Source organism: Mustela nigripes, chromosome 13, assembly GCF_022355385.1.
Source record: "Mustela nigripes isolate SB6536 chromosome 13, MUSNIG.SB6536, whole genome shotgun sequence".
NCBI lineage: Eukaryota > Metazoa > Chordata > Mammalia > Carnivora > Mustelidae > Mustela > Mustela nigripes.
In genome coordinates, this window is record NC_081569.1 from 73,551,441 (window position 1) to 73,682,580 (window position 131,140).

General features: G+C 51.4%; 13 protein-coding genes across 32 annotated transcripts; 5 read left to right on the top strand and 8 right to left on the bottom strand.

The window, feature by feature from the left end:
* Positions 1-152: 152 nt before the first annotated feature.
* PSME2 (proteasome activator subunit 2) lies at positions 153-3,486 on the bottom strand. Of its 2 annotated transcripts, XM_059372961.1 has the most exons (11): positions 3,343-3,483; positions 3,001-3,033; positions 2,521-2,583; positions 2,199-2,285; positions 2,064-2,094; positions 1,880-1,977; positions 1,244-1,312; positions 1,003-1,070; positions 781-835; positions 386-472; positions 153-294 (listed from the first exon to the last, which is right to left on the bottom strand). In XM_059372961.1, the coding sequence occupies exons 1-11, from the start codon at positions 3,388-3,390 to the stop codon at positions 214-216; spliced, it is 720 nt and encodes a 239-aa protein (XP_059228944.1). In that variant the 5' UTR covers positions 3,391-3,483; the 3' UTR covers positions 153-213. The 2 variants fall into 2 exon arrangements, with proteins under 2 accessions (XP_059228944.1, XP_059228945.1); XM_059372962.1 differs by lacking the exon at positions 2,521-2,583 and having other exon boundaries at positions 3,343-3,486.
* Positions 3,487-4,254: 768 nt separating this feature from the next.
* RNF31 (ring finger protein 31) lies at positions 4,255-13,981 on the top strand. Of its 3 annotated transcripts, none has more exons than XM_059372958.1 (21): positions 4,257-4,665; positions 4,753-4,899; positions 5,041-5,196; positions 5,428-5,487; positions 5,590-5,665; positions 5,897-6,074; positions 6,937-7,339; positions 7,516-7,806; positions 8,065-8,313; positions 8,424-8,609; positions 8,715-8,921; positions 10,343-10,516; positions 10,600-10,698; positions 10,791-10,880; positions 12,037-12,151; positions 12,265-12,383; positions 12,655-12,768; positions 12,919-12,976; positions 13,170-13,266; positions 13,559-13,727; positions 13,838-13,981. In XM_059372958.1, exons 1-21 carry the CDS (start codon positions 4,474-4,476, stop codon positions 13,889-13,891), a joined length of 3,234 nt encoding a protein of 1,077 aa, XP_059228941.1. In that variant the 5' UTR covers positions 4,257-4,473; the 3' UTR covers positions 13,892-13,981. The 3 variants fall into 3 exon arrangements, with proteins under 3 accessions (XP_059228942.1, XP_059228941.1, XP_059228940.1); XM_059372957.1 differs by having other exon boundaries at positions 4,258-4,665; positions 5,428-5,496; XM_059372959.1 differs by lacking the exons at positions 12,919-12,976; positions 13,170-13,266; positions 13,559-13,727; positions 13,838-13,981 and having other exon boundaries at positions 4,255-4,665; positions 5,428-5,496; positions 12,590-12,667.
* A 404-nt stretch (positions 13,982-14,385) lies between these two features.
* Positions 14,386-19,518, top strand: IRF9 (interferon regulatory factor 9). Its single transcript, XM_059372960.1, has 9 exons — positions 14,386-14,647; positions 15,430-15,610; positions 15,931-16,117; positions 16,560-16,690; positions 16,774-16,858; positions 16,961-17,035; positions 17,658-17,999; positions 18,906-19,027; positions 19,193-19,518. The coding sequence occupies exons 2-9, from the start codon at positions 15,431-15,433 to the stop codon at positions 19,319-19,321; spliced, it is 1,251 nt and encodes a 416-aa protein (XP_059228943.1). The 5' UTR covers positions 14,386-14,647; position 15,430; the 3' UTR covers positions 19,322-19,518.
* Positions 19,519-27,233: 7,715 nt separating this feature from the next.
* Positions 27,234-34,253, top strand: REC8 (REC8 meiotic recombination protein). Its single transcript, XM_059372972.1, has 19 exons — positions 27,234-28,880; positions 28,952-29,020; positions 29,143-29,285; positions 29,380-29,455; positions 29,565-29,685; positions 30,516-30,600; positions 30,950-31,029; positions 31,270-31,402; positions 31,489-31,561; positions 31,644-31,729; positions 31,883-31,932; positions 32,259-32,405; positions 32,725-32,791; positions 32,888-33,036; positions 33,222-33,270; positions 33,501-33,567; positions 33,683-33,814; positions 33,895-34,001; positions 34,107-34,253. Exons 1-19 carry the CDS (start codon positions 28,825-28,827, stop codon positions 34,196-34,198), a joined length of 1,782 nt encoding a protein of 593 aa, XP_059228955.1. The 5' UTR covers positions 27,234-28,824; the 3' UTR covers positions 34,199-34,253.
* A 37-nt stretch (positions 34,254-34,290) lies between these two features.
* On the bottom strand, positions 34,291-43,513 carry IPO4 (importin 4). Its single transcript, XM_059372963.1, has 30 exons — positions 43,310-43,513; positions 43,128-43,214; positions 42,921-43,000; positions 42,796-42,837; positions 42,229-42,358; positions 41,945-42,124; positions 41,647-41,712; positions 41,433-41,534; positions 41,263-41,346; positions 40,209-40,373; positions 40,069-40,122; positions 39,801-39,910; positions 39,404-39,512; positions 39,094-39,223; positions 38,789-38,902; positions 38,574-38,687; positions 38,211-38,331; positions 37,923-38,034; positions 37,700-37,815; positions 37,515-37,592; positions 37,381-37,438; positions 37,174-37,279; positions 36,880-37,073; positions 36,702-36,746; positions 36,211-36,336; positions 35,912-36,120; positions 35,666-35,798; positions 35,478-35,582; positions 34,761-34,830; positions 34,291-34,660 (listed from the first exon to the last, which is right to left on the bottom strand). The coding sequence occupies exons 1-30, from the start codon at positions 43,376-43,378 to the stop codon at positions 34,530-34,532; spliced, it is 3,240 nt and encodes a 1,079-aa protein (XP_059228946.1). The 5' UTR covers positions 43,379-43,513; the 3' UTR covers positions 34,291-34,529.
* Positions 43,514-43,720: 207 nt separating this feature from the next.
* Positions 43,721-63,254, bottom strand: LOC131999836 (transmembrane 9 superfamily member 1). Of its 7 annotated transcripts, XM_059372971.1 has the most exons (10): positions 63,083-63,254; positions 61,120-61,269; positions 60,856-61,033; positions 60,310-60,424; positions 59,768-59,903; positions 48,214-48,575; positions 46,812-47,433; positions 46,172-46,357; positions 44,955-45,228; positions 43,721-44,389 (listed from the first exon to the last, which is right to left on the bottom strand). In XM_059372971.1, the coding sequence occupies exons 1-10, from the start codon at positions 63,243-63,245 to the stop codon at positions 43,996-43,998; spliced, it is 2,580 nt and encodes an 859-aa protein (XP_059228954.1). In that variant the 5' UTR covers positions 63,246-63,254; the 3' UTR covers positions 43,721-43,995. The 7 variants fall into 7 exon arrangements, with proteins under 7 accessions (XP_059228954.1, XP_059228949.1, XP_059228948.1 ...); XM_059372966.1 differs by lacking the exons at positions 59,768-59,903; positions 60,310-60,424; positions 60,856-61,033; positions 61,120-61,269; positions 63,083-63,254 and adding an exon at positions 48,886-49,223; XM_059372965.1 differs by lacking the exons at positions 59,768-59,903; positions 60,310-60,424; positions 60,856-61,033; positions 61,120-61,269; positions 63,083-63,254 and adding an exon at positions 48,886-49,223 and having other exon boundaries at positions 48,214-48,590.
* On the top strand, positions 49,232-57,458 carry TSSK4 (testis specific serine kinase 4). Its single transcript, XM_059372973.1, has 4 exons — positions 49,232-55,398; positions 55,759-55,973; positions 56,350-56,746; positions 57,180-57,458. The coding sequence occupies exons 1-4, from the start codon at positions 55,174-55,176 to the stop codon at positions 57,360-57,362; spliced, it is 1,020 nt and encodes a 339-aa protein (XP_059228956.1). The 5' UTR covers positions 49,232-55,173; the 3' UTR covers positions 57,363-57,458.
* Positions 63,255-63,633: 379 nt separating the features above from the next.
* MDP1 (magnesium dependent phosphatase 1) lies at positions 63,634-65,120 on the bottom strand. The gene is given in 7 exon segments (XM_059372983.1): positions 63,634-63,839; positions 63,998-64,093; positions 64,185-64,292; positions 64,598-64,708; positions 64,781-64,800; positions 64,802-64,842; positions 64,953-65,120. Coding segments are annotated over 7 exon segments (465 nt in total). The 5' UTR covers positions 64,990-65,120; the 3' UTR covers positions 63,634-63,787.
* A 1,220-nt stretch (positions 65,121-66,340) lies between these two features.
* Positions 66,341-77,939, bottom strand: NEDD8 (NEDD8 ubiquitin like modifier). Its single transcript, XM_059372984.1, has 4 exons — positions 77,820-77,939; positions 67,532-67,579; positions 67,284-67,366; positions 66,341-66,704 (listed from the first exon to the last, which is right to left on the bottom strand). Exons 1-4 carry the CDS (start codon positions 77,835-77,837, stop codon positions 66,608-66,610), a joined length of 246 nt encoding a protein of 81 aa, XP_059228967.1. The 5' UTR covers positions 77,838-77,939; the 3' UTR covers positions 66,341-66,607.
* Positions 77,940-78,005: 66 nt separating this feature from the next.
* On the top strand, positions 78,006-84,915 carry GMPR2 (guanosine monophosphate reductase 2). Of its 3 annotated transcripts, none has more exons than XM_059372982.1 (10): positions 78,006-78,108; positions 78,797-78,917; positions 79,035-79,154; positions 81,428-81,511; positions 81,659-81,832; positions 82,572-82,653; positions 82,742-82,848; positions 83,035-83,077; positions 83,661-83,820; positions 84,029-84,915. In XM_059372982.1, the coding sequence occupies exons 2-10, from the start codon at positions 78,831-78,833 to the stop codon at positions 84,216-84,218; spliced, it is 1,047 nt and encodes a 348-aa protein (XP_059228965.1). In that variant the 5' UTR covers positions 78,006-78,108; positions 78,797-78,830; the 3' UTR covers positions 84,219-84,915. The 3 variants fall into 3 exon arrangements, with proteins under 3 accessions (XP_059228965.1, XP_059228963.1, XP_059228964.1); XM_059372980.1 differs by lacking the exon at positions 78,006-78,108 and adding an exon at positions 78,123-78,423; XM_059372981.1 differs by lacking the exon at positions 78,006-78,108 and adding an exon at positions 78,123-78,423 and having other exon boundaries at positions 78,821-78,917.
* TINF2 (TERF1 interacting nuclear factor 2) lies at positions 82,855-88,356 on the bottom strand. Of its 5 annotated transcripts, none has more exons than XM_059372975.1 (9): positions 87,532-88,355; positions 87,287-87,391; positions 87,063-87,164; positions 86,874-86,981; positions 86,692-86,788; positions 86,073-86,532; positions 85,915-85,982; positions 85,721-85,812; positions 82,855-83,106 (listed from the first exon to the last, which is right to left on the bottom strand). In XM_059372975.1, the coding sequence occupies exons 1-9, from the start codon at positions 87,721-87,723 to the stop codon at positions 82,981-82,983; spliced, it is 1,350 nt and encodes a 449-aa protein (XP_059228958.1). In that variant the 5' UTR covers positions 87,724-88,355; the 3' UTR covers positions 82,855-82,980. The 5 variants fall into 5 exon arrangements, with proteins under 5 accessions (XP_059228958.1, XP_059228960.1, XP_059228959.1 ...); XM_059372974.1 differs by lacking the exon at positions 82,855-83,106 and adding an exon at positions 85,302-85,592 and having other exon boundaries at positions 87,532-88,356; XM_059372977.1 differs by lacking the exon at positions 85,721-85,812 and having other exon boundaries at positions 83,017-83,106; positions 86,513-86,532.
* Positions 88,357-96,307: 7,951 nt separating this feature from the next.
* TGM1 (transglutaminase 1) lies at positions 96,308-113,184 on the bottom strand. Of its 2 annotated transcripts, none has more exons than XM_059372985.1 (15): positions 113,103-113,184; positions 109,683-109,979; positions 109,373-109,561; positions 108,134-108,382; positions 107,633-107,751; positions 107,421-107,528; positions 106,807-106,981; positions 106,297-106,435; positions 106,062-106,165; positions 103,580-103,668; positions 102,944-103,097; positions 102,545-102,826; positions 102,257-102,417; positions 101,762-101,898; positions 96,308-96,714 (listed from the first exon to the last, which is right to left on the bottom strand). In XM_059372985.1, the coding sequence occupies exons 1-15, from the start codon at positions 113,182-113,184 to the stop codon at positions 96,486-96,488; spliced, it is 2,514 nt and encodes an 837-aa protein (XP_059228968.1). In that variant the 3' UTR covers positions 96,308-96,485. The 2 variants fall into 2 exon arrangements, with proteins under 2 accessions (XP_059228968.1, XP_059228969.1); XM_059372986.1 differs by lacking the exon at positions 113,103-113,184 and adding an exon at positions 110,688-113,095.
* Positions 113,160-119,568, bottom strand: RABGGTA (Rab geranylgeranyltransferase subunit alpha). 4 transcript variants are annotated; one of them, XM_059372989.1, is made up of 17 exons: positions 119,463-119,568; positions 119,089-119,146; positions 118,817-118,927; positions 118,326-118,450; positions 117,947-118,134; positions 117,499-117,702; positions 117,100-117,183; positions 116,929-117,011; positions 116,738-116,839; positions 116,531-116,636; positions 116,384-116,435; positions 116,138-116,226; positions 115,935-116,023; positions 115,725-115,841; positions 114,777-114,890; positions 114,433-114,520; positions 113,160-113,384 (listed from the first exon to the last, which is right to left on the bottom strand). In XM_059372989.1, the coding sequence occupies exons 2-17, from the start codon at positions 119,089-119,091 to the stop codon at positions 113,236-113,238; spliced, it is 1,704 nt and encodes a 567-aa protein (XP_059228972.1). In that variant the 5' UTR covers positions 119,092-119,146; positions 119,463-119,568; the 3' UTR covers positions 113,160-113,235. The 4 variants fall into 4 exon arrangements, with proteins under 4 accessions (XP_059228972.1, XP_059228973.1, XP_059228971.1 ...); XM_059372990.1 differs by lacking the exon at positions 119,463-119,568 and adding an exon at positions 119,314-119,456 and having other exon boundaries at positions 118,326-118,444; XM_059372988.1 differs by lacking the exon at positions 119,463-119,568 and adding an exon at positions 119,314-119,456.
* Positions 119,569-131,140: the final 11,572 nt, after the last annotated feature.

Here is a 131,140-nt window from a genome sequence, read left to right on the forward strand (position 1 = left end):
TAGGATGCCTTCTTAAGAACAGGCTGGGTTTCCCCTTCATCTTTGGCCTCATGCATCCCCTCTCTTTCCTGCCACCACATTCACATTCAGTATCTGGACATAGGCAACACTCAATAAATGCCTTCTGAATGAATGACACACACCAGCAGTAATTCACACAAAGAATAGGTCATTTATTATTATTATCATTATTATTATTATTTTGGCCCTGGACTAGTACATAGATGGCTTCTCTTCACCCTTTGGGTTGATAATTTTCTCTAGGTTGCTGCTGATGATATGATAAAGCTCAGCCTGGAAGAAGGCCAGAAGAATGGCAATCAGGTTCTTGGCTTCTCCCCTGTGCCCCTCAACCATCTCCCATAGGAGCTTCCTCCACACTCACATAGAAGGCCCTCAGGTCCAGCACCATGGCCCTGAGCTCCCCATAGGCTGCCTCATCTCGCTCATGCACCAGGGCCCGGTAATCCATCTGGGATGTGGGAGGCAAAGCTGAGTCAGACCCATGGGAGGCTGGGACATTAATATGGTTTCCTCACATAGGGAATAGGTAACTTGAGGATAAGCCCTTCTCAGGACCAAGAAATGGAATCCCACAGGATCAAGCCGAGAAAGGGGTCAAGGTTTTTGAGATCCAAATCAGATTTTCTAGCCAGTGCTCTTAGGTTAGTATTTCCCACATTGCGAAAGTCAGAAAACAGACAGGAAAGACCTCTAGCCCCTCTTCCTTGCCCCACCTCCAACGAGCCTCAGCTAGAAGCCTGGTGACTATGTACTCACTACATGAGTCTCCTTAGAGGCCTTGGCCACAGCATCCCCACGTTCTGAGAAGTACCTGCCGAAAGTAAGGGAATAAACACAGGAACGGGTAGAGAGAGAGGGAGATATTCCCTCAGACCCTTCCCAGAGGCCCCCATCATCCTGATGGGACTGCCCAGCTACAGGGATCCCAAAGAAATGTCCTTGCAGCAACCCCCATGCTGGCCCTCCGGCTACCCTCACTTGGAAATGGTTGTCTGGAAGGCTTCTACTTTTGTCTTGACTGCATTTACCCTCTCCAACACCTTTTCCTGTGATTCAAAAGAGAGAGAGAGAGAGATGAGCAGCAAGAAAAACACTTCATCTCCTCCCTCCTTCACCCACCATCTTCTTCCTCCTCCTCCTCCCAGATTATGTCTAGTTCCTATCTCTCACTCGCAATGCCTCTCCCTGTTTTCAATGTCCTCATACACCCTTTTCTTACCTGGATAGCCACCCCAAAGTCATTTCCATCCTCAATCTTGGGGATCAGGTGCTGAATCCATGTGATCACCTAAATTATAATCATGTAGAAATCATTCAACAAACTTCCTGGGTCTTTCCTTTTACTGCCACTTTCTAATAACAACTATATTTAATTGAAGAGTTATTACATGCCAGACACTGTGCTACACATATATCTCATTTAATCATCACAGCAGTTTCTCAAGATACATATTCTTATTGTACCCACTCGATAGATGAAAAAACTGTGTCACAGAGTGTCCAAGAAGCTTACTTAAGGTAACCAGCATAGTAAGTGATAGAGTCAGGATTTAAGCCCAAGCAGTCTCTAGGGCCCAAGCTCTTAAACCAACTCACGATGACACAACACCTGCACTGTGTACCAGGTAAGACTAACATTATGGGAGTGGCTACAACATAGTCTCTGATTACAAGGATACCACTGTGAAATCAGAGGTCTAGCAGAATGAGAACACAAGGTATCCAAACCCAAAGCACAGAGGAAGTTTCCTATGTCAGAAATAGGCCCTTGAATGAAGGAATTGCATCTCTCAAGGAGACTAGGGCCGGGCCCAGCTTGTCTTCTCTTTCTCTTTCTCCCAGTTCCCAGGCTTACCAGAATGCATTTTTCTTTGAGAGTCCAGACTTCTGGCTTAACCAGGGCAAGGAGGGCGAGAACTTTCTCATTTCCAGGGAGAAAGCCACACTTGGGAACTGTGAAAAAAAGGACATTCAGGCCCCTTCTCCTCCAGCAAGCAATGTGCCCCTTCCTCTTCCCTAGACACCCCTTCCTCTCTTACCTTCTTTCTTTTCCTGCTTATCTGTTTCCATCTAAGGTAAAATGAGGGACAGCAGCTTTAGAAAAGTCTCGGAGGTTGGAGGGCCATCATCTCCACCCGGTTTATAGTCTGAGCCCTGCACCCCGAGTGCCTCACCTCATCATCCTTGGGCGGGGGGTCTGGGATGGGGATGTCCAGTGGGGCCCGGAGAGAGGTCAGGTCAGCCACATTGAGGGAGTCCTCCTGCACAGAGCTCACTGTCAGCAGCTGCCCAACCTAGTCCCTCATTCTGAGTCACAGACTTCCCTCCACACAGTTCACCCAACTCTCTCCCTATACTCAGGCCTCACACTATTCTAACGTTTCCAGTCCACCACTCAAACTGTTCTCTGCATGCTGAACCCAGTTGTTAGCTAGAGGGGGTGGATGGAGAGGGGAGAGGCCTTGGGATGGGCTGGGAGGGGCCCATACTACTCACTTGCAAGAGCTGATTCAGGTGTATGATTTTCTGTGGCAAGAAACTGTAGAGGAACTCCTCTGCCTGTGGGTTACATTGCAAGGATGGGGAATCTCAGATGACACTCCAGAGGTGTCAGAGAAGTGAAGACTGGAAGGGCCCTTGTAAATCATTGACTCCAATACTTACAAATAAGGAAACTGAAGCCAGAAGAAGTGAAGGGACTTGCCCAAGCTGGGAAGTGGCAGAACCAAGGTTAGGACTTTGGGGCCACAGCTTTTCCCTCCACACCAAAAGAGGGGAGAGGAAGCAGCAGAAGTGGAGAGAATATTAAGAGGAGTCAAATTAAAGGTAGAGATCAATAATTAGGAGCCTTGGGTTAAGGTTTGATAAGGGAAGTAGGGCCCAGGGTGGGTTTGGGGGTGGTCATCCTGAGAGGTTGCGGCTCTCAAGTACTGGTCTAAGATTCTGAGTCAAACCGCTTGAATCTAGGAGACTTACCTCCTGGAAAAGATTTTGCCTGAAGACATCCACCTGCACAAAGAGCAGTACCCGGATGTTGGTTAAGGGTCTCAGTTGTCAAGAGTGAGATCCCACCCACAAAGGGATGCCCTCCAACTTGGCTCAGGCCTTTCCTACCACAAGCCAGATTTCCCTGGAAGCTCAGGCTCCGTGCAGAGACCGGCCAGAGGGCAGGAACTGGGAATCCCCAGGTAGAAGTGAAAGCACTAAGAAGAGGTTGGGGGAGTTCTCTGGCACGGCCCTGATCCCCTAGAGTACCCAGCCTGGCCACTAGCCAGGAGGGCTCGCTGGCCCTTTCGTGGCCTCCCGATCCCCCATTACCTGTTTGCGGGCTTCCCCGCTCAGGCGTACCCCACAAGGCTTGGCCATGCTGTTCCAGTTGCAAGATCTTCGCTCTCCCAGCTCGCCGCCTGGCCTTTCGCTTTCACTCCCCAGGTCCAGGCCCGCCCCCCTCAGCCCCGCCCCCTTCCTTCTTTTCCCCCTCCCTCTGGCAGGCCGCAAACCGTAGGCAGCCCCTCAGTCATTCTCGGCCTGCTGCGACTAGTAGAGGCGGTGCGGGCTCGGTCACAAGCCCAGGGGCTGTCCGAGGGAGGGGCTAGGATAAAAGTGGGACCGCGGCTACCGAACAGGGGCTGTCCCTCGGGGAAGGGGCGGGGCTTCTAGGGAGGAGTCAGAGCGGTCCCGGGAAAAGTCCAGGGTTGGGGTGGGAGGGGTTGGAGAGTGGGAAAGGGGGTGTTCAGTGATGGGGCTCCCCCAGAAGGCTCGACTGCAGGGAGGAGCTCGAGAGGGATCAGAGTGTAAGTGGGGGAGGGCCGGGGGCCGAGAAGAACTAGTAGAATATGGAAGGGAGCATTCTCCGGAATCCCTCCAGGAGAGCAGAAGGGGCAGGACTCGCTTGAGGGGGCCCCAGAGTGGCCAAAGCTGAGTCCTGGCAGAGTGGGGCTTCCCCGGTGGGGACCGGAACAAGGCCGACTGATGTAACAGAAAAGGTTTTGAAGGAAATAAAGTAACCCCGCGCCTAGGGCCATCCGGAAAGGGGCGGAACCAGCCTAGAGAAAGGGGGAGAAGAGAGCGCGTTCGGCGTTTAAGGCCCAGACGCTCTAGGGGAGGAGCCAGAGACCATTTGGCCTTCTCATTGGCTGGGCCCTGGCTTCCCTCTTGGCCACGCCTCCTGATTTCCTGACCCCACCCTGGCCAAACCTTAAAGCCCTCCCCTTCCCCTGAAACTAGGTCGCAATCCCGCCCTCTTTGCCAGTACTTCCTGTTCCCGGCTAACCCTGGCGCGGGGCCCGGGGCCGAAGACTGACCGTGGCCCGAGTGACCTGGGGCGGCTTTGCCGACCGAGTCGGGCCGCGAAGCCGGACACCAGGCGGGAGGGGTGGCGCTCAGGCCGCGCACAGCCTGCGCCAGGTCCCGGCGGACGACGGGGCTGGGGCTGACTCCTGTCTCAGGATGCCGGGGGAGGAGGAGGAGCGGGCCTTCCAGGCTGCCCGTGAGGAGCTGACGAGCGCCCTGAGGAAAGATTCGGGGCAGGTGTTTTCCATGGAGCAGCTGCAGCCGCTATTGGTCACATCCCTGCCGCCAGCAGCCCGCTACCTGCTGCTGAACGCCTCACGCCTGGTCCGCTGCAATGCTCATGGGGAGGTGAGGCCCGGCCCCGCTCGGGAGGGGGACTGGAGGACGGGAGCCCAGGGCGGGGCTCACAGCTCTCCGCTCTCTGACTGCTCTCAGCCCCGAAACTACCTCAACACCCTGTCCACGGCCCTGAACATCCTGGAGAAATATGGCCGCAACCTCCTCAGCCCTCAGCGGCCCCGGTACTGGCGCGGGGTCAAGTTTAATAACCCTGTCTTTCGCAGTACAGTGGATGCTGTGCAGGTGAAGCCCCCCCTGGGCCCCTTGTGGGAGAAGGAGACTTAGCCTGGGCTGGGGGGTTGGCTAGAAAGGGCCGGAGGCTGTGCCCCAACCCCTTTTGGGAAGGGGGCCTGGTGGGTTGTGACTGGTTTGAATGTGTGGTAGGGGGGCCGGGACGTTCTGCGATTGTATGGCTACACAGAGGAGCAACCAGATGGATTGAGTTTCCCTGAGGGGCAGGAGGAGCCCGATGAGCACCAGGTGGCTGCAGTCACACTGGAAGTGCTGCTGCTTCGGACAGAGCTCAGCCTGCTGTTACAGGTGAGATGTTGCAGTGTCTGTAGTCCTGAGGACTTAAATACCAGGTCTGGGGAGCCCAGCCTCACTCCCAAAGGCAGGCTGGGGACCTCATGCTACTGCCATGGGCTTAGTCCCCATAGCAACCTGGGAACTCCCCATACTGTTCTTGCTGTGGATGCTGGGAGACCATGGCTTTGAGGGCGGGCCTTGTCCTAGGACTCCAGATGGAAACTCTTTTTACCTTGTTTGCAGAATACTCACCCAAGACAACAAGCCCTGGAGCAGCTGCTGGAAGACAAGGTTGAGGATGATGTAAGCAAGGTAGGGATAGGGCTCTAAGACCTGATGACCAAAGGGGACAGGGGTTGTGGGACTGTGTGTCCCCAAACCCTTGCCCTGTCCTTTTCTTCTCAGATACTGCAGCTCTCAGAGTTTGCCCCCTTATTGAGAGAAATTGCTCCTGGCCCCCTCACCACACCCTCTGCCCCAGGTATTATTTGTCCTGTAATGGGGGGTGGGGCAGTTTCTAGTAGACCAAACTAATGGAAATTTGGGGCCCTACTCTGTGTATCTTCTTGCCTTTTAAAAGAGATTAAAATTGCTTCCTTGGGTCTGGGTATGTTGAAAAGTAGTCTGTGATTTATTCCCTCCCACAGCAAATTCAGATGTAACTTGGTCTTTTTCAGAAAGATGTTCAATTTTTTTCTCTCCTATTTTTCAGGCTCCACTCCTGGTCCCTGCTTCCTCTGTGGCTCTGCCCCAGGCATACTGCACTGCTCAGCCTGTAAACAGGCCTTGTGCCCAGCTTGTGATCGCCTGTTCCATGGACACCCATCCCGTGCCCATCACCTCCGTCAGACCCTGCCTGGGGCCCCCCAGGCCACCTGCCTGACCCCCAGGTGAGAGATCTTCTCTTCTGGGTGGGAGTGAAGTTGAGAGAACTTACAGTAACTTGAATATCTACTCTGTGTCAGTTTTTATGCTAAATGCCTGGGTGGCCCAGTCGGTTAAGCAGCTGCCTTCGGCTCAGGTCATTGTCCTAGGATTGAGTCCCATATCAGGCTCCTTGCTCTGCAGGGAGCCTGCTTCTCCCTCTGCCTCTGCCTGTACTCTATCTCTCTGACAAATAAATAAATAAAACCTTTTTAAAATAAATAAATAAAGATTGTTTCATAGAAGACACGCAGGCAGTTATTGCCCTCCAAGAGGTCACAGACATACATTTAAAGCAAGTATTAGTCATAGCAAGATAGATTAATATGTTGTGCAAATAGGAAGAGGAGGAACCTAGCCTAAAGGATCTGTTCAATCAGTAGGATTTCTTTCTTTTCTTTTTTTTAAAAAAAGATTTTATTTATTTGGCAGAGAGAGAGATTAAGAGAATCAGTGGGAGGAGAGGCAGAGGAATGGTAGACTCCCTGAGGAGCAGGAAGTCTGATGCAGGACTCGATCCCAGGACTCTGGGATCACGACCTGAGCCAGAGGCAGATGCTTAACCAACTGAGCCAAGCATGCCCCCAATCAGTAGGATTTCTAAGCACCTAGTATGGGTTAGGCCCAACATTAAGGATCTCTATCAGCAAGATGTGAACTTTAAGATGTAATTAAATATTAAACAGGCTATGGGTATGGTGTGTTCCAGACAGAACAATACATACAAAGGACGGGGTCTGTGTTTCCCCACAGAGAATGAGGGATGCCTGGGAATAAGGGACCCGGGCACCAGGGCGCCCCCAACAGACCTCTGCTTTTTCATTACAGCTTACCTGCGTCAGCTCAATCACGGACCCAGTCAACCTCCGTGCTGACCCTGGGAGATAGCTCTCTTATGCTTCCCCTGAAAGCTTCCCCTGATCCCACAAATGCCCGTTTGCCCTGGCACTGTGCTGCCTGTGCCATGCTAAATGAATCTTGGGCAGTCCTCTGTGTGGCCTGTGATCGACCCCGAGGCTGTAAGGGGTTGGGGCTGGGGATTGAGGGTTCCCAAGGAGCTGGGGGCCTAGAATCTGAGCTTGCACGGGGTCGTTGGGCCTGCCAGAGCTGCACCTTTGAGAATGAGGCGGCAGCTGTGCTATGTGCCATCTGTGAGAGACCTCGGCTGGCTCAGCCTCCTAGCTTGGTGGTGGATTCTCGGGATACTGACATTTGCCTGCAGTCCCTTCAGGTAACCTGTTCCTGGCCTTCCCATCTCTTTATTTGCATCTGTTACCACAGGCCATTCTCTACTTCATCTCCTGTTTCCTTCAGTTTCTCTGCGTCTCCCCACCCCCCCAGCTCTCTTATCTTTCCACCTTGAGCCTCAGCCAGCTTTCAATTGGATAATTCTTTTTGCCTTCCCAGCAGGGGGATACTTTGCTCTCCTCTGCCCAGACTCCAGTCTGGTACTGTATTCACTGTACCTTCTGCAACTCGGGCCCTGGCTGGGTGTGTGCCATGTGCAACCGGACCAGCAGCCCCATCCCCATACAGCATGCTCCCTGGCCCCATGCCTGCTCACTGGAAGAGGGACTCCCTGAGCCAGGGCCTACACGACGCCTCAGTGCCCCCCTTCCCAGTTCCTGTGTGGACCCCGAGAAGCAGCGCCAAGACAAGATGCGGGAAGAAGGTCTCCAACTAGTGACCAAGATCCGGGTAAGCATTTAGGCCTGGAAGGAGGTAGGGTTGAGCTAGTCATGAAAAGGAAAGGCCACCGTAGATTAATACAAGTTCTTGTAAAACTTGATGTTGTTAGTGGCAGCTGCCTCTTACTTCCCACATGACCAGTGCCATGCCATACACTACTCACATGATCCATACGTCTAACCATTGTCAGCATTTTGGTTCGGGCAGAGAGTGGGTGGAGGGTGCCCTTCCTGATGGGCCATCTGTCGGGGTGGGACTGTGCCTTAGGAAGGGGAAGCTGCAGGTGCCTGTCCAGAGGAGGTCTTCTCAGCTCTACAGTACTCAGGCACCGAAGTGCCCCTGCAGTGGTTGCGCTCAGAGTTGCCCTACGTGCTGGAGATGGTGGCCGAGCTGGCTGGACAGCAGGACCCGGGGCTGGGTGCCTTTTCCTGTCAGGAGGCCCGGAAAGCCTGGCTGGATCGGCATGGCAATGTTGACGAAGCTGTGGAAGAGTGTGTGAGGGCCCGGCGGAGGAAGGTACCAGCAGTGCTGGTGGGGGAGGGGGTTGAGGACTGTGGGTCTCGGAGCTTCTTACACTCTTTTGCCTGCCATTTCCCTCTTCACTCCTCTCTACCCCCAATTCTCAGGTGCAGGAGCTCAGGTCGCTGGGCTTTGGGCCTGAAGAGGGATCTCTTCAAGCATTGTTCCAACATGGTGGTGATGTGGCTCGGGCCCTGACAGAGCTCCAGCGCCAGCGCCTGGAGCCCTTCCATCAGCGCCTCTGGGACAAGGGCCCTGATCCCACCCTTTCCTGGGATGGGCCAGATAAGCAGGTGCCGGGAGGATAATCCACTTGGAGGAGCAGAGGGAGGGCCGAAGGGTAGGATTCTTGGGGTGTGACAGCCACTTCTTCCCCCTCCCCCTGAATCACATTGCAGAGTCTGGTTAGGCGGCTTTTGGCAGTCTACGCACTCCCCAGCTGGGGCCGGGCAGAGTTGGCACTGTCGTTGCTGCAGGAGACACCCAGGAATTACGAGCTGGGGGACGTAGTGGAAGCTGTGAGGCACAGCCAGGACCGGGCATTTCTGCGCCGCTTGCTTGCACAGGAGTGTGCTGTGTGCGGCTGGGCCCTGCCCCGCAATAGGGTAAGCCTGTCCCCTCTGCACCTGGCCTTCGCATGACTCTCTTCCCTTTGGGCCCTGCTCCGTGCCAGCCCCCGTCTCCAGCCCTGTCTTTTGCTCTGCAATTGCCCACGTGCTCCAGACAGTGTCCAGAAGGATGTGTCTGGAAGGAAGTGTCTGGAAGGAAGGTGGGGACACCTCCTGCCCCCATTATTTTTACAATTCCACTATGGAACATTACAAGCACAAAATGTCAGCTTTCTTCCTCCATGTCCCCCCAACTCCTACATATTCATTACCACACTTTTGCAGTCACCAGGATTTAACCAGTCTTTATTCCATCTACACACACACACACACAAAATTACTTTGAAGCAGATCTTAGGCAGCATGTAGTCAGCCTGTAAACACTTGAGTGTGTATCTCTGAAAGGTAAGTCTTTGAAAACACAGCTACAAATACCATTGGCACACCAAAAAAAATAACCAGGAATTCTTCAATGTCATCATCAAATATCCATTTGGTAGGAGCAGGCCCCTCTTATCTCCCAAGCCCCTGCTTACTCTAGGCCAGAAGTAGCAATTCTTGGGGCAAATACACTCCCATTTAGTTAAACTGGCTCTGTACATGTTGAGTTGTGTTTTGTTTTCTACTTTTTATTTTAAAATAGTTGTAGATTCTCAGAAGTTGTAAAAATAGTATAGGGTCCTGTGTGCTCTTTACCCACCTCTTCCCAATGGTAGCATCTTCTGTAATTACTATACAGTATCAAGACCAGGAAATAAACACTGGTACCTTGTGAGCCAGACTGCAGACCTTGTTCATTTTTCACATGGTATGTGGCGCTGTGCTATTTCATTCCGCGTATAGGTTCATGTAACCAACAAGATACGGATTGTCCCATCACCTCAAAGGATCCCCCTCATGCAGCCCTTTTATAGTTGCAACTTTCTTCCCTTCCTCCTGTCACCTGACAACTACTAGTCTGTTCTCCCTCACTATACTTTGTTTGTTTTAAAGACTTTATTTATTTGTCAGAGCACAGAAGCAAGGGGAGCAGCAGAGAGAGAAGGAGAAGCAGGCTCCCCACTGAGCAGGGAGCCCAATGCGAAACGATCCCAGGATCCCGGGATCATGAACCAAGGCAAAGGCAGGCGCCCCCCATCTCTAGAGTTTTGTCAGTTCAGGGATGTTATTTGTTTGCTTCTAAATTGGATGCAAATACCTTCCTGAGAGCACTCTTCCGTTTACTATGGGCCTCACCACTGTTTTTTTCTGTGAGGGTCTTTAGACACTTAAGTTGCCTGCCAGGCACTTGTTGGAAGTTGCTACCTTGGCAGTCGTTCGTTAGACTCGGGTTTCTCAGTGGACCCCTGGCTACTGCCCCCCACCCCGGCTGGCAGCCATGGCTTCAGACCTCCTCCTCTTTTGGCCTCTCCCTGCAGATGCAGGCCCTGACTTCCTGTGAGTGCACCATCTGCCCTGACTGCTTCCGCCAGCACTTCACCATCGCCTTGAAGGAGAAGCACATCACTGACATGGTGTGCCCCGCCTGTGGCCGCCCCGACCTCACTGATGACACGCAGCTGCTCAGCTACTTCTCTACCCTTGACATCCAGGTACTGCAGTCCTTAGGACTCGGGGTGCCCTGGGCTTTGAACAGGAACCCTGCACACCCACCACTTCTGCCTCCTATCCCCAGCTGCGGGAGAGCCTAGAGCCAGATGCCTATGCACTGTTTCACAAGAAGCTAACTGAGGGTGTGCTTATGCGGGACCCCAAGTTCTTGTGGTGTGCTCAGGTAAGTGGCCTGCCCGGGGGAGCTGACTGGAGGTGGAGGAGGGCAGGGTGCCAGATCAGGTCTCATATAGCTTTATGCTCTTGTACCTACAGTGCTCCTTTGGCTTCATATATGAACGGGAGCAGCTGGAGGCAACGTGTCCCCAGTGTCACCAGACCTTCTGTGTGCGCTGTAAGCGCCAGGTGAGGCACATTGATCCTTTCAGAAAGAACTTGCTAAGCTACTGGCATATACTACATCAGACTCAGGGTATATCAAAGCATGGAACAGACATGAGCTCTGGCCTCAAGGAGCCTGCAGACAGTCAGGAAAGGAGGGAGGGACGGAGGGAGAGAGGGAGGCTGAGGGGGAAGGAGGGTGAAAGGTGAGGAAACGGAGGAAGGAAGGGAGAGGGAGGGAGGGAAGGAAGGAAAGGTGAGGAGGAAGGAGGGGAAGGGAGTATGGGAGGGAGAGAGCATAAATACACGTGTATAAGTTCTGTAAAGAAAACACAGGAATTTGAGATTAGGAATAATGGAACGGACCTACGTAGGATAGAGAAGTCAGACAAGTCCTCTCTAAAAATGGTTTAATTTAAGCTCAGGCCTGAAAGTTAAGAAGAAGCCAACTTTGCAAAAGATATTCGGGCCAGAAAGAACAACACATGGAAAGGCCAAAGTCAGAATTGTGTGGCTGGAGCCCCAAGAGCAAGGGAGAGAGTGGCAGGCGGTCGGAGAGGAGCTAGCTGACAGATCAGGAGAGTCCTTGAGGCCGAGTGAGGAAGGTATTTGCCTTTTATTCTAAGACTAAGCAAGGGGTGATACTATCTCATTTGCCTTTTAAGAAGTTTAATATTTGAGCGCTCATTTTGGCAGCACATACTCTAAAAAGTTTAATGATGGATACCAAAAAGTGATATCTGTATTACAAAACAGTAATAACAAAATGACCATCTGAGACCCTTCCACTAAATCTTGAAGCTTGAACACTCCCAGTGCTGTGGAAGCTGCCTGCCTTATACTCTCCAAGGCATCTTGGCCACCAGGTGGAGCCTGCATCGCAGGCCAGCAGGGGTGGAGGCAGAGACAATGGGAACAGAGGCCAGACCTGACCTGGCTTGGAGTAGCATGGCCACAGTAGGGATAAAGAGAAAGGAACGGCACTGAGATAGGCTTGGGGGGTGGACCGAAGAACTGCCAGTGAATATGTGCCAGTACGAGGACGTGAAAGAACCGAGGCTGGCCAATGGTGAAGGATAGTGCCATTAACACAGCCAGAGAGCACTAGGTATGACAGGTGGGGCCCTCAGGAAGGGCCTAGGGTGGAATTTTCAGGTGAAGTTTGCTTTCCCTCCTGCAGTGGGAGGAGCAGCACCGAGGCCGGAGCTGTGAGGATTTCCAGAACTGGAAACGCACCAATGACCCAGAATACCAGGCCCAGGGCCTAGCCATGTATCTTCAGGAGAATGGCATTGGTAAGGGTGGACCGCGAGGCCTGTTTGCCCGGTCATTTGTCACTGCCAGCCTCTCATCCTAAGAGCCTAGAGGAGCAGTGGCAGCCCCAGCCCTGACCTGCTGTCCTTTGCAGACTGCCCCAAGTGCAAGTTCTCGTACGCATTGGCCCGAGGAGGCTGCATGCACTTTCACTGCACCCAGTGCCGCCACCAGTTCTGCAGTGGCTGCTACAATGCCTTTTACGCCAAGAATGTGAGCCTGGAGATGGGAAGGAAAGGAACAGGAGAGTGGGCCACTGCCGTCGGGTGGGGGCGGGGGGGGCAAAGGCATGGAGGAATAGCCTAGGGGAAGAGAAGGCCAGTGGGGTGTAAAGCACCTCTCTGTCCCCTCCCCCTTTCTGCTTGCCTCAGACCCTCCCAATGTCTCCATCTTCCCCCATCCCTATACCCCTCATGCAGGGGTTCTGAGAAGCCAGGACCCCAACCGTCTCCAACTTTCCCTCTCCCATCTGGGTTTCTGCCAGAAATGTCCAGACCCTAACTGCAGGGTGAAAAAGTCCCTGCATGGCCACCACCCACGAGACTGCCTCTTCTACCTGCGGGACTGGACTGCTCTCCGGCTCCAGAAGCTGCTACAGGTCAGGGCTGGCCAGCCTGGTTGGGTGCGCAGATTGCCCAGGGTGGGAGGCAGGGCCCTGGGGGGCAAGAACGGAAAGGCTCTCTGCTGGGCAATGCAGAAGGGCTGGCATCAAGGGGAACCTAACGCCCATCCATCTGCCCCTCCTTAGGACAATAATGTCATGTTCAACACAGAGCCCCCAGCGGGGGCCCGGGCAGTACCTGGCGGTGAGTGTTGGGACAAGCCTGGGAGGCGGGTGAGGGCAGGCTGGGCTCCCACTGTGTTGTGGGTAAAGGGGAGGCTCAGGTGTGTGGTCCAAGCTTGGCCTGTGCTGCCTCCGTTGATAACCCGGTTCTCTGGAGGCTTCGTGGTTAGTGACCTCCTCCCAGCACAAGGATCCCTTCCTTCCCTTATCCTTAGGTGGCTGCCGGGTGATGGAGCAGAAAGAGGTTCCCAACGGGTTCCGAGATGAAGCTTGTGGCAAGGAGACTCCAGCTGGCCATGCTGGCCTCTGCCAGTGAGTGTCAGGCATAGCATGGAGCATAGTGTTGGGGAGGTTACGCCTGGAGAGTGAAGGGGGTCTCCTGAATAGTGGGTCCTGCAGGGGAAGCAAGAGGGGGGCTCTCTGGCAAGGATGTGGCTAGGTAGGAGCCAGCAGCGTGTGCAGAGACACGGTGCCTACCCGTGTAAGTGGCAAGAGTTGTCAGTCTCGTTCGTGTGAGTGTGTCAGTGACTGGCAATGTACAGGGTACCCTGGCTCGATATTAGCCAAACAGAAGAACGATGATTCCACCCTGTCCTCTCCCCAGGGCACACTACAAAGAATATCTTGTGAGCCTCATTAATGCCCACTCGCTGGATCCCGCCACCCTGTATGAGGTAGAGGAGCTGGAGACTGCTGTGGAGCGCTACCTTCATGTGCGCCCACAGCCCATTGCCGGGGAGGACCCTGTTGCCTACCATGCCCGTCTATTAAAGGTAAAGCCTCCCCTCCAGCCTCACCTCTGACCCATGCTCTAGAAGTCCCTGTCCAGCCTGTGTTTGAGCCCTAGGCTTCCAGTGGCATCCTTTTCTCTCTCCTTCTGCAGAAGCTGATGGAAGAAGTGCCCTTGGGACACAGTATCCCTCGCAGGAGGAAGTAGCCAAGGGCAAGGATCCTCCTGAGGGTCTCGAGGCCCAGCCTCCTGAGGAACAACTCCAGCACCAATAAAGAAGCATCTCCTTGCCCAGGCTTTTTGGTGGTCCTTCTTCTGGCCCCACCATCTGGGGCACAGGGAGAGAGGGTGGGTGAACTGAGAGCTTTGCTGCAAGGGTCGCCTGCAGCCCACCACCTGACCCTCCTTGGACTCTGGGCCGGGAAGGAATTAACACCTTGAATGGCCAAGGAGGCCCTCCCCAGTCAGCCACTCTGCCTGGGCTTTCTCCTCTGCAGCCTTCTTTGTTCCTTCATCCAATTCGACTGGTATCTGAGGTCACCTACCAGGCACCAGGCAGGCATGAGGAGGGAAACGTAGAAGCGTGGGTGGTATAGAGCCAGCCAGAGGCCTCAGCCAGACTCCACAACCTTCGCCGCCAGCAGCAAGCAGCAGTGGCGCAGAGATCAGGGAGTAGCTAAGGGGGTGGGAAGGTATGGAAATTAGCTTGAGGGGGAGGGGCCCTGCGGTGTACCAACAGTGGAATTTCAACAGTGAAGTCCTCAGATGCTTGCTGCCTCCTGGTGGCACGCGGTTGCCCTGCAGCTTGGACCACGTGATTTCTGAGAAGCAGCCCTGCCTGGAGGAGAACTGAAACTTTGGGTGGGGACTGTAGGAAGGGGCGGAGAAATCAGGACGCTGCCTGGACGGCTGCTGAGTCGAGGGCAGCTAGCTGCATCCTGGAACAGCCAGCGAGCCGCGCAGGTAAGATGGGAGAGTGGACGCCAGCCTGGTCTAGAGCTGGAAGGCCGGGCCGGATCGGATCGGAGGCGGGAGGTGGGGGGCAGGAGCTCCTGGGGCCCCTGCGCGGAACAGGACTGTACAAGTGGCCTGTGAAATAGAACGCGGGGCGGTTTGGCCTGAGTGAGAGACTGACCTGGGGCCAGTGTTCCCAGCTCTAGAGGCAAAGGACAGGAGACCCTGCTGCTAGGTTGTTGAGGAGAGAATTCTCAACCCGGGATGGAAGTGAGCGGCCCCTGTTTGTTTTCTTGCCTTCTGGCCCTGCCCACTTCCGCCGAAGCCTTGCCCCACCTACCCCAGAGGCTAGCAGAGGGGAAGGGTTGGTGGGGTCAACTTAGGTTATGGGGGTGGCGGGTGAGGGATCAATGGGGTTATCTCAGATGCCGAAACTACCTCTGCCGATGCTTGGGTAGAGACCAGGCCTCTTCCCGTTAGCCACACCGAGGGAGTTCTCTGCAGGCAGCCGATTCCTCAAAAGTCTTAAAACTAAGATCAACACGTAAGATTTCCTTCCAGATGTCATAGCTTGAGATGTTAAAAGGGATGTATTTTCTTTATCATTACTAGTGAAGGGAGAAACGACACAATTTGGCCCCAGAATTTTGAGAAATGTCTACAGACAATAGATGAATGGGATCCTTGAGGGCCCTTGCAGGAACCAACCCTATTTGTGAGGACCTTGGCAGATGTGCCCTCCCACGGCGTCGGTTCCACTGATGCTGCCTGCGTGTGACTCTTGTACCCAGGATGGCATCAGGCAGGGCACGCTGCACCCGAAAGCTGCGGAACTGGGTGGTAGAGCAAGTGGAGAGCGGGCAGTTCCCCGGGGTGTGCTGGGAGGATGCCGCCAAGACCATGTTCCGGATCCCCTGGAAGCACGCAGGCAAGCAGGACTTCCGGGAGGACCAGGACGCCGCTTTCTTCAAGGTGAAAGTGCTCAGAAACTAGCCCCCCCACCCCACCCCGCCCCAAGTGTGGCCTGTACACGGAAACTCCCACCTTCCAGGGCTTGTGTTGGCCTGGGTTGCAGAGAAAGGGGAGGTGGGAGGGTAGAACCAGCAGTGTGGACACAATCCGATACAAAGTGAAAGCGCGGAAGCTGTGAAGGATTTGGAGGCAGCATAAACCTGAACACTGGCTCTTCTGTGCATGTGCTCAGGCGGTGCAACCCCAAAGTCGCTGCCCGCCTCTACCGGGGAGTGGGGTGTGTGACATGCTGCCTCTGCTTTACTTCCTGTGTCTTGAAGGCATGGGCGATGTTTAAGGGGAAGTACAAGGAAGGGGACACAGAAGGCCCTGCCATCTGGAAGACACGTCTGCGCTGTGCCCTCAACAAGAGTCCTGAATTTGAGGAGGTTCCTGAGAGCGGCCATAGGGATGGTGCTGAGCCCTACAAGGTGTACCGGCTGCTGCCACCATCAGGGACCTGTTCTGGTGGGTGTCCCCTTGTGTCCCCTTGCACGGCCACTTCTAGAAACAGCAGACTGTGGACTAGGGGAGGATGGAGATGGGAGCCTTCTGGGAGGGTGCTGGGCCTCTCTGCAGGTTCCTCACTTAGAGTCCTGCCTGTCTCTGTACTTGGGAGCTGTTGCCCGGGTTCCCCTGCCTGGTCCTCCCCATCCTTTCACTGCCTCCTGTCCTACTCTCTGTCCACAGTTAAGACTCTGACTCTTGGGGCGCCTGGGTGGCTCAGTGGGTTAAGCCTCTGCCTTCGGCTCAAATCATGATCTCAGGGTCCTGGGAGCCTGCTTCCCCCTTTCTCTCTGCCTGCAGCTCTACTTGTGACTTCTCTCTCTGTCAAATAAATAAATAAAATCTTTAAAAAAAAAATTGAAAAGACTCTGACATTTGTCTCCCCCTCCACGATATTCCACAGCCCAGCCAGGGACCCAGAAGTCACCATCAAAGCGATGTCACAGTTTTGTGTCCTCTGAGAAGGAGGAGGAGGAGTGCACCACAAAGAACTGTATGCTCAGTCCCTCCTGGCTTGAGGACCCCCTCAGAAATGTAAGCACTGGGGAGGAAATGGGGAAGGGGGCAGGACAGTAATTAGGTGAGAGGTTGGCCAACAATAGACACTGTGTCTGCAGGAGGAGGTGGGGGCCAATGGGGGAACAGGCCATTCAAACTTTGGGAGCAGCAGCAGCAGCAGCAACAGCCCTGAGCCTCAGGAAGGTACCACCTCCCCTGCCTCTGTTTGTCACCCCCATGCCACAGCCTCTGGCCCAAGGACTCCTCATTCCCATCCTGAACCATATGCCTCTGTTTTCCTGATAGGTGCGGACACAACTGAAGGCGCCCCTTTCCAAGGAGATCAGGTGTCATTGGAGTTTCTGCCTCCTCCAGACTCAGGTGTGTGGCGTTTCTGACTCATCCCTGCTCCTTGTCTCCCCAGCTTGTCTCCCGGGAGTCATGCATGTATTACTGTATCTGTCGGGGCTTGTAGCAAACTGGGCCCCCCTTACCCCGACAGAGGCACTGGTTTCTAGGCAGTACACCAGACCAGACTCCAGACTCCAAACAGCTCAGCTCTCAAAGTACCCCCTATGCACTCTGTTCCCTGGAAATCCACTTTGAGACATGAATTCCCATGGGTCAAGCAGAGCCCCAGTCTCTGGGACCTTCGTACAAACTGTAAGACCCTGGGCATTAAGCCCTGAGTCCTCTGGGCATTTGTGTATCAGCTCCCCTCCTGAGTGATGGGAAAGTCTGGCTGGAAGCTCCTTGGCTGGTGGGGCTGGCAAGAGGGCGGATAAGGAGGAAGATGCCTTCTCTAACCTCAGAAGGGGCAGGCAGGGCCCCAGCCCACACTTGGTTTCCCTCTCTGGACCTCATATTTCTCACCCACAAGATGAGGATGTGGGATTTGCAAGGAGCCGTTCCTGGTCCCCTCAGGCCCTGGTGCTGACCAGGCAGAGCCCGAGGGTGAAGGCCAGGTGCAGGCCAGGTGCAGCTGGTGATTCTTTGTCCGCAGACTACTCTCTGCTGCTCACCTTCATCTATGGCGGGCGTGTGGTGGGAGAAGCCCAGGTGCAGAGCCTGGACTGCCGCCTGGTGGCTGAGCCCTCAGGCTCCCAGTGCGGAATGGAGCAGGTGGTCTTTCCCAAGCCTGACCCAAGGGAGCCTACTCAGCGCCTGCTGAGCCAGATCGAGAGGGGAGTCCTGGTCGCCAGCAACTCCCGGGGCCTCTTCGTGCAGCGCCTCTGCCCTATCCCTGTCTCCTGGAACGCACCCCAGGCACCGCCCGGTCCAGGCCCACATCTGCTGCCCAGCAATGAGTGCGTGGAGCTCTTCCGAACCACCTACTTCTGCAGAGGTAAGGCTGTTCCAGCTGAGCGGAGTCCCTGCCCTTGCCCCTTAGTTCCCCTCTACTGGACCTGGTAGGCTCTGCCACCACCCTGTTTCCTCCAGCAGATCCTTCCTTATAGCTCATGCATGGCATCCTGTACTTGCATAGTGCACAGCCTGGAGGGCTGTGTGCTCAGCCCTGGCAGCTACCTGGCAGCTGCCCTTCCCCAGCCCAGGCCTTGGAAGATAAGGCACAGGTGGAGCTGAGCAGGCAAGTCCCATCTCGGGGACTGCCCCCAGCATGGCACCTGACAGTAATGGAAAGGTGTGTTCCCAGACCTTCCCTGGCATCCATACTTGCATACACACCATTGACACCTTTGGGAGAGCTGGTGCACATTATCCACACCAGCCCTGCTCCACCCTAGGCAGCAACCCTGATTGGCCTTCTCCCATCCACTCCTGCAGTTCCACTTCCTGCCTCCATTCATCTCTGAATCTGTAATCTGACCTTAGGAGTAGGGGCCAGAAGTATAGGGGATGCAGGGCAGGAGCGTGCCAGGGCCATGGGTGTCCTTGGTAGCGGGGTTATGAGCAGGTGACAGAGAGGGGAGCCCCTGTGTGGTAGCAGCCCAGGCTGCTGCTATGAGGACTCTAAGCTCTTATAGCAGAGAGCTTTGCAGGCTGTATTAAAAACCAGTTACCTTCAAACACTTCTTACTTGGAGAAGGGGCACCCTTTCCTATTTGCATATGGGTGAATAGCAGCAGAGTTGCTGGCATTTCTTCTGGTGTGAGGAAACAGCCTCATGACCCTGCAGCTCCTGTTCTAGCCCTGATCTCCATTCGGCTCTGCAGTCACCGCTCTTTCTCTTGCCTGTGGCCTCTCTCTCCTCTTTCTTGCTTCCAACCCTTGACCCTTTCTCTTTCATCAGACTTGGCCAGGTACTTCCAGGGTCTCGGGCCCCCACCCAAGTTCCAGGTGACACTGAATTTCTGGGAGGAGAGCCCCAGCCCCAGCCATACCCCAAACCCAAAGAGTCTTATCACAGTGCAGGTGAGTTCAGAGGAGGGGGAGACCAAGCCTGCCTGTGGGGGTGGGGTGGGGTGGGGGTGGGGTGTTCCAGGAGAAGCAGGGGCCTCTGGAGGGAAAGATGCTCCTAGGGTAGTGTCTTCCCCAGCTGTGCTCATGACCATCTCTTCCCCACCTTTTCTGGCACAGATGGAGCAGGCCTTTGCCCGACATTTGCTGGAGGAGACTCCAGAGGAACAGGCAGCCTCTCTGTCCCTGCTGCAGAGCCTGGGGGCCCCACTTTCCTCCTTGCCCCTCTCTTCCTCCTATCTCCTTTGAAAGAGACTCATTCTCCACACCGTTGACCTGCCTCCCTCGTGCTAATTCTCAGTGGTTGCCTCTGATTGATACGTCCTTGAACTGCCGAGGTACCTGGCTGGTGGAGAACTCAGCAGTTATTTTTATCCACCCCACCACTTTTTCTTTCTTTTTTTTTTTTTTTTTTTTTTTTTTTTTTTTTTTTTTTTTTTTTTTATTTTGAGATACACCTTCTTTCATCTCTGAGGAACTAACCTGGAAAAGTCCAAATGGTGTGAACTCAGGGTACCTTTCCTCTTCCCCCACCCCTAAAGCTAAGCACTTTATATTTTCTTCTTAGATCTTCACTAGGGGTTTTAAAATAAAACTTTATTGAAAGAGGAGTCAGTATGTGCTTTGTTGGGATGAAAAGGTAGCAGGGGTGACCGGGAAGTGCTAAAGACGTAATTTGAGAGTGAGGTACTTGGGTTCTCCTCCCGCTGAGGTCTCTGGGCCCCTTTGCACTCCTCCAACTGAGGTTCTGGCTAGGAAGCTGTCTTTGCTCTGTGGGTTCCGGGCCCCAGGAGAGGATCAAGGTTAGCCACCAAGAAGAACACAGCCCACAGTGGCTCTTGCCACCAGCTTCACTTGGAAAAATCTGGGTTCCGCTGATCTTGGCTAGAGGTCTCTGATTTGGGGGTCTCCGGGCAGGAGGTCTAAATGAACAGGAGAACTTGAGGTTGCTGTCAAACTATGGGCTAAAGACCCTGGGGCCTAGGAAGGGAGGGGGAACCAAAGGAGGTGCTGAAAGGAATCAGAGGGCTGCTGAGCCCCCTCAGCGGAGGGAGACCAGGCCCCGGTGCCTCTTCTTCCAGCACATGGGACACTGTCACCCCAACAGGGACCCCCAACCTGGTTTCCTTGCCCTACCTAAGCCCCACAAAAGGCCATCTGGCCTAGACTGCCATGTCACCAACACTATTGGCTGAGATCTGAGAGCTCCAAATCATTTGACACTCCTCTCTCTTACGCCTGTGTTTCTTTTGCCACCGAACTGAAAGTTCTCCCTTCACAGGCCACTTGTCATCCTACCTCTCCACTCACGTCCAGCAGACAGTTCAGACCTAAGCCACCACTTGGCTGATGCCACAGCCTGCAGCTTCCCCCTTCTGCAGGGGACACCAGCTTAGAGGAGGGGGAGCCTCCCAGATCAGGCTCTTCCCTCTCACACTGCTCTTAGAAGCCTCCCATGGCTCAACTACATGATCAAAGCCCAGTACACCTAGATCCTCAAGGATCTTCTTGCTGTTGCATTTGACAAACTTCAGTGCTGCCTTTGAGCCTTGCTGCCTCCCTGGACTTTCCTCCTCTTCAGTCTTGCCCATCATCCTCCTGAGAAGCCAAGAGCCCAAACAGGCATCTGCATTAGCAGGGAAGAATGCAGGCACTGAGCGTACAGGTACATGAATTCTGTGGTGCCCTCAATTTGCTAAAATCCCTGCTGGCCCTTCTTTGCACTTGCTTCACCTTGACTTCCATTTTCTTGCTTTCCCTTTCTTTTTAATTTTAATTCCAGTATAAAGAACACACAATGTTAAATTAGTTTTCATGTATACAATTTTTTGTCCATTTATCAGTGGATACCTGGGCTGCTTTCATAGTTTGGCTATTGTAGATAATGCTATAAACATAAGGGTGCACATATCCTTTTGAATTAGTGCTTACCTATTCTTTGGGCAAATACCCTATAGTGGAATTACTGGATCATATGTAGTTCTATTTTTATTACTTTTAAAGATTTTATTTGAGAGAGAGAAAGTGAGCTCAAGCAGGGGGAAGCGGTAGAGGGAGAAGCAGACTCCCTACTGAGCAGGGAGCCTGATGTGGGGCTCTATCCCAAGACCCTGGAATCATGGCCTGGGCCAAAGGCAGCCGTTTAACTCACTGAACCATCCAGGTGCCCAGTAGTTCTATTTTTAATTTATTAAGGAACCTCCATAGTGTTGTCTGCAATGGCTGCACTGGTTTGCATTCCCACGCACAGTGCACAGGCTTCATTTTTCTCCACATCCTCTCTAACACCTGTTGGTTTCTTGTGTTTTTTATTTTTAGCCAGTCTGAGAGGTGTGAGTTGGTAACTCATTGTGGTTTTGATTTGTATTTCCCTGGTGATGTGATGTTGAGCATTTCTTCATATATCTGTTGCCCATCTGGATGTCTTATTCGCAGAAGACCTGTCTTCTGCCCATTTTTTAATTGAACAATTTTGAGGTTTTTTTGGTGTTGAGTTGCATACATTCTTTATATATTTTAGATACTAACACTTTATGAGATATGTCATTCGCAGATATTTTCTCCCATTCAGTAGGTTGCCTTTTAGTTTTGTTGATGGTTTCCTTGCTGTGCAGAAGCTTTTTATTTTGATGTAGTCCCAGTAGCTTATTTTTGCTTTTGTTTCCCTTGCCTCAGAAGACATAGCTAGAAAAATGGTACAGCTGATGTCAGAGAAATTATTGCCTGTGCTCTCTTCTAAGATTTTTATGGTTTTAAGCCTCACATTTTGGTCCTTGATCTGTGTTCAGTTTATTTTTTTATATGGTATAAGAAAGTGGTCCAGATGCGTTCTTTTGCATGTTGCTGTCTAGTTTTCCCACCATCATTTGTGGAAGAGGCCGTGTTTTTCCCATTGCATATTCTTGCCTCCTTTGTTGAAGATTCATTGACCATATAATTATGGGTTTATTGCTGGGCTCTCTTTTCTGTTCCATTGGTCAATATGTCTATTTTTAAAAATATTTACTTATTTTAGAGAGTGAGCAAGCATAAGTGGGAGGGCAGAGGGAGGGAGAGAGACTCTGAAGCAGACCCTCCACTGATCACAGTGCCAGACATGGGACTCAGTCACAGGACCCTGAGATCATGACCTGAGCCAGAATCCAGAGTCAGACACTCAACCAACTGCACCACACAGGCACCCTGTTACTTGTCTGTTTTTATGCCAGTACCATACAGTTTTGATATTTACAGCTTTGTAATATAACTTGAAGTCTGGAATTTTTTTTTTTTTTTAGATTTTATTTATTTATTTGACAGAGATCACAAGTAGGCAGAGAGGCAGGCAGAAAGAGAGGGGGGTGGGAAGCAGGCTCCCTGTTGAGCAGAGAGCCCGATGCTGGGCTTGATCCCAGAACCCTGGGATCATGACCTGAACAGAAGGCAGAGGCTTTTCCCGAAGTCTGGAATTATGATGTCTCCAGCTTTGCTTTTCTTTTTCAGGATTGCTTTGGCTATTCGAGTTCTTTTGTGGTTGCATACAAATTTTAGGATTGTTTGTTCTAGTTCTTTGAAAAATATTGTTGCTATTTTGATAGGGATTGCATTAAATCTGTAGACTGGTTTGGGTAGTACAGACTTTTTAACAATATTTGTTCATCCAGTTCATGAGCATGGAATGTCTTTCCATTTCTTCGTGTAATATTCAGTTTCTTTCATCAGTGTTTTATAGTTTAGAATACATATCTTTTACCTCTTTGATTAGGTTTATTCTTGGGTATTTTATTACTTCGGGTATAATTGTAAGTGGGATTGTTTTCTTAATTTCTCTTTCTGCTGCTTCGTAATTAGTGCATAGAAATGCAATGGATTTCTGTACATTGATTTTGTATTCTGTGACCTTACTGAATTCATTGGTAGTTCTAGTAGTTTCTTGGAGTTTTTAGGGGTTTATATATATAACTATCATGTCATCTGCAAATAGTGAAAATTTTACTTCTTCCTTACCAATTTGGATGCCTTTTATTCCTTTTTCTTGTCTGATTGCAGTGGTTAAGACTTCCAGTACGATGTTGAATAAAAGTTGTGAGAATGGACATCCTTACCTAGTTCCTGACCTTAGGGAAAAAGCTTTCAGTTTTTCCCTATTGAGCATGCTGTTAACTGTGGGTTTTTCATATATGGCCTTTATAATGTTGTGGTATTTTCCCTCTATACCTATGTTGTTGAGGGGTTTTATCATGAGTGAATGTTGTACTTTGTCAAATGTTTTTTCTGTGCTTATTCAATGATCATGTTTTTTATCCTTTCTCTTATTGATATGACATATCATGATAGATTTGCAAATATTGAACCACCCTTGCAACCCAGGAATGAATCCCACTTTACCATGATGAATAATTTCTTTAGTTAGATTCAGTTTGCTTGTATTTTGTTGAGGACTACTTTTGCATCTCTATTCATCAGAACTACTGGCCTATAGTTTTCTTTTTATGTAGTGTCTTTGTCAGGTTTTGGTATCAGGGTGAAGCTGGCCTCATACAATGAATTTGGAAGCATTCCTTCCTCTTCTACTTTTTCTTTTTTTTTTTTTTTTAACTTTTATTTATTTATTTTTAAAGATTTTATTTATTTATTTGAGAGAGAGACCACAAGTAGGCAGAGAGGCAGACAGAGAGAGAGGAAGGGAAGCAGACCCCCTGCTGAGCAGAGAGCCCGATGCAGGACTCAATCCCAGGACCCCGAAATCATGACCCGAGCCAAAGGCAGCAGCCTAACCCACTGAGCCACCCAGGCGCCTTTTTTTTTTTTTTTAAAGATTTTATTTACTTCTTTGACAGAGGAAGAAAACAAGCCAGGGGAGCAGAAGAGGGAGAAGCAGGCTTCCCACTGAGGAGGGAGCCCAGTGTGGGGCTTAATCCAGGCCTCTGGGATCATGACCTGAGCCAAAGGCAGACACTTAACTGACTGAGCCACCCAGGCACCTCTATTTTTTGGAATACTTTGAAAGAATAGGAATTAATTTCTTTTGAAATGTTTGGTAGAATTCACCTGAAGAGCATCCAGTCCTGGACTTTTGTTTGTTGACAGTTTTTTGATTACTGATTCAATTTCATTGCTGGTAATAAGTCTGTTCAAATTTTCTACTTCTCTCTGATTCAGTTGTGTCTCCAGGAATTTACCCATATCTTCTGGATTGTCCAATTTGTTGGTATATAATTTTTCATAATATTCTTTGATAATTTTTTGTATTTTTGTGGTGTTGGTTACTTTCCCTTTTTCATTTCCAATTTTATTTAAGTCCTCTTTTTTTTTTTAATGAGTCTAGCTAAAGATTTATCAATTTTGTTGACCTTTTCAAAGAACCAGCTCCTAGTTTTATTGATCTATATATTTTTAAAATTTTTATTTATTTACTTGACAGAGAGGGAAATATCGCAAGTAGGTGGGAGGGGAACCGGCCCTCTGCCGAGCAGAGAGCCCCACGCAGGGCTCGATCCCAGGACCCTGAGATCATGATCTGAGCTGAAGGCAGAGGCTTAACTCACTGAGCCACCCAGGCACCCCTATCTATCCTTTTTTAAATTTAATTTTTACTATTTCATTTATTTCTGCTCTGATCTTTATTATTTCCTTCTTTCCTTCTATTGGTTTGGGGGTTTGTTCTTCTTTTTCTAGCTCTAGCTTTAGGTATAAGGTTTGAGATTTTTCATGCTTCTTGAAGTAGGCCTGTACTGCTAGAAATCTCCTTAGAATTGCTTTTGTTGCATCCCAACAATTTTGGACCATTGTGAGTTTTTTTGTTTTTGTTTTTGTTTTTTTTTTTAGAATATTTTATTTATTTATTTGTGGGAAAGAGGGAGCACAAGCAGAGGGAGCAGCAGGCAGAGGGAGAAGTAGGTTCCCAAGTGAGCAAGGAGCCCAGTGCACAGGGCTCGATCCCAGGACTCTGAGATCATGGCCTGAGTATGCTTAACTGGCTGAGCCACTTAGGTATCCCTGGACCATTGTGTGTCTTAATTTTCATGTCTCTATGTATTTTTTGATATCCTTTTTGATTTCTTGGTTGACCCATTCATTGTTTAGTAGCACGTTATTTAATCTCCATATATTTGTGATCTTTCCAGATTTTTTTCTTATGGTTGATTTCTAGTTGCATAATATTGTGGTTAAAAAGATGCATGGGGGGTACCTGGGTGGCTCAGTGGGTTGGGCCTTCACCTTCAGCTTGGGTCATGATCTCCGGGTCCTAGGATCAGGCCCTGCATCTGGCTCCCTGCTCAGCAGTGAGCCTGCTTCCCCCTCTCTCTGCCTGCCTCTCTGCCCACTTGTGATCTCTCTCTCTGTCAAATAAATAAATAAAATCTTAAAAAAAAAAAAAAAAGATGCATGGTGGGACTTAGATACTTTTGATTTGTTGAGGCTTGTTTTGTGGCCTAATATGTAATGTATTCTGGAGAATGTTCCATGTGCACTTGAAAAGAATGTGTATTCTGCTGTTTTAGGATGGAATGTTCTGAATATATCTGTTAAATCCATCTGGTCCAATGTGTCATTCAACGCCACTGTTTCCATATTGACTTTCTGTTTAGATGATCTGTCCATTGGTGTAAGTGAGGGCTAACGTCCCCTTCTGTTACTGTATTACTATTGATGACTTCCTTTATGTTTGTTATTAACTGCTTTTATGTATTTGGGTGCTCCCATATTGGGTGCATAAATACTTACAATTGCTTTCTCTTCTTGTTGGACTGTTTCATTTATGATTATATAGTGTCCTCCATTTTCTGTCACATCCTATATCCAGTTCATCAGCAGAGCTCATTGTTATTCCTTCAGAATCTATCCAGAATCTGACCAGTTTTCTCTGCTTCCACGACTAACACTTTGGAATAACCTACTGTCATCTCTCACATCTCTTTCTGTTTCCATCTACATCTTTTCTACCTTCACTATTCTCTCAACGCAGTAGAGATCCTCTTTTTTTTTTTTTTTTAAGACTTTATTTATTTTATTTGACAGAGATTACAAGTAGGCAGAGAGGCAGGCAGAGAGAGAGAGAGACGGGGAAGCAGGCTTCCTGCTGAGCAGAGAGCCCGATGCAGGGCTCGATCCCAGGACCCTAGGATCATGACCTGAGCTGAAGGCAGAGGCTTTAACCCACAGAGCCAGCCAGGCGCCCCAGTATAGATCCTCTTAATGCATAAATCTCATGTCATTCCTCTGCCCCAAACCCCCCGTTGGCTCTTGACTCAGAGTAAAAGCCCAAATCCTTACAGTGGCCTCCACAGTCTCTGTGATGTGACTCCTATCCTCCTCTAACCTTACCCCTTACGATTCTAGCTCCAGGCTCCTTGAACCCATCACATTTCTGCCTCAGGACCTTTGCACTTGCTGGTTCTTTTCCTTCAGGTAGATGCGTGTTGTCTCTGCTCTTCAGAGAAGGCTTCCCTGAGCACCCTACCTAGTTTTCACTACCCTCTGTTCTCCTATGCTGCCTCATTGTTCTCATGGCACTGATCACCACTTAACATATTTCTATTTGTCTACATACTTAGCATCTCTCCTTCCCTACTCCATGAGAACAAGGACTTGTTTTGTTCATTGCTCTATCTTCAGTGCCTAGAGAAGGACATGGCACATAGTAGGCATTTCATAAATTCTTGTTGAATGGAGGGATAGATGAACAAATTACTGTTATCTCCTACACTAGTTAAGGGTAGATGCCCCCACTTTGCATCTACCCTTAAGGTAGATGCATCTACCTTTGTTCCCCAGTGTGAACTTATAAGCAGTGACAACATACGTGATTGAAACAATTTGTATTATGTAGAAACTCATTTAGCCAAGCACAGTGGAATAGGTACTAGAAACGCTGGAATTCAAGAGAGCAGAGTTCCCAACCAGCCTGTCATTCGGGAGCTTTGTGTTCTGGGAAGAACTGTCATGTGGGCCTCTCAGTTTTCTCATCTGTAAAAGCAAGTGCTGTAAAGCTTACAAGGACTAGATTTTGAAATCTCTGTCAGACTCTTGTCACAGACTTGACTGTCTGTGGTTGTAAATTTGGGGTAATTGGATATTCATTTGACAGATGTTTCTTGTGCTAGTTTCCAGGAACTAGTTGAAAAAGAAAAAGAAAAAAATATATCTTTTTTTTTTTTTTTTTAAAGATTTTATTTATTTGACGGAGAGGAAGAGAGGGAGCACAAGTAGGGGAGTGGGAGAAGGAGAAGCAGGCTTCCCACTGAGCAGGGAGCCCGATGTGGGACTCCATCCCAGGACCCTGGGATCATGACCTGAGCCAAAGGCAGCTGCTTAACAACTGAACCACCCAGGCGCCTCCACCCCCCACAAAAAGAGATCTTAATGTCAAGAGCTCATAGACTTAAGGAACAAAGTAAAATAGGATCAACTCAGTGCCAGTAAGTGCTGAGTGTTAGAGGCAGAAGCTGACCCTGGGGTCAAGGCTGGAAAGGGCATTTTAAGCCAAACCCAGGGGCATACAAAGGCAGGAGGCGGGGAAAATGGCATTTTAAGCCAAACCCAGGGGGCATACAAAGGCAGGAGGCGGGAAAACGAATTTTTTGGGCCAGATGGCTTTTGTATGGGGAGATGTATGCCTTGCATCCCACAAAGCTGAGGTCTGTTTCAGCCAGGAGAACATTCACTACTGGAAAACAGCCAGAGGGGGCATGCCCACAGCCCAAGTTGTCCAAGTTTAGGAAATGACTGAGCTTGTTTCCTGTAAGATCTGACTTCTTCCTCATCCATCTGCGGTGTCCCCGAGGCCACCTCACACCGTCTCCACCTGGCCAGCTGAGGACAAGCCCAAGGCTGGACACAGAGGCAAACCAGTCTTTGGTACTTGGTGGGTTTCAGGAGAAAGGGCAAGGTCTAACCTCAGGTCAGGCGCCCGGAATGGGGCAGAGCCCTTGCCCTGGGCATGACCCGACCTTCTCTAGTGGTCGAAATGGCCTAGTTACCAAGCTTGCTGCGGGGGCGAGGTTGGGACTGGCCCCTCGCTCATTGGTCGGCAGAGAAGTGCCACCGAGAACCCTTGTTATCAGAGGCTAGAAAGAGAGCCCATTGGTCAGGACACATCATAATGGCCCCCCGCAGCACGCAGGGTTCTTCTGATTGGTTCATTGTCTGCCTCGGGAGACACCTGTTGCCTAGATCCCAGGCAGGCTACTTGGTGCCCTGAAACCGAGTGCTTCCAAGCCCAGTCTTGTTCCCCATTGGCTGCTGTGGGGGCCGCCGCCATCTAATGACGAGGGAGGCGCCGAGTCCCGGAGCGCGCGCGCCCCCTGCGGCGGGATCTAGGGCCGCGGGGACTGCAGGTGCGTAAGCTGAGTGCAAGGCCTAGGAGCCCGGTACCCCTGCAGAGGACTCCGTTCTCTCGGGACCTGGCCTAGGGCCCAGCCCCAGCCTGCGCTTGGGAAGCTCTGCCTCTCCAACCTGGAACCCGACCCGGAAGGCCTCAGTAAGTTCGAAGCAGCCACGCGGCGTGGGAACCCACTCGCGGCAGCAGAGAGGGGCCTCCCGACTGCTGTGTGTGCGGTCCACGCCTCCGTTTACTTCTTGCCCTAATTGTTGACCTACACCTGAGTGTTTATCCGCTCCTTTACCGGGCGTTTTGGGGCTGCCCTGGCGGCTGCCTCTCCAAGCCCTTTGCCCCGACGGCGGTGTTTGGAAGCCCAGTGCCACAAAGAATTCGGATTGAGACCCCAGCGGAGGAGTGGTGGGGACAAGGGTGAAAGCCCGGTGGGACAATGTTCTACTATCCCAACGTGCTTCAGCGCCACACTGGCTGCTTCGCCACCATCTGGTAAGGCCTGGGCTGTGCGCGCTGGGAGGGACACCCAAGGGCCCCAGCCTGACACCCCCCACCCCTTCCAGGCTGGCAGCGACTCGTGGCAGCCGGTTGGTGAAGCGCGAGTACCTGAAGGTGAACGTGGTAAAGACCTGGTAAGGCTGGGAAGGGGAGGAGCGGGCAGGTGAGTGGGCAGGAGAGGTGGTGCTGGATGGGTGCGCCAGGCTGCGGGGCTGGGCCTTGGAGCAGTGGTGATCGGGGCACGTTGTCCCCCCAGTGAGGAGATCCTCAATTACGTGCTGGTACGAGTTCAGCCCCCGCTGCCCGGCTTGCCCCGGCCGCGCTTCTCCCTCTATCTGTCAGCCCAGCTGCAGATCGGCGTGATCCGGGTCTATTCTCAGCAATGCCAGTACCTCGTAGGTAAGGGGGGCAAGGCTCAGATAAGGGGCAGAGTCGCCTGGCCCTGCGGCAGCAAGGCGAGGCGTGCTCTCCACCTTGCCCTCCCTGCCTGCAGAGGACATCCAGCACATCCTGGAGCGCCTACACCGTGCGCAGCTGCAGATTCGCATGGATATGGTGGAGACTGAGCTGTAAGTGCCCCCAGGGACTGGACCACTCAGCCTTTGGTGGGGATCCTCCCTGCTGGGCGTCAGCCCTCTGCCTCAGTGCTGGACAGCTCACATTCTCCCTTGGTCTCAGACCCAGCCTACTGCTTCCTAACCGCCTGGCCATGATGGAGACCCTGGAATGTGCTCCAGACCCCTTTTTCGGGGTGATGTCTGTGGATCCCACACTTCCCAGCCCCTTCAGTATCCCTCAGGTAGGGCTCATTTCCCACAGATGCCCCAGACTGGCGAGCTGACAGTGCGGGAGGGGAGTGCTGTTCCTGTGTCTGACCGTGGGGCTCGGGAAGGGGCCCTGCCACAGCTCTCCCCTCCAGGAGTCCGTGCTGGGGGACTGTCATGACAGACCCCTCCAGACAAAGCAGCCCTTGTCCCAACTTCTCACCACACAGTTCCCACTGCCAAGGCTCTAAGCCAGGCCCTTAGCATCTCTTAGCCTTAGGTTTCTGTGCCCATGTCTCTTCCTCTATCCATGTCCTGACACGTTTACAGCTTAAGATAATGCTACTTCCTTCTTTCAAAGGCACCTCCGGCTCCCCACTGCACACAGCCCTCCATGCCCCTAACGGTCACCCTTGTTCTACACTAGTTAAGTCCCACATGTCTTTAGCAGGCCTGGCTCCAGCCATTTACCCCTTTCTATGAGGCTTTATCTCTGGTCAGAGCCAAATGTTGCTTTGGAACTGATCCCATTGCTAGTGTGCTTGTCTCACCCCTTGTGCTGACTTGCTGGGGTACTCTACACACTGGTCTTTCTGTTAGACCATAGGCTTCTTGAGATCTTTACCCCCCCAACACTTGACGTAAGGGTGCAGTGCTTCTGCACAGAAAAATGGACAAAATCTAGATAGTGAGGGCAGGAATGGAAGGAAAAGAGAGCAGATGGTGAGTGGGCTCACTGTGTGCTGGTGTCACAAAGCTGCGGCATGAAAAGGAATATTTTCATTTGCTGTCTGAATAAGGTTGTGGAGGTGGGAGAGCGGGCTGAGGATGAATCCTCCCTTTCATCCCCAATCCTCTCCCAAAGATTCGACAGCTCCTAGAAGCTGCAACCCCAGAGAGGGAGCTTGAGGAGGCCCCGCCTGAAGTCCCCGTGGAGCCTAGGAAGCCTGGTGAGTAGAGAGCCTCTTTCCTGAGAGAGGCCTCAGAAGGCCCAAGAACTGAAGACCATCTTTGAGCTTCTCTTAAGAGCCAGGCCCTGTGAGGGGCATTCCATTTGTGTCACCTCATCTCTGCCTCACAAGAGTCCTATGAGATCAGAATTCTTATTGCCATTCTCCAGAAGAGAAAAGTGAGGCCTATAGTGCTTGAGCAACCTAGCCAGGGTCAGATTGCCAGTGACTGGCCAGGTTGACTGAACCTAGGTTGACTTGATTCCAGAGTCTGTGCTTTGGCTGCCTCACGTGGCATGGGAAGCTGGAAAGCCACAGAGGGGCTGATGTGACTTTCCTGCCTTTCCAGACAGGATCTTGGTCACCTTGGTGTCTCCAGAGGCCATCACCCTCCAGGAGGCAGAGCCCATCCGCATGCTGCAGATCGAGGTAAGCTGTCCCCTTCCAGAGAGGTGAGGCCTGAGTCCTGCCTCTGGTGCCCCCGCCTGCCTCATGTTACCGTCCTGTTTGCCTGAGTCCTGCCTTCTCATCTCCATTCCAGCCCTCCCTGTGTCTGGCACTTCAGCGCACGGTGGGCCCCCTGCTGCCCGCCTCTCAGACCCAGTCTCCTAGAGCCACTTGTCCTTTTCAGCAAGGGGATTGCATCCTCTCTTCTTACTCTCTTATCAGGGTGAACAGGATCTCCCAGAGGTCAGCCGCCAAGACCTGGACCTGCTGATTGCTGAGGAAGATGAAGCCATCCTGTTAGAGGAACGGCGAGGCAGGCCTCCCAGGGAGCGAAGGGCACATCCGGCTCCAGAGGGTCAGTGCCCTGACATGGGCAGGCTGGGTCTGGGCAGTGCTCCTAGCTCCTCCTGTATGCTCTAAGCCCCAGTCTTCTTTTTGTAGAGTACAAGGAGGAGCCCCGGGCCCTGGAGGGGGAAATGGCAGTACCCTCGCTCTCACCTCCAGCTCTCGCACGGTAAGGGCAGGATCCCTTGGGCCAGGTAGGAGGCTGATGCTGGGAGGGGTGAACTCATTTCTCCTGCCCATTTTCCCCTCAGGGTGGAAGAGGCAGCAGAGCCACTTCCAGTCCTGGCTCCTGAGGAGGTGAAGCCAGTAGGCTGGGAGCCTGAGGCTCTACTTACTGGTGAGTGCCCATTGTGCCTGTGGCCTTCCTGGGGCTATGTGCATAGCTGCCACCACCCAGGGCTCTGTTGAAGGGAGGCCTTCTAGCTTCTGGCCTAGGCAACTGCTGGGACAAATGCCTGTGGCAGAGCCGTGACCTAGAGTGTTGTTGCAGAGGTGACCCCACCACCAGAGCTGCGTCTGCCAGCCCCACTCAGCCCAGAGGTTAGTAGTGCCCCTTCCAAGCTTTCTCCGCCTCTTTGTTCTCCTCTCCCAGAGCTGCTCATCTGTATTCAGATTCCCCAAGCCCTGGGCCACTGCTAGCCTATCTAGGATTTGTGCAAATTGGTAGAAAGTGCCCTGTTCACTCTCCATTTTCTTGAGCCTGCACTCCCCATATGGGCCCCCCATGTGAGGTCAGAGCTGTACCCAGAGGCCCTGCCCAAGCTCTTTCCCAGGGTGCCTCTGGAGTGGGGCCCATTTGTAGCCCACCAAGGTGACAGGAAAAGGAGTAATGGGTAGCCTTTGCCCTGCCTCCCTTCCCCATTCAGAGGCGGCAGCCTCCAGTGCCCCCATACCCTCGGAGTCCGCCTGCTCGCCGCCGCCGCCGCCAGCTACTGTTCTGGGACAAGGAGACTCAGATCTCCCGGGAGAAATTCCAGGAACAACTGCAAACCAAAGCCCACTGCTGGGAGTGTGTGAGTGCAGCCCAGGCTCTACAGGTGATGGAGGGAGGCAGGGAGGGCTCAGGGCCATAGCTGCTGGGGAGGCACTGGAAACAATCCTCAAAACGCATGTGTTCCAGGTTTACAGAGTCAACTCTCCTTGCTCCTTTAGTGACCCCACGGAGCACATGCCTGGGCACCACCTAGCAGTAGGCGGGGCAGGCAGGGGCCGGAGCCAGCATGGGGGATCAGAGGTCTTGGAACAAAGCTTTGCAAGGAAGTGGAGAAGGGGCAGGGAGGAGGGGCTCCCTCCTAACTGGGCTTCTGGCCTCCCCCTATACCCCCCATGTAGCCAAAGGTGCAGCCTCCCGAGAGGACTATCAGGAGTCCCACGGAGCTATTCCGAACCCCAACTCATGGTAAGGAGTTGGCATGTGGGGCCTTCTGAACCCACAGTCCACTGTCTTGGTGTTCCTCACACCTCAGACCCCATCCCTGCCACCCCTCCCTCCCAGCTGGCTGGCTCCCCCCAGAACTGCTGGCTCTCTGGACCCACTGTGCCCAGCCACCCCCAGAAGCACTCAGGAGAAGGCCACCCCCGGAGCCTGAGGAGGAGGTGGCAGCTGAGGAGGAAAGGAGGATGGAAACTCTGAGTGATATTGAGGTAACTGCATCCCCTTCCTCCTCCTTTGGGAGTGGCCTGCTTCACCTGAGTTCCCACAGGCTGCCTTCTGCCCACCTGAGCCAGTGGTGCCAGGTCCTGTCCTCAAGCGCAGGCCGAGACCGCGTCACCCTGCCCCAGGTGCTTCTGTGATCTCAGGGGCTTAGTTCCCATTCTCCCATCTGCAGGTCCCAAGGGAGGCCCAGGAGCCCAGTGGGCCCCTCATGCTATCTTCAGGTAGGCATCTGGAGAAGGGAGAGGGCCACCACCACAGCCACTGTCCCAGGGAATGGGTACCTTAACTGCAAACGGTTTTCACTAGAGAGAGCACTTAACAAAAGGGAGCCTAGATCTCTTTCTTCTTACAAGTCACTGCACAGCAGTCACATCTAGTGTGGCCAGGGGTCCTCAAGGTCCCGACCATTCTGATCTAAGCAGACCCACTCAGGACCTTCCCCTCCCAACAGAGCTCTCTCTAGAAGTGGTGGAGGAAGAGAAGTCCCGCACCAGTCTCATCCCCCCAGAAGAACGCTGGTAAGCCACCAGTCTGGTAAGCCACCAGTCCGGGGGAACTCAGGGTGGGGCCCTCATCCATGTTACAGCTGCCACCTCCCCTGCTCCCTGGAAGGTGACTGCCATGTTCTTCCAGGGCCTGGGCTGAGGCAGAGCAGCCCGAGCCCCCTGCACTGCCTGTGGTGCCTGAGGTCCCGGAAGTGGCCCTGGAGCTGCCTTCAGTGCTGCCCCTGGAGCCTGAGCTGCTGTCGCTGGAGGCCCTGTACAGGTGCAGGGAAACACTGCTGGGGGAGGGAGCGGGGCGGTGGGCAGGCTGGGACTCCAGCTGACCGTTACTGATCCCTACAGGGCTGTGGCCCAGGAGCTGAAGGCCAATAGGGAGCCCGATTTCGACAGCCTGGTGCCCCCACTCAGCCCCCGCTGGATGGCTGCCCGGGTATTCTACCTGCTCCTGGGTGAGTATGGGGACGTGTGGGCCCATGTGTGGGGTGAGGACACATAGGTCCAAAGGCTGCCGCAAGGATTCCCCCTGACTGGCCCCATCCTCTTCTCTTGACCAGTGCTGGCGGCACAGCAGATCCTCCGCCTGGAACAAGAGAAGCCATACGGGCGCTTCCTCATCCAGCTGGGGCCCCGCTTCCACTGCGCTTAGAACTGACAAAGCTGCCAGGAAACTGGCCACATTAAACCCGTCTTGCCTGCCTTGATTCTGAACTCTGTGTTTCCTGCTCTCAGAGCTACCGGTCAAGCAGTAACCGAACTGCCTTTATTAGGGTAGGATGTCAAGACTCCATTTGCACTGTCCCACAGCGTTAACAGACCCAGCCCCAGAGACACCCCCATAAGGCAGCAAGCGGGGCTGAGACTCCCGAGTAGCTATGAGGCCCAGAATCTTTGGTAAGGCGTGAGCTGAAACAGGGCTGAGAGGTGGTCCTGGGGCCCGGGCAGGCTCTACTCTCTCTGGCCCGGCTGCAGCCCCCGGTCTAGGTGAGGCCCAGGGCGGCCTGGAGTTCCTGAGCTTTGTCACCAGGCAGCGAGCCCAGGGCCGAGTGGAAGCTGTCAGTGTGCTGTCGGGCCAGGAATGTCAGGAGCAGCAGCAGTGTAGCCTTGGTGTCTGTGTGGAGAGCGAAGAGGGAGAGAGCGGGGAGGCCCGGCCTGTAGGTCCCTAGCTGGCCCCCACGTCCCCCGCCCCTGCCCACTGCCACCCAACTCACCTGGTGGGATCTTGTTCTCAGCCAGGATGAGGCTGCAGATGCGCAGGAGCTCAGGAGCCACATCTACAACCTGCAGGGCAGGGGAAACAGGCTGACTTGGGAGTGCCAGCAGCCCTGGGCCCCAGCCCGAGGAGAGCCAGAGTCTCCTGCTAGGGATATACACTTGACACTGTTTCACATCTGAGATAACTGGGAAAACCCAAGAAGGACCCATGAAACATGGTGGGAGTAATTTTTTTCTTTGAAGGAGACAGATGGTGACCAAAAGCCCAGACACTCAGAGGAGTTCCACCAACACAGCAGGCTCTGAAGGTGCAGGAGAGAGGTGAACGACACAGGAATATGGGCACCAAGTCCAAACCTAGCTGGTTGATACAGATGAATCTCATTTAGAAACCCAAGCTGCTCTAACTGGAAGGGACAGGGAGAGTGGCCCAGAGATGTCTATGCTCTGAGGAACACTGTAGGAAGAAACCCCAGTGTAGGAAGTCAGCCCAGGGAAGCTGTGACTTCTGCCTCCCACCAGAGGGTGTACAGGGCCAGGGAGCATGGGGCCTCCGGAGAGAAAACTGCTGTGCCGTGAGGGGACCGTGGCCACTGACCCTGGCAGAGTAAGGACACAGGAGTGTCCAAGAGCAGTTTAGGCTGTGACTGCATCAGCTATAAGGAAGGCCAAGCCTGCCTCTGGCTGGAGCTTGAAGCTCCCCTCTGACTTACCTGGTCAGGGCTGCTCTGGTACAGGAAGCTGAAGAGGTGCCCTATGGTGACCCACTCCTCCAAGTCCTCCTTAAGGGGCAGGGCATGCAGCAGGGCAGCCAGCACCTGGACACAGAGAGGCCTCAGACCCCTGTTCTGTCTCCTTCCCCCCGCCCCCACAGCTTCTGGGCCTTGCCCCCAGCCCTCACCTGGGGCTCCGGTTTCCTTGTGGGACTGGCCATCAGCAGGCGGGCCAGTGCCCCACAGATGTTGTCACGGACGCGATCGTGGCGCTCCCGTGCCAGGAGGGGCAACAGCAGCCCCAGCAGCTTGGGGAAGTATCTGGTTCCACAGTCAAGGAACAGGCCCACGGCAGACCTCTCCCATCCTAGAGCCCAGGGATACTCTCCACTCCCCACTGGCTGCCCCCACCACCCCCCACAGCCCTAGGATACTCCTGAGCAGGCCGGCCCCCATGCTCTGCCAGCACACCCAGCCCGAAGACCGCATTGCTCCGCACCTCAGGGTCAGCCTCCCGGGCGGTGCTCAACAGCACAGGGAGGAGCCGGGACACGAACTGGGCTGAGGCACCACCCAGGCCCTGAATGGACTCTGCCAGCGTCCCCACAGCAAAGGACTTCTCTGCCACAGTGCAACCCTGTTTCTGGTGGGGGTTAGAGTGCGAGTCAGGGTGGGGCCAGGCACTGGGCACACAGGCAGGACGGGGTTGGAGGCCAGGGCACAGAGCACTCACCGTCTTGCACAGAAGCAACGGCAAGAAGCTGGCGAAGAAGGGGGCAAAGGCATCTCCCCCCGCCGCAGCGGCCAGGGCAGGAATGGCCTCTCCAGCATGCTCTAGCAACATGGCATCATACTCGGCCTACGGGGCCGGGTCAGTGGCTAAGGTACCGGGGCTAGCTCTGCTGCAGGGGCCACGCCCCACCCAGTGCTCTGCCACTGCCATAGGTGGCCCCCATGGTGGGTCCTATGAAGCCCAGCTTTTTCTCCTGGTGAGCCTCCTCTCCCCTCTTGATCCCATCCTCCCTGGCCCTAGACCCTCACCTGCAGAAAGCCTTTCCAGAATCCCCACTGCCTTCATGGGAGCAGGGATGCATTATTCAAAGCCATAACCAACCTTTTAGCAGCCCTGGCTCCCTGAGGCCAAGCCCAGGGACACTGTCCATCCCTGCTCTGCAGATACCCCAGGGACAGCCTGCTCCCACCGTGTGCCTCCCGCACTCTCACCTGCTCCTCCTCCTCCTCCTCCTCCTCAGGGTCCTGACAGGCTGTCTGCAGGAGGAGAGTTCAGCTCAGCCTGGGCTCTCTGGTCCCTTATCTCCATGATGGGGAGGTAGGGGGAGGCTGGACCTGTAGCCTCGGGCCAGGCCAGCTCCTCTCCCTGCAGCCCACCTGCCCTGCTCACCTTCCGCTGCAACACAGCCTTGAGCATGCCACAGAGCTCAGCGAGGCGCCCGGGAGGCTGCAGCGCAAGGGGCCCACAGCCGCGCAGCACTCCCGTCAGCGCCTCGAGCACAGCCATTACCACCTGGCGCTCCCGCTCACTGCTCACTGCCTGCATGTAGGATGGTACCACCCGGGCCAGGGCGACCTGCAGAGCTGGGGACATCATTGGCTGAGGCCCCGGTTAGGCCCTGCCCCCCCCCGCCCCCCACCCCACTGTCCACAGTTCCTGGAGGCCCCACTCGCTGCTGCTCACCCGCGGTGTTGGGTTCCGAGGGGCAGCTCTGACAGGCCTTGTGCAGTGCACAGCAGAACTGCCCTAGGGCCTCATGGGCTGCCTTCCGCACGTTCAGGTGAGGGCACTGTAGGATGAGGACGTGCAAGACAGGCCTGCTGTGGTCATGGCCAATGCAGGGCCCCTCACCCCAGGGACCCCACCTGCTCTGTCCGCTGGCCCTCTCACCTCCAGCAACTTGAATACTTCTTCAAAGACACTCTCCATGTACGGAAGGAAGGCCACACTGTGGATAGGCATACAGCCATGGGGACGGAGCTCCCAGGTGGGGTTCCCAGTGTCAGGAAAGGGCCAAGGCTCACCTGGTATTCACTGCGATCTCCCCCAGAGCAGCACAGGTGTCTTCCTTCTCATCAAAGAAGGCGTTCTCCACGCTGTACCTGCAGTAAGATGGGGGTTGGCAGTGATCAGGCACCTACGGGGGCAGGGGCACAGGGCCCTTGCCCAAAGCCAGGGTTCCTCTGAGGAGAATGGCACCCCTCCGCACCCTGAGATCTCAGAGTCATCCTCCTCTTCCTCATCCTTGTCCATGAGCTCCTCCTCTTCCTCCCCATCACTCTCGTCGTCAAACAGAAGGAAGGAGTTGCTTCCGTCATACTGAGGCTGGGCAGAGGAGGTGCAGCAGGGACTTGGGCTCAGCTGTGCCCAGATGATTGCCACCCCAGGGCAGCCCTTCCTGAACCAACTCCGCCCACCCATTCTCTGCTCACCACAATGCCCTCCGTGGAACGCAGGGACAACAGCATGAGCGTGGTGATCTGCGGCAGGTGGGGTGCCAGGCCCTCCCCCATGAGCCCTGATAAGGCTGCAAACAGGCTGTACCTGGTGGAGGCAGGTGGAAGCCGTACAGTCCTGCCTGCTGGAGCCAGACAAAATGGGGAAGCCCGGGGAAACCCGCAGTCCAGAACCACAGGACCGGGTTCTAGGCTCAGGGCTGGGGATCCAGTGGGCAGGCAGGCAGGAGGTGCGGGCTGGGGGCAGGAAGGGGGTTCACTCACGTGCAGCGCCGCAAGTCAGGGTCGTCTACCTGGTCACACAGGCCCAGCCCCAGCTGGCAGCACTCTTCAGCCAGGGGCCTCATGGGCTCCCCCACTGCTCGAGCCAGCACCCCAAGAGTCTCTGTGGGGACAAGGGCCAGGTTAGTACTAGGAAGCAACCATGAGCCAGACGGATACAAGGCCAAAACCTAGGGGACTGAAGATGGCAGCTGGGGGTTAACTGAACAATCCCACTGGTTTCTGGGTACATTGGGAAGAGTGCCTCCTTGGATGGGAAGATATCTGTGCTGGCCTGGGGGAGATCCTCATGAACCCCTTGGCCCTTCCCCAGCACTGAGAGCACCGCCTGAGCCCCTTATGCACCGAGGCTTTGGATCTGCACAGGCTGGAGGTCCTCGCGGCCTGTCAGCAGGAATTCCCGCAGGTGCTCCATGATGGTGGGGAAGTAGGGCAGCAGGGAGGCCTGTGCAGCTGTGGCTGAGGGACAGAAGGACAGAATCAGAGCTGGAATGAGAATCACCGGGACCACGTATCACAGGCTCCTTAGGGTAACCCAGTACCCGCCGCCTTCTCCTCACCAATGGCTCCCAGGGCGCTCACAGCCAGCTCCTTGGCCCGGGGGCTGCTGGGATTCCTCAGAGGCTGCAGCATGCACTCCATCAGCTCCGGAAGGTAGGGCTGCACTTTGGGCCCTGTGGGAAAGGGCAAGCTAATAAACAGCCCAGGTCTCCTACTTTCTGGGGGCCCCCTGCCTCCAGGCTGACCTCTAACATCCAACCCAGGGCTCCTTGGCAGCCTGCCACACACCTCTCCCTGCCGCAGGCAGCATGTCCCACCCCCTTCATCCAAAGTGACAGCTCTGTCCCCTCCCTCTCACACCTACCTAGATTCTCCACGAAATTCTCCAGGGCATAGCAGGCCTTGGCGAGGTGGTTTGTGTGCCCAGGAGGCACTGACTTCAGGTAGGCAAGGAGCAGTGGCATCACCTCCCCTGCATAGCTGCTGATGTGGGGCTGGGGGAGGGGTAGGGAGGCCCCGAGTCAGCTGACCAGGGCTGTGCCCTAAATGCGCCCCACTAAGTGCAGTGGCAGCAGGGATGGGTGAAGAGATGAAGCTGAGGGGAAGCTGGTCCTGGGGACGGGTGGGGTGGCCACCCACATTCAGGGTGGCCACCCACGTTCAGCCTCACTGACCTGGAGGTTCTCTGAGAACTGGCCCAGGGCAAACAGTGCAGCATTGCGGACCACCTGGGATGGGTCCTCCAGGCCCTTGCACACGATCTGCAGCAGTGGGGGCAGCAGCCTGGGGGTGCGGAAGCCAGATTCTGGTTGAGGGGCGGGGCCAGAAAGCCCTAGGCTAAGCCCTGCCCCTTATTTCCAGGGTGAAACCAGGGCAATGTCACTGATAGCAGGCACCACCCCCTGCTCTCCACAACTGAGGTAGCCACATTATCTTTCAATCCAGAGCACCTGCAAGGGGAAATGCTCCCCATACTTAAGCTCCAACAGCCGTGAGAGACTAGGACCATCATGGGCCGTGCAGTGGTCCTCCCCATGGCCCGCCTGCCCTCTAAGACAGAGGAATAGGCACCTCTGCCTGATGTGGTCACCAGCTCCATCGGATAGTACGGCCAGCACTAGGAGGCCAGCCTTGCGCTGATACGGTCTCTCACTCCGCAAGGCTTCTTCCAGCACAGGCATCTAGGGGAACGGATGGTTCTCTGCTGAAACCCTGGTCCAAGTCTGCCCACTCCTGCTGCAGCCCTCCACACCTGCCAGGGCCCAAATAGCCTCAGTGGTGGGAAACTAGGCACACTGAGGGAGAGGGAAGGGCACCGGGAGGACAGAGCCATATTTACCAGCAAGGGAAAGAGCTTCTCCGGGGGCAAATGTAATGCCAACATGTCCACAACCTGAAAAAGATCGGGAAGACTTTGCTGGACTCCATCTCTGCCCCACAGCGACCTAACAGCCTGCCCCAACCTGTCGCACATCTCACCTGTACAGCAAAGTGCTTAGGAGTCTCTCCTACCAGCCCACTCTCCAGCTCTTCCTCTTCTGAATCCTGGTCCTCAGGATCCAGCTGGCCCAGAGCAGGCTCAGCAGCCATAATGGGGAAAAGGGTGTGTAGTAAGGGTGGCAGGAGACGATTCTTCAGTAAGGCCTTGAAAGGGAAGGTGGAACTATGTCCCTGAGAATCTGCTCCCAAGATGGACTCACAATAAAAATTCCAGCTTTGGGCACCTGGCTGCCTCAGTATGTTAGGCATCTGACTCTTTGGCTCAGGTCATGATCTCAGGGTTATGGGATCGAGCCTCACATTGGGCTCTACAGTTGGCAGAAAATCTGCTTGAGATTGTCTCTCCCTCTCGTTCTGTCCCTCCCCCTGCTCATGTGCACACAGCTCTCTAAAATAAATAAATAGGGGTGCCTGGGTGGCTCAGTTGTTAAGCATCTGCCTTGGGCTCAGTTCATGAACCCAGAGTCCTGGGATCGAGCTCTACATCAGGCTCCCTGCTTGGTGGGGAGCCTATTTCTCTCTCTCCTACTCCCCCTGCCTGTGTTCCCTCCTTCACTGTATCTCTGTCAAATAAACAAAATATTTAAAAATAAAATGAAAAATGATAATAATAAAATAAAATAAATAAGTCTTAAAAAAAATTCCAGCCCCCTAGGTCACAAAGGGTCCAGCAAGAAACTCCCAAACTTCCAGCCAGGAGCTGGAGTGAGGCCAGATCAAGTTTTTTTTTTTTTTTTTTTTTTTTTAAGATTTTTATTTATTTATTTGACAGAGAGAAATCACAAGTACATGGAGAGGCAGAGAGAGAGGGAAGCAGGCTCTCTGCTGAGCAGAGAGCCCGATGCGGGACTCGATCCCAGGACTCTGAGATCATGACCTGAGCCAAAGGCAGCGGCTTAACCCACTGAGCCACCCAGGCGCCCAAGATCAAGTTTTGAAAGCTGCAAGATACCCCTGAGATGAACAGAATGTCCCAGAAATTAGCCCAAGGATGGAAATGGGGGTGCAGTCATGTGTATCATGGAGTACTCACCTTGCTCTTGATTTTGACCAAGAAACTGAGGCAGCAGAGAATCCGTACGCGTATCGCATCACCCAGAGCCACATTTCTAGCCACCTGCCCAGAGACGAACTTGAATCAGAAACAGGCAAGGGAACTCCCAGCAAAATAAGCAGCAGAGGCTATGCCCATCCCCGGCTCACCTCCAGGCAGAATGTGAGGACCTCAGAGAGGTGGGAGGTGATGATGGGCACCTCTGACTCCAGCAATTCATCCAGGGCCTCCACAGCCTCACAAGCCTTTGCCTGCCAGACAATCAAACAAGTCAGAGGGTAACCATGGGTTACTTCAGTGGACCGGGCCCTGTGGGCCTGTACTCTCCTCAAAACAGAGCTCCTGCCCGAATGTTGTCCTCACCTCATCTGCAGAGATCAGAGTCTGCACGGCCACAATGAGCTTGGGTACCAAAATCCGTGCAAGAGGCTGGAGGGCAAAAAGCATAATGCACGCTCACTCATCCCAGGCCCCAAAAGCTGGCTGCATCCTCAAAGCCTGGCCACAGGAGCCAGGTACAGCCACCCACAGTATCCCCTCTCAACTGCTAGGGACAACAAATGGCAGAGATAGAGTCTAAAATAGTTCTGCATCCTGCAAGGGTGAGGACACGGAAGCTCTGAGGGCAGGGAGCCAGGGAAGGGGAGGACCCGCATCTCACCACATCATCAGTGCCCAGGTAAGGGGCCATCATGGTCAGAGTGCGCAGGGAGTAGAAGAGGAGCCCAGGAGACCCCACCTCACCAAGGGTCTCATTCAGAAGCCGAAGAAGCTCCCGGTGGTGGGGCTGGAAGGCCTCAGGCCGGGAGGTCACCACCACACTTAGCAGCAAAAGCCCCATCTATCCAGGTGTAGGGGATGAGAGAGAAAAGCTTATATGGTCTATCCAGCCGCTCAGTCCCCCTCTCCCTTCCTTCCTCCCACCCACCCACCATGTGCTAGTACCTCTCTCTCTGGGATATGAGGGCTGTGGGTACTGTGTTGAAGAAGCTGCATGAGCTGAGGCCAGGCCTCCAGGCCTTCCTTTCGAAAAATGGTGCCAGAGAGCTGGGCCAGACTAAGGCTCACAGAGTGCCTGCAAACAGGAGAGATTGCCCCTGACCCCCAATCACTCTCCAATACCCTCCCCACACATGCTGGGCCTGCCTCCATGAGGTGGCCAGGACAGAAACCTCCAAGTGTGGGCAGAAGGTTTGCCAAATTGGGACACATAGGAGGGTGGCTCACAGGGAGACCAGCAGCAAGGTGGGTGTGTAGTCTGGTGAGCCTGAACTCAGGTAGACTGAATTTCGGTTCCATTTTTCTGATTCGGGTTTAGGAGACCATCACAACCCATTCTCATGAAATTTAGTCTTCAACAATCTTAAAATCCTTGCTCCACTCTTGCTTTAGAACGGACAACATCTTTCCCCCTCCCCGGCCCTGTCCGGAGCTGAAAGACAAGGCAGAAATCCACAGAGGGTCTCAGCCTGAGTCAGTCAGGATCCCAAGAGGAGGCAGGTAGGCACTTACTCGGTCTCCCTCTGAAAGGCGGTCAGGACCAGCGACTTGAGGCTGGAACGCAGATGGCAGGTGTGAGTACTTGGCCCGCCTAGGAGCCGCCTCCGCCCGGCCCCGCCCCCCTTGGCCCCTCCCACCTTTCCCGGTGCTCGGCCGTCAGTCGTCGCCAGCGGGTGCTCAGTCGTCTGCGGGTCAGCACAGCCGCGAACTGGCGGATCTGGGACGAGGAAGCACGCATGTGAGGGTCCGGGCAGAAAGGGACTGAGCGGCCCGCAGGGGGGCAAGCTGGGGCTCGACCGGTGGCGTACTAAGGGACGCTCCGCGGGCAGGGGCAGGCGTTTCACCTGAGGATCGACCGCCGAGGCGAGCAGGTGGCAGAGGGCGGGCAGGGCGGCGGGGTCACGAAGAGCGGTCTGGAGCTGCTCGGTAGCCTGGGAGGAGTCCCAGGGTCAGAGTCGGGGCTTTCCCACCACCTCCTCCCGTTCGTCCCGGTCCGATCACCCCCCACCCCACCCCCGTCCCGTACCCGGCGGATGCGCTCGGTGTCCGGCAGCAGCAGTTCCCGCAGGATCTGCTCCAGCCCGGCAGGCTCCATGGCAGCGGCCGAGCCGCCGCTACTGGGTCGGGTGTTGGGGGGGAGGGACAGCACGTGGAAGCCCTGAAACCCGCTTCCGGCGGAAAAGGCGTTGCTCCGCGCCCTTCCCGTCGCCACGGTGATTCAACTCGCTTTCCACAGGAAGCTTCGGATTCGCCACTTCCGTCAGCTTATCGCGGAAACAGGCCCCGGCACCGCAGGTTCCCCCGGACAAGAGTTCCCAAGCTCCGCGGAGAACTCGCGTTCCGTGCGTTCCGCGGCTGACCCGGCTTCCTAAGGGACAGTGCCCATAACGGCAGGGCTTGAGTTCTTATTTCCAGACCAAGCCCCCCAACTACAGGATCCTTTTTCTTAATAAATTTTATTTTGATAATTGTAAAAAGAAAAATCAGGACGAAAACTAAAGGCAACTTAAAAAGTTCAAATATATACTCCTTATATAATAGAGATTTGTAATTTTCAGGCTCTCCGGGGGAAAGGAGGCCCAAAGGGCAAAGGGGAAGGCAACAATGCCATCACACAATTCAGTCAATTAGAAGAGACGTTGGTAAGAAAGATCAGTGGGCCTCTGGACGTGAAGAATGGGAGAGAAGAGCAATAATTTTGTCATCCAAAACTCAGTCCATCTTGAGGTTAACATAGATATAACGGATGAACTTTAGGGAAGAAAAAAAGGAGATGGTACCTAGCATGAGGAAGAAGACATAACCAGTGAGTAAGGAGTAGCCAAAAAACTCTACTGTCTGTACCGCCCCTGACATGTTGGAGCGCCGGGCATAGTAGAAAACGGAGTAGAGGAAGATGAAGAGCCCAGTGGAGCCAACACTCAGCACAGATCGCCACCACCAGCGGTAATCCTCCCCAGACAACTGGAAGTAGGTGAGCGCAATGGAGATGCATGCCCCCACGCTCAGCAGGATGGCGAAGACAAAGAAGAGGATGCCATACAGAGTGTACTGTTCCCGACCCCAGACTGTGGCAAAGATGTAGTAGAGCTCCACAGAGATGGCACTGTGAAGAGAAGACACGACACACCGCATTAAAGGGCTGTGCACCGCCAGCACAGTGCCAGCTCCAAACCCAGCCACCACCCCTCCGTGGTACCAGGTCACTGTGGAAAGTGGGTCTGCTTCAGTCCCTGCCCCGGAGTGCCTGGCTCCATGGGGACTCTTCTACCCATGACTCGCCGCAGTCGTTTCAAGAACATCTGCCCTCATCAGTTCAGAGCAAGGATCTTGCCTGTTTGATTTTCAGCTGTATCATTTGCCTGGCACTAGAGGTCCTCAACAGATTGAAAAAGTAATGATTTGGGCTTCAAGCACCTTGTGCTGCCTGTGGACACTAAAGTCCGAAACCAGAAAGATGGTGAAAGGGAGCAGTGTCTCCTGAGAGCTTCCTAAGTGAGACACCCTCACCTGTGAACTGCTTCAAGCGGAGTCCTGCTTGGAGAAAGGAGGACCCATGATCTCTTACTGGTAAAGCTGAACCAGGGGTTATCACTCTTGTTGGGTTAGGGTCCTGGGAAAGGAAAAGTCAGGAACCTGAGAGTGATGGCCATGGCATAAAGGGAGGATACCTGAAAGGCAGGAAGCCTCCAACAGTCATGTGGATGAGTGTAGACTTGTACCAGGGCTGGGGTGGGATTTCCCGGGCGATGTTCTTGGTGCGACAAGGTGCGTCAAAGGGGCTAGCATTGTTCTTCCCGAAGATGCCTCCGATGACCGTGAGGGGAAAGCCCACCAGCAGCCAAACTGTCAGCAGCAGCAGTATGGTGGTGGCTGGCAGAGCCTGTGTCGAACCATTAGCCCAATGCACCGAGTTCACCACACTCCACGTCAGGAAGAAAGGCACTGCAGGGATGGGCCCCCAGAAGGAGGGTCAGCAGGGGGAAGTTGCATCCCTGGGACCACCCACTCAGACTAGCCCTGACAGGCAGAGAGGGTGTGAAGTATCCTGCTCCCAGGCAGATCTCCGCCCGGCCACAGCCTGTAGTATCCGTTCCTTATCTTACCAACATCCCCTCCCCCATCCATTATCATTAAAGTACAAAACAACTGTTATGCTGTTACATAATCTAAGAGTAACACAATCCACCTGCCTCCAAGGCCCTATCCCTCTGTGGTATCCTATCCAGGATTCCTAGCATGAGACATCCCTTTGGATTAAGGCCTTGTCTTCAGAAAGCTCTGGTTCAAACATAAATGTGATAAAATATAAATCAGACAGGATTGGGAACACAAAAGGCTTAGAATGCACACTACTACTGCCTTTGAAAGGACAAACTGGCTTGTAAGGCTAGAGTCGGGTAGCCACCTCCAAATTAAAAAAATATACTTTTTTTAAGGGGGGGGGGTATCAAAAAATAAGTTCCCAAAAGAGTGTTATTTCATTCTTGATGTAATGGTCAAGAATACAGGATCTTGAGTCACAGTGCCTAGGTCTGAAACCTGCTCTACTCCCTCTTAGGAGCGTAATGTCAGGCAAATTACTTAACCAGCCAGAAGTTCATTTTCCTCATCAGTAAAATGGGGACAATATTACCTTCACATAGGATTACTGTGAGGATTAAATGAGAGGAAGGGGTGTCGAGTGCTTACCATGCTGCCTAGAACATTTTGCAAAAGAAATGCATTCTTGTTTTCTGAATGGTTTTGTTTCTTTTGCATACTTTTATTGCTTTGAAGCAATAAAAATAGAGTGCTTTGAAGCACTCTATTCCGGGTTCCACAATGTGTTCTAAGTTTCTCAAATCGGCCCACCAGGCCAGCCCACCAGGGAAAGGGCAGTCCTCACCAGAGAAGAGGCTGGTGGTAAGAATGATGTTCCACACCCAACGCTCGCCTCCAATCTGCCGGTAGAAGTGGCTGGACACGTAGCCAGAGATGCAGCAGGTCAGGGCATACAACAAGATGGCTGCTGAGTTAATGGCCCCATGACGGTGCACATTGAACATGCCCAGCAGTGCCATGACAATAATGCCTGCAGGGTGGTAGTGGAAAGCCTGTGTCAAGTCTTAGTCTCTCCCTTTTCTGGCAATTTCAGAGGAATCGGTCCCCTTCCACCCAGACCCAAGGTCTCCAGAAAACAATATCCCCTACTTCTGTTGTCCAGCAAACCCACAGCTGAATATACACATCCTTTCTTTCTTTCTTTTTTTTTTTTCCAAGTAAGCTCCACATCCAGCATGGAGCCCAAAGCCGGGTTTAAACTCATGACCTTGAGATCAAGACCTGAGCTGAGATCAAGAGTTGGATGCTTAGCTGACTGAGCCACCCAGGTACCCCATACACCTCCCCTTTGAGGCCACCCCACTCCCCCTTCGGTCTGCCCCTCACCTTGGACAGAAGAGAAGATCTGCAGATCTTTCCAGAACAAACCACCTGCTTAGTTCTACCCCTTGAGAGAAATCCCTGATTAATTTTTATCACCTCACCAGTGCCAAGGGCCAGGAACTGGGCACCCACACCAAGCACAGCACAGAGCAGACCACGGTATGGAGGGAAGCGGAAGACATCTGTATGGATAATTTTCCAGCCATTGTCACCTTGGTCAAAGTCATCACCAGAACCTGCAGACGTCGTCTCCTCATCCAAGTTGTATCGAGCCAGGTCATTTCGAAGCACACGCATGAGAATGACAGCCACAAAACCCACCAGTAAAAACACAAGCACCATGGAATTGATGATGGACAACCAGTGGATTTCCAGTGTTCTGGGAAAGAAACCACCATCATCACCACGGCGCCTGTCACTCCGACGTTCCACTGAAGTCTCAGACCAGCGCACACTGTAGGTGTGGGTGAGGCCTAGGAACTCATCAGGTCGTAACCCATCTAAGCTGTGGGGCTTGACGTCCCGCACTGAGACATTGGCAAATATAATTCGATCTCCATGGAATTCTAGGTGGAAGTCCAAATGGGTCCAGAGCCCTATTTTGTGGCTGTGAGGCAGGAAGCCACTCTCCTCCATGTAGCCCACAAAGCCACGGATTGGCAAGTCGTCCACTACAAATTCAAAGTAGTACAGTTCCTCAATGGCCTGGCGAAGTTGTTCCACCTACAAAGAGTAAGTCAGGAGTCAGACACGGCCTCCCCAGGCAGAGGGTTAGAGCAAGGTTTCACAACCTGGACACCACTCATATTTGAGGCTGGATAATTCTTTATTGCAGGGAGCTGTCCTGTCACTATAATAAGCACCATACCTGGCTCCTTCCCACTAGGTGTCAGTAGCACTACCAACAGTAACAATCAAACTGATCTCTAGGAGACATTACCAAATGTCCCTTGAGAGACAAACTGAACTGCCCCGTGTTAAGAACCATTGGGTTAGACCCTAGTATGCTGGGATTCTCCAAAGAGAGCAATATGACTTGATAGGGGTTAAGGTGTAGTAAAAGGAGAAAGGCAAGGTGGAGGAAGGTCTGGGTAAATTAAAGAAAAGTGCCCTTAGGATCTGCTAAAGAAAAAAGCATAACGGTAAAGATAAGAGTGTAAAGGAGCTAGTTAAGAAAGCCAGTAAGTAGGTATGGAAGGAAACAAATATGCAGTAGTGACAGGTGGGACCTTATTACCAATATGCAGCTTGGAGTCAGGAGTTCTGGGCTCTAGTGTCACCTCTGTAATTCAATATCCACGCAGTCTTGGAAAAGTCTCTCATGAGCAAGTATGTTTCTTCCTCAACTGAATGCAAATAATACCATGAGTCCTGCCTACCAGTGGGGTTGTAGTTAGAATCGAGTCGGGTCATTTCCATAGAGGTGAAAACCATAAATTAGGAGGCACTCTTATGAGTCCCTGGGAGGGAGGGCTAAGCACTCGCCAATGCAGAGAGGCTGACCTGTGCAGAATTGAGCTGCATGTGGCACAGAATTCTCTTCTCCACATTCTCCCGAAAGCGTATCTCGTACAAAGACTCGGCCATTCGGTCCCCATCCAGCACTTCACCCAGGCTAAGGCTTTTGTGACGGATCTTCTCAGGGCAGCAGACCGGAAGCTGATAGTAGTGGTAAGTCTCCTGAGGGTTGTGGTAGGGTCCCACTTTGTTGACGTAGAGAATGACGGGGTCACCGGCCTTGTAGTGTGTCACACCTTCCACCCCTGGCTCATAACCTGAGCCCAGCAGCAGTATCAGGACTGGCAACCACTGGCAGCTCCAACTCCCCGGCTGCCCTAGGACTGTCATCCTTAAGCCAGTGGAACCTGTTTGGGGGGATCCTGCAGTTATGAAAAGCAGGGATCAATTCCTGACGCCCCAGCTCAGGTCCTTCGAAACGAAGCCCCATAGCTCCAATCTCTCCCCCTGGCCGCTCAAACCCTCCCTCGGGAGGCCGCCCTCCGACCCCAAAACAATCCTGTCTATCCGCCTCTGCGCTCTCGTCCTCTAGATCTGGGGTCCGCGTCCCACTGTCCGCCTGCCCCGGACCTCCCAGCGCGCCCAGCCCGTTTCCATGGCAACACCACGCGGCCTCGCGCCTCCGGCACCTTCCCGCCGCACCCGCGGGGTCCTCACCGCTGGGGTAGGGCTGGCCTCCGCGGCGCCCGCGGCCTCCGCGGCCCCGTAGCTGCCCTTGGGCTCCTGCCCGGGTCTCCCCCAGAGCGGCGCGGAGCGGCGGCCCGGAGAGGACCTGACGACCGACCTCCACGGGGTTGGCCGCCGCGGCGCCTGATCGCAGCGGCTGCGGCCGCAGCACGCGGGACGCCGCACTCGGCTGAGTGAGGGGCTCCTCGATGAGGTTTCTCCAGCCGGGAGGCCGGCCCAGCTCCGGAGAGCCCGCAAGGCTCGGCTAGTTCGCTCCCCCGGCGGGGCCACCCCACTGGCGATGTGCAGAGCAGCCCAGGACACGTCAGTCTTACCACTTCCGCCTCTCCCTCAGGGGCCTCAGCCCGGCGGAAAGCTCCTTGCTTGGAGCGGAGAGGGGACCACGCCCCCACGACTGCTGCCGTGGCGCGGCTCGGCCGACGGCTTCTCGGGCAGGAGCTACAGCTGAGGCCAGTCTGCGCGGCCGTGGACGCCCCTTCGGGGTAAGAGTCGCCTTTGGGCCGCCCGCCGGTCCCCAGGGAGACTTGGGGCCCGGGCGGAAGCCCGGGAGCCGCGTCCGCGGCCCGCGTCCAGTGACTGTCCGGAGACGGAGCCGGGTTGGTGGCTGGGCCCACACCTAGCGGACGCCCGGAGCATTTGCTGGCTGAACCAATCGGACTCGCCCCGAACTGCAGAGGGCGAACTCCGAGAGGCGGTCCGTGGCCCCCAACCCGGGCGGGGCGGTGGGAGGGGGGGCAATGAGACTTTGGGTGTCACTGTGCTAGGACAGCTCGGGCACAGTCCATGCAAGGGTCCTGGAGTCTGGATCTCTCCTCACTGCTGCTCTCCCAATCCGTCACGAATGGTCTCCCGCCGAAAAATAAATATATGAATAAAAAATATTTTCCCGGGGCTGCACCGGAGGCCTCCCTGGCCACATAACGACCATCCCATATTCGAACTTAGGCTAGCCCGAGCCAGGTCTGGTGCGGAGGTAGGCAGAAGAGACAGGGTGTTACCCCTTTTATCTGGTGAGTTGGGCAGCCTGACAGGGTTATTGTTATTTGCAGGTAAAGAATCTGGGCATACGTTCGACTCTTTCTTTGTTTTTGTTCGTATTTACCTGTGTGGGTTCGAGCTTAATTTCGTATTGCAGGTTATTCTGGAAAAGTTTACTTTTGCCTGTCTCCGCTACTCCAAGGGCGTCTGCCATTAGGAGAGTTTTGAAAATCAGACCCAGGGGCAGTGACTTCCTTTTGGCCAGCGGGGGGCAACATTTAATGATGCAGACTTAAGGTTCCCTTTCCCCGCGGAAAGACGTTATCTAGTACAGGGGTAAATCCTAAGTGGCTTCTGACCTGAAAAGTCCTCCATTTACCCTCTTCTGCCCTCTCTGACCCAGCCCTCCTCTCTGCAGGAGGAGGAGGTGAGGTTCTAGGAAGTTGGAATTGAGATTTTTAGCTAAATCAGTGAATTTTGTAATTAGAAAAGTAACTTAGAGAAGCCAGAGACGTGGGACTGTTTCTCACTCCATCTCAATCACCAGTCTCCTCAGATCAATGCTGTTAAGCGCCCCCTGCTGCTTATTTCCTCAATATCTTCCAAATACTTGCCTTCCATGGCTACCTTAGTTCAGGTCCCATCCTCTCTGACCTAAACTACCACCACAACCACCTTGCTAGTCTCCTGGGCACCTCCCCTCTTGGGTCCATTTTCCACTCTGCTGCTGTCAAGATTCATACATCTACACACTGTATATACTATTCCCTGCAACGGTGGTTCTCAAATCTTGGTGTGAATCACATTTGGCTAGAAGCTTATTAAAAACAAGGAGCTCTGGGTCCACAAAATCAGGATCTTAAAGCTCTGAGTCCATAAAATCAGGTGGTGACTAGGCATCATGATTTTTAACAGGCCCTGACTTTGACCATTTTGATCAAAATTTGACCATGAGTACACAGGAGAAACTCCAAAAGGCTTGGTATATGAGGCCTGTCAGACCTGGATCTTTATTACTTCTCCAGGTACATTACCCTTTTGGAACCCTATTCTGGATTCAAATTAGGATCTTGAATGTCATGTTCTTTCAAGCCTGCAAGCCTCATACGATTCCTTCGGCCTAGACAGCCCAGTCTGTCGTTCCCTATTTACGTGCCTGGAGACTCCTCTTTAACAGTGCAAATGCCTCTTCTATAAAGCCTGCCTTTACATCTTCCAGTCTTTGTTTATAGCACTTTATCTCACTGTACTGTTGTTTTACTTATGTGTCTGTCCTCCTTGCTAATTACTAACTACTCCTAGGAAGACTGTAATTTATCCATCTTGATATCCTCAGGACTTAGCAGTGTTTTTGTGTAAAGTAGGCAGCTTAATACACATTTTCAAATGAACTGATTTACCCACTGGACATGAGGAGGACAGAGCTGCCACCAAGCCACCTGTCCAGAGGAGCAGATGGGCAGTGCTGGGGGTGGGGGGGCTTCCTGACCACGGTGTGCCCTGGACAACTCATCTTGCTAGTGTGAGAATGATCTAGCTTCCAACAAACTTTGGAATTACCCTGCCAGCAGGATCTGCAGGCTGTTCATAAGTAGGAATTTACCAGTAGCCTACCACATAATTTGTTGTTGGAATTGTTTTTGTAAGACAGCAAATCTCATTCTTCTGTTCTTTCCCTGCATGCCATGCTCCCACCTTGCTCACGCACAGTCTTATATCCAGATAACCCCTCTAGCAAGAGACCACAATCTCTTGTCCTCCGTCATTCCCTCCAGACTTGTTCTTGTTTCATGGAGAACTGCAACCCCTCCTTTTGTCCCTCTGACCTTTTTCTAGCTTGTCTTTCGAACCCATGTGGCTTAGATTCTGCATTCCATCATTTCAGCCACATTCTTGCCTGTGTTCTTGATGCCTCTCTTCCATTCTTTCATTCCAGCTAGCAGGGGAAACTTTAATCTTGGGTTCATCTGTCAATATTTAAGCACCTATGGGGCACCTGGGTGGCTCAGTCGGTTAAGCATCTGCCTTTGGTTCAGGTCATAATCCCAGGGTGCTGGGATTGAGCCCCGCATGGGGCTCCCTGCTCAGCTGGGAGCCTGTTTCTGCTGCTCCCCCTGCTTGTGCATGCTCTGTCAAATAAGTAAAATCTTTAAAAAAAATACTCAAGCACCTATACCCAAGATAGTAAAAAAAAATCCTAACACTGTGTTAAAATCATGTGTCTATAAATTATGTTTTTTTTTTAAGATTTTTATTTTTTTATTTTTTTGACAGACAGAGATCACAAGTAGGCAGAGAGGCAGGCAGAGAGAGAGGAAGGAAGCAGGCTCCCTGCTGAGCAGACAGCCCGATGCGGGGCTCGATCCCAGGACCCTGGGATCATGACCTGAGTGGAAGGCAGAGGCTTTAACCCACTCAGCCACCCAGGTGCCCCTATAAATTATGTTTTTAACTTCAGTTGGACCCCCAGTGCTGCCCAGTGATCCTGCTCATTTTCCATATCAGCTCTCTTCCATTCTCCACAACCCATTCTTCTCAAACCTCTGACTTCACCTCCCTCTTCTTGTCAGCTGGACCTCCCTTACAGCCCTAGCGGGAGATGCAAGCAGAAAAAACACAATTACTATGTTATGACACTATGTTAGATGTGGTGACAGAGAAAGTACTCGGGCTCTGAGAGCACCCAGGAAGGAGGAACATCAAGTTTGGGCTTGAGCAGTCAGTAAAAGGTGTCCTTAAAATAGCTCATGAGCTAAGTCCTCAAGGAAGAGTAGGGGTTTGCCAGGACAGAGGGAACAATGAAGAAAAAGTAATTGTTTGGCTGGAGCACTGCATGTATTTTAAAAGATAAAACTGGGGGCATCTGGGTGGCTCAATTGGTTAAACATCTGCCTTCAGCTCAGGTGGTCCTGGGATCAAGCCCCTCACTGGGCTTTCTGCTCAGTGGGGAGCCTGCTTCTCCCTTTCCCTCTGTCTACAGCTCTGCCTATCGGTACTCTTTCTCTGTCAAATTAAAAAAAAAAAAAATCTTGGAAAAAAAGGATAAAACTGGAGAGGTAAGCAGGGTCAGATGCTGAAGCCATATAAAAGAATTTGGACTTGATCCTGAGACGGGAGGACATTGAATTGCTTTAAGTGGGAATAAAGTAAGTGTTAATGCCTTGGGGTTCAGGGTGAACACTGGTGGGGAACAGAAAGCTTGCTAGAATTGGTGGAGGCTTGACCAAAGTGGCAGCCGCTTCAAGAGGCTGGAATGTATTATTAAAGATAATTAGGAGGCAGAAGAGGTGACAGATCAGATGTAGGGGCTGAGGCAGAAGGGAGGGTCTAGGATGACACCTGGGTGTGTAAACTGAAGATGACTGTAGAACTTAACAGAGGGTGCCTGGGTGGCTCAGTTGGTTAAGCGACTGCCTTCGGCTCAGGTCATGATCCCCCGCTCCTGAGATCAAGCCCCACGTCGGGCTCCCCCAACTCTGCTGGAAGTCTGATTTCTCCCTCTCCCTCTGCCTGCCTCTCCGGCTACTTGTGTTCTCTCTGTCAAAAAAATTAATAAAATCTTTAAAAAAAAAAAAAAACTTAACAGAAAGAGGCAGTCTAGGCCAAGAACATAAAGAGTTCAATTTTGGACATGGTGAGTTTAAGAGACCTAAGAAAGACCTGTCCATGTGATGTCCAGTAAGCAGCTGGATGCTGGATCTGAAGTAGAGGACATCTGGGGTAGACATGAGATTAGGAGCAGTCAGCACTGGTTTAATAACTAAAGTGTTGGGAACGGGTGAGATCCTAACAGGAGAACATAAAGCCCAGAGGAAGTAAGGCCTGTGGCAGGATACGATGAAGGGACAAATAGAAAAGATAAGGCTCCAGTGAAGTCTGAGGAATGGCTAGAGGGATAGGAGGAAAACTACAGAACTTAGGGTCATGGGAAGCAAGATAAGAACGTGTTTCAAGGGCGCCTGGGTGGCTCAGTGGGTTAAGCCGCTGCCTTCGGCTCAGGTCATGATCTCAGGGTCCTGGGATCGAGTCCCGCATCGGGCTCTCTGCTCAGCAGGGAGCCTGCTTCCTCCTCCTCTCTCTCTGCCTGCCTCTATGCTTACTTGTGATCTCTCTCTGTCAAATAAATAAATAAAATCTTTAAAAAAAAAAAAAAAAGAACGTGTTTCAAGGTTCACAGGTGGAGTCTCTACCATCCCTTCAATCTGAGACCTCATAACCTTGTAACTGTTTTTACTTGTATAAAGGTATGAAGGTGATGCTCTGCAATTTTGGAGCCTAGGCTTAGTTGATCGTGCAATTTCTGATTTTTTTTCCTTTTGAAATTCAGTGCTACTCTGAGGGTTGCTGGAGGGGAAGGGGGCAGGAGGGATGAGGCAGCTGGGTTATGGACATGGGGGAGGGTGTGTGCTATGATGAGTGCTGTGAATTGTGTAAGACTGATGAATCACAGACCTATACCCCTGAAATAAATAATACATTACATGGTAATTTTTTTAAAAAAAAGCAAAAGAAAAGAAAAATCAGTGCTATTATGTGGAGGAACTCTGGCTAGTCTGGCTGGATGGTGAGATCATATGTGGCAGAAACAAACCATCCCAGCTAAGATGAGACCACCAGAAGAACCACCCAACTGAGCCCAGCTCAATTTGAAAAAAAAAAAAAAAAAAAAAAAAAGGTGGTTGCTTTAAGCCAAACAAACAAAAAACACTGTAAGGTTAAGATTCCTTAGAATAGGCTCTACAACGCCTTGTAATTCTCTGTAATATTCTCACATGTGTGTTTCATTCTGGATAATAAAGTCTAGGAGAACAAGGCGTTATTGGCGATTTTATCCCAGCACTCAGCATGCAGTGTAGCACACAGCGGATGCTCAATAAACATGCATGTTCGACTAGATCTATAGGGGGTCTCACCAGACTGCAGAAGTTGCCTCCGGGAATATGTTCCACAGTGCACCATTCTCAAGCCTTGTGGCCAGTGGTGGAAAGGTGAATTGTGATGTATGTGGAACATGGGACCCTGGGGAGTTCCGTAACCAGGAGGAGAAAGAAGCAACAACAGCTAGTGGAGACAAAAAGAACTGCTGCTCCCTTCTTTCCCCTCCATGTTCCTAGTGGAGAGTTGAGCCCAGCATCCCAGACTTGCGTTGACTATATAGGCAAGCATTCAGAGACTGACTTCACTTTGGTACCCTAGCCCTCAGTGGCTCAAGGTTGGCTTTCTGAGTAGATAATAGGCTTTTAAGTAGCAAAGTTCCCTGCTCTCAGCAAGCCCAACATCATGGGGAAGGGAGACACCTCGGAGGTAGCACCACCCACCTCAGCCTACCGCTCTGTCATGGAGGACTATGGGTATGAGGTGGGCAAGGTCATTGGCAATGGCTCCTATGGGACGGTGTATGAGGCTTACTACACAAAGCAGAAGGTGATGGTGGCTGTCAAGATCATCTCAAAGAAGAAGGCCTCTGAGGACTATCTTAACAAGTTCCTGCCCCGTGAGATACAGGTTGGAAAGGGGGCCGGAAAAGGGAACTGATACCTAGCTGCTTAAGACTTCTCAGAAGGGCTATGGTTAGGAGGGGGAGGAGATAAAACACACCCCCCACCTCCCAGTCAGGGCTGAATGTCTTCCTAAGCAGATGGAGAATGATTTGATGGAAATTCAACCTCTTTCCACCCACCTACTCACCTCCAGCCCCTCACAAAGTGAAAGTCCAAAGCATAGGGTTTGCCCACAGACCATGCAGGCCTCTGGAGCTTAATCCTCTTGCAAAGTTCTAAGTTCGTTAGAACAGCAGGAGGAGGGCTGGGAGCACAGCCAGGGTTCTCCCTTCCCAGGTCTGATGGGTCCCTCTTCCGGGGCCAGGTAATGAAGGTCCTACGGCACAAGTACCTCATCAACTTCTACCAGGCCATCGAAACCACATCCCGAGTATACATCATTCTGGAGCTGGCTCAGGGCGGGGATGTCCTGGAGTGGATCCAGCGCTACGGGGCTTGCTCTGAGCCCCTTGCTGGCAAGTGGTTCTCCCAGATGACCCTGGGCATCGCCTATCTGCACAGCAAGGGCATTGTGCACCGGTGAGGGTGCTGCCACCAGGCTGGGGCCCATGGGCTCTCCAGGGGGTTTCATGCATGTTTCTCATTTTCTGCCGCCTTTTCTCCCTTGGCCTTCCTCAGTTATCTAAGCCCCTTCATCCCCTCTATCTTAATTCTCTGCTCAAGAACATTTCTGTAGCACCCACCGTGAGCACGGCACTGTGAACTACAATGACGAGCCCCCTGTGGTCCTCAGGTACCATCCTCTCTCACCTTTGGGCTCTGCTCACAACTCCATGGCTCCTCCTCTCTTCCCTGTGTCCGCCTAATGGCACCTCTCTCCACTCTGCCTTTTCCATCTCTAGCCTCTGACCCCTGGCCCTTCAGCTCCCGGTCTAATACTAAGCCCTCTCCCCAGCCTGACCCCCAGCCTTTCTGCTGCTGGTAGGGACTTAAAGTTGGAGAACCTGTTGCTGGACAAGCGGGAGAATGTGAAGATATCGGACTTTGGCTTCTCCAAGATGGTGCCTTCTAACCAGACAGTGCACAGTAGCCCTTCTTACCGCCAAGTGAACTGCTTTACAAACCACCTCAGCCAGACCTACTGTGGCAGCTTTGCTTATGCGTGCCCGGAGATCTTGCTGGGCTTGCCCTACAACCCTTTCCTGTCTGACACCTGGAGCATGGGTGTCATCCTCTACACTCTAGTGGTCGCCCGGCTGCCCTTTGATGACACCAATCTCAAGAAGCTGCTGAAAGAGACTCAAAAGGAGGTCACTTTTCCATCTAACTACTCCATCTCCCAGGAATGCAAGGTGCTGGCTCCCCCAGGAGGGCTGAGGCCTCAGGGATGACCCATAGGGAGGGAAGACCCATCCCAGGCCTCCACACCCTGGGGGAGGCTCTTCCCCACCAGACCCATCTCATACTTTAACCCCTGCCCTAGAGGAGTTGACTGGGAGGGAGCCCCTGGGCTCCACACCTTACATGATAGTCCTAAGCAGGTTTTAGCCTCTGTCTCTTTAGGTCAGAAGGGGATTATGCAAGTTTTCCCCCAAGGTACCCTTCCTTTCCCTCTCCTCCACAGAGTTCAATGCCTGGCTCTTCCGGATAAAATCAGGACCACACTCCCTTTCACCAGAGTGGTGTGATGGGCTCTCCTGCTTCTCTCTTAGGTCCAACTGCTCACTGCCCGTGTGGCACAATGGGGGGCGAGCTCAGCCAAGACCTCTCTTTCCCCTGCCCTAGAACCTGGTCCTCCAGACGCTACGCCAAGCCACCAAACGGGCCACCATCCTGGACATCATCAAGGATCCTTGGGTGCTCAAGTTCCAGCCTGAGCAACCCACCCATGAGATCAGGCTGCTTGAGGCCATGTGCCAACCCCCCAGCACCACTAATCGGCACCAATCCTTGGAAATCAATACCTAAAAGTGGCTGAAGGAAGGGGTTGAGAGAGGAGCAAAGCAGGAGGGTCTGGGGCTAAAAATCTTTTATACCAAAAATAAATCTGATTTAGTTTCAGCAGCTGGGGTCAAAGACACTCTTTCTACAGGGGAACATTAGCAGGGAACACTTACTGAGGGTAAGAAGTGGATTTCTTTCTTTCTTTTTTCAAGATTGTATTTATTTATTTGACAGAGAGAGAGAGATCACAAGTAGGCAGAGAGGCAGGCAGAGAGAGAGGGAGAAGCAGACTCGCCGCTGAGCAGAGAGCCCGGTGCGGGGCTCTATGCCAGGACCCTGAGATCACGACCTGAGCCGAAGGCAGAGGCTTAACCCACTGAGCCACTCAGGTGCCCCAAGAGGTGAATTTCTTTTTTTTTTTTTTTTTTTTTTTAAAGATTTTATTTATTTATTTTACAGAGAGAGATCACAAGTAGGCAGAGAGGCAGGCAGAGAGAGAGAGAGGAGGAAGCAGGCTCCTGCTGAGCAGAGAGCCCGATGCGGGACTCGATCCCAGGACCCTGAGATCATGACCTGAGCCGAAGGCAGCGGCTTAACCCACTGAGCCACCCAGGCGCCCAAGAGGTGAATTTCTAACCAGAGTCTGTAACCAGTCATCTTGGTATCTGTTAAATCAACAGGGTAATTCACAATGTAGCTCATATGTGGCTCATGGAGGAGAGTGCGGGGATGAACGCCCACTTTTGGGAAGCTTCATTATTCTGGCCAAGTAGATGCTCATTATTTTACATCTCTGTGCATTCTAAATGATCAAGCAGTGGGGTAGAGCCCTGGGTTGCTCTTTGGTTATGGCTCTGCCTCAGTATACAGTCCAAAGGGATGGCATTATTTGTTCTCTTTGAAATGGGTATCAAGATGGGTGAGATATCCTGGTTCCTTCTCCCTTCTCCCGATGCCACTTTAACCACTACTGAACAATCCCAGTGCATCACGGCCCCTCGTCTACTGCTCTTAGAAACAGAAATGACAAGGGCACCTGAGTGGTGCAGTTGGTTGAGCGTCCCATGCTTGGTTTCTGCTTGGGTCATGATCTCAGGGTTGTGGGATTGAGCCCTGCATCAGGCTGTGCTCAGTAGGGATTCGGCTTGGGGTTCTCTCTCTCCTCCTCCCTCTGCCCCTCCTGCTTATGTACACATGCTCTCTCAAAATAAATCAATTTTAAACAACAACAAAAGACACCAAAATGACAGTTCGAACCAAGCCTACTAATCATGGATTGTGAATAAAGGAAAGCTACTTCCTTCTTTAACCCTGTATTCTCCCTCCCTGTCCTTGAAAATGGACTTTGCAAAAGGAAAATGAGTAGTAAATCGTGGGGCTGTCTTGGCAGAGGCATGACTGGGGTTAGCAATGGCAGAAGACTCAGACAGCTCTGCATGGTTCTAGGATATATAATCCCTTTGCTTAACCTCAGCACTAAGCCAAGCACCTCTAGGACAGACCAACTTGAAAGATAACAGCACCTACCTAGAACATAGGAGGTCAAGATATCATCAACTCCCATTTGTTCCCTGTTCCAATACTTCATTATTCCCCTCATTACTCCCATTGTGATTCACTGCTTGACACAAAGCTCCAAAGGCCAGGGAAGAGTTTCAGGTGTAGACAAGGCAGTGTAAGCACTGTGTTTCCATTGGCCCGATTTTATTGCGAACATGGGCACCGTAAGTGCAATCACAGAGAAGGGAGCCTGGGGGCTCCTCTTTCACCATGGTCTTTTTTCAGAGTTGAGCCAGGGAGGCGAGGGCGACAACCCCTTTTCACAAGGTCAAACTATCATCCTCAGCAGGACTTCCCCAAAAGGCTTTGTTCCTTTAGCTTAGCACTTGGCACTTAAGGAAAAGGGAATAAGGCAGCACCGGGAAAACAAGCCCATAACTCATCAGGATACCCACTCAGCCAGCTGCTTTAGGGCTTCTTCATCTTCATCTGCTTCAGGAGTTTTGGGGAAAGGACACCCAGAAAAGAAAGAAGTGTTAGGGCTGTAGCAACTTCCAACAATCCTCTGCTAGAATGCTGAGTCTGCTGAATTTTGTCTCCCCAGCAAAGAACCTAAAGGTATGGTCCTCCTGCTTGGTGAGCTGCTGCTAATTCCCCAAGCACCCCCATATTAATTAGGAGAATATGCTGCTCTCTCCCAGTACCTGCAGCCTTATACCAGGGTACCCAGCTTGCCAAGTGAGGCTCAAGTGGGACTTTAGTCTTTATTCCTGCTCAATCAGGTGCCCTTATGCAGTCAACAACCTGTGCAACTGTAGCAGCAGTCCTCTCTGCCTGGTTCCTTTGAAGCAGTATATAAGAGGAATAATCTTTCCCCATATCTATCCCACCTCCTCAAGTCCTTAAGACAATAGAATAGCCCTGAGTACCTGGCCCTGCAGGCAGATGTATAGAGGGTACACTGGGCAGTTCGATGGGGGGTTCTTCCTCCTTGTCACCCACAGTTAATAAGTCCCGGGCCAATTCCTCCTGCTCCAGCTCCTCTAGCTCCTCCAACAGTTCATCCTGGATATGGAACAACAAAACTGTTCAACCTAAAGAAATGAGGGGGAGCCTAGGTAGCACAGTTGGTTAAGCATGTGACTCTTGATTTTAGATCGGGTTGGATCTCAGGGCCCTGATCTCAGGGTTGTGAGATCGAGCCCCATGTCAGGCTCCGAGCTCAGCACTGAGTCTACTTTGGACTCTCTCCTGCTCCCTCTGCCCCACCCCTCCCACGATCTCCTGCTTTCTCTAATTAAAAAAAAAAAAAAAAAAAAAAAAGATGAAGAAAGGGAACTCATACTTCCAAAAACATACCACTTTTGGAGTCCCTCTTCTCCCGCAAACTTGCCCCATGATTCTCTCGGGCCTTCCTTCTGGCTGGTCTCTTGCTTTCTCCCATATTTCCTGATCCCTTACTCCCAATCACCTCATCCACAACATCTCCAAAGCCCACAGGCTGAGAAATGGCATCTGAGATCTGCTGGGCCACCTCCTGTTGTTCTGTGATGTCAGCCATCAGTTCATCCACCTTGTCAATGTCCCTAAGAACAAAATATACAGCCAAGAAATCAGGCAACAACCCTCCTAACCCTCCTGTCTTGCCTGAATGAAGACCCCCGCCCCACCACCTCCTGTGGCCTGAGGCTGATAAACCCATGGCCATCAGTTAGAAGATATGGGAAATTGTACAGAGACAAGGCTGGCTTGAGGATTGACAAGAAGCCACAGTGGGGAAGACAGGCTGTACTCCCTTCTCTGAAGGGTCTTCAAAACTTAGAAAAATCATCTTTCCTCCCTATAATGATTTAGCCAGCAAGGAAACCTTACAGGAAGCAAGGAGACTGACAAAGATCTTGCTGTCCTAGACATCTGTACCATAAATTCCCATTCTGAGAGGTTTTAAGATTCAAAGTACAATACAAGCTACTTTCCCCAGTGCCTGGGCCCCCTGCTGCCCTCCCCCCGTACCCACATGTCCTGGTAGGCCTTCTTCATGCCTTGGGCAGCGAGCTCCATGGTACGAACCACTTCTGCATTGGTGGTGGCATTTTCAATGGCCTCACGCTGAAACTCCAGGGTGGATAATGTTCCATCGGTTTGTGCCAGCTGTTGTTCCAATCTTTTCTTCCTCCGCAAAGCCTGTAGGGCGGCTGATGTGGCACACACCCTGAACATCAGAGCCGGAAGCCCCTGATTCCCACCTGGGCCCACCCTGTTGGCCCCTCTCCCCCATTACCTCTCTTGTTCTTGATCCCATGCTTCTTGGCCATCTGTAGCTCCTGTTGAATCCTCTGCTCCAGAAACTCCTGTTTCTTGATCAGTATCTTCTCTGTGTCCTTCAGTTTCTGTATTGCCTCTTCGGGGGTTGGCCCCTTCTCTTTCTTCCCTGGAGTCCCAACCAAGCCGGCCCATATTGTGTGAAGGGAAAAAAATCAGCCACCAGTCACCAAGTGCAGAGTGTGCTATGCACTCAAAGGCGGTCCCGTCAATCCCTAAATGATTCTCTACAATGAATGTACTATCTTCAGTTTACAAATATGAAAAGAGGCACAAAGATGTTAAAGTGGTTTTGTATGTTTAAAATCACAACTACTGGGGTGCCTGGGTGACTCAGTGGGTTAAAGCCTCTGCCTTCAGCTCAGGTCATGATCCCAGGGTCCTGGGATTGAGCCCCCGATCAGGCTCTCTGCTCAGCAGGGGGCCTGCTTCCTCCTCTCTCTCTGCCTAGTTCTCTGCCTACTTGTGCTCTCTGCCTGTCAAATAAATCAATAAAATCTTAAAAAAAAATAATAAAATCACAACTACTAAGAATGGAGAAAGAATTGAAATGTGGCTTCCGAATCCAATATTCGCTGGCTATTCCAAGCTGCCTTTCAAGTCATTTCCAAGACTTTGTTGTTGTTGTTGTTAAATAATAAATTTTCTTTTTTGGAGCCGGTTTAGGTTTACACTGGAAGGTAGAGTTCCCACCCACTCCCTGCCCTCACACACGCACAGCTGTCCCATTATCACATCCCCACCAGAGTTTGGTCACTTTTTATAATCACTGTTCCACTTGCTGTCCTAGGAGATGCCCAAGGTCCTGATTCCACAGGATCAAACTGAATGAAGTACAGGGGCTAGAGAAAAAAAAAAGTCTGGTCTCAATTTTCCCCTCCATCTTCTGCAGTTCTAAGAGTTATTCTAAAAAAAAGAAAAGAGAGAAAAAAAAAAAAGATGGCCCTTGCCTGCTTAAAATCCTTCCAGACTCTACTGCCTACAGGATAAAAACCAAAACGTTAATGAGACATACAAGGCCATTCCTAATCTGGCCTTTGTTTACCTCTCCAACCTCACTTCCTTTTACTTTCCTCTTTTTTAGCCTGAAGTCCTACTTCAGGCTGATACTCTCAGGCTGATTTGGTTTCCACCCCCCACTGACAGAGTGACTCTTGTCCCCCTTCCCCATTTCAGCCTGAGGCACTTGATGTCATGAAGAAAGTGGCAGCTGGGTGGAGAGATAAGGCTCAAGTCTACTGAGGGGAAGTCTCCTTCCGCTCAGGATTCTCCCCAGGTTAGCGTAAGGAACACACACACACACACACACACACACACTCTCTCTCTCTCTCTCTCTCTCTCTCTCACGACAGCCAGAACTCCTTTCTCCTAAACACACCATACTTCTTCCTGCCTGTTTCGCACACAGTGCCATCTTCCTGGAGTCCCTCAGTTCTCCACCTGGCATACTTCTCGCCTTCTGGATCACAACCCCCGCGCTGCTTCTGTGCTTCCCCGGATAGTGGGAACATCTCCGTCAGGGAGTAGCTACACCACATTGTGTATGTCCGTTTCTGCTTGTCTTCCCCCACCACGTAGGAGCTTTAAGTAGGCAATCTTTCTTCACCACCTCAGATCCCCTCGGCCAGCATTGAAGCACCAGTGTTTTGGAAAGGGCTGGACGACAACAGGCGGAAACTCACCGCCGCAGCCTGAAGGGCGGGGAAGCCCCCACCCCCGCTCACGCTCGGGGCCGGCCCCCCTCTCTTCTTTCCCGGGTGGGGGAAGGCAGGCAGCGGCAGCCAGGCTCCCGGACAAGGCGGAGCCTCCTGGCACGTGCATCGCTGGGCAGCGGATGGTGTTTTCCGGACAGCCCGGGGCCTCCGCCTTCCCCCCAGCCCCCTCGGCCAGAACCTTCTGCCTACCGGCTCGCCCGCACTCACCCCTCCCGAAGAGTCGGCTGAGACCACTCATCGCCACCCTCGCCTCTCCCGCCTCCGCCCCACGGCGTCCTGCGACTTCCGCCTTTGCTCGGGGAGGGTGCAGCCTGAGCTCTCCGAGGCCCGCCTGGGCCAATCGCTCCTTGGGGCACCCCGGCGACATCATCAACTGGAGCCGACGAGGCCTCTTCTACCACGTGACCCGAGCCACAGCGGCGCCCCTCCCCACACCCCTTTAGCGCCACTTAAAGCCGCCGCTTCGCTTGGGGCTATTAAAAAGGCCGCCGCACCCCCACCCCAAAATACAGTATTTGTTTTCATGGGAGTGTGCAGGGTCGTGCACCACACTGCTTGGCGTCAGTGGAAGAGTTCTCCAGGCCCTTGACAGTGCTCAGCAAGCGGGATGCGGCGAGCACAAAGCGGGCACAGTCGGGGGCGCCATAGATTTCTCCGGCCCAACCTGATTAAGTCTAACGCCACGCCCTCCGCTTCTTGGCCCCCCCGCATAGCCGAGGCCGGCTACTCCGCTAGGCAAACAGAAACAAGCCGGAAGATCTCTTCTATCACACACAAACATACTTTAATAATTTACAAATACATCTGGAAATGCCTTCCCGATTTCCTTTCCGTTTTATGCCTCCAGTGAGGCTCAGCCGCAGGACTGGACCTCAGGGTCCAGCTTGGGCCTTTGCAAATGTCTCTAGTCCTTCAGTTAGGGTTTGAAGACACATTCCATTCTGGACAAGAATGCAGGTAACTCCTAAGAAGAAAAGAAGCCACATTTCATCAAGCCTGTTTTTCCTCTCATCTTTTTTGGATGTCACCCAAATACTGTCACGCAAACTACCCATCCCCCACACACCTACCTAACCCCTCATTGGAACCCTTTCTCCTCGTTCCCCAAATCGCTAATCTCACCACTCAGTACCCAGTTTGCTGACGTCTATGATATTCCGCTTCTCATCATCAAAAAAGATCATCTGGGAGAAAACCACTCCAGTCTTCTGCTGCAACCTGTGCAAGGAGGGACAGGGTAGGACCCCGCTGGCTTCTTAGCTCCTTCAGCCTCTCTGGGCTCCCTCCTGCTCCCCTCATCTCCACCTACCTTTCAAAGTGGGTGACCTTGCTGCCGGGATAGATTTCCCGATGAACAAAGTATCTGTCAAGGTCAAAGAGCTCCAGAAGCTGCTTGGCCCCTTCGATCTCCCCGGTCCTGCAGTAGGGTGTCATAGATGGGATCCGGGGAGCCAGAGCGGCAAGCCAAGTTATATTTAACCAGGGAGAAGTCAACTTGCTATTTTTCCAGGACAGGTAGGCATCCTAGGTCCTTCCCGTCTGACACTGGCGGCGCGGAGCCAATGTTTATTAAAAGCACGGTAAAGGGTACAATTACAGAGCAATGCAAATGAATGCAAATCCGCACAGCCCAAGGTTTTCTAGCCCAGGGGTGCCGCGAGCCGTCTCCCGCCTGCGTCCCTCAGCAGGAGAAGGGCAGAGTTTTCTCTTCGCTCTCCTTACCGTGAAGCGGCCGCCACGGGCACGCCAAGGTCCTGCAACCGTCGCAGGACATCGGGCACCTCTGGGTACAGTCGGACCGCCTGGCCCCGCCGATCCCGGACGGCCCCGTCACTGCGGGGCGAGAGCACGCTCAGCTGCGGCCTGGGGCCCAGCCCGGCGCCGGCCTCCCCAGCGCCGCCTCACCTGCTCCTGTGGAAGGGGGGGGTCTACGTGCGTGTCCACCCAGAACGGCCAGAGCGTGTAATCTGCGGGAGGACGCACGGAGAGCTCAAGCTCCGAGCGCGCGCGCCTCGGGGGCCGCCGCCGGGGTTTGGAAGAGAGCGGCCTGGGAACCTCCCCAGTCCCGTCCCCTCACCCAGATCGAAGACCGCCAGCTTCGGGAGCCGCTCCATGGTGGGCGCCAGCAGGCTGCGCGCACCGAGGCTAGGCGAGCCTTACTTTCGCGGCGGCTCAGGAAGCAGCTCCGCCTGCCTTACAGAAACCGCAACTACAGCGTCGCCGCGCCGGGCCGGGCTGTCGGCTGGAGACTGCGCAAGAGCGCCTTCTGATGGTGCGGCGGGGAGGACTGCAGTAAAGTGCCCACGCTACAGCTGGGGTGGGGGCACCGCGGCGGTCCAGCCGCTACAACGCACCTTCTTCCCTTGCTCCTCCGCTCCGCCCAGCCTGGCCGGAGTCGGCTACATTAGAGAAGCCAGAAAAGGGAGCCCTTTCGTCTGGCACCTCTCTCTTTTTATCTTATCAGTTGAGACGTAAGTGACCCATAGCTTGTCACTCCTCACACAGCCTTTCTCCAAATCTGCTTCTCTCTGTAAATACAGAAGCCAGAGCCCCGTGCAGCATTTTAGCCACAATGTAGTGTCAGTAAAGCCCTTAAGGTCTTTCTTGAACCAGGCCCAAACGTCTGGCAGGGCTACAACGGCAGAGAATTCACTGTCCTTATTTCTGCCACCCACATCAGTAGTATACTGGTTAGAGTGTAACAACCACTTTGCGGGGAGGGACTGATTTGCCACTTGAGGCCAATTTAAAGCTACCAGCATGAAGGGCACCCGGGTGGCTAGGTGGGTTAAGCTGCTGCCTTCCGCTCGGGTCATGATCTCAGGGTCCTGGGATGGAGCCCTACATCGGGCGCTCTGCTCAGCAGGGAGCCTGCTTCCCTCTCTCTCTCTCTCTCTGCCTGCCTCTCTGTCTACTTGTGATCTCTGTCAAAAAAAAAAAAAAAAAAAAAAAATAATAAAAAAAAAAAAAAAAAAAGGGCGCCTGGGTGGCTCAGTGGGTTAAATAAAGAAAGCCTCTGCCTTCTGCTCAGGTCATGATCCCAGGGTCCTGGGATGGAGCCCCGCGTCGGGCTCTCTGCTCAGCAGGGAGCCTGCTTCCTCCTCTCTCTCTGCCTGCCTCTCTGCCTACTTGTGATCTCTGTCTGTCAAATAAATAAATAAAATCTTTTAAAAAAGGAAAGAAAGAAAGAAAGGAAGGAAGGAAAGAAGGAAGAAAGAAAAGAAAAGAGAAAAGAAAAGCTACCAGCATGAAATCACTTATGGGGTTGGGAAGAGATGCCAATTATTAGATCTCCTGAGCTGGTAAGAACTGGCTCCACGCCACCCAGAGTAGACTTTCCTAGAGTCTCATAATCCCCCACCCCAAAGGCACATTCCCTCCCATTGCCCTACTTCTTCAGAGATATAAATGAGTGTGTACTGGGTCCATTTCAATTTCAGTCACATTTGTGCAATACAAGAAAGATTCCAGGAGGTCAGGAAATATTTTATTGACAACTAGGGACATGGCCATAAGAGAGGGAAGCACACAGGACTGCAAACAAAAACCCAATAGCCAGCAAGGGCCCTTTGGGCCAGGAACCCTGCATCCTGGGGTCCTCACGGTCTCCCACCAAACAAGACTGGGCATCCAGGAGAAGGGGCAGTGGCTCTGGTGTCCCACAGAGTGAGAGGATATATGATGTCTCATTTCGAGAGACAGGGTGAGGAGGTAAAATGGAGGGAGGGTCCATCACTGCCTAAGATCACCTCCTCCTCTCAGAGCCAACACCAGATGGAGGACTGAACCACCTAGGATCTTGTAATCAGCTGCTGTCTTTTCATCATTCCTGCAAGAAAAGAAGGCAAAAAAAAGTGGGGAGGGGGCGCTTAGAAACACCATCTAGAACAGGATTCATACACTGGGTTTCTTAAGTCTTTTTCCTGATCTATGAGCTCAGATGAGAAAAAAAAATTACATCTTTATTTTTACTAACCCTTACCCAAAATTTGATTATTTTGATTGCTTTGATTATTTTATTTTGAACACAAGCAAAAAAACCCAAAGTGGTATTAGTGACATGTATAACTGGTTAAGAAAAGAAATTGGATATTTTCATACCATATTACAACTGTTTGCAAGTATTTTGAAAATAGGTAAAAATTAATGGTAATTAAACCCATTAGATCTTAACATATTAATAAACCACATATATTATATCAGAAATGTTTTTAATATTTTGAGAACTGTATCTCAATATAGTTTCTTTTGTAAATCTATGTATTTTATGTCTGCAAAAATCTTATTCTGAGAAGGAATTCACAGGCTTCACCAAATCACCAAAGGATCTGAGAATCCTCCACCAGTATTTGCTCCCTCAACCTCACGTAAGATTGTTACACCTCGTGAGTATCCATGTCAAACTCACATCTGTTTTCCACTGTAGATGAGCCGCTGCTGCTGTGGGGGGATTCCCTCTTTCTCCTCCACACGCTCCTTGATTCGCTCCACCTTTAAGGGTACAAGTAGTCAGGGACTGCTAAGGGGTAGAACCATGGAAGCGGAAAGAACAAGAGCTATGCAGATAGCATGAAAGCAAAAAGGACTAAGTTCATCAGCATATCCAAACGAATGTGCATATAGGGAGACAGGCATTAAGTACTGGCCATACATTACCTTGTCTGTAGGTTCAATGTCAATTTCAATCTCCTTTCCCGTCAGGGTCTGAAACAGGAAAGGGTTTCATGAGTCCTGCAGCCTAATATACAATTTGTCTTCTAGGTAAAGCTCCCTGTCCTGGTCTCTGGGGATCTACAACTTCCAAGAGCAGCTCATTCTCAACAAAGCTGCTCGGAAGAATCAGAGGGCTTTGACCCAAACCTGTATTTATCAAACACTTTAAGGCTGTAGACAGCTTTGACAGGGCAAGATGCTATGAGCCACTTGACCCTCTTAATCCTACAGGTTATATTACCCCCGATCTTCTACCCTATCCCATCAGAAACCATGAGAATAGTGTCATTCCTTTGGAGAGACTGCAACAGAGATGTCCTAAGGAAAGCATGCCTTTCAATCAGGATGCCCTGGTTTCCTGTATCAAAGCTAGAAACTAACATTCATATAATTCAAAGAATTCTCAAGGACACCAGAGAACACCTCTGACCAGCTTTAAAAAAAAAAAAAAAGAAAGAAAAAAAAAGATTTTATTTATTTGAGAGAGCGAGCACATACGAGCAGGGGGTGGGGTAGAGAGAGGGACAAGCAGACTCCCCGTTGAGTGGGGAACCCGATGCAGGGCTTGATCTCAGGACCCTGAGATCATGACTTGAGCCTAAGTCAGACGCGTAACTGACTAAGCCACCCAGGTTCCCCCAACTTGTTAAGTAACACTAAAATTGAACATTCTATTTTCCTCTTTCTCCAGACTTCTAAGTACTAAAGTGCAGCTCTAATCTTCTTGACTTCTTCCATAGGCTAAGGGCTGCTGATAATACATACAATAATTACACTGATTGTACATTTACACATGTTGCACTTCATCTAATCTAATCTCCCATTCATCCTTGCTCTTAAAGCTCTATCTGCATCAGTCTACAGTAATCCAGACCACAAACACACCAAGCGCAATCTGACTTAAGGGCATTTCTTGGAGTCTCCTGCTTCCCTTCTTGCCATACCCTTCCCTACTCTTTCCCAAATGTTCAAGGACTCTAAAATTGATGAGTGGTTCCCCAGCACACTTTAATACCTCTTGCTAGTTACTTAAGTGTTAAACTCTCTAATTTACACTCCAACCTCCTAAAAGGCAGAAATTCATCTTCCTAATCTAAGCACAAAGCACAGTTTGACATATAAGGAGTCAATGAGTATTTGTGAAAGGGCCAAATACACCAATGAGCATGTCATGATCATAGCCAGCATTTAACGAACACTTTCCGACAGTCAGAAACTTCACTAAGCATCAATACCTTTAATCCTTCTAAGTATTCATGAGATATTATACTATTACCATCACCATTTTATAGAAGAGGAAAATGGGGCTTGGATAGGTTAAAAAGCATGCTGATGAAGTCAAAGGGAGAGTGTGGACCCAAACACAGACTCTCTGACCCCAGACCCCGAGCCTCTAAAAAGAAAAGCTCTGTACTCAGTACTGCCTGATTCTCAGTGGTCTGGTATTGGGACCTGATGTATGCTCCTGTGATAGGTTCACAAAATAACATGTTTTCTACTTATGGGATTCACATACCCAACATGATGACAGTACTTAGGACCTAATTTCTCAACCATGAGAATCAATTCAGTACTAAGAATATTTTTAAAAATGCAAGAGTAATAAGAGACTCTTAATGTCACAAAACAAACTGAGGGTGGCCGGGGGTCAGGGGGTTCATGAGAGGGTGGTTGGGTTATGGACATTAGGAAGGGTGTGTGCTATGGTGAGTGCTGTGAAGTGTGTAAGCCTGACGATTCACAGACCTGTACCCCTGGGGCTAATAGTACATTAAATGTTTATTTAAAAAAATTTTTTTAATAGAGAGTTTAATAGAGAATTTTATAAATTTTTTTATAGAGAGTTTAATTTTAATTGTTTATAAAATTAAAAAATTTTTTAAAAATGCAAGAGTAACTCCTTTAGATTTAACTGTTTGGGCACAAAAGAATAAATTACAACAGTGCTTCTCAAGATTCTACCCTAATCCAAGCTGGTGTGTGTGGAAATTTATGGTAAAATGGGAAAAATAATGACAACAGTAAGATTTTCATAAAGCTAAGAAATATATTTAGGGGTGCCTGGGTGGCTCAGTCAGTTAAACTTCTGACTCCTGATTTCAGCTCAGGTCATGCTCTCAGGGTCATGAGGTCGAGGCCCAAGTCAGGCTCTGCACTCAGCTGTCTGCTTGAAATTCTCTCTCCTTAAAACAAATAATTAAAACCTTTTAAAAATTAATAAATAAAAATGGTTTTATTTTTTAATTATTTACTTATGTTTTAAGATTATGTTTATTTATTTGGCAGAGAAAGAGAAAGCAAAGCAGGAACAGAAGCAGTGGGAGTGGGAGAGGGACAAGCAGGCTTCCTGCCGAGCAGGGAGCCCGACATGGGGCTCGATCCCAGGACCCTGGGATCATGACCTGAGCCGAAGGCAGACACTTATCAACTGAACACCCATGTGCCCCAAATAAAATTTTTTTTAAAATGTCCTTTTATTAAATAATAGAAACAGTATGTGGTGGGTTTTTTTTTAAGCCCTTTCCTAACAAAATGAAAAGTTTGCAATTCTGTGTCATCCATAAATTATTTCACTTTATTGCTCTTGATACTTTAAATGCAAAGATTCTCCAAGCAGATAATCTACTTCTAGATTAACTAGAAAGAAGGAAAAACTTGAAACTTGAGTACATATCCTAAGAGGAACATGATTACTAAATAGCACAGTTTTACTATAAAACACTAGGAAGAGTGCCTATTAATGCCTATTAATAAGGAAACTATTCAATTATGGTTACATCCACAGGATGATATATTTATTACACAGCAGTTTATACACTAACATGGAAAGATCTAAAGAATGTACAATTAGGTATCATTTTCCATATGTAGATACACACACACACACACACACACACGGAAGGATTAACAGTAATTATCTTTGAAAAGAGTAGGACTGACTGAGGGGAGGGTTTATCAAGGGGAACTCTTTATCTGCACTATTAAAATTTCTAGTAAAAGTATACTCCATCACATAAATACTAATAAACAAATATCCATTCTGGTTTAGAAAATATTTTAAAGAGTAAAAAGGACACTAAGAGGGGCTCCTCGGTGGCTCAGATGGTTAAATGTCTGCCTTGGCTCAGGTCCAGGGTCCTGGGATTGAGCTCTGCTTCCATTGGGCTCCCTGCTCAGCGGGGAGTCTGCTGCTGCTTCTCCCTCTGCTCTTCCTCCTGCTCATGATCTCTCTCTCTCTCTCAAATAAATAATATCTTCAAAACAAAACAAAACCCTAAGAGGATTGTTCTCCCAAGGGTAAGATGCTTGGACATAATGACATTAAAAACAAAAATAGTGATTTGTAAAATTTTAAAAACTCTAGGACAGTAGAAGTCTATGAATATATCCAGAGAACAATCTGGCAAAGTGGTGTCCCAGTAACAACACTTCTGGGAAGATAATCATGAATATGTTAAAAAATATCTATGACAATGGTCATTATAGTCTTTTGGTACTGAAAAATTACAAACAACAAACAACTGGGGGTTAAATTATGCCACAAACACAGAGAAAAACTACAGTCCTCAAAGAATGTGTGGAATAAGGGTACAATTCCAGTTTTGTTAAAACACACACACACACACAAAACAAATACTGTATTATTTATAGGCTTTCAAAAAAGTCTGGAAGGATATATTCATGAATGTTTTTATCTTGAGTTGTGAAATTATGGATGCTTTTAATTATATCATTTGTGCATTTCTGTATTTTTCATTTTTTTTAATACCATGGATACACTGTAATGAGAAAAACATTATTTGTAAAACAATGTTCTTGATGGGAGTATAAGGAAATGATTCTGTAAAGCAGCACTGTCCAACAGAGATATAAACATAATGCAAACTACATACACAATTTTAAATATACCAGCAATCACATTTTTTTTTAAAGATTTTATTTATTTATTTGTCAGAGAGAGAGCGAGCGAGAGCGAGCACAGGCAGACAGAGTGGAAGGCAGAGGCAGAGGGAGAAGCAGGCTCCCTGCGGAGCAAGGAGCCCGATGTGGGACTCGATCCCAGGACGCTGGGATCATGACCTGAGCCGAAGGCAGCTGCTTAACCAACTGAGCCACCCAGGCGTCCCAGCAATCACATTTTTTAAAGGTAAAATTAAGGATGCCTGGGTGGCTCGGTGGGTTAAGCCTCTGCCTTTCGCTCAGGTCATGATCTCAGGGTCCTGGGATCGAGTCCCGCATCGGGCTCTCTGCTCGGCAGGGAGCCTGCTTCCTCCTCTCTCTCATTCTCTCTCTGCCTGCCTCTCTGCTTACTTGTCATCTCTCTCTGCCAAATAAATAAATAAAATCTTTAAAAAATAAAAAATAAAAATAAAGGTAAAATTAATTTTAACATTCTTAAACCCAATATGTTAAAATATTATCAATTCAATGTATAATCAATATAAAAAGTAATATATTTTACATTCTTTTGTTCTAACTAAATGTTCAAAGTCCTGTTTCATACTTAGAGCACATCTCAATTCAGATCGTAAATTTTCATCTGAAATACTTGATCTGTATTTAAATTTCATAATTTACAGTTAAAAAAGTAGATTTACATACCTAACTTATTCCAAGCATACTTAAAAGTTTTCCACTGACTGAATAAAGTCTCAGGCTTTATATTTAAGATAAGTAAAATTAAGGCTGCCTAGGTGGATCAGTCATTGGGCATCTGCCTCTGGCTTGGGTCATGATCCCAGTGTCCTGGGATCAAGCCCCACATCGGGCTCCCTGCACAGCCAAGGAGCCTGCTTCTCCCTCTCCCACTCCCCCTGCTTGTGTTCCCTCTCTCACTGTGTCTCTGTCAAATAAATATATAAAAACTTAAAAGAAATACATATATGTATACATATATATACATAAAATTAAATACAAATAACATAAGTAATGATTAACTTCTAATTCCTCAGTCTCACTAGCCACATGTCAAGTGCTCAAAGCCCATGTGGCTAATAGTTACTGTTCAAGCATTCCAGCTAATATATGAAGCAACGATAAAATTAGATATCCCTGTTTTATTGCCTCCAATGAAACAACAGATAGAGGCAATGAATTTAAAAAAAAAAAAGCAAAAAAAGCTGATAGAATTACATGCCATACCATCACCTATGTATTATTCTCACAAAAACACATACAAAAGACTATTCAAGCCTCTAGATCTTACTACCAATTGACAGGAAATACTGAGGAAAGGGGAATATATTAAAAGTCAACATGGGGAGCAGCTCCTGGGTGGCTTGGTCCATTGAGCTTCTGACTCCCCATTTTAGCTCGGGTGGTTCTCTGGGTCATGAGATTGAGCCCAACATAGGCTCCCTGCTTAGCAGGGAGTCTGCCTGAGATTGCTCTCTTTCCCTCTGCCATTCCCACCTCTTGCAAGTGCTCTAAAATAAATAAATAAATATTTTTTTAAAAAACCAAAACAAAAAAGTCAACACGGGGAAAAAGTCAGCAAAATCCAAACCGGGAGACTCCATCGCACAAACAACCTACTTTATTCAAAACGAAGAGGGAGAAAAGGGGGAAGTATAGTTTTTTGGTTTTTTTTTGTTTGTTTTTCAAAGACTTTATTTATTTGACAGACCCTGGGAATCATGACCTGAGCCAAAGGTAGAAGGCTTTAACCTACTGAGCCACCCAGGCACCCCAAGGGGGAAGTATAGACTTTTTTTTTTTTTTAAATTTATTTTTATTTTTTTTAATTTTTTTATTTTTGATAAACATATATTTTTATCCCCAGGGGTACAGGTCTGTGAAGGTATAGACTTTTTAAAAAAATTTTTATGTATTTATTTGACAGACAGAGATCACAAGTAGGCAGAGAGGCAGGCAGAGAGAGAGGAGGAAACAGGCTTTCCGCGGAGCAGAGAGCCCGATGTAGGGCTCGATCCCAGGACCCTGGGATCATGACCTGAGCCGAAGGCAGAGGCTTCAACCCACTGAGCCACCCAGGCGCCCCGGGAAGTATAGATTTTTGAAAGACACTTAGAATCCCTATCAACCAACTTCAACATATAGCTCTTAGCTGGACTTACATTCAAACTGTACAAAACAAATGAGAGGATGGGATACATTTGATGATAATGAGAAATCACTGTTAATTTTTTAGGTATGATAACTATTCTTACATTAGAAAAATAAGAACCCTTTTTTACAGACAGATACTGAAATACATACAAATAACATATGCTATCCTATTTGGGATTTGCTTCTTAAAACATCAGGTAAGGAGAGTTGGTGAATATAATTAAGATTGGCCATGAGGAAAAAAAAAAAAAAAAAAGACTGGCCATGAGATGATAGGTTTTGAAGCTGGATATAAGGTGCATTATATCCTTCCCTCCCCTGCTAATAAATATGTTTGAAAGTGTCCATAATTAAAATTCAAAGTGAACAATTTTAAAAGATATTCTTGATACTGTGTTTCTTCCCCAAATCTGGTCATTGTGACCTGGGAATACATCCAATGCTGTTTAGCAAGTCAATGATGAACCTAAGCTGAACATACTGCTTTAGCTACCGGAGGGATATAAAAGAAATTAAGTGTTCCAGCCCTTGTAAAAAATCTTTTCAACTGAAGATTTACAACCAAGAACAATGAGACATACAATTAATAGAACAAACCAATATAAAGGGAAATGTCATATGGAATATTACTATCCAAACACAAGGTATGATGACAAAGTGCTATGGTGGGTGAGAATCAATCAATTTAAACTTGAATGAAATTAACATTTCACACACAGTATAATACCTAAAATAAAAATGATGGACATAACTACAAGTTAACTAGGGTACAGAGCAGCTGGAATGCTTATTCATTGCAAGTGGGAATATAAAATGGCATAACCCCTTACAAAACTGTTTGGCAGTTTCTTTTAAACTTACATATATTTACCACATGACCCAGTAATTCCATTAATAGGTATTTATTGAAAGGAAATGGAAACCTGTATCTACAAAAAGCCTTGTATAGGGTGCCTGGGTGCCTCAGTTGGTTAAGTGTCTGCCTTTGGCTCAGGTCATGATCTCAGGGTCCTGGGATCGAGCCCATTCTGGGTTCCCTGCTCAGCAGGGAGCCTGCTTCTCCCTCTATCTCTGCCACTCTCTCTGCTCATTCTCTCTCTCAAATAAATTAAATCTTAAAAAAAAAAAAAAAAAAAAAAAAAAGATTTCTGTAAGTGTTCATAGAAGCCTTCTTCAAAATAGCCAGAAACTGGTAACAACCCAAACGTCCATCAATAGGAGAATGAACCAACAAATTGTGATACAGTCATCCAATGTAATCATATACAGTAATGGGAACTACACAGACGACAATAAACACAATTCTGTGTGAAAGAAATCAGACACAAAATTATATATTCTGTAACTCCATTTATATGAAATTTGAAAACAAAAAAAAAACTAACTTAGGTAATTTTCACAGGATGGGGATGAAAATGTTCTAGATCTTGATGCTGGATGTGGGGTCAGGGAGTATTATGATGAAAAAGAAATTTAAAGAACACTATGTAAGCTTTGATTTTTTGTATGCCATGTCTCAAGCTTAGACACTTCAAGCTTAGACTCTAAATGTTAGGGGGGGTACATGGTAGGAAAACCTGTTTGGAGGTATTATAGAGAAATAAAGATATCAGTGAATGAGACCCTACACCAGAAAAAGGGTAATGGGAATGGAAAGAAAATCAAGCAAAAAAGAAGTTATCAAAGGAAAAATCAGGTTCAAAAGTGAACAATGACTCTAAAGAACTGGGTTCCAGATACCAGGTAGATTGATATGAGATGAATACTGGGAAGATGGCCTAACGCAGAAAGTGATGTATTTAATTTTAGAAAGACAGAAATAAGGCATCAAAAGAAGATTTAAATCAGGAGAGATTTTGTTGTATAGGACTGCAGAAAGATATGGAAAAAGTCAGCTACATGGAGATTACAGCTGAAGAATTCACAAACCCTGATAATAAAACCTATCATTTGTATAGTAACAGAAGAGCTAACTAATTGCTTTCCCATGTAGTTAGCATGATAAAACAATGCAACCTACAAAAGAGGAAAAGATGAAGGACATAGAAACCTGTATGCGGAGGCACAAAGGAAATTGTTTCAGTAAAGGAGACTGACAAATTTAGAGAAATACCAAACGAAAATGGATTCAAAAAGACAAAATCTAGAACCTTGCTAGTCAGTGCAGTCCCCAGACAAGCAGCATAAGCATCACCTAGGAGCACGTTAGAAATTCAGAATCTCAGGTCTTAACCCAGACTCACAGAATTACAATCTGCGTAACAAGATCCCCAGGTGATTCTTAGCCCTTTCAAATTGAGAAGCCCAACCACAACATAGTATTTATAAACTTATTTTTTATTTATTTTTTTAAGATTTTATTTATTTATTTCATAGAGAGAGAGACAGTGAGAGAAGGAACACGAGCAAGGGGAGTGGGAGAGGCAGAAGCAGGCTTCCCGCCGACCAGGAAGCCTGATGCGGGGCTCGATCCAAGCACCTTGGGATTACCAGCCAAGCGGAAGGCAGTCACTTAACAACAACTGAGCCACCCAGGCACCCCAACACAGTTATTTTTTTAAACTGCAGGTCTCAACCCATCAGTGGGTTATGAAATCGACTTAGAACAGAACTAGAAATACCAGAGCATATCACACATGGTAAGTTTTCATTTTCGTTTTTATGGGACATGAGGTAAAATTTTTTTAGCGTAGGGTGAGGGTTTTTTTGTTGTTGTTTGTTTGAAGTTCACAAAACCCAGCACACCTGGATGGCTCAGTCAGTTAAGCATCTGCCTTTGGGTTAGGCCATGGTGTCAGGGTCCCGGGATGGAGCCCCAAGTCCACAAGGAGCTCCTGCTCCACAAGAAGCCTGCTTCTCCCTCTGCCCCTACCCCTGCTTGTGCTCTCTCTCTCAAGTAAAATCTTTTTTTTAAACAATAAGTTAATAAAATCCTGAACACAAGTATAGTAAAAACCTTTTTTTTTGACTAAGAGGATGTGAGAATCCATATCCAAAAGCATTCCAGGGTTTCTCAGACATCTTGGTGTGAATATACCAAGATTCACACCAAGAAATAGATATGTACTAATAACACATACATGTGTTTAATACATATAAAGTGAAAGCAAAAATTTCGTGAAACAATACCCTGATATTTCTACTTTCTTTCTTTTGTTGTTGCTTGTGACCCATTCAATTGATTTTACATTAGTGACTCTTTTAGTCACTACTCAAAAGTTTGAAGACCCATGATTTTTAACACACTCTTTGGCCTCAAACCTCAGCTAGGAAGTGGTTTGGAAAGACTGAAGAGGTGAAGAATGGCTGCTAAGCACGGTAAACACATTGATGAAATAACAGCAGACTACTCAGCTGTAAAAGGACCAAACGGATGTTGCACTCCGTCAATTTTTAGTCTCTGTCTCCCTGTCCGAAGGTAGAAAAGAAGCAACAGCAGATAGGACTAATGAGGGTTGGGAACTGGTGAAGAACCACGGGAGATGGAGATGAAGAAACGCTGCTAGTACCAAGAACCAGGCACGGACAACCAACCTGCCTCAGCCAAGGAAGTGAGGCTGGTCCAGGAGGCCCGGCTCAGAAAGGCAGGCGCTGACTGAACACACTCCCAGCTTTGGTTCCTGAAGGCCGGCTGAGATACCGCACATTGGCGACAACCAGCAAAGGCTTACAGTCTAGCTCCTGAGAGGCCCCCGGTTCCCCAGGCTAACGTTTTTGTGCTGTGCTTGCTTGGAAGCAACTGCATTAGGGGCTGGGAGAAGCAGGTAAGGAGAGTAATGCAGAATGGAGATTACAGTTTATTCCAAGAATCCGAGAAAGGGAGCCAAGCTACTGCTTGGCCTTCTCTACGACCGCAGGGGTTCGAGTACACCTAGACCCCGGACAAAGGCGACCTCCTTCTGGGTCACGGCACAGTCCTGGCAGAGAGAGCAAGACCCGCAGAAGCCCCGGGGTTGTCAGGCCCGGCCAATCCCCAGCCCTCAATGCCCCCTTGGGGTGGGGGTGGGGGGCCCTACTTCCCATCACCCCTCGCGCGGAGCCCTGAGGCTGTCAGCACCCTCCAGGCTCGGGAAAGGCGTGGTTTTCCTTCCCCGCTTCTCCCGCAAGGCACAGCGGCCAGCCCAGTACCACAGCGTCTTGGCAAGGCTGGAGGTGTTCCCACCTTCACTTTAATTAGCATCTTCTTCCCAGTTTGGAGCTGCACACAGATACTTTGCTGCTTCTACCGCTGCGGTCGCCGCTGCCGCTCCCCAGCAATCTGCTTGCGGGAGTCACTTCTGCTTCCGGGTCACTGCCTGGCTCCACCCCTCCCTCCCCCCTCCCCTTTCCACCGGGTTCCCGAAAGGCTCAGGAATGCTCCCGCGTTTCGTTTTGGTGGCGTCGTAAATAAAAAGAAGGCGGAGGTTTAGTTACAGCAGAGATGACGCCTCCGCGATTCTTAAGAGTTTCTGGTAAGCCGGGGCTTGCGAAGCGGGGTCGGAACGAACTACTTCTCCCATCATGCCAGGGGAGAGGCCCGCGCGTTCCACCCTGGGAGTCGTAGGCTTCCGCTCCTCGGATCCAACGGCAATCTCCGTGTGTGAACCCTGTTACCCAGAAGGCCTCGCAAGACCGCGGCTGAAACTGGGATTTCCCTGTTTCTCCTTTCCCCCCGCAATTGGCGGAACCTGTTGGTGTGGCCCACAAGGCTCAGCGGGGCTGCACGAGGCTAGTTGCTAAGCAAGGGGTACTGTGGTCAACTGCCACCTGAGCCACGGCGACAGGAAGTGAGTACCCCTATTCCGGAAACTAGTTGTGGGAATATCCCCCATTCCTACTCACCCCCAAATCAGCCTCTTACCCCAAGTTGCTCTTTGCAAGGGTGGGAGAAGGAAGAGCAGTGGGGGTAAGGAATGCACATTTTGGGGGTCCTTCACGACTCCATTGCAGTTCTTCTCCCCACTAAATAGTACCTGGGATGGAGATACGTAGAGTAATTGCAACCATGGGACAGATCAGAGGTGACAGTCTCAGCCAATGCCCGACCTTCCATAATTTAAGCGGAGAGAGAGATGGGCACAGCCGTAAGATCTAACAGGGCATTTAGGCCCACGGGGAGATTGGTTCAGATCTCTCCACCTGACTTTTCCTACCTTCCAGTTCTCGGATTTGTTGCTACCCCAGGGTCCCCGCCATGCCTCACATCGACAGTGACATCAAACTGGACTTCAAAGATGTTTTGTTGAGGCCCAAACGCAGTACCCTTAAGTCTCGAAGTGAGGTGAGCCTGCTTTCCTAGCTCCTGGTGGGCCAGGACCGAGACAGATTTCTGGTTCTTGTCCTCATACAATACTCTTTAATTTGATGAATGAAATGCATTTTCCTGTTCATATCTCAGGTAGATCTCACAAGATCCTTTTCATTTCGGAACTCAAAGCAGATGTACACTGGGATCCCCATCATTGCTGCCAATATGGATACTGTGGGCACCTTTGAGATGGCCAAGGTTCTCTGTAAGGTAGGACTTCCCTTATGCAGGTTTTCCTACTGGTGATTAGTTGTGTGAGCTGACTGCAGACATAATTTGCAAACTGCCCCCCCATCGGCTGTGTGGCAGGTAACAGTCAGGATGTTCCAATTTACTATTTAAACCATTTTCTCTAATATTAATGCCCTTATCTGATAAGTTCAAAGGTACATCTGAATTAGTAAGATTCAAAGCTAAGTTTTACCCCATTTTTCTGATATATAAACATAACTTCCTTTTCTCCCATCCAGCAGTTTATACACCTTGCCAACTCTTCCACCTCCCAGGTCATCCCCTCCAAATCACATTCATCCCTCCCATTATGCCATTGGTCACGACACTGAATACCTACTGTTTTAGTCCAGAAACTAAATACAGCGTGAGCATTCAAAAATTCTTAGCTAGAAGATCCTGGAAAAGTAGCTTATTGATTTTCTTTCATGTCTGCTACCCTTTTTTATTTTTTTAATCATCCTCTTCTTTAAGTCCTAGGTTTCTGGGAATTTCTGGGATGTGCCCAAAATGGAATGTTTTTCTTATGCACAGGTTATTGTTCACTTTGAAAACAGAAGATGCTGCTCCCATCCGTAATATTACCTTCCTCTATACTTATAGCTGAGAAGGTAGATAGTTACTCTGGGCACTCAAAAAACATACGCATTTTTCTGGTTAATCCATGTAGCCCTGGTTGATGGATTCTGCTGCTGCTTGTGGCTCTGTTAGCCTTAAGGACTTCATCTCCCTTTCTCTATTTTCAATCGCCGTAAGTCTCTGTGGAATGTCTTTTGTCATTTCTCTGAGTTTGATAGTTATACGGTTTTAGTACTTTATTGCTGTTGCCGTTTACCAACTGCTTAGGAATCTTCTTCTTGTCCGTGTTCTACTTGCTCTGCCCAGTAGAGTTGAGGAGTAGTGAATCTGACTTCAGCATTAACAAACGCGCTGATATATGTGGCCCTTGTGGAGACTGTCTTAATACTTTGTGTTGAGATTGGCTTTTCAGTACTACTGATGGGTGCTGAAGAAATCAGATTCTAGAGATAGGGCCAAGTTTCACAGTAATAATAAGGTTGGATACACTCATCTTTTTTTAGATCTCTAACATGGTATGTAATTAGATGTGCCTATCATGTCCCACTATACCAGTACATCTCCAAGATCTACTGACCTCATGGAGTGATTTTTCTTTGTGTATCAACACATTGATGGCAGAGTGTTGTTGAGGAAGTAGAACTCAATACCAGCTTTAGCTAGATGGTGTTGATGAGTGAGTATAGCAATACCACTTCCTTACTGCTGATACATGACTTCCTTGGATTTTTTGTCACTTGCAATATTTGTGCTATCTCTGTCAACTGCTCTTTTGCCTATGTGCATGTCTGCACCTTTAAAGCCTAAGCAGTGGGGCACCTGGCTGGCTCAGTCAGTGGAGCACGTGACTCTTGATCTCAGGGTTGTGAGTTCAAGCCTCACATTGGGGGTAGAGATTACTTAAAATCTTTTAAATAAATAAATATATAAATAATAAGGCACAAGCACCAGCATTTACAGTGGCCTCTGAATGCCTTTTTCTCAAATATTGGGTATTGTTTTGCAACTTGTTGACCCTAGGGAATATGAGTCTGATGAGTTCACTGTATCCTTGAACTTGGTTGACTGAAATAGATAAAATGAAATGGACTTTTTTGGTTGGTCTGTGTCTCCAAAAAATGTGTCCTTTATTCCAGTGGAGATGGAGAAAGAATGGGGTAGCATCTTATTAGCTCCACTGAGGGCTTACCTTTTGTGAGCATTTAGACTCACTGAATTATTGCTTTTAAGTAGACCAGAAGATACCCCAAAATAAGTGAGTTCAGTACTAGTTTATCATTGGGGGAGGAGCCAAGTCAGTGCAGGCAGACACTGGCTCCGTACAACCTCGTCATGGATCTTTCTTGTCTGCTGCTTGTCCTACTGCACCAACAGCTTGTCTTTGTCACCTTTTAAGTCAGAAGCCCTTACGTGCTGGTAAGTGAAATCCACTCCAGGTGACTCTGTACCTGACCTGTTGGAGCATTGGGCAAGCAATGGCTTATGGTAAAGCCCTACTGGTATTTGTAGGGAGAAAAATGGTTAAACTAAAATCCCAGCTCAACCTGTGGTTTCTTTCAAGTTGCTTTCCAAAGCTTCATCCTTTTTCTCCCTCAGAATACTAAAAAGATGTTTCTAGCAAAAGAGACACTAGTATAGTTCTCTCCTTTTTGATGGTTTTTTCTTCTCCCCAGTTCTCCCTCTTCACAGCTATCCATAAACACTACAGCCTCCAGCAGTGGAAAGAGTTTGCTAGCCAGAATCCTGAGTGTCTTGAGGTAATGCTGGTCCTCCCCTGATCCCTTCCTTATCCCAGTTTTCCATGCATCTCTTCTGGCTTCCCGGGGACCAACCCTCCCCTTTCCAGCCCCACTGGCTGCTCATTGGGTCACCTGTGACATGCCACTGGCCCTGTCTCTCTCAAGCATTTGGCGGCAAGCTCAGGCACAGGATCTTCGGACTTTGAACAGCTGGAACAGATCCTGGAAGCTCTTCCCCAGGTGAAATATATATGCCTGGACGTGGCAAACGGCTACTCAGAACACTTTGTTGAGTTTGTAAAGGACGTGCGGAAGCGCTTCCCCGAGCACACCATTATGGTATGTTTCTAGTGCCTGTGGCTGGTATGTTCCTCTTCCTTCCACTCTCCTGACACTCCTCTTTGTTTTATGTCAGTTCATTTCTCCTCTGCTGCATTATGATTTTCCTAGCCCACTGACTCACATCACTGGGCAATAATCCATGGTTCCAGGCTTAAGAAGTTTAGATTGGTTAGTGCAGTTAGCTCTGTCCCTTGACCCAGGCCTCGTGCCTACCTACGGTACATATTCATCTGCCCACTGAGGTGCACTAGAATCACATTAAAGGGGTGGCAGGAAAGCGTTTTATTTGTTTACAAGCTTAGAGGAGTGATGACAAGGCCGCTTTTTCTCTGTAGCATCAAGGGGTCTTTCTGTACTGTCCATTGGAAGTAAATACAGCCGTGCAGGTGGCCATTTAGCTTATAGTATCGCATCTCCCCCTTTCTCTGAAGCCAGAAACTGTATGATGTAATGGCTTAAGGACAGGATATGTTAGGGTCTCTAGGAAAGGATGGGAAGATACATCAGCTCTGGCCTTGGTCCAGTTGGACCCCAGGTTTATCCTAGTGCAACAATGATACTGGCCACTCACCCCCTTACCTCAGCTTGGGAAGTAGAGTCCTTGCCCAGTAGAGGAAACCTAGGTACGCTTCTTTGTATTAACGCTGGAAGGTCACAGTCCAGCCATGCTCTGTGTGAGAGCACGCCACCTCCTCTCTGGTTTCCGACCCTAAGAGTGCCCTGTTTTGTGCCTCAGGCAGGGAATGTGGTAACAGGAGAGATGGTGGAAGAGCTGATCCTCTCTGGGGCTGACATCATCAAAGTGGGAATTGGCCCAGGTAAGCTGCTTTACTGGGGTCCTTGGGCTACTGCTCCAGTGGCACACGCCCCGGGAGCACTTCACTGTTCCCGTGACGTTCTTCTCAGGCTCCGTGTGCACCACCCGCAAGAAAACCGGAGTGGGGTATCCACAGCTCAGTGCCGTGATGGAGTGTGCAGACGCTGCTCATGGCCTCAAAGGCCACATCATCTCAGTAAGGGCCACAGGCAGGGGAGGGGAGGAGGCTGCCACACCACTGTGTTTCCTGCTGTGTGGAAACTGTGGTAGCAGTGGATCAGGACTCCTGCGTTCCTGTCGGCTTGGAGGTGGGCCGCGGGGACATCGCTCAGAGTGCTTGGGCAGTCCATGTTCTCTCTTCACAGTGCTCCTTACTTTGCAGGATGGAGGCTGCAGCTGTCCTGGGGATGTGGCCAAGGCTTTCGGTAAGGATGCTGGGAGAGCAGGGAGGGTCCTGTAGAAGAGGATAGGTCACCTCTGAGGGTCAAGGATCAGGCTTGGAAAGGCTGAGAAAGCCATTCACATTCTTTCATAATATGAACTAGTGACCCTGAAGCTGTGGTGTCACTGGGGGCAAGGAAGCAAGGGAATCGACCAGAGTCGATACTCTGGTATCGACTGCCCAAGTGTAGGCCACGGCTATCTGTAATATCCCCTGTACTATTGGACTAAAGTTAGAGACCTTTGCCCTTGGGACACTTGGAATGAGTCTTGTTTAGCTGCACACAATGAAAAGACCAGAAAGAGGGGAAAAAAAAAAAAAAAAAAAAACCAGAAGCCAGGCAAGGAATCTCCAGAGGCTCTTTGTAAACTCTTGAGGAAATCAAGCCCACTAAGGCATAGAGGCCAGAGCAGAGCAGGCCTGTGTGGGTTGTGGGTCAGCTAGGGAAACAAAAGCAGGAAGATGTTAGACTCATTGTCAGGACTGAGAATTTGGCGTGAGTTGCTTCTGAGGGTGGGCACGTGGGCCACATTTAATTCATCCCCCCACCTTGTTGACGCTGGTAGGGGCAGGAGCTGACTTTGTGATGCTGGGTGGCATGCTGGCGGGGCACAGTGAGTCAGGCGGTGAGCTCATCGAGAGGGACGGCAGGAAGTACAAGCTCTTCTATGGGATGAGTTCTGAAATGGCCATGAAGAAGTATGCCGGGGGCGTGGCTGAGTACAGGTGGGTGCAAGAGAGCCAGGAGCCGAGGGTTCCTGGAAAGTGTGACTAAGTAGGGTGGTGGCAGAGCTGCTGGCTGCTGGGAGAGGCACGCACGGTTCTGGGAGGAAAAGTGGTGAATTGAGGCTCAATGCCAGACAGCAGGGGAGAGCCATCACTAGGCTTAAGGATTCCAAAAGGAAAAGAGTAAGAAGGTTTTTCCTCCTCAAAGGGCCTCAGAGGGAAAGACGGTGGCGGTCCCCTTTAAAGGGGACGTGGAACATACTGTCCGAGACATCCTTGGAGGCCTCCGCTCCACATGCACCTACGTGGGAGCAGCTAAACTGAAGGAATTGAGCCGGAGAACCACCTTCATCCGGGTCACCCAACAGGTGAATCCAATCTTCAATGATGAGAGCTAGACCTGAGCAGCTGTGCCCTCTCATGGCACTAGCCCCTGAGCACAGGGCCTCTCAAGAGGGCTCCTCACCCATCTCAGCCACTGTGGCTATTTCTTACTCAGTCAATTCCTGTCGCCTTACTCCTGAGGGCTCCCGCAGTAATACCGTACTCTGTACCCACAGAATGCCCAGGGCACTCACTGGGGAGGAAGCAAGGCAGGCAAGCTGAGAAAATGAAGTAAGACAGTCAAGTGTGAATCTGGGGATTCTCACTCCCAGCATCCTGATAATTATTAAAAGGAAAAGATGCTGATTCCTCCCTAAGCGTTTAATGGTCTGGGTCTGGAAGAGGGAGGCTCTTGAAATCATGTTTTATTAATGAGCTTCTGTCGGGAGTGGGTCCAGGAGGCCTACTCTAAGAGCCGTAAGGGACTGAATATGATTGGCTGTTCATTTAGGTCCACTCTCGGCGGGAGGTGCATGAGCACTGCATTGTGATTGGGTAACACTGCCTGTATAAAAACGCATGCGCCGAGGGTAGAGGGGGGAGAAGAAAAAAGCGATTAAAGAAGAAGGTTCGCTGCTACGTGAGTCTCCGAGTTGTTCTTGCGGGCCGAGAGCGACAACCTTCATTAAATAGGATCTCTGAATACCTAAAAAGCCCAAAAGTGTTGCCATATTTTAAATATCTCAATAAAGAGATCCCAAGGACTTTGAAGAGATTCTGGATCTTTCTGCACAAGACTGGCATCTGGGTGCTGCTCCAGGGTAAGTGGAAGTGGAGTTGGCACTGACCCAACTGAGCCAAGGACAGGAAGTACTTTTTCCATGAAGTATCTCCATTGCAGTGCCACCACCTCCAGGTAACCCGATGGCATGAGAGTTTACGAAGTACATTCTGGCATCGGGACACACAGGTATTTTTAGCATAGCAAAGGGAAACTTCCCTTCCAGACTGTCAACCTTTCTTGGCACACATGAACATTTTCCAGGGGAAGTCAAAAGGCGAAGGGATTCCTCCAGTCCTGGTGAAGCCAGTTCTAAGGAATGACCTACAATGACTTGACATAAGCCTTGACTTCCCTCCCTCACACCAAAACAGTGTTTGAACAAATCCAAATTTTAATTAACAAGGATTACAAAGTAATTTTAGCAAGGTAGTCAGGTCACCCAAGCCCAGGCTTCTGCTTTATTCCCACTAAACTGTGTAGAACTGAGGAACTCCTTCCTCAGGCGGAGAGCAGAGGGAATTCCAGTCCTATCCTAAGTGTCCAGACCTGTCTCTACTGTCAGGGAAGGGACAGACATGGCCCTGGGGCCAGAAGTGGGGAGATACTCATAGAAGGTAGGGATCAAGGTGTCAAACTTTGTCTTCTGATAGTTTTCCAGAGACTCCTGCAGAGAAGGGAGCAGGAAGATGCTATCATCATCTCATTCCCTGAGACCTCCATATTCTGGAGCATGTGGATTTCTGTCTCATTCTGTTCAGCCCCTTCCCCAGCTTTCTGTTCCTTCCTACTCACCCTTCCTTCCTTCTGGCCATTTTCTTCTTCATCAGAGTCCAAAACCAAGTCCCCTATGGTAATAACAGAGCTGCACAGAGATGGAGGACACACTGCAGGAACGAAACAGATCACAGTACCCTTCTAGGTGAACAGGCCCTCAAGACTCAGCGAGAGAGGAAACTGTCTAGCCCAGTCTGACTCAGGATACTTACATGGCTTCCTGGTCCTAGGAGGGGATAATGACAGTCTCAGGGGGTCCATGGGGCAAACCAAGCAATTCCTGCATTGGGAGCAAGCAAAAAAGATAAGGTGAGGGGAAAGCAGGCCAAAAAATGTCCTGCTAGGAGAGAGAAGCAACTGTTCCACTCACTCTTCTTGCTCTGAAGCAAACACCTCAACTGGGTTCTCTTTCAAAGCCCTTCCCCCCAGCGGCTGGGGTGGACTCTTTGGCTTTCCAGTGGAAGCTGCTCTCGTGCCCACAGCATCTGCTGGATCTGCCATGTTTGTCCCATGTTCTTCCCTGTTCTCAGGCTCAGATATTACTTGGGGTGGTGAACCCAGATTCCTAAAGGGGAACAGCATGACTGTGGGGCGCTCCTTATGGCCTCCCTTAGTGGATGCCCATCGGGACTGGATTCTTCGCCGGCCTAGAGGCGCCAGATTGAAGTGGTGGCCAGCCTTAGGTTCTGGGTCCTTCCTGGAGGTTGGTCCTTGAGGGAGGTATGGGCCAGAACTGGCTTCTGGCAAAGGGTCGTGATGTGCTAGTTTTAACTGCCGAGGATTCTGCTCCGTGGGCTCTGTCATGCTCACCGAATCGTTAACGGAGCACTCTGAAAAAGAAAACGAAGTTCCTCAGAACAGACAAACACAACTCCATCTAGTTTCTTACAGCTCAGGTCCATGTAACCCTTCTGACAGCCCATCTCAAAAGGTCTCAGGCCTGAACAATCCACCCCCAAGTTCCTAGCTCTCCCAGAGGGTCCTCATACCTGGAAGTGGCCACCCCATGTCCACAGCATACTGGCTCAAGACAGAAGAAGTAGCGATAGAAACTCCAGGCTGCATCCAACTGACCACATCCTGAAGCTGTGGGCAGAGGGAGAGAGGCATGAAGACCACAGTCCTTGATACAGCCATCCCCCACTCTGCCCTTACCTTATCCCAACAAAACCTGCTGTGTCTGCAATGCAGGCAGGGCTTTCTCTAGTTGACACAAATATTCAAAGAACAGCTTTTCCATGGCATCCAGAAAGGGTTCCCCATACTCTTGTTCAAGTTCCTGCAGTGAGGAGAAAAGCAGGTCAGAAGAGGACTAGAGCAATTTTAGCCCCATTATAGCTTCCAAACCAGCCAGTCTCACCTGCACCCTGGAAACCAAGTCCACTGGGGCCTCTGCTAGCTGCTTCACCTCTTGGCAAAAGGTCTCCTGCGCCTCCAAGACCTTCCTCAGATCCTGCTTTGTCTGTTGAGGGTAAGGAAAAGGAGACAATTTAGGGTCACTAGGACCCAGTGGCCAGAAGGAGAATCAACTTTGTAGCACCCAGTGTTAACTGGGGTATAGGGCTTGTTCCAGAGATTACTCACCGCTTTGGGGTCCCGCACTACAGGTCCAGACTCTGGGAAATGGTGATGCAGGGCATTCAGAACCTGGGCCCACGGCCGGCCCTGCTGGATCAACTCCACCACTACCTGTGAAGGGTACTAAACTCACAATCTCCACTTCGGGGCAAGCGCCCTTTTCCAACGAGTCCCAATCCCAAGCGGTCAGACCTCCGCAAGTCCCCTCGTATCCCTTCCCTTTCCCATCCAACTCCTACTAGCTCTAATACCTTGGCCTTCAGACCCATACACAGGCGTTCGTGGTGGCGGTAGCGAACTAAACCAGGGGCAGCAATGCGCAGTGATCGCAGAAACTCTAATACTCGCGGGAAATGCTCCACGCAACGTCCCCGCACGACTTGCCAGCTGGCGGCGGCGGCGAAGCGCAGAGCCGCGGGACCAGCCTCTGGGGGCGTGGCCATGGCCGCGGGCTCTGCCCCGGGGGCAGGCCCTCTGGGTTTCTAGCTCCACTGCGAGGCTTCTCAACTCCGCCTAGGGACGAAGCTTCCGGCGGCTCTCAGCGGCTGCGCTGTTTCGGTCTGCGCTGGGTACTTCGCGATGCTATCCCTTCCATAGGCCACCGGAGTCCTGGAGGTGTTCAACGCGGGCTGAAGCCTAAATGCAGAAGCTGGCCAGCTCCAATGGCACCAGGTTCTCTGTTTTCCACGCCGCCTCCCCCTCAGGCCCGAGGGCTACCTCGCTTCCGGCTCTGCGGCTAGTCTCCCTGCCCCGGAAAAGGGCGGTAATGGAGAGCCAATGGGCTACCGGGCAGGGAGACGTGACGTCGCGTCATAAGGCCACGCCCCAACAGATCGGGCGCCTCCCCGGACCGCGCTCCCTCCATCAGTATCCTCGGGGCGGCGGGGAGTGCTGTTGTAGGGCTTCGTGACCCCTACCTTTCTTCGCGGAGCCTAGAAAGTCATGTCTTTCTCTAAGGCTGGACTTACGTGTCTGGGAAACGAAGAACATGCCCTTCCCCTCCCCATCATCGGCGCCGCTGATGTACGATTCCTTAAATCCTAGCCCGGAAGCTGCGCCTGCAAAGCCTTGCCCGGCGGCACGCCCTCTTCCGTAGAATTCAACTGTCCCTTTTGCAAAACAGTAGAGGGCGCCCACCTTTAAAAAAAAAATACAAAGTTTGAAAAGCTACATCACGTGGTTAACTTGGTTTTCCCAGGATGATGAGACTATAGGTAGTTTTTTGTACTTTTCTGTTATATATATATATACATAATCATGTAGTTTTAAAACAAATAAAAACAAGTTTTCCTTTTCGGATTTCTATTATGTGCTTACTCCAGCCAGCCCCTGATGTGATCGACTTGTCTCCTTGTCACCCTTCCTGGTGTCTCTCCTTATTTTCATCACCAAGTACAGAGCCTGGCATACAGTGCATAGTCTTTAAATGTCGGTTGAATGAATTACCCACCCTGACTACCTTATAGGAATGTAGTGGAACTACCATTCTTTCGGACCATCTCACTTCCTAGAGGTAGCGCCCCCTGGATCCTTCCTTGACTCACCCAAGATGAAACTTCTCAGGTGATCCACAGGGACTGCTGGACTGAGAACCGGAAGTTATCTTCCCTTTTAAATTCTGCGCTTTCTCCTGGGCCCTGTAGTTTTGTACACAGCGCCTCTCCTCACTTGTGAGTGAGAAACCCAGACCACAGCCCTTAACTCACTCCTCCTTCTTCTCCACATCTAATTGTCATCAAGTCTAATCAGTTCTACTTCCTCTGAAACTTTACACCCCACCCCATTTTCATTCTCACTCTATCCTATTCCAGGTGTTCCTGTCTCTCACCCTCCCCACACCCAGCCCACCTCCTTTCTAATTTCTTTACCACATTGCTTTCATCATGAATCTTGTGAAATGCAAAGTTGATCATGCCATTGCTAACTGAAAGCTCTCTCTTACTTTCAAAAGAAAGCCCAGACTCTGAAATAGTCCGAAATAGCCCAAACTCTGGCCACGCTTCTCTTCAGCCATATTCCTTGCCACTTTGCATGTATGCACCTAGATGCCAGCAAACAGGTTTCAGCTTCCAAATATACTATGTTGTCTTACAGGTTTGTGCCTTGCACATACTGGATGATTCCTCTGTCCTCCTTGCCTCTTGGACTTGATCCTTTCTCATCTTCTGTGGTTCATTTGATAACCACCTCCATAAAGCCCATCAGAGTTTTCTTGGAGTCCTCAGTACATCTTTTATCACCACCACTGTTGCAGAAGCTATCTTGTAAGGTGATTGTAAGGACTAAATAAATTAGTAGTTATAAAGCACTTGGAATAGTGCTTGGCTCATAGTAATTACTACATATGTTTGTATTGTTAATGTTTACAAATCCATCACCCCCATTCAGGGGGAGCCTGGGAAGAGCTGGTTCCTTTCTTGTACATTCAGCACTTTGTTCATATATTTACAGCTAATACAACCAGCCCCTTTTTAAGTCTTCTTTTTACTGCCTTAGGAGCCCATTGTCTTGGAAGTCTTGGAAGCTGTCTTAAATCCAAAGGTTCAAGAAGACAAGTGGTCAGAGCTCCAAACTTTGGCCATGTAGTCTCATGGCCACTGCTGGCACAAGAAGAGTCTTGGCACAGAGATCATGGGGAAAATACAGCCGAGAAGAAAAATAGAAGGTGGCTGTCCTCAATTCTTTCTGTGCATAGGAGTCCACCCCTTATTGAGCTTGTTAAAACACACATTTCTTGGCCTCTGCTCTGGTTAGTGAGGTCTACACTGGAGCCTGGAAATCTGTTTTCTTTTCTTTTCTTTTTTTTTTTTTAAGATTTTATTTATTTATTTGACAAAGATCACAAGTAGGCAGAGAGCCAGGCAGAGAGAGAGGGGGAAGCTGGCTCCCTGCTGAACAGGGAGCCTAATGCAGGGCTTGATCCCAGGACCCCAAGATCATGACCTGAGCCTTAACCCACTGAGCCACCCAGGAGCCCCAGAAATCTGTATTTTTTTAAAAAAAGATTTTATTTATTTATTTGACAGAGATCACAAGTAGGCAGAGAGGCAGACAGAGAGAGGGGAGGAAACAGACTCCCCACGGAGCAGAGAGCCCAATGCGGGGCTCGATCCCAGGACCCTGGGATCATGACCTGAGCTGAAGGCAGAGGCTTAACCCACTGAGCCACCCAGGCACCCCAGAAATCTGTATTCTTACCATCTCAGTTGATTCTAATATAAGTGTCTAGAGACTAGACTTGAAGAATCCTGGGGTAAGGGAAAAGTTTCAGTCAAACCAAAACCAAATCCTCCAAGTCACCCAAAGGAAAATTTCCATGTAGAAGTGAACTATACAAAGGGTATTGACTCTCTGTCTCTGACCATTGCCTTCCCCTGCAGTTTCCTCTCTCTGGTGAAGGACCCCTGTCCCTGTGGATGGCACCCAATTGGAGTTCTCCACAAACCTGAGACCTGGGGGTTCTCCTATTACTGCTCCTCTCCTCCCTCCACCCAGACACACCCATACCTCCCCAAGTACTGTGCACTTTATCCCCCGGATATTCCTCCAAGCTTTCCACTTCTGTCTCCAGCACCACCCTTCTGGCCCAAACTACTTACCATCTCTAGCATAAACGACTACAACTGCCTTCCAATCAGTGTCTGCAACCACTCCGACCTTGCTCCAATCTATTCTTGACACCACAGGTGGAGTCATCTGTTCAAAACACAACCTGGTCACGTCAACTCCAATTCCTTAATGCTTTCAAAGGCTTCCCACTGCCCTAGGGCAGACAAAGATCCCTAATCTGGCCTATGAGGCTCCACAAGGCATGGTTGGCCCTGTGCTCCTCAACTCCACATCCTCCACTCTGCCCTTTGCCCTTGCTGCCTTAGCTACACCATCTTTCTTTGTCTTGTTTACTCTTCCAGACTCCCTTCCACCTCAGGATCTTTTCACAGGCTATTCCTTTGATCTGCAGTGATCTCCCTTCCCTCTCCCTTCTCTCTCCCACTCCCTTCCCTAGATATCCTGCGGGGTCACCATAAAAGTTTGCCTAAGGACCACCACCATGTCAGATCAGTGCCTTTAGTGTTAACTTCAAAGTTATTTACTCTACTTTATTTCATGCAGTTACTCTGTTTCTTTCTCAGGCTGCAAGCTCCATAAGGCAAGAGCTAGGATTGTCCTGTGCTCTGGCACTTAGTCCATTGCTTGGGACACATCACTGAATATTTCTTAAATGGGTAAAAGAATGGGTCCATTAGCCACTACCATGGCTGGACCCTGCCAGTCAGAGTCTTCTGTAAAATTCTGGTTCACCTGTGGACAAAAATTCTCTTTCCAAAAAGAACCTTAGAATGGCCGAAGGTAGCCATTATTTTTAAAAATTAACTTTATTTAAAATAAAGTACAATCACTGTGGTCTTTTTCATAAATATGGGAAGCATTTATAAGTCACATCTTGTAAACTTTTGTTTTTATATTTGTGATTAACTCCATCTGGTGTATTATCAGGAAAATAAAATCTTCCTTTTGATGTCTTTACTTCTTGCAGAATTTTCAAGCAGTCCATCCTAAAGAGCCAGCCTTCCAGCTTCCATGATTATTTGGGGGAGATTTATGCTTTCCACAGGGTCTGTCATACTTCTTCCACCCATTCAATGTCCCCTTAGAAAATCAGCCACAGAGGGGCACGTGGGTGGCTCAGTTGGTTAAGCACCTGCCTTCAGCTCAGGTCATGATCTCAGCGTCCTGGGCTGGGAGTCAGGCTCTCTGCTCAGTAGGGAACCTGCTTCTCCCTCTGCCTGCTCTGCCTGCCACTTCCCCTGCTTGTGCTCGCTCTCGCTCTCTCTCTCCTTGACAAATAAATAAATAAAATCTTTAAAAAAAGAAAATCAGCCACATAGGTTGGTACCTGAGCTCTCAGGCTTTGACACCCAGTCCAGACTGCTCCCTGGACCAAGGGGCTGCAGGAGATTCTAGCATTGGCCACAAGCTTTGCCAAATGAAACCCACTCAGCTAGGGTTCAGGGACCCTGAGCTCTCAGGCTTTGACACCCAGTCCAGACTGCTCCCTGGACCAAGGGGCTGCAGGAGATTCTAGCATTGGCCACAAGCTTTGCCAAATGAAACCCACTCAGCTAGGGTTCAGGGACCCTCAAGGCTCGGACAGTTCTCAGAGCCTAGGATGGGCCCCTTCTCTGCTATTAGGCCTCAGCTGAAGCTACCACAGTCCACACTAATGTTCCTAATTTTAAATCTTGGGGCAGAAGTGATTAAAGAGAATTCTGGTTCTTTATACTCAGGAAACCCTGGGCTATTGAGGCAAAAAGTCCATCTCCTCCCTAGTGGTCATCTTTGTATACCAGGTGTCCCAGGGGAAACAAAACAGGTCACCAAGATACTCAGACAATGACTGCTTCATCAGTCCAGGGGCACGAACTAGGAGAGCAACCCTAGTGGATTTCCTAAAACCGAGATTAAGGATACCTTCTTTTTATTAAAAATAAGGTGGGGGGCAACTGGGTGGCTCAGTGGGTTAAAGCCTCTGCCTTCGGCTCCGGTCATGATCCCAGGTTCCTGGGGTCGAGCCCCGAATCGGGCTCTCTGCTCAGCGGGGGGCCTGCTTCCTCTCTCTCTCTCTGCCTGCCTCTCTGCCTACTTGTGATCTCTGCCTGTCAAATAAATAAATAAAATCTTAAAAATAAGGTAGGGATTGCCTGGGTGGCTCAGTTGGTTGAGTGTTTGACTTTTTATTTTATTTTATTTTATTTATTGGAGAGAGAGAGAGAGAGAATGAGCAGGGGGAGGGGCAGAGGTGAGGCAGAAGCAGGCTCCCTGCTGAGCAGGGAACCCAACAGAGGGCTCCAACCTAGGATCCTGGGATCATGACCTGGACCAAAGGCAGATGCTTAACCAACTGAGCCACTCAGCAGCCCCAAGTCTGTGTTTGCCTCTTAATTTCAGCCTAGGTCATGATCTCAGAGTCATGGGATGGTGTATCAGACTTCAGGCTCAGCCTGGATTCTGCTCGTCCCTCTTCCTCCCCCTGCAAAATTAATTAATTAATTCTTTAAAAAAAAAATACCACTCTGTAATATAAAGAAAGAGGTCAAGGAAATAACCATATAAATAAACATAAACACGCATAAAGTTGGTTTCCTTGGTATAGTCTTCTGAGGTAAGTCCCAGTAGGAGTCTGCACTGATGGTTATTACTCAGCCCGCCAGGTACCCATTTAGGGATCCCCCAGGTGCTCTTTCCTAGAGCTGGTCTAGTCACCCATCATACATTCTTCTCCCAAATGCCTCAAAACACAGTCCACTGCTCCCCCCAGCTCCCAGGCTCCCCTTCACAGTTCAACCTACTTCCTCATCCATTCAGCAGATAACTTGCGGAACACTTGCTGCATGTCACCGACTGAATCAGCCTTAAGTAAGAGAGGGAGGTCTCTGTCCTCACGATGATGTTCTAGTAGACAGGACCTAGAGGCCTGCAGCCAGAGCACAGTAGTCACGACACCAGGGATTCTAATGCCCACCTCCACAGAATTGAAGGAGATGCCCCTCTAGAGCCCCCAGCTGGAGCTTAACCCATTGTGGGAGCTCAGTATGTACTTGTTTCTTTCTCTCCAGCTGTTTGGAGAACAGAATTGCCTTGCCATTTTTTGTGTTTCTGTATTTCTTTTTGAGGATATGGCGCATTTTTGAGCTCTAATAAACACAGGGAACCAGGGTAAAATGAATAAATGTGAAGCAAGTTACAAAGTTATTAGAAATCTTAAGCTCTCACATTTTCTCCCAGGTGTTCAATTAAAAAAAAGATACTGTTGTGTTGCTGCTCCAGCTTTCTGGAAACTATTAAAAAAAATGTATCCACCACCTTAAATATGCTCTAACCCTTTACCCAAAAATTCTCACTCTAGGGTTTTTTTTTTAAGGGAAATTAAAAAATAAGCACAAAGATATATGTGTTTGAATAAGAATATTTATGCATGTAATAGCAGAACATTGCAAAGACTTAAACTTCCAGGAAGAAGGGATTAATTTAAAAAATCAGGTCATCCTATGGGACTGAATTTGTTCATTTGTTATTAAAAATGGGAAAACTTGGGGTGCCTGAGTGGCTCAGTGGGTTAAGCCTCTGCCTTCGGCTCAGGTCATGATCTCAGGGTCCTGGGATCGAGTCCCGCATAGGGCTCTCTGCTCAGTGGGGAGCCTGCTTCCCCCTCTTCTCTGCCTGCCTCTCTGCCTGTGATCTCTCTGTCAAATAAATAAAATCTTTTTTAAAAAATGGGAAAACTTTTAAAATAAAATAAATAAAAACATTGGGAAGCCACTGGAGTTTACTCCATAAATTCAAGGAACAATTAAAGGTCACATCTTGCAAGCTGCTGCCTTTAAATTTTAAGGAGCAAACACTTCTTGCACTGCTTGGTGCTAGGCCCTGTTCTGGGTCTTGGGGCTGTGGAACTGAGACACAGAATGTCTCAGTTCTTCCAGAACTCACATTTCAGAGAAAAGGGACAATTTAATAAGCAGGAAAACACCCCAGTGTCCAACAATGAATGCTAGGCAGGACATGAAACAAAATAGGATGATAAAGAGACCAGGGGCCAGGAAAATAATCAGATGGAAGGTCAGGGAAGAGCTCCCTGACGAAGTGGCCTGTGAGCTGAGACCTGGATAACAGGGCAGGACTGGCCTTGCAAGTTGGGGGCAGTGCTCCTCCAGAAGGAAAAGCAGGGGCCAGGCCTGTAGAAGGTTTTGAGCAGAGGACTGACTGGATTAGATTTGCCCTGCCATTCCAGCTGCTATGTGCAGAACAGAGGACCAGAAGGCAAGAGCGGAAGTGGAGGAAATGATCAGGAGGCTGGGGAACAACCCAGATGAGAGCTGAAGGCAGCTGCATGCAGCACCTGGGAAGGGAAGAGGAGATGAGGACCGGTCAGATTCTGAACAGCTCTGTATGGAGATAGACCATCAAGGTCCACTGGTCCACTGGATGTGGGATGTGAGAGAAGGAAAGTCAAGAGTGACTCCAAGATTTGGGGCCCATGAAACTTGGAAAGATGGAGTTGCCAGTTGCTGATAGAGGGGATGCCACAGGATGTAGGCTGCAGGAGGTCTGGAGTTCAATCTTGGACACATACCACGAGGGGCATCTATGAGATATCCAGTAGATGTGCTGAGAAAGCAAGAGATAAGCAAGTCTGAAGTTCAAGGAAAACAGATACAATGTGGGAGTCCAGCAGTCTTTACAACCAGGAGACTGGTAGGGCTCACCGAGGCAGTGTGTAGCTGGTTGGGGGGGGGGGTACCTGGGTGGGGGCCTAAGTCACTTCAACACCCCAAGGCTCAGCCGGGGCCGCAGGAGGACCAGGAGGAAGGCCTGGAAGCCAAGACCACTGTCCAGTGTAAACATGATGTTTTGGGAAAATATTTAATGCTGGGGGAAAATGCTTATCCCAGTTACGTGGCGGGGAGGGATGGGAAACAGCATATAAAACACAATGTTAACAACTATTTTCTGTACCTGGTGGTAGCTGAGGCTTCTTGTCTCCTTCTTTACAATCTTCTGTATTCTTTCAATTCTCAACATTGAACATGTATTTCTTTTGTAAAAATTCTTAGATGAGGACATTTGAAAACAAATATTGGAAAGTGGTTTTTGCTGCTCAGAGAGAATGCCAGCCTACTTGTATCTCCAACATGTCTCTCCAAAAGGCAGTTTAGATCCTTCTCTCCCACTGTAGGTGCCAGGGAAGGGAGGTGGTCCAACCCCACTCCAGGGGGCTTCCAAAGGGTTTTGGTCAGTAGCTGCACCCTGGGGTTGGGGGGTGGGTCAAACACTCAAGGTTGTCCTGGTGCTAAGCAGCCCTATCTCGAGAGTTGCTGAGCTGGTCCCATTGCTGACCCACCGGCCAGCCTTCTCTGACCCAACAGCACCAGAAATGCCCCATGCATCCCTGGGACAGACTGTGAGTCCACACTCCTTGGCCTGGCATGAATTCACAAATGGACAGAACATTTTCCTTAAAAACAGTTCATTAAAAAATAGTTTATTAGCATCTGTGCTGCCCTGTGCAAGTAAAGAATGGCTTCCTCCCCAGATGCCCCAGCCTCCCCTCCTGGGCCTCTGGGGAGCAGCTCTGCAGTAGGCCCCTGACTTGAGGCAATGTCCTTGCTCATCTGACTCCAGTCCCATCACTCCTGGCCAGGGGCTAAGCCCCACCCCGAGATGCCATAGGGATGGTCTCCCCTGAGTGACTGTCACCTCCAGCATCTGCGAAGACGCCCCCACCCCTAGGGGCCGGAGCCACGTCCACTTGGATGACACCGTGCACCTGGGAGAGCTGTGGGCTGTCCAAGCTGGCGATGAGCTGGCGGGGGCCTGGTCGCACAGGCACGAACTTCTGGTGCAATGTCACTGTCTCATTGCCCCCAATGTCCCTGTGGACAGAGACAGGGTCATTGGTGATGTGGCAGCCAGGAAGGAAGGAGCAGGAAGTAGAGCCCTTCAGGCATTTCTGGGCTCAGCTGGAACCCCTACACCCATGGCCAGGACAAAGCCTGAGCCCCAAGGCCTCCTGGCCTTTGCCTCTACATAGTCAAGTCAGTGGCCTCCCAGCTGCCTAAGCTGGGAATCTTCTGGTCCTCCCAAGACTCCTCCCTCTGCACTCCCACAAAGACCTGTACAGAAATAGCTATCTTGTCTCCCCTACCTCTCCACCACCAGTGCTCCGGCCCTAACCATAACCATCCATACCTATCTCATCTGGGGTTTCCAGGACTGAAGAAAGTTAAACCCAGACTTTGGGGGTGCCCAGGTGGCTCAGTCAGTTAAGCATCTGCCTTTGGTTCAGGTCATGTTCCTGGTGTCCTGGGATCAAGCCGCAGATCTTGCCTAGTTCCCCACCCTCCTGCTCAGCAGGGAGTCTGCTTCTCCCTCTTCTTCTGCCCCGCCCCCTGCTTGTGTGTGTGTGTGTGGGCACACACTCTCTCTCAAATAAATAAAAATTTTTTTCAAATAAATAAAATCTTTAAAAAAAAAATGAGATTTGGGGGCTTAGTACAGTACTGCCAAATAATTTCAGTTTTGCCAAGAAAGGAAGTGGAAGAAAATTATCTCAAAACATCGGACGGACGCTATCTCAGAGAAAAAGGATAGTTCTTCCCAAGAACAGACAACTGGTATCTTTTAAAGTGACACACACTTGTGTGTGTGTGTGTGCATGTGTGTGTGTGTGTGAGAAAGAGAGAGAGACATACACGTGTGGGTATGCACACACTTACTAGTGTCTTCATTTTCTCCCTTCCTCATGGATATCTAGCTATTTAGTCCCAGGCCATTCCTCTGGAAGTCACAATTTCACCAGCCTTCTAACTGGCCTTCTTGCTGCCTAGGTCCTATCTTACTTTTCCACTCTGGTCTCTGTTAACTCAGAGGTGAGCTGAACCCTTTGCGGGTTGGGCTTCCTCAGCACTTACGGGATGAAACTGAAGCTCCCTAACCCGACACACAGGCTCCCTCTGACTCAGCCCTGCCTGCATGGCCTCATCATCCCCCACCATTCCACCATTCTTCCTGCCCACCAGCCCTGAGAGTCAGCTCCTTCCCCTCCCTGAACTCATGCTGTTTTCACGCTCTGCTCCTGGGCTGGCTCCAGGCCCTGCTCATACCACACTCTCAGTGAAGGCTCCCTTGAGCACCTCCTGCCCTCAGGGAAATAAGCCTTGTCCTGCTCTGAGCTCCCCCAGCGGCCCAGGTGTGCGCTTTACACACTGAACATGACTGCATCCCCATCCTGCTGGCACATGCCTCTTAGCATCCGTCCTTTCCTGCCTCTGCCTGAACCCTTGCTTCTGGCCCCCTAGTCAAACTAAGCCTGCCCTGGGGATCTCTTCTCTGGCCCAACTCTGGGCAGACACCTCAGTCCTCCCAGGGAATGAGCTGGTACCACAACTTCAAAGATGCGCTCTCCTTGGGACAAAACATCTAGCTTGGAGCCTGCTTCCAAAGGGCTTCCCTGGACCACTTTGTACTCTTTCTGCTACTGCTGTTAGCTGTGTGGTTTATGATAAGTCATGAAACTTCTCTGATTCTCACTTTCTGGTCTGCAAAATGGGAGTGAAATGCAAAATAAGGGGGTGGGATCAGATAGTCTTGTAGGTGCCTCTAAGCTCCACAAAGGAGGGAAGAAGTGGCAGGCATGTAGTATGTACAGTCCATCTGTTAAGTTAAAGACCAAATTTCTAGACTTCTTATCAAAATATATAATTAGAGGGGCACCTGGGTGGCTCAGTGGGTTCAAGCCTCTGCTTTCGGCTCAGGTCATGATCCCAGGGTCCTGGGATCGAGCCCCGCATCGGGCTTTCTGCTCAGCAGGGAGCCTGCTTCCTTCTCTCTCTCTGCCTGCCTCTCTGCATACTTGTGATCTCTGTCTGTCAAATGAATAAATAAAATCTTAAAAAAAAAGTATATATATATATAATTAGACATGAAGTCTACAACATAACAGATAGGCTATACTGTGGCTGGCTACAAATTTGTATTTGTAACTTCTGCCGACTTTTCCATAGATACAGGAGTCAAGTTGTTTAGGCTCAGACCAGCCTTTAAAATTCCAGGTGTGCGGGGTGCCTGGGTGGCTCAGTGGGTTAAAGCCTCTGCCTTTAGCTCAGGTCATGATCTCAGGGTCCTGGGATCGAGCCCCGATCGGGCTCTCTGCTCAGCAGGGAGCCTGCTTCCCCCTCTCTCTCTGCCTGCCTTTCTGCCTACTTGGATCTCTGTCTGTCAAATAAATAAATAAAATCTTAAAAAAAAATAATAAATAAAATAAAATAAAATAAAATAAAATTCCAGGTGTGCCTGGGCAGCTCAGTCAGTTAAGCATCTGCCTATGGCTCAGGTCATGACCCCAGGGTCCTGGGATCGAGCCAGTAGGGACCCTGCTTCTCCCTCTCCTGCTCCCCCTACTTGTGCTCTCTCTCTGTCAAATAAATACAAATTTTTAAAAAACACTCTACTTAATTTACACTAGAACTGAACTGTACTATTTCAGAATACAGGCTTTATTTGTAACATATTTCCTAGGGGAAGCCGCTTTCCAGCTTCCAGCCAGCAACATCAAGATCTCTTCCAGCCCTGGCCTTGGTATCAGCTGCGACCCTGATACACCTACATCTGTGAGTTTAAGTGGGGTACATCAGCTGCTACAGCTGGAATGTGCCTGAAACTGAGCGCAGGTAATGAAACCAACTCTCTGACAGGGACACCAGAAATGAGACATCCAAATGAGCACTGTCCTGCAATTACGTACTTGTTCAACCATGTTGCCAAGATTTGAAACATTTCTAAAAACTCCTCTCAGACTTTTCGTCTGAGCCACTGAAAACCACAGGTCCATCAAGTGCACCCAGTCTAGTGTCTCTCTCTGTCTCGCCCCCCAACCCCCAGCCCCTGCCCCGGCATCCCATTCCTCCTTTACAGCCAAGCTTCATTTCTGATGGAAGAGGGCATCCCCACCCATCTTGATCATCTGCCTTATTAATTAATCTTAGCTCTAAATAGCCTCAGGCTGTTTCCCCAAAGTCAAAACTGTCCCAGAAGGCCACCCTAAGGACATTCTAGAGACTATGATTCAGACTGTGGGGGAAATTCCCCAGAAGGGCTTGGAACAGACTTCCAGCCTCCCCTGGTGACTGGTTTGGCCCTGACAACAGCCATCTGGAGGAGTAAGTCTGGAATGTTTACTAAGTGGACAGTCGCCCCGCTGGGAGGCACACCTTAGGCTTAATGGGGTTTCCATCCCACAGCCTTTGATGTGCCAATGAGAGCAGAGTAACACCCAACTTGGAATCTAATATATCTGAACCACCAGCCCAGGCACTTCCCCTCAGAGTTCTCAATTGTTCTGTAGACCCCAGCCTGGGCTCGAAGTAGCGAGGAGCCAAAGAATGTCTAAGGAGAACCTACCTTGAGAAACCATCATCCAAACCTCTTGTTTGGGGGTGTGGGGCACGGACTGGGGCCTTTAAAGGCAGGGGTTGGGGGAGGCTCATACAAGCCTCACAGCTAAAGAGAGGAGATGGATCCCCCCATGCTCAGCACAGGGGTCCCCTCTTTACTCCCAGTTTGGGGGCAAGAATCTAAGGTCTGGTGGAGGTGCTGAGGGGAGTCCAGCTCTGGGAACCGCTCTCCATCATCTGTAGGTGAGAGATGTCTACACGGTGAGCTACCCGGGAGTCCCAAGCTGTACTCTCTAAGGTGACAGGGACCCACGTAGGGTGAATGGGGGAAAGCACTCTTCTGTGGCATATCACATCACCAAGGGTCAAGGCTGGGGCAAAGATCAGGATAGCAACTATTCAGCTTTGGCCTGTTGGCAAAAGTGAGCGGCCACCGCCGAGCAGAGCCTGCTGTGTGTCAGGAGAAGGAGTGGGCAGGGCAGGCAGGGACCCCCTGCTTCCCTCATCCCACTCCTCCACAGGGGCCACCCCTTTCCCTCAGGCACTCTTTGTCAAAAGAGGGAAACACCTGCCCCTGTCCTCAGAAGTCTGATCTTAAAGGTCAGCCTCTGGCCTTCTCTGCTTTCCCTCTGCGCTATTCTGGGGAGGGATATCGCAACATGTGCACATCTATGTCAGAGATGACAGCACAGGCCCAGGGACACAAGCATTTTGTCACCACACTGGGTACAGAGGCTCGCCTGGCCAGGGCTGAGGCCCAGGGAGACTGATGGGGGGCCTGAGGCACAGGGCCCTCATCTTGGGAACTGCTGCTCTGCCCTCATGATGCAAAGGCAGCAAGGGGGTTGTGAGCCTGCCTGTCAGGTGTGCCATCTGCCCCTTATGGCATGGCAGCCAGCTTCCCTGTGGTAAAGCGGGGCCAACAGTGGCCATAATCAAAATAAGAACAACCAACAGAGACTCACGCTGGGCCAAGGCCAAACTAAATGCTTTACGTGCCTATCTCACCTAGCTCTCTGAACCTCCCTCGGAACCCAGAGTGTTGTCATGCCCACTTTCCAGGTGAGAAAATAGGCTTCAAGGAGATAAGTCACCTGCTCCAGGGCACAGAGCCAGTGAGTGTTGGAGTTGGGACTTGAACCTAAGTCTTCAGGATCCCAAGGCTTTGCTTTTAATCATATGATGAGCTCGAATGTACCTTACAGGGTTTTTGTGGTCTTCGAATGAGATAACGACCCTGAAGTGCCCAGTGGGTTCCTGAGCGCTGGGCATGTGGCAGTGATGAGCTGCTAATGACTCCTAAGGGAAGTGCCGGCTCCCCAGGGAGACCGCAGGGAAGGACCAGCCTAGCACTAGGCACATGCCAGGTCTTCTTAACTGCTCCTGGCCCTGAACTGAGTCAGGAGACATTGCTGGCTGGCTCCAGACTGCTGTACTGGGTTCTGGCTGACTATTGTCCTGACCAAGAGAGGAAGCAGCGTGGGACCCATGGCAGAAAAGGGCAGGGTTGGGGAGAGGCCAGACTCACCCCACATTGAGGATCTTGGGTCTCTGTAGGCCAGAGCCCTCAAGCCGGAAGACGACGTTGGTGAGGGTGACAGGCAGGGGGTTCCTGAAGACAATCTGTACTTCGCACTCCTGGCCAACCACAGCTGCCCCCAATAACTAGGAGAAGAAGAAGCCCCCTCCATGTCAGAGAGCCCGGCCAGATACAGTGGAACCATCACTCCACCAGAAGGAAAACTCTGCATCAACATCTCCCCAAGTCCCACACTTCCACCCTGGGGAGAAACAGGGCTCCGCAAAAGCCAGAGAAGAAACTCCAATCAGGAATATGAGATCTGATTTTACCGATGAGGACACGGAGGCCCAAAGACCCAAAGCCAGTCTCCAATCTCCTTCTCCTGGAACTGCTCGCCAGGCCAGCCCTCTCCCAGCTTCTTGCCCTCGCCCCCTTCCCCTCCACCTTCTCCCAGCACCCCACCCCCACGCATACCCAGGGCACCCAGCAAGCCACACTCACTGTGAGGGAGAGGTCTGGGGTACGCAGACGGAAGGTATGCTGCTTGGCCAGCACCTGGCCACTCTCCTTGACGTGGCCCGAGACGTTGAGCAGCATGGAGCCCTGGTCTACAAGGTGGGGCCTGTATTCCTTGTAGGCCACAGGCATGGACACACGGTCCGCTGTGGAGAAGACGCAAGGTGTCACGGGGGCCTTCTTACCCAGACACGTCCTCCGGGGGGGTTCCCGGGCCCACAGCCCCAGGGTTCCTGGCCGCCCATGGGGCAAGGCTGGGGAAGGGGCTCTTACAGGCCCCTGGCGCCAGCACCACTTCCTTCTTGCTCTCCTTGAACACAGGCCCTGTGACCCCGGTGTAGAAGGTGACCGAGAGGTAAAGGTGCAGCTTCACGGTGCGGGGACTGCCGCCGCGATTGCTCAGCACCACGGAGACTGCCAGGTCCTGCCCCATCACTGCGTCCTGGGCCTCCACCTGCATGGCCACATCCTCTGCCGAGTCGCGGCTGGAGTACACGTTGGGTTTGCTGCCATGTGCGGCTGCTGTCTCCACTGCCCTCCGCTCTGCTTCTGAGCCTGGGTGGGGGTGGGGGTCGAGGGTTGGGGTGAGGTTGTGGCTGCTGCTGGAGTGGGCAGGTGCTCAGTGGGAACCCCAGGGATGGGCCAGAGCCAAGCAGGCCGGAGGACTGGTACCTTCTGGGTGTTTATACATGTGGGTGACATCGTCCCGCATGTTGGATCCAATGGCCTTTGTGATGATGAGTGTGCCAATGGCCTTCTCCTCTACATACACGATCTTGAAGCTGCCATCGTCCTGTCGCTGCCAGTAAACTTTGTCACTGTTGACCTGTCAGAGGAAGGGAGTGGTGGGGGGCGATGAGCCAGGATGGAGCAAGCCTGAGGGTCTGAGGGTGGGCCTGACCCCCAGCTGCAGGGAGGGCTAGATCCAAAGGTCAGGAACTTCCTTGCACAGTCGAACTGGGAGACTTTCCAAGCTGAGCCAGACGAAGGCGGAGACGAGAAGCTGGGAGGCTCCGTGTAGTACATTTGGCATTAATAACAGTAATCCCTTACGCTCATCCACTGGCTTTATGACTTATAAAGCAGTTTCATACTCATTATTTCTTTTGATCCTGAGCACAGGAAGCACAGCAGCCATGATTATCACCCTTTCACAGTGGAAGAAACCTAGACTCTAGAATGAATGACTTGCCCAAGGTCACACAGCTACTCTGTCAGCGGTGAAGTCAGGACCAGAGAACTCAGACCCGATACCAGTGCTCTCGTCCCACCAGACTGCCTCAGAAGGACCTGGAGCAGAGCCCTCACCTCGGCAAAAATGAAGGGTGTGTCATACTTCATGTAGACCAGGCCATTCTTGATGGACTCCACAGAGCAGGGCCCACAGCAGAAGATGCCTAGGGGAGCAGAACAAAAAGGGGGGGATCAAAGGAGGCTGAGGGAACCCTCTGATCCTCAGGAGAGGCCCACCCAACCGGGCCCATTGCCCACTGCCTCAGGGTCACCTGCCACCTGGTGAAACCCAGGGAAGGAACACAAAGAAGAGTTCGGTTCCATTTGGCCTCAGTCAACCAGGGCGAGGCCAAATGTGGGACAAGCCTGCCCTGACAACCAAATCCTTGGCACATCCTTCCTCCACTGGCTGAAGCTGGATGGTGGCTGTCTGTGACCCCAGAGGTTAGGACCCCCATCCTGCATCAAGACAAACCCAGAGCCCATTGTGGCTCTGCCTGCTGGCTGGGAAAAGAGCCACCCTTCCAGGAAGATCCAGAACAAACCCTCAGCTCTGGAGCCTGCAGTGTGTCCTCTCTTTGGGGAGGTAGAAAGGGAGCTGGTGGGAAATAGAGTCTGTTCTCAGCATGCTCAGGGGAGATTTCTGGTGGATATGGACTGACAAGGAAGAAGCTTGGCACAGAGGACACAAAATAGGAAGTGAGGGCCATCCAACAGAAGAATCTTAGAGGGGTGCCTGGGTGGCTCAGTCTGTTAAGTGTCTGCCTTCAGCTCAGGTCATGACCCCAGGGTCCTGGGATCGAGCCCCACATCGGGTTCCCTGCTCAGCATGGAGTCTGTTTCTCCCTCTCCCTCTGCTGCTCCCCGGCTTGTGCTTTCTCTTCTCTCTCTCAAATAAATGAGATCTTAAAAAGAAAAGAAAAGAAAGACACAAAGAAAAGAATTTTAGAAAACACTATGGTTTCCTTTAACAGATGAGGAAACAGGCCCAGGGAGGCCAAACAGATATCAGGGTCTGACAAGACAATCAGATCAGAGAAAGAAAGGAACAGATATTGACAGAAAAGCTGCTATGCTCCAGGCATGCTGCTAATCTCTCGAATGTATGATGACCTCATTGAATTCCCCCAACAACCCTATCTAGTACATATATATATATATATTCCCCATATTATAGAAACACCAAAGTGCAAAGGTGCAAGCAACTTGCCCAAGGTGACCTGAGAAGTGATCAAGCTAGAATCAAGCCTGGGTCTGTCTGGTCTCGGAACCCCTGCAGGCTCTGCACCCCAATGTTCCCCAGAGTGGGGACGGGAACTCAGCTCTCCCAGGGTCCTGGGCCAGGCTGTCCTGGTGGGCATCATTGGGTTGCAGGAGTCAGGGAGCACCATTCTTAGAGATGACTGAGAGGGAGGGATCTGGCCAGATAGAAGGAATGTAGGCTAGGCAAATGCCATCTGACATGGGGTGAAGAAGGGAGATGTGGGGAAGAAGGCAACAAGATGCGGGAGGCCTGGCTGCCTAGCCCTGGAATGTTAAGGTAGGAAGGGAGGGCTGTTTGAGAACACAGTGTACAGCAGGTCTAGTTTTGGCAGAAATGTGTGTGCTGGGGAAAAGGAAATCAGTAGGTGAGGACATCAGTGATGGTCTCTGAGGTTTGGGTTATGAGGACTATTTTCTTCTTCAAACCTGTCTGAACTCTGGTTTTACTCTGTACCATACATACACCTCAAAATGTGCAACAGAACAGACAAGAGGGGAACTTGGTGAAAGTGAGAATGTGTGAAGGGAGGAGTCAGGGATAGGAGAGGCTCTGCTGCTGACCTACTGCTCTGTGCCCTAGAGAAAGTCACTTGACCTCTCTGGGCTACCACTGCCATGTGTCCCACAAGAGCTTGAGGTGGTCTCCAACCCAGCTGATCTCCAGCATCAGCAGGGGAACTTTCAAACTTTCAAAAATATAGATTCTTGTATCCATCTATCCCTGAGATGTCTGATGGGTCAGATTTGGGCTGGGAGCTAGACATTTACTGAAGACAAAACAAAAACATCCCGAGAGAGAATTAGGGAACTTTTACATTTTGTGTTATTCAATTCTAGACTCCCCCACTCCACCTTCCGGGCATGTACTACTTATTATAATGACCTTTTTAACTTTAAATATATATATTTAAATAAAAGAGGCCTTCAATTAATTATCTCCGAGATGTATGAGTAAAAAAGCAAATGAGAAGAGTGGGTGTATTTGCAAGGGAAACCTCTTACTGAACTCTCTTGAGTCTTTTGATTTGTGAGCCATCTGAATATATAAATCATAAGAAATCATAAACAAAGGAAATCTAAGCAAACAGATGGTTACACAGAAAGGCAACGATTCACTAAAGGCCAGGCGGCGATTCTGTTGGTAAGCCCATTTAAAAAAACATGGGGGTTAAAGGGCCTGGCCCTTTAAGGGCATGGCCCAGACCGGCCCTGACACTCGGGGTCTGTCACCCAGGCTGGGAGATGGGGATGGGGCCAAGGTGGGACACAGGGGCCAAGCAGGGCCCCGCCTCACCGCTGCTGGTCTCCTGGGGCGTAGCATCCACCACCTGCCACCCATCAAAGCCCGACGGCAAATCTGGCCTCTTCATCCAGCAGTCGTTCCACACGTGGAAGTTCCTGGATGGACATGAAGGGTGGGCTGGGTCTAAGCAGCCTGTTCAGGGCCTCCCCACTGTCTCCTCAAAGTCCAGGTCGTGGTCACCATCCCTTGGCAGGAATAAGCAACCCAGGCCCAGCCCCAGCCTCACCAAACAGAATCGTGGTTCAGGTGCTCCAGGGGCTTCATGTTCTCATCAAAGTAGATGTCCATGGTGAGAGATGTGTCTGTGTCGTGTGCTGAGTTGAAGTTGGTGACAGTGCGGGTAGCCAGGCCCAGGCAACGCAGCACTGTGGAGGAGCCAGGGTTAGGGTTCAGGGCCCAGACAGGGTGGGGGTGGTGGGCAAGGTGAGGAACAACAGGGTGACAAGGGTCACTGGGGTTGCCAAATGGTGTCAGGGGTCTGGAGGTCTTGGGGCCAGGGAGCGTTGGGGGTCAAGGGAAGCCAGGCTACCTGCCTGACTTGTCCCTGCCTGGCTCTTCTCCCTCCTTTCCTCTAGGCCTCTCTAAGTAGTTAACACTAATTAATGATAATTAAGGTCAGCCTACCATCCATCCCCCCTACTTGTCCCTGCTCTAGAGCCACCACTGGGTGGGGCTCTGGTTTCCCTCCCTCTTTCACATATGGCCCAGGCAGCTCCTGGCCCAGGCCCTCCACTACCTGTGGTGGTCACGCCAGCGAAGACCCAGCACTGGCCATAGGGGACAGAATAGCCAGTGCGTAGGTAGCTGAGTAGGATCTCCACGCTGCCCACCCAGGCTGAAGGGTTGGTGCCTCGAGAGTAATCACCAGACCAGTTTCCAATCAGGACCCCGTTGTCGTCCAAGGAGTTTACCTGCCCAGGACAGAATGGAGTGGGTGTGCGCGGAGGGAGATGTCTGGGACCTTCCATGTAGTCTCCAGCCCTGCCCCTGCCCCCACCCCTTACCCATAAATGCCTTGGGATCTAGCCAACAGCCTGAGCCCTGCCCACCCCTCCCAAAATCAACAGGTCCCCCCCACAACCGCTGCCAGATCTGACACTGTAATGGGAATCCTGGGTGTGCCAAGTTTTGGGTTTGGCCCTACATTCCACAAGAGCTGGGACTGAAGCCAGGAAGAGTGGGGTGGGGCCAGGCAAGAAGGAAAGAGAGGTAGTAAGACCCCTCCCACAATATCCTTTGCAAGGGCACGATAGGGCCGAGTTCCTGGAGAAATCAGAAAAGGCAGCAGCGTTGGACGGAGAGGGCAGGAAGCGGACACATAATAACACTCAGAGACATGAGGGTGCTCACCATGGCAGAGATGACCCGGGAGACACTGACAGGGTCCCCACGGCCTCCATATGGCATTCCCCGCCGGTCCAGGATGTACAGGCAGGCATCCAGCACTCCATGATCAAACTGGAGGGAGGGAGGGCAGAGGTGACGCCTAGGTCACCCACTCCTTCACCCCACCCCACTGGCCTCTTTCTCCCCCAGGCACATGCGGCCATGGCCAGCCATACCTGTCCATAGTTCCAGGTCCGCTCACCAATCTGGGCTTCAGTTCCATAGTAGATTCTCCCAGACTCATTAAGCACATACTCTTGTCGCCAATCCTCATGGTCCACGTACACGATGTCCTCTGTGTCCCCAAAACACACATGCCTGGTCCCCTCTGGCCCTCTCCCTGGGCCCCACCTGCCCCTGGGCCCATTCTGCAGAACTACTGTCCACAGAGGAGTGAGAACACTGCTAGCCTGACAGCACTTCTCTCCCAGGAAGGATAGAAGGAGCGTGACAGAGATGGTGGGAGGAAGGCAGCTGTAACCAGAGCTGTTCACCAGCAGAGGCAAGGCTGCATGACCTTGGGCTGTCACCTGTCCACGCTGGACCTCGGTCACCTCACCTGGACAACAGGAGGCTGGCTTCTCCTAGTGCCAGGGACCTTGTCTAGGATTCTAAGAAGGGAAACTGACTGGTCCTCCTTCCTGTCCATGCCCTGCTCCTGATTCCAGCAGGCTCACCTGGGCACCAGGGATTGAAGAGGATATAGATCTCATTGCTGGGGTCAAAGGGCAACTGGAACTCGCCAGCCTCGCAGCGTGTGCGGATGGTGAACTGAAACTTGCCGATGATGGCGTTGGGGGAGGTGTGGACCCGGAGGTTCAGATTCTGCCCACTGGCCTTGGTCACCTGGGCTTTCCAGCCTCCACTGCTCCCCTTGCCCACCGGGATGATCACGTGCGTGCCCTTCCCCACCTCGGGGTTGTTTCCTGGAGTAGAGGAAGCAGCAGTTAGCTGATGAGGCTTCTCTGAGGGGAGATAGAGCCTTAGATTTCTCCCAGCCCCACCCAGAATGTGTATGAGCCAGCATGCGTGTGTGTGTCCCTGAGTTGGGCCATCACCTTGGTCTGTGACAGTCTCTGAGAGCAGCTCTGTCCCCACCCGATGCTGGCCCACATGCCAGGGCAGAGCCCCAGTCCAACATCCCAAACCTGTTCCCCTGACACTGAACTCAGAGCTGGGTAGAAGAGACCAGGCCACCATCACCCTCTACCTGGCCTGTCTCAGTGGCTATGCTGGAGAAGCAGGGCTGCCCTGACTGGGTCCAGATGCCCTGAGCCCCTGTGGAAGGGCAGCCCAGATTCTAAAGGAACCCTGCCTACTCTGTGGGGCTGCAGCTTCCAGAGCCTGGAGCATCCCTGGTGGCAGTGGTGGGGGTACTTGGGAAATTAGAGGCTGGGGTGGGCAAGGCTGGGCTCTAATCAAAGGGTATGAGGAGTCGCCCGCCCCCGGCAGCAGCATAATCACCAGCCTGGGCAGTCAACGGCCACCAAGCAACGCGGTGAGGGAGGCACCTGCCCTGGGCCACGGGGACGGAGAAAGAGAGAGACAGAGCTGGACAGAGAGGAGGGAGAGAGCCAGCCACACCCTGGGGAAGGACAGAAGACACAGAAAGAAAGACACACAGAGGCAGCCACGATGAGGAAGAAGTTGCAAGAAGCACCTGAAGAGAAAGTATTTGAGACAGATGCCCCTGGAGGCTCAGAGTCTGAGCTTAGGAAAATGGGACACCAGGACCCTCCCTGAAAAATACTCCCATGCTTGCCCCTGGCTTACGTGGCAGAGGTGAGGAGTGGGGTGAGGGAGGAGCTTGAAGATGTCCCTCCGACCTTAATACCAGAGCTGGGAGGCCCTGCTGGCTAGCACCCCTGCACCCCCAACACTAGGGCTTTTGTCCTCCCGCTGCAGGCCCCACTGACCGATAAGCAGCTCCAGGGCGACATGATCAGAGGACTCATAGGGCCGAGAAAAGTGGAGGACCACGTGGAAAGGCTGTCCACGGCGTATAATCAGCTCATCGTACTCAAACTCGTCTGTGTGGTGCTCTCGGCGGTTCTGGTCTGACCGTGCACTCAGCAGATCCACACCGGTCACCACCAGCATGCCCTCTGCAAGGCCACGGCTCTGGGTCAGCGAAGCCCTGTGGGAAGCCCAGGCCTCCATCCTAGGCCTCCCAGGCCCCCATTAAGGCTTCTCAGCTCACAGAGAAAGTGGACAGGAGGGCCTCACCTCGGATGGTGCCATCTCCAGCGGCGTTCACATCGCCGGTCCGGGAGCCAGGTCGGCGGGAACCTGAGCCCCGGGAGTCAGGTCTTCGACTTCCAGAGCGAGACCCTCGGCCTCCGTAGGGCTCATCTGTCCCATTTCGGCAGGAGCAGCAGGGACAGCAGCGAGCCCAGAAGGAACGGCCTCCTCGGCGAGACATTCTGTCTGGCTCTGGCTCTGGCTCCGGAGAAGGTGTGGTTGGGGGTTGCCAGGGGTTCCCACCCCAGCGGCCCACATCTGACCGAGGACCATCTGTCATGCCTGTGTGGAAGAGGCACGGAGGCTCCGATCACCCACTCAGACCTCCTGTACTTAGAATACCCCAGTCAACACACACAGAAGTCCTCCGTCTGGAGAGCTCAGTCCCATCCAGCTGAGATGATCTGATCTTGCCCCAGCGACTCCCCCAAACCCAACCAGGGACCCTCCCCAAAGGCTGCTCAGATTCACCTAAAGAAAATACCCACGTTGCAGAGAAATCTTCTCCCTTTCACCTCCTGTGACACCCACCAAACCAGACTCCACGTTAAGAAACCTGCCCTCAAGAATTCATCCCAGAAAGGAGTGGATACTTGTCACAGCCTCAGGACCCAGTACACAGACCAACCCTGGGACCCGCTCCTCCACCTGCCAGTTACTCAGTTTAGAGGTCCATGAGCCACCTGCCTCTAGGACTCATTCTAAGCAGAGAACCCCCACCCCCATTCCTTAGCAGAGGCTCACTGCAGAAGACAGGCAGTGAGCCGCAGGACTTGGGGTTCTTGGCATTCCCCACGTTGGGTCAAACACCCGCACAGAGCTGTGGGGGTGGCAGGGCGCTGCAGGTGCGGTAGCCCACGGTCCCCAGGGCGCAGAGCCTCTGAATCGGGGCAGCCTGAGCCGGGCTGGCAGGCTCTGGCTGGGCCGTGCCCCGGTCCGGCCTGATCCAGGACCCCAGGCTCAGCACCGCAGTCCCCGATGGAGCCTCACCTGGCTGCGGTGTTGGCGACAGCAGCGCTGAGTGCCGCGGCCGGGCTGGGACAGGTCGGAACTGCTGGGACGGGGTGAGTGCAAGGTGTGGGGCGGGCGGGTATGTGGTTTATGGGGGGGGGGGGGCGGGGCCAAGCTGTGGAGAAGGGGAAGCCTGATTGCTCCGTTCCCCCCCACACACACCCTGCAGAGGCCCAGCCTCCAGGGGCTGTCTCCAGAGGTAGGGGCAGGAAATGAGAGCTGGCCTCATCCCCTTGTCTCCTTTCCCCTTTCCAGGAACTGTGGCAATGAGATGATGCGGGGTGGGGCCGGGGTCTGCCAGAACTCAAAGCTGAGGTGAAAGTGGAAGGCTTTGGTGAGACTGCCCCACTGAGGGACGCGACTCCAGGCTAATTCCTGCCAGACTGGGGCAGAAGCGGCACCCTCTCCTGGGTGAGAGCCCGAGGGCAGTGGGGCAAGGTGCCCCTTCCACCCTGGCCCCTATGCAGGGGACCTCTGTTCCCAAGCTCAGGTGGCCTGCCTCTGCTCCACTCTTACAGGCCCCCTGCTGCCAGGCTCTGATCTGGTATGGCCCAGGCCAGGCTCAGCCCTGTGAAACTGGCCCATGGGCCTGGTCCTGGTCCTGCCCAGGGAGGTCCCGGGCTCCTTAGCTGCAGACTGGTGACATCAGCAACCAGGCCCTCAGACTGGCTCCACCAGCCAACCCCTGACCTGCCGGCTCTACCAGATCCTCTGATCCCCCCACCCATCTGTCCTTCCTTCTTCCTCCAGCTGCTTCACAACCCCAGCATGAACGAACTGCCCCCAGCTTCCTGTGTCCCTACAAGTCTGAGATTGTGTTGGGGAGGGGAATGACGGGTTATGGTCAGGGTAGGATTAACTCCTTGTTTTCTCCCCTCAGCCTGGGGGCTTGGTGAAGGCTTAGATCCTTGCTCTGCTGCTCGAGTGGGAATTGAGGCCCCCTCCCTAGAATGCAGAGTACCCCTTCTCTCACCGAGAAGGGTGGCCAGTCAGCTGGAGTCCAGGATTCTCCAGCCTGGAATTCTTCCCAGAAATCCTGACCAACCGGCTCCAGGCACCTGCCCTGTGTGTCTCCCAACTCCACCCTGGCACTGGAGGAACACCGGGGATGCCACTGAGAGAACCCTAAGGCCAAGTGGAGGTCAGGCATCTTTGCGGAGGCTCTCCTGAAAGTTCGGGAACGTTGGGGCCCTTTTCATGAGGTCTCTTCCTTCCATCCTGCTGTTGTCCTAGCTCCGCCCATGTGTCCCCCGAAAGAAGACAGTGAAAATGGGGTTGGCAAGATGACACAAGGAAGCAAACTTGAGGAAGGGCCGAGTTTGGTGATGCATCAGGCAGGGAGGGGCCTCGGGGAGCAGGGACTGAGACTCTGAGACCTGGCAGGGAGCCCTCCACACCCACTTTGACCTTTGCCTGCCCAGTTCTCAAGCCCTAGACCTGGAAATACCTTCAACACTCTCAGGGGACACGTAAGTAAAAATCAAAATTTCAGGCAAGTGTCAAGCAAGTCAGCCAAAGGGCTTTGTTGAGGGTTGCCACTAAGAACTTGTTGGGCAGAGGGGAAGGCTCTGAGCAGCCGGAAATGTGTGAGCACATGTGGGCCCCAGGAGATTCCCAAGGAGCCAGGGAAATGCCTTGTCACACTCTCTCCCTTTTGTTTCTCCTTCCCCACCTAGCCAGGTTTGACTCAGTGCCTGAGCCCCTGAGCCACTCCCCTCTCCTCCCTCCAGGAAGGCCAAGCACCTCAGGGCTTTAAAGTTAGGACAAAGGGTGTATCTGGGGGGGCTCTGTGGGAGCTGACACCCAGCTCAGTACCTTGAGAGCTGAGGCCAGGCTCTGCCCATCACTAGGTCCCAATGCGGAAGCAAGAACACATGTCAGGAATCCCCAACCGAGGTGCAGAGACAGCTCCCGCACGAGCCCAGCATACAGGGGAGCACCCTACCAGCAGCTTCCTCCTCAGTACAGTGGGCCCCACCTTCTCATCCCTGAGCACTTGGGAGGGCCAGCCCTAGCATATTCATGGGCTCTTCGACTACAGGATGCTCCTCATGAGGACCGATGCTGTTGTTGCAGAGGGTGGCACAGACACCCTCATTCCTCATGGGACCAGCCCTCTCGGCTGTGGTGAATGAGCCAGGGCATGGAGGGCCTCTGGAATGGGCAGGAGTCATGGGAGAAACTTTTATGAGTCCTTCTAGTTGGAGACTTGGAGCTGCTCTACAGCCCAGCCCCGACCAGAACCTGAACCCAAACCCGATCCCTGCCCCAGCCCAGAGCAGAAGGTGAGCTCAGATTTTGCTGATTTGCCCCAGTATAAAGACTTCGGTTCCCCACAGTTAAGAAGCAGCAGAACTGAGATGAAAGCACAAGGGAAAGCTGACACAGCCTCACCCTCTCCCTTTCTTGTCCAGAATAGCTGGCAGGAGTAATAGCAGTAGTGGCACAGCGTAGCAGCCCGAGGGGGCCTCTCCATTGTTTATTCAGTCCCAATAAGTTAAAGAGCAAGTGAGGGGGGGAAGGATCTCTAGGTGAGGATGCTGTTAACTGAAGGCAACAGCTCAGCCAGGTGCTCAGAAGCACCCACTGCTTGGCATAGCGGGTTGCCCTGCAGGTGGAGGAGGACCAGCTTGGGGCAGGAGACAAGAGGCTGGAGCACTGTTGGCTGCTGGAGGCCTTGGGCAGGAGAGTCAAGGAAAGCGTGGCTGGTTCTCCCAGACCCATGTGATCCTGCATAACCATCCCGGTTTTCCCACCAGAACAGGGGCTGCTGCTTGGCAGTCTGGCTGCTAGGCATCTGGCACACGGCCCTGGACAGAGTAAGGCTCCAGACTGCAAACCCCTGACCCCAGGGCCAGGCAGGAACCCAAGCGGTGGGTCGGATGTGGTGCTGGGACTGGCAGACTATAGCCAAGGACAAAGTTAGCTCTGGTTCCAGGGGTACCCATATCTCCACTCGAAAATGCCCAAGGCGGGGCACCTGGGTGGCTCAGTGGGTTAAAGCCTCTGCCTTCGGCTCAGGTCATGATCTCAGGGTCCTGGGATCGAGCCCCGCATCAGGCTCTCTGCTCTGCAGGGAGCCTGCTTCCTCCTCTCTCTCTTCCTGCCTCTCTGCCTAATTGTGATTTCTGTCAAATAAATAAAATATTAAAAAAGAAAGAAAGAAAGAAAGAAAATGCCCAAGGCTGGCTGAGTGGAAATGCAGGCCAAAGGCTGCTTTAACTTCCTTTTTTTTTTTTTTTTTAAAGTAGACTCCACACCCAGCATGGGGCTTGAACTCACAACCCTGAGATTAAGAGTCATATACTCTACTGCTAAGCCAGCCAGGAGTCCCTAATCTCCCATTTTTAAGTAGAACCAGAATTCTAGGTTTTTTAAATACAAAAGTTTCAGGTTTTTAAAATATCAGGTGGTACCCAAGAACACCTGCAGGCTAGTGGTCTTTGAACTATGGCTTGAGAGAGTCACTTCCGCCCCGCGAAACCACCAGTGCAGGGCAATGAGGCCTGTGTGGCCTCAGGCTATCCTCTCTCCTTAGCCCGCACTGCCACAACTGCCCCCCCCCCCCCCCCCCCCCCCCCCCCCCTCGGGCTACCCCCCCCCCTTAGCCCCCCCTCCCCCCCCCCCCCCCCCCCCCCACTCCCCACATACTTGCTGTGTGTCCCTTCCCAGTGTGGCACCTCACCCCACCCGCTGCCCAAAAGGCACCCAGGAGGAAGGATACGGTTGTTACACAGGGAGAGCTCCCGCAGCCGGGGCAGGTTGGCAACACCATCCAGGGACTCTATAGTATTATCATTGGCCTGCAGGACCTGGGGAGCAGAGAGGGCAGAGAAGTCGAGGCAAGGCAGCTGGCAGCATGGGACTGGGGCAATCAAGTAGGGAGGTTGGGTGATCAGCTTACAGTACAGGGAAGGCTTCTAGGGTCAGGCTAGGTGACAGAGGCAGAGAAGGCAAGGGATCATCAGTAGGGGCTGGGAGGATCTGGACACCTCTTTGTGGGGTGCGCAGACCTCTGAGGGGGAAGGGAAAAGGGCCACCTGGGACAGTGACGGAGCAAATCTTTACCTCAAGGCAGCGCAGGGCAGCCAGGGCGGGGGGCAGGGCTCGTAGACGATTGTGTGACAGGTCCAGGTGAGTGACCAAGAGCAGCTGCTCCAGATGGCAGAGTACCGTCAGATCCTGAGGAGGGGTATATCCAGTGAGACTTGGGGGAGGGTCTGTAGCCATGGCTCATGAGGCACTTACCCTCTGTGCCCCACACAGGGCCTTGGGGACCCTGGCCGAGGACAGGAACAGAACATGTGACAAGCTTACCTTAAAATACCAAGCAGTCCACATCAAGGACAAGGGATAGACAGGGAGTGCTGGGGTTGGGAGGCGGGTGGGTGGAGGGGCGTAGGCGGCTTGGAGTGGGGGGCAGGCACGGGGGGGGTGGAGGAGTGCGCTGGGGAAAGCACCGATACTGGCAGGAGTGGGCCTGCTGAGTCTGGGGGATCAGTGTGGTGGCAGCAGAGGTGGGCGGCAGTGACGTGACGGAACTGCTGTGTTGAGAAGACTGACTGGGAAGGACCAAAAGACAGAAAACAGAGTCTGGGAAGTTTGTCAGACCTCTCTGGAAATGACCCAGGCCTTAGGCTTAGGGGCCTGTCCCAGGGAGAGAAGCATTGGAGTGAGCGGGTGTGGGTGAGGGCTCACTGTGGGGAGGAATGAAGATGTGACTGGCCCTGGGGAAGGGATGGCACAAGGTGGCCCTGGTGACTCAGGACTGAGACTGGGTGACCAGAAAGATGGGGGCAAGTGACAGAAAGCAAGGCCAGAAAGAAGACTAGGTTGGAAGGAAGATGGAGTCAACCTTGGTTAGGTAGAACATCTGGAAAGGCACCTGCTGAGGCCAAAGCCAGGGGCACAGGGAGGCCAGAGCGTCTCCGCTCAAGTGCATGGAGTGGACACAGGAGCTGGCCAGGTCACGAGGAAGGAAGGGTGGGCCCTGGGAGGCGCCCAAAGCAGCCATACCTTATGACCCAGGTGCAGCACGCGCACCTCGGCGTACTCCATCTTGAGCACGCTGTTCTCCACCAGGAACTTGCTGCGCAGGTCGTCCAGGTATGCGGCCCGCATCGGGTCCACAGCCTGGCAAGGAGGGGGATGGCAAGGAAGGCCCATCAGCTGTCTTCCTGCTGCCCTCCGGGCCTCCCTGATCCCTGCTCCCACGGCCTGACTTGCCTTGAGGGTCTGGAAATACTGCAGTGTCTCCTTCTCATATAGTAGGGGGTCCAGTGCCCGCATCAGCAAAATGATGGTGAGCAGACACCCTAAGGAGAGGGTGAGGAAAAGGTCTGTCTCTCCTAGAACCTTCTCTACTCCCATCTGGAGACCCTTCCAAGGGCCTCCTCAGAAGAGCAGGATGTCAGGGAATGGGGCCTCACATTTATTTTCCGGCTCCAGCTCCTGCAACTCCTTACAGGACTCAAGTTCAGATTGGAGCACCGTGGACTTCTCCACCGACAGCTCACACCTGAGGATGCACAGGGCAGGGGAGGGGATGACGTCTACTCGGGGCGCCAGTTGTCCCCAGTATCTAGTGTGAGACCATCTGCCCAAGCCCAGCCTCCCACCCCAGGTGCCCAGAGTCCATAGCCCCTCTCCTGGTCCAGGTGCTTCCCTGCCATCACCTGAAGAGCTGCTCATCAGTGGCTGAGTCCCGGCACCAGCCCTCCTGGCGGCCTGCGAACAAGAATGGGTAGTAGAAGGGGACCACCATGAGGGCAGGAGAGGGATGAAAGTGCTGCCTCGAGGGGGAGAGGTAGAGGTTGTGTCACCTTTTAAAAGCACACACTCCTTTTGGGCATCGCCTGCTGTCCAAATGACACGAAATGTATGCTGGGGCAACTGGTCATTGAGGGAGGCAGCGGGCAAGTCACAGAGCTGGAAGCACCGGGTTAAGGAAACGCTTGAGCCTCACCACTTCTCTGTCCCACTCCATCCCCGCCCCAGCCCCCTACTCTGTCCCACTGGTCCTGGGATACCCAGACGTGGCTGGGCCGGGTCCTGCCATCTGGGGTCCTCCACTCCACAGCCAGGGGTGACTCGTCCACCATGAGCAGCAAGGTCTCTGTCCCAGACCCCACCTGGCCCAGGGGACAAAGACAGACCCGTCAGCCTCAATGGCACCAGGCCCACATCCATGATGCTCTCCGGCAAAAGCTGCAGGACTCACTAGGATGGGCCGAGAGAAGGAGACAGTCAGACAGGCCTCATCTCGGCTCACATGCAGGCAGCGCAGGGCATCCTGAGGGTCAGCTGGGGGGAGACACACCCTCAGGTCTCCTTAAATCCTCTTCCATTCCTTCCAAGCCCAAAATGCCCAGCCTCTTTCCCCCCTGCTCACCTCGTCCCAGGAGCCAGCGGTGATAGAACCAGGCGCTCTGATCATTTGGGTCAGTGAAGAAGGCATTCTGTACCAGCTCCAGTTCTGCAAGGGGCCAAGGAGGCATGGGCTATGGCCAGGACCCTGAGGGGGCCCCTGGCCATCCCAGCATCCCACCCTCGCCCTGGAGTACCGCCACCTCTTGGTTCCATTCATCTGTTGGCCCTACACAATGGCTGCATCTTTCCCACTGGACACTCGAGTCCGCTGTAGCCAGGGGTTGACTCTTAGGTGCCCCCAAAGCCAGGCACAAAGTAAGGGCTCAATGAGCCCAAGGAGCAGGTTCAGGAACAGGGTTCGGGAACAGGGCTGGAAAGGCAACACCACAGAGTCTTGCCCAGCACCTCTGACCCTGCTGACCTTTGAGGAGCACATCCTCGGGGAGGCGTCCCTGGGATCCAGAGTCTGGCTGGGGGTGCAGCTGGGGCAAGAGACAGGAGCGGTAATGCCAGGAGGAGTAGTTGGAGAAGTTTCGGGTGATGAGGCTGTCGGTGAAGGCTAGCTCCTCTGCAGGGGGCACAGCTGCCTGTATGGCCACAAAGCGCCGGTAGTCCCAGCAGTGAACTAAGGGAGGAGAGACAGCACATCTCAGAAGTAGTGCAAGGGGAGCCGCACAGCTAGAACCCCTGGAGTTCCCGTGGAAGCCCTCAGAAACACATATGTGTGCTCTATGGGGGATGCGTTTGGCTCCTTTACCCCTTTTGCCATCAGCTCTGTGGGCCTGTCCTAGCCATCCCTCCCAACCCTGGGCCTTACTGAGGCCCCAGGGACCCAGAGCGTGGGGCACAATCGGCAGGCAGGCACGTACAGTTCCGCTCATCGACCTCGAGGAAGCGGGCACATAACTCCAGTTCCCGGGCCCAGTTGGGCTCTGGCAGGCGGCTGAGCAGCCAGCAGCGGTGGTGCCAGGTACCATAGGACTTGGGGTTCACCCGCAGGCAGCTTTCCAGGAAGCCCAGTTCTGTCTTCACCAGAGCTGCCAACTCCTCAGGGGACCTGCACTCAGAGGGAAATGGGACTCAGGGCCCTCCAACACGAAACCTCAGCTCAGCTCGCCCTTCACTTTCTACACCCAGCCCTCAGCTCCCCTCTACCTATGTCCCTGGCTGCCCCATTCTTCCTTTACGCCTGGACTCAGGCAGGACAAGGCCAGGGCCAGCTTCCTGGGGCCCTGAACTCCTACGCACTTTTGGGCCTCCAGCTGCTGAAGCACCTCACGACGACAGTTCCAGAGGGTGGCAAAGTCGGGGTTGGCTCCCAGAATCTGGCTTGTCAGTTCCAGCACTGATTCATCCAGCTCACCAGCCTGGCGCTTAGAAGATAGGTAGCAGGGTCAGATATCATTATCAGTCTCCCACTGCAAGGCTAAATAAGATAAGCAGAGCTACTGAAAATTCTGTAAACCCCGCGCTACACAATAGGTACCATGCAGAGAGCTTCAGGGTTTACGGGTATCCTCTGGTTGAATGTTCACAACAACCTTATGCAGTAAGGCCCATTTTATGGAAGAGCAAACTGAAACTTAAAGGGATTCAGTAACTTGCCCAGGGTCACACAGCTTGTTAAGCGATGGAATGCAAATATGGATCCAAGCAGTCTGACACTAAGGCCCAGCTCTTGGTCTCTGTGATATAGTAAGAGGGCCACCTGGAGAATGGGCTACCTCTGAGGGCCCCACCTTCTGGAAGACCGTCTGGGTGGCTGACTGGTATAGCTTCAGTTTCTGCTCCCGCTCTAGCCTTTTGGCCTCCGCCTGCTCTTCCGATGTCTTCACCTTCAGGCGCCCGTGCTACAGGGATGGGGGAGTTGGAAGGGTGCAGGCTGCCTTGCAGGAGCAAACCCACCGAACTCCCCCGACTGCGGAGCCCCAGGTTTATAGATGGCAACGGAGGCAAAGCCACGAGGGGCCACGGGCATGCGGAGGTGAGGGGCTTGACTCAAAGGTCTCACCATGGTGCCAGCTCAGGGCTCAGGACAGGGGAGGGCGTCCAGTGGAAGACCGAGAAACCTGGGGAAAGAAGCGTCAATCACGGGAGCCCCGCCCCCAGTAGCCCCGCCCCCAGCGCGTCCCCGGAAGCCGCACGGGAGTCTTGGCGGAGACCCCCGGGACGTGAAAGGGTCTTGAGACAAGCGGCGCTAGTCCTAGAGAAGTCCCCCCTAGACCGGGACTCGTACCCGTGTCGCCTCGTCCACAGCCGATCCTCTCCGGGGCCGGACCCAAGCCGGGGCACGTAAGAATGGAGACCACTCCGCGCCTGGAGACTACCGCTACCTGCCCACCCCACGGATCCCAGACACTCCCGCCCCCCCGCGGGTGGACCCACCTGCGCTGAGGGGAGGCGTGAGCACTGTGAGCTGCGGCGCCCGCCACCGAGCTCGGGCGCAGGGTAGAGCGGCGCCACGCTCCGTCTCGCCGAGACGCAGCGCCCTCTGCAGGCCTGGGGAGGGGCCGGCGGCGGAGTAGGCGGGCTCGGGAGGCGCGTGCGCCGATCCTCTCCCGAAAGGCCAAGTCACTGTAATTAGCCCTCTGGTGCCTATGAGTGCGCATGCGCGAGGGTGTGCTGCGCGTGAAAGCCGTGGGGGTTGTAATTTCAGTCAGCTGCTCAAACTGCAGTGTTTTCAACAGCCGGGGACTCACGCAGTCACCATCCCACTGACCTCACTCACTCTACTTGCGAGGGACGCCTTCTAGTTGCCACATCTTACGGGTGGAGTGGAGTCTCCTGTCGTTATCTCCACTGACCGTAGTAGCTTTGATGCACCGACTTCCTTCCGCTTGATAACCTTTCCTGGCTTCTGCGCCTTTGCCCTTCTCTTCTCATCTGTTCACCTTCTTCTCCCCTAAATGTTAGTGATCTACAGGGCCCTTTCCTCACCCTCTTTCACATCACACACTATTCCTGGAAGAAGATTCACAAATCCAAGGCTTCTGCTTGGAGTTGGAACTCCCCAGAACTCTCTCCTGGACCCACAGATTTCTGGCCCCACACTTTCTCTAGGTGATTTCATCCACGTTCATGGTTTTAATTACTACTTGTGAGCTGGTAACACTCAAACTCGTGTCTCCAGCCCAGATGTCTTGTGAGCTGTAAAAATGAACTGAAAAACACATATAGTTGAGCTGGGGGGTGGGGGGCGGGGAATATATGTATACACACACACACACACACATATTCAAAAGTCTATTGGATATGACCTGGGTGTTCCAGAGACATCTGAAGCCCCAAAACTAAAAAGATACCACATCCCATCCATTCTTAAACCTTCGGCTTTATGCATCCTATTGTAGAGAATGGCACTATTCTCATCTCACTTTTCCTTAGTAGCTCTTAAATACTCTCTCCATTCCCATTGCACAAAAAATTAAATTCCTTTCTTCCTTGATTGTTGAAAGTCCTTTCAATGTTCCCTCATCTCCACTCTGTCCTGTGCATTATGAGTTCATCGTCTGTGCTTCTGGATCAACTTTACTAAAAATTCAGTTTTGATCATGTCACATCTCTGCCTAAAAGCCTTCTATGGCTCCTGGACCAGCTCAGGAAGGTTTCTTGGTGAGCCTTCTTGGGGTTCAAGATGGCCAGTGAGTGTGTATGCATGAGTGAGCATAAATGATGTATTTGTGAGAAGTGTGTGTCCCTGTGGCATGTGTTTATAGCTCACATTTAAGAAAGTATTTCTTTATATTTCTTTAAATTCTTTATATTCCTTCCACATCTTTCTCAGGTCCTGGAAATGTATATAAAATGCCCACTATCGGGGCACCTGGGTGGCTCAGTGGGTTAAAGCCTCTGCCTTCGGCTCAGGTCATGATCCCAGAGTCCTGGGATTGAGCCCCGAGTCGGGCTCTCTGCTTGGCAGGGAGACTGCTTCCCCCTCTCTCTGCCTGTCTCTCTGCCTACTTGTGATCTCACTCTCTGTCAAATAAATAAATAAAATATTTTTTAAAAATGTGCCCACTATCTAGTCTGTCTTTCCTAGGCCTTGCAACAAATTACAGAGGAAAAGAGACACTTTTCCTGGCATTGTATACTTGTGGTCCTAGTGAGGAAAGATAACCACTTATTGGTTATCTTTGTGTCAGGCACTGTGATGGGAGTTTTGTGTGCACATAGGATTATCTGTGGAGACAGTAAACAGAGTATGTGTGAATATGGACTCTTGGGCACCTGGACGCAGATCCTGGTTTTGCCACTTAATAGCTGTGAGATCTGCGGAAAGGGACTTAACCTCGGTGTTGTTTCCTTTGTGTCTCAGTTTCTTCAACAGTAACATAGAAGAAGTATTACCTATCTGGGAGAGTTGAAGTGGGGATTAAATGAAAGAATCTTTGTGAAGTGCTTAGTTGAGAACAGTGCCTATACCAAGTAAGGGCTCAATAAATAGTAATGGTAGTGATAGTATTATTGTTTCTCATCTTCATGAAAAATATACAGGACATTGAGACTTGGAAAAATTAAGTAACTTGCTAAGGGCCATCCATGTAGTAAGTGGCCAAATGGGACCTCCGTCTGGTCTGGTCCAGTTCTCCCACCTCACCAACTTCTTTTTTTTTCTTCCTTCCTTCCTTCCTTTCTTTTTTGTTTTGTTTTGTTTTGGTCACTACCTGCTATTGCTTCCTGCTCTATACACACTCACATATACAACCAGATACCTGGGAAAACAGATTATATCTTAATCACTAAGGGAGGGGCAAAGGGGCTGGTTGAAGGCCAAAGTAGGCATGAAATGATTTTTAGTGATTAGCAATCTTGAAACTAGAAAGGTAGAATCAAGTAGGCCTAAGAGAGGAAGTGAATCTCAGGAAAGAATCTGCATCTGGGAAGATAGGGCCCAGTTTAGAAAAGAGAGGGCGGGAAGGGCATTTCAGGTATGTACTGGGACACGGAGGTGGGGGAGAGAACAGACCTGGCTGGCTGGCAGGTGGGGGAGAGAACAGACCTGGCTGGCTGGCAGATACCAGGTAACTTTGTAGGTAAGAACAATGGAATGAATGACAAGTGTCTTGCTTTAAGGCAAAGGGTGCTATCAGGAGTTATATTTGGTCTCCTGTGTGGGAGAAGTGGGAACCACACAGGTGTCTGAGGGCTGTGATCTGAATGATGTTTAAGGAAAAGCTCTTACTGCCCTCTATGTGGACAAAGGAACAAGCAATAATTGAGTACCAACAGAACCCCACACATCTTTTTTTTAAAAAATATTTTATTTTTTTATTTGACAGACAGAGATCACAAGTAGGCAGAGAGGCAGACAGAGAGAGCCGAGGAAGCAGGCTCCCTGCGGAGCAGAGAGCCTGATGCGGGGCTCGATTCCAGGACCCTGGGATCATGACCTGAGCCAAAGGCAGAGGCTTTAACCCACTGAGCCACCCAGGCGCCCCCACACATCTTCTTTAATGTACTTACTACCTATATCAAGTTGTTATTTTTATCCATATTTAAAATGAGGAAACAATGCATATAGTGGCTTCACAGAAGTTAAGTGGCTTCCCAAGGTCATACAGCAGGGAGGAAACACAACCAGAATTCGAACCAAAGTCTGGGTGGCTGCCTACCACATAGGTGGGAGTAGCAATTGCTAGAGGCTCAAATTTGAGCTTCTTGAGGCCTGGAACCCTTGTTCCCTTCATGCTGACCACCCGTTCCCCTGCCAGTTATCTCTCTGCAACCACTCCCCAACACACACACACACACACACACACACACACACACACACACATTCACAATGTTCCAAGAACCCTGAGCCAGTCATGGACCAGAGATGGTTTGGAGGGAGCAAGGAGACCATGAGCCCTGGGTCACAGTCCCAGTCAAACTTGGCTAGAAGCCATGATCTGAAGGTGGGGAGAGTAAGGGGGAGATGGGTCCCATCACCAGTGCTGGGCCTTGTGCAGAGTGTGGCAGCATATGAAATATGTTGATATTTGTTTAGTACCAGAGCTGGGTTTGAGAGTGTTCTGGGTGCCAGGGATACAGTGCAGGACCAGAAAGACTTGGTCTCTGTCTTCCTGGAGCTAGACTTAATGCAGTGCTATGCTAGACTAGAACTTTCTGCAGTGTGGAAATGTTCAATGTCTGTGCCATCCACTGTAGTCACCACTGGCCTCGTGTGGCTTTTGAGCACCTTAAATGTGCCCAGTGCAATGAATCTAATCTAATCTAATTTTAATTTATTTACGTTTGAACACCTACATGGGGCTAGTAGCTAGTATTGGACAGAACAGTCTCATGGGTGAGACAGACATGTCAGCATGTAACAAGCTGGAGCAGGGCAGGGGCCCATGGAGAAGGGGCACTGACCCAGACTGAGGTCAAAGGGAGTTTGTTCTAGATCTAGTGATATATAATAGTTTAGTGTTTCTTTTCTTAAAACTCCTAATGTTTCATGGCACCTGGGTGGCTCAATGGGTTAAGCCTCTGCCTTCAGCTCAGGTCATGATCCCAGGATCCTGGGATCAAGCCTCACATCAGGCTCTCTGTTCAGCAGGGAACTGAATAAATAAATAAAATTTATTTTTTAATAAATAAAAAATAAATCTCTGTCGAATAAATAAATAAAATATTAAAGAAAAAAACACTCCTAATGTTTCCTTTTTCTTTCTGTAAAACTTGTCAATGAAGAGCAACATATACACTGAAAGTATACAGCTTTGATCCTCCTACTTTAAACTCCCCAGCCACAAGTATGGGGAAGGGGGCTATTGTCTTCTAGAAATACAGGGAGTAGAGAGCAATGTGAGGAGGGGGGCCAGTGAGTGGATATAGACCCACTATGAGGTAAGACTTTCTAATAATTAAAGCTGTCTAAAGATGGAATGAGGGGCGCCTGGGTGGCTCAGTTGGTTGGACGACTGCCTTCGGCTCAGGTCATGATCCTGGAATCCCAGGATCGAGTCCCACATCAGGCTCCCAGCTCCATGGGAAGTCTGCTTCTCCCTCTGACCTTCTCCTCACTCATGTTCTCTCTCACTATCTCTCTCTCAAATAAATAAATAAAATCTTAAAAAAAAAAATAAAGATGGAATGAGTGAGTTGTGAGCTTACCATCATGGGAGGTCATCAAGCATGTGTTGTTTAACTGCTTTTTGACAATGTGGTCAAGGACATTGAAGGACCCACCCCAGAGTTCTGAAAGGTTCTGATCCTTGGGTGGACCAGGGGACCAGAATGACTCAAAGTCCAAGAAGATCCTCTATATCACCCATTCCCCCAGCTCCTGGAATTCCTTGGGTGTTTGGTCTGAGTTCTTGGATTTTTTTCTCTTCTCCCTGCTCCCCAGTTTCTTCTGCCAGGCTGGGAAAATCCCTCGATGGCCGTGATGCCACCATATGCCCACAGCACACTTCCTGACTAGGGAAAAGGAAGGAACGGGCTCGATGATGATATGGGGAGGACAGATTCAAAAGACAGGAGGACCCCAAAGGGAAAGTTCCCACAACAGTGCATGGTATTTCACCCAGGGCACAGTGGGTGCTGACTCATGCCAGCATTTCTGGGGGAAGAGATGCAGGAAGAGCATCCAGGAAATGGGACTGAGAAACTGGAAAAACTCCCTGAGCCAGAAGTGGAGCCTCTGTTATGGGACCAGGCACTGCACGGAGCGAGTGGTGATCTTGACAGCATTGCCTTACAATTGCTCAGAGTAAGGTACAGAAGCTGAAGGGACTCCAGCTTAGAAAGGCTCCACTTCTGCTGTTTCTCTGGTAGGCCTCATTCACACATGCTCTGTATTTTCCCTTGCGTCTAAGTATAAGAAGTCCTCCTTTGCTCCCGCTCTAAGAGGAAGGCAAGAAAGTGAATCATTCTCTGCGTTTCATCCCAGGCCCCCATACACCTGATAACATCTAGAGATCCTGAGCATGTTCCAGGACGTTCGCTTTGAACAAATTGTGGCCGGCATCGGTGTCCATACCCCTTAACTTCAGTGATTTACGGAATAACACTGACACCTGGCTCGGATGGGACCCTAGTCCAGATGCCTGTAGGAATATGTGTGCTGGACCTCTTTCCAGAATAAACCCCCTAGCCCCCAGCAATGGAGAAACTCACTCCTTTTCTGAGTGTCCCCGACCCTCTGTCTCCTACACTCTAGCACTTATGTTATTCAGTAAACTCTGCTCTCACCTCCTCCTGGCTTGAGTTTGAATTCTATCCTATGTGAAGCCAAGGATCCTCTTGGCTGGTCCTGTGGCACCCCCTCTAGGTCTTTGGACCCAGCCTGCCCACATCAAGAGCACTGGTAGAGGTGGGAATGTGGCCAAGAAGCTCACTGCCTGGCAGAGCCTGAGTGGCAAACACCCCTGAACAACTCCAGGGGTGCTTTGGGTTCAGGGCATATGAAATGTGAGTAGTGCCAGGAGGCAGTACCCTCAGGCTCTGTGCCCCTGTGAAAAACAGAAGCCTTGGAACAAGGTGAGAATGTGGGTGTCTGGAGCAGAAAGGGGTAGATGCTCTGGTTGGTAGATGAATATGGAGGACAAACAACTAGTCCCGGAAAGGAGGCACTACTTCTTTGCGGGTAGACCCAGCCCTGACCCCTTCTCTGTCCCCTTCATTCATTCAACAGATAGCAACTAGGTGTCCTCTGTGCTGGACACAGTGACAGGCATGGGAGCCATTGTAGTGAGGAAAACACAGATACAGCCCCTGCCCTCATGGAGCTTCTGGCCTAGAGTAGGCTTGTCCAATAGAACTTTCTGGATGAGGGAAATAGTGTAAAGAGGCAGCCAAATAACTGTACACGCAAGTGTAAGGTTATGGTCATGCCCTTACAGAGAGGGGTATCCTGCCATGCTGGGTGTGTCCTATGGGTGGGGGAGGAGCTGCCCTCTGGGGGAAGGGGGAGATTTCCCAGGGTAGTGAGCTTAGAGCTGGGGCTGTTGACTGGAGGCTGGCTCCACACCTCCTCTGTGCTGCTCCAGTAGTGGGGCCTATGGGGCCTGCATTCTAGCCCATTCTGTGGGGTACAGCATCCCCATTTCCACTCTCACTGTGAACTACCCAAGGAGGTTCATTTGACCACCTCAGTTCCCTCAGCCCCTCACCTAGCCTCACCACTGAGCCACAGTGGTTGCTCAACAAACATTTACACAATTTAGCCAGTCATCAGGCAACAATCAGTGAGCCCCAGAACAGCCCCTACTGTCATTGAGCATATACTTGAGTCGGGGAGACACACCCTGTAGAAACAAATACATACAAAAGGTGATTTTAGCCAGTCATAAGTGCCCCAAGAAAAATTAAAGAAAAGACTGACACGGAGCTGGCAGGGGTGGTAAGAGTCCTGGGGAAGAATGGATGAGTGAAGGAATGAATGGTGAGCAGTTAAGGTCAGAGCATGCGCACTGCACCCCCACTGGGCTGGGGCCGGGATTAGGAGGGGAGCCAAGACTCTCAGATCCCAGGGCAGGGAGCTTGGAGCAAGGTAGGGAGGGGTGGTCAGGGGTGGCTGCACTCCAGGCCTCATGGGCAGGGCTGAGTGCTGGGGGAGGAAATGGACAGGGAGTGCTGTGGAAACTCAAAATTCCGAGTAAGGAAGGAGTACACCGGAAGTGCTGACAGGAACGGAACTGTGTGCTGGTCCCCCTGTGCCTCCATTCATGACTCAGGTTTGAGCTCAGAGGAGAAAGGTGGGGCAGGGAGGGCCTGGCATTGAGGTTCAGGGAACCTGCCTTGGGTTGGCTAGCCTGACCCCTTGCCCCCTTGCAGAGGTGGGGGGGAGGGGTCACCCAGCTGGCAGCCTTACTGGTCAGTCTTCTCCTGGGCCCAAGCCCCTGAGGAAGCGTCATGGAGGCTGAGATGTATGTGGTGAGACGGACTGAGACTAAGGACTGAGGAATAGCTGAAAGTGGCAGTCTGGGGAGGGTCAGACTGTGGAGGCCAAGAAAAACAAGGCTGTACCCACCTCAAGTCTAGCCCAATTTCCAGAGACAACTCAGTTCCTTAAGCCCTAATGTCACCCTCCCCTCCATAAATAAAACTGAAGGAGGCTGAGGTAGAAGGAAAAGTAAATAAAGTTGAATTTCTTCTAAACCCAAATCTCACTAACAAGGACGCTTGATAGCAAGAATGTGACATTCCACCAGGAAACTACCAATTGTCTTCATGCTAGTGCCTCATTAAAGGGAAAAATGGCCTTCAAAATCCTGACAATCTTCTTTACCCTGATAGCCCTTCTGAACACCCACTTTGTCCTCACCCACCGCCGAGTCCACCCCTACTCTGCTTTTAAAAACTCTGACTGTAATCTGGCTCAGGGTCCAAGTCCCCACCTCACTGTGTCGGGTATACTTGGGCCCAGGCTTAAGCTTGTCAAATAAACCCTCGTGTGATTGCATTGGTGCTTGGCTCCTTGGTGGTCTCTCGGACGCAAAAACTCGGACATAACACAGACCTGGGCACATAAGCTGATCCAGCCCGTCGGACTCCGGTAGGAAAGTGGGACCCTTTCCAGGAGCTCCCATTGGGCTTGGGAGCCCAGCCACGCTCTGGGTAGTATGGATACTCCAGGCACTGTGCTCTTCTGTCTGCAGGATTTAAAGTTTCTGTGAATGTGGGGAGTGTGTGTGTGTGTGCGTGCGCTCGCTTGTGTGTGTAAGGGGGAAGGCCCAAGGCCTAACCTCTGACCTGGGGGGCTTGTCAACCTTAACAAAGGGATAAGGTGAGGAGGACATCTATGGCTCCCATACTAGTCAAGAGCCAAGCGAATGTCAGAGGTTCCCCAGAAAGGATACAGGAGCAATGGAAGGAGGCAAAAGCTTCTAGGACATTGAGATGGGTCTTGTGAGAACAATTCTGGCAAGTAGAAATGGGACTGGGGTTGGGAGGGGGTGGCACCTCAGGAAACAGAATAGCTGGAGCAAAGCCACAGAAGGGAGTGTGGTCAATTTGAGGGAAGAGCAAGTCTGAATTTGGCCAGGGCACCCTTGGGTTGAATGACCTTGGGAACACTTTTCGCCATCCTGCCCAATTGCCAACCCCAAGATCCTCCCAAACCAAAACCAAACAACCCTTTTCCTCCAAAACCAAGCAGCAGAGGCAGGAGGGTGCTTGGCAAAGAACCCATGCTCTGGAGTCACACGTTGTGAAAGGGTCCGTAGACAAAAGGATGAGACTGATAAAAAGCGAAAGTTAAGCAGGGCTTTATTTCTCGCCAAGCATCGAGAATCAAACTGACCGGCCAGGGCCATCTCTTGCAAGGAGGCGACCCCTCCCAGCCTCACAGACTAACTTTTATAGAGTAAAGGCCATGTGGTTGAGCCTGGCCACACACAGGTGGCCAATTGGATTACATTCTACCCCATGATAGTCATCTAATTCAGCCTATGACCTTGGCTAGAATTGGCGCCTTTGTCTGGCACCCAAAAGGCGGGGGCTCACACTCCCTGGCAGGTAATACGTACGCTTTGATTGGACATCTCCACCTGGCCGAACACATCCTTGGCGGGTAGGGAGGTAATACGTGTGCTTTCACTGATTGGACGTTTCCACCTGGCCGGACACATCCTTGTATCTGGGCTCCGTTATTTTTGCCCAGCCTGACATGTCCTGGTATCTGTGCTCCGTTATTGGGGCTATTTGGCCGTATTTCTCCAGTTCTGTTTCTAAGCGTTTTCCTCTTGGGGGGAAGGGGCAGGTTCAATCTAAGTTTACTGCATAAACAACAAAATGGCTTGCTCTGGCTAAGTAGGCCCTTACAGTTGAAGCTAGACTCTTATTGTAAAGACTTGCAGCTTGGACAAGGACTTCAACTTTTCTGAGCCTCAGTTTTCAGAGCTGTAAGAGAGTACTTACCTCATGTGGCTGATGTGAAAAGATTAAGTAAGACCTCGGAGGACTGCTCAGGTCATTGCAGGTGCTCAATAGATGCTAATTCCCTCAGCTTTTACCATAATACAAGTCTCTGGCTGGCTCAGCTGTGTTCAAGTGATGGTCGAAGTCCAACGCCGAGTCACCTTTGTTCCCTCCTGTACGAGCCCCTCTGGGGATGCCAGGCATTGTCTGTTTGTGGAGTTCAGGCTTTGTTTATTTCTTCTGGAACCACCTCTGCAAGGAGTGGGGAGCCAAGATCTGCTTGCTGGAGAACAGGTGCATATGTGTCTGTATCTGCTAACAGAGATTACACCAAGCTGACCCTTTATCCTTCCTCTGCCTCTTTCCTAGCATATCTCACAGGCTCCTCTATTTCCAAGGGCCTAGAAAGGGGTTCTTTCCCCTCCTAGTTTCTCTTATTACCGAGTTAAGCACAAGCAGCTTCCAGTTCCTCTGGTCTTCCGGCACACAAGCCCAGGCAGGCCTTGGACCCCTTGAACTTGCTGCAAGCAAGCCAGCCCTCTTCTAAGCTCCCTGAGGCACCTCAGCACAGAGGGCTGTGGCATCAACCCTGAGAAGGTCCAGCCTGTGCCTGTCCTTCGCTCCTGCTCGGGGCCGGTTCTATCTCTGCAGCTCAGCATGAGCTCAGCATGGGCCAGGTTGGCCTGGTTAAACGGGAAGCCCCAGGGCTCTGCGAATGGTCCCTGGGCAGGGGCACCCATGGTTGAGTGTGGGGTGGGGTGGCCGGCCAAGGCGTGTGTCAGGGAGGGATCAGGACAGACCGAGAAGAGCAAGAACTGGACCGAAGTGTGTAGATTCTAAATTTCAGGACAGGTCACCGAGGAGGAGTTCCTATAAGTTCCTGAAGTCCCCTTTGGGTGTTGTGAGTGGGGAGATCCAGGCAAAGGTAAAGAAAAGCCCACATGAGGGCCCCACATGAGCCCAAGCCCAGTGAGCAAATCAAGATGAGGTGGTTGAGCCCCAGCCTATCTTTTTTCCTTTCTCATTCTGGTTCCTACCCATCCACAGTCCTCAGAGGTCTTGACTTCCTCTGAGATCTTTTTGGAGGCCCCTCCTGCAACTTGATCTCCCCATCCCTGGGCACAGTCCCCATAGTGACCTCCGAAGTCACTTTGCTATCACCTCCCCCCATCCCATCTGTCCCCTGGTCTTCATCACCTCTGCTGGTCCACCTCTCCACAAAGCCCCTCTTTCTGGACCCCTCTGCCTGTGCCCTCTCAGGCCCCTCATCCTTCCACTGCTTCTCCTGGCCCCACAGCCCATCCTCCCCTGCCCTTTTCCTGGCCCCAGTGCTGAATATTCCCCCTGCCCTTCTGTCTCCCAGTCAGCTGACATCGGTGGCAGCTTCCTCCGTGCCCAGCCCTGGGCAGAGAAAGGTGGACGGGTGAAGAAAGGCCTCGGGAAACAAACGTCTGGCTCTCGAAGTGCTTTCAGTTATCATCATGAGACAATTAGACAACCATGAGGAGACCCAGGGTGGGGACTCAAAGAAGCAGGAGGGGTCAGGGTAGCCAGGCTGCCTCCCGGGTTGCATACAACTCTTGCTCCTTTTGGGTTTCACTTTCCTGGGTGTGTCACAGCATTCTCATCCCTGCCTTTCCCCGCAAAACCTCATCTCCATCTCAGTTTCTACCTCCAGGCATCCAGGGGCACCCTTGCTCATCTTGGTCTGTCCTGATCCCTCCCTGACACACGCCTCAGCCGGCCACCCCACCCCAAACTCAACCACGGGTGTCCCTGCCCGGGGACCATTCACAGAGCCCTGGGGCTTCCCGTTTGACCAGGCTAACCTGGCCCATGCTGAGCTTACGCTGAGCTGCAGAGACAGAACCGGCCCCGAGCAGGAGCGAAGGACAGGCACAGGCTGGACCTTCTCAGGGTGGATGCCACAGCCCTCTGTGCTGAGGTGCCTCGGGGAGCTTAGAAGAGGGCCGGCTTGCTTGCAGCAAGGTCAAGGGGTCCAGGGCCTGCCTGGGCTTGTGTGCCGGAAGACCAGAGGAACTGGAAGCTGTTTGTGCTTAACTTGGTAATGAGGAAAACTAGGAGGGAAAAGGACCCATTTTGTGCCTCAGAATGTGCCTTTTATTATTTTTTTAAGATTTTATTTATTTATTTGACAGAGAGTGAGAGATCACAAACAGGCAGAGAGGCAGGCAGAGAGAGAGAGTGGGGGG

Excerpts from the sequence above, each read along its gene's own strand:
- PSME2 (XM_059372961.1), bottom strand. The coding sequence starts at position 3,390 with ATGGCCAAGCCTTGTGGGGTACGCCTGAGCGGGGAAGCCCGCAAACAG. Across the intron at positions 2,095-2,198 it reads CCCCGCCCAAGGATGATGAG|ATGGAAACAGATAAGCAGGA; the intron begins GTGAGGCACTCG and ends ATTTTACCTTAG. Across the intron at positions 1,071-1,243 it reads ACTTTGGGGTGGCTATCCAG|GAAAAGGTGTTGGAGAGGGT; the intron begins GTAAGAAAAGGG and ends TTTGAATCACAG.
- RNF31 (XM_059372957.1), top strand. The coding sequence starts at position 4,474 with ATGCCGGGGGAGGAGGAGGAGCGGGCCTTCCAGGCTGCCCGTGAGGAG. Across the intron at positions 8,314-8,423 it reads TGAGGGCCCGGCGGAGGAAG|GTGCAGGAGCTCAGGTCGCT; the intron begins GTACCAGCAGTG and ends CCCAATTCTCAG. Across the intron at positions 12,384-12,654 it reads ATGCCTTTTACGCCAAGAAT|AAATGTCCAGACCCTAACTG; the intron begins GTGAGCCTGGAG and ends GGTTTCTGCCAG.
- IRF9 (XM_059372960.1), top strand. The coding sequence starts at position 15,431 with ATGGCATCAGGCAGGGCACGCTGCACCCGAAAGCTGCGGAACTGGGTG. Across the intron at positions 16,859-16,960 it reads CAGCCCTGAGCCTCAGGAAG|GTGCGGACACAACTGAAGGC; the intron begins GTACCACCTCCC and ends TTTTCCTGATAG. Across the intron at positions 17,036-17,657 it reads TCTGCCTCCTCCAGACTCAG|ACTACTCTCTGCTGCTCACC; the intron begins GTGTGTGGCGTT and ends CTTTGTCCGCAG.
- REC8 (XM_059372972.1), top strand. The coding sequence starts at position 28,825 with ATGTTCTACTATCCCAACGTGCTTCAGCGCCACACTGGCTGCTTCGCC. Across the intron at positions 30,601-30,949 it reads CGTGGAGCCTAGGAAGCCTG|ACAGGATCTTGGTCACCTTG; the intron begins GTGAGTAGAGAG and ends CTGCCTTTCCAG. Across the intron at positions 32,406-32,724 it reads AAGCCCACTGCTGGGAGTGT|CCAAAGGTGCAGCCTCCCGA; the intron begins GTGAGTGCAGCC and ends CCCCCCATGTAG.
- IPO4 (XM_059372963.1), bottom strand. The coding sequence starts at position 43,378 with ATGGAGCCTGCCGGGCTGGAGCAGATCCTGCGGGAACTGCTGCTGCCG. Across the intron at positions 37,280-37,380 it reads AAGTATTCAAGTTGCTGGAG|TGCCCTCACCTGAACGTGCG; the intron begins GTGAGAGGGCCA and ends CTCATCCTACAG. Across the intron at positions 34,831-35,477 it reads ACCAGAGCAGCCCTGACCAG|GTTGTAGATGTGGCTCCTGA; the intron begins GTAAGTCAGAGG and ends CCTGCCCTGCAG.
- TSSK4 (XM_059372973.1), top strand. The coding sequence starts at position 55,174 with ATGGGGAAGGGAGACACCTCGGAGGTAGCACCACCCACCTCAGCCTAC. Across the intron at positions 55,974-56,349 it reads AGCAAGGGCATTGTGCACCG|CCTGACCCCCAGCCTTTCTG; the intron begins GTGAGGGTGCTG and ends CCCTCTCCCCAG. Across the intron at positions 56,747-57,179 it reads CCATCTCCCAGGAATGCAAG|AACCTGGTCCTCCAGACGCT; the intron begins GTGCTGGCTCCC and ends CCCCTGCCCTAG.
- LOC131999836 (XM_059372971.1), bottom strand. The coding sequence starts at position 63,245 with ATGATGTCGCCGGGGTGCCCCAAGGAGCGATTGGCCCAGGCGGGCCTC. Across the intron at positions 61,034-61,119 it reads TGGGATCAAGAACAAGAGAG|CCGCCCTACAGGCTTTGCGG; the intron begins GTAATGGGGGAG and ends GTGCCACATCAG. Across the intron at positions 60,425-60,855 it reads AAGAAGGCCTACCAGGACAT|GGACATTGACAAGGTGGATG; the intron begins GTGGGTACGGGG and ends TTTTGTTCTTAG.
- NEDD8 (XM_059372984.1), bottom strand. Across the intron at positions 67,367-67,531 it reads ACATTGAACCTACAGACAAG|GTGGAGCGAATCAAGGAGCG; the intron begins GTAATGTATGGC and ends GTACCCTTAAAG. Across the intron at positions 66,705-67,283 it reads ATCTACAGTGGAAAACAGAT|GAATGATGAAAAGACAGCAG; the intron begins GTGAGTTTGACA and ends CTTTTCTTGCAG.
- GMPR2 (XM_059372982.1), top strand. The coding sequence starts at position 78,831 with ATGCCTCACATCGACAGTGACATCAAACTGGACTTCAAAGATGTTTTG. Across the intron at positions 81,512-81,658 it reads AGAATCCTGAGTGTCTTGAG|CATTTGGCGGCAAGCTCAGG; the intron begins GTAATGCTGGTC and ends GTCTCTCTCAAG. Across the intron at positions 83,078-83,660 it reads GGATGTGGCCAAGGCTTTCG|GGGCAGGAGCTGACTTTGTG; the intron begins GTAAGGATGCTG and ends TGACGCTGGTAG.
- TINF2 (XM_059372974.1), bottom strand. The coding sequence starts at position 87,723 with ATGGCCACGCCCCCAGAGGCTGGTCCCGCGGCTCTGCGCTTCGCCGCC. Across the intron at positions 86,982-87,062 it reads ACTTGGTTTCCAGGGTGCAG|GAACTTGAACAAGAGTATGG; the intron begins GTGAGACTGGCT and ends TCCTCACTGCAG. Across the intron at positions 85,593-85,720 it reads ATGGCCAGAAGGAAGGAAGG|GAGTCTCTGGAAAACTATCA; the intron begins GTGAGTAGGAAG and ends CCTTCTCTGCAG.
- TGM1 (XM_059372985.1), bottom strand. The coding sequence starts at position 113,184 with ATGGAGAGGCCCCCTCGGGCTGCTACGCTGTGCCACTACTGCTATTAC. Across the intron at positions 106,166-106,296 it reads CTGAACCACGATTCTGTTTG|GAACTTCCACGTGTGGAACG; the intron begins GTGAGGCTGGGG and ends ATGTCCATCCAG. Across the intron at positions 101,899-102,256 it reads CCCCAGACCTCTCCCTCACA|TTATTGGGGGCAGCTGTGGT; the intron begins GTGAGTGTGGCT and ends TTCTTCTCCTAG.
- RABGGTA (XM_059372989.1), bottom strand. Across the intron at positions 118,451-118,816 it reads CCCAGACGGTCTTCCAGAAG|CGCCAGGCTGGTGAGCTGGA; the intron begins GTGGGGCCCTCA and ends CTATCTTCTAAG. Across the intron at positions 118,135-118,325 it reads CAGCAGCTGGAGGCCCAAAA|GTCCCCTGAGGAGTTGGCAG; the intron begins GTGCGTAGGAGT and ends CTCTGAGTGCAG.